The 121,881-nt window shown below is 40.8% G+C and overlaps 3 protein-coding genes across 6 annotated transcripts; 2 read left to right on the top strand and 1 right to left on the bottom strand.

Moving 5' to 3' along the window:
- The first annotated feature begins 16,009 nt into the window (after positions 1–16,009).
- LOC134609339 (fibrous sheath-interacting protein 2-like) lies at positions 16,010–23,644 on the top strand. Its single transcript, XM_063453019.1, has 6 exons — positions 16,010–16,081; positions 16,352–16,462; positions 16,699–16,815; positions 17,174–17,335; positions 17,672–17,724; positions 23,623–23,644. The coding sequence occupies exons 1-6, from the start codon at positions 16,010–16,012 to the stop codon at positions 23,642–23,644; spliced, it is 537 nt and encodes a 178-aa protein (XP_063309089.1).
- A 13,949-nt stretch (positions 23,645–37,593) lies between these two features.
- TMEM68 (transmembrane protein 68) lies at positions 37,594–67,091 on the bottom strand. 3 transcript variants are annotated; one of them, XM_063451388.1, is made up of 8 exons: positions 66,930–67,091; positions 59,463–59,617; positions 57,536–57,921; positions 56,074–56,241; positions 48,907–49,100; positions 48,477–48,537; positions 48,069–48,208; positions 37,594–37,977 (listed from the first exon to the last, which is right to left on the bottom strand). In XM_063451388.1, exons 3-8 carry the CDS (start codon positions 57,858–57,860, stop codon positions 37,873–37,875), a joined length of 993 nt encoding a protein of 330 aa, XP_063307458.1. In that variant the 5' UTR covers positions 57,861–57,921; positions 59,463–59,617; positions 66,930–67,091; the 3' UTR covers positions 37,594–37,872. The 3 variants fall into 3 exon arrangements, with proteins under 3 accessions (XP_063307458.1, XP_063307459.1, XP_063307460.1); XM_063451389.1 differs by lacking the exon at positions 66,930–67,091 and adding an exon at positions 65,498–65,620; XM_063451390.1 differs by lacking the exon at positions 66,930–67,091 and adding an exon at positions 63,508–63,529.
- Positions 67,092–67,709: 618 nt separating this feature from the next.
- TGS1 (trimethylguanosine synthase 1) lies at positions 67,710–121,447 on the top strand. Of its 2 annotated transcripts, XM_063451384.1 has the most exons (14): positions 67,710–67,735; positions 69,551–69,658; positions 71,823–71,887; positions 72,695–72,861; positions 73,788–74,607; positions 75,689–75,803; positions 77,433–77,519; positions 81,112–81,283; positions 82,693–83,020; positions 84,728–84,880; positions 86,303–86,446; positions 90,053–90,271; positions 91,503–91,579; positions 121,048–121,447. In XM_063451384.1, exons 2-14 carry the CDS (start codon positions 69,555–69,557, stop codon positions 121,156–121,158), a joined length of 2,562 nt encoding a protein of 853 aa, XP_063307454.1. In that variant the 5' UTR covers positions 67,710–67,735; positions 69,551–69,554; the 3' UTR covers positions 121,159–121,447. The 2 variants fall into 2 exon arrangements, with proteins under 2 accessions (XP_063307454.1, XP_063307455.1); XM_063451385.1 differs by lacking the exons at positions 69,551–69,658; positions 71,823–71,887 and having other exon boundaries at positions 67,714–67,735.
- The last annotated feature ends 434 nt before the right edge of the window (positions 121,448–121,881 follow it).

The raw sequence follows: 121,881 nt of genomic DNA, 5'->3' as shown, positions 1-121,881 counted from the left end.
TGACCGGGTAAGTACATAAGATCGCAGGACGTACTATGCCGTCCTGCGGCTTTTAGAGCCACCAAAATAAGGACGGCATAGTACGTCCTGCGGTCTTAAGGGGTTAAGCTCTACATATTATTTACATACTTGCAAAGCAAGGAACTCCTGTAAACATAAACACAGAGACATTGATACAACAAGGAATCTGTAATGGTTCTGTTGCAGATGTGATCTACCGATGTACTCCTTGTTCTTTTGGTATAACTATACCCATCAAAACGTTAAATGGCTCCATAGAATCAAACGACAAAGGATTTTTGCTATTTTCTGGACTTCCAGGAATGTGGTGCATGGACAGGAAAATTATAATTACTAAAGCAATCATGCTATTATTTTTTCCCTGTATCAGAAATGTGTCAGTGACGATGTGTAATCTAATACAGATACTATAATTAATGGTATAAAATAAACACATAATGTGTTAATTACAAAGGTGGATAGACTTTGTGAATATCTGAAACGCAATTGAAGATTATTGCTAAAATGCCATATGCAGCTGCAGTCTGGCCTACAAACAAATATATTAGACATAAAGTATAAGAGCATAACAGCTAATTACTCAGATGAATAATTGAATCATGATAGTTAAAGATCATATGATTGCAATAACAACTGCAATAACGTTTAACGTTATTAGTTAAAGTTTTAATGCAAAAACTTTAGAAGAAAATGTGAGTTCTTGGGTGGTGGGTGGGCGGGGGGGACGTGGGGGGCTAGGGCAGGTTGCAGAGCACACGATTCTCGGGACACAAAGTCTACTCAAGGAAAGCAGTGTAACGTGCGGGGATGAGAGTGCGAAGTAGACGTGTTCCTGCTCTGTCATAATAAGATGTGAAATGTTTTGTCATGTAATGTTATATGCAGCTGCCACGGGCCGGTTCTCGTCCTCCTCCCCCTCCCTCTCCCTCCCTTCCTCCCCTCCCCCGCCCCCCCCCCCCCCCCCCCAGGCTTCTGTCCACTAAACGGACCAACTACGTATTCAGGCGGTGGGGCCCTCTTCCTCCCATCCCTTAATTTCTATCTAAAAATGAAAAAAACTAATAAAAAAAAAAAAAAAAAATAAGAGAGAAATGCAACATAAGAAATCCCCGGCGCTATTGTGCTCATTGCTGGGAGAGCCGTCACGACTCATACGAGACGACACCATGGGACTCACCCATAAAGGCTTACACCTCCTCCCCTCCCCACACTCCCCCCCCCCCCCCCGACACACAAGAGCTCCCCATCCCACCTCCGCGTTGCAACCACTTAGCACTTGAGAACCAGAGGCGGTGGAGCCGAACAACCCACTAGGTTTATCGGAAAGCTCATGACACACTTAAGTTATAATAGGCAAACGTTTTATGGTATTAGGGGGCCACACCGGCTATCAGGTTCATGACCCATCACTCCCTGACTGGAATAGCCGTCACGGAGACGAGGGTTCATGCACCCCCCCACCGTCTGGCGAGGTATAAGACCAGACAAGTACGGCTATACCGTACCTTCTCCTTCCTCTCCCCTCCTCACCCCCTACTTTTCTTCCTCCACCTAAACACCCCCCCCCGCCCATTGTCCACACCGGTCTTGGACGAAACTAGAGGCGCAACTGACACACTCACATTCCCAGTCCCAACATAGCTCTCAATGGAACAGAGGTGGGAGTGCAACCCACCGCCTTCTACACACATACGCCATTCGACCCATTAGGCGACACCAATACCCCCCGAACATCCATCGGGTCCAAGAGCACCCACCAAACCCTCATGACCATGGCTCTTAAAATATCCTCACTTAATGTCAAAGGCCTTAACGCCCCCCGCAAACGAAGAACACTGTATAGGGAACTCCGCAGGCTGAATCCAGACATTGTATTCCTCCAGGAGACACACCTACCTCGGTCCGCCCAGGTCTCCCTCCGTGACTCCTCATACCGCTTGACAGCCGAGGCTCGCTCCTTTCGCAAACACAACGGAGTAGCGATTCTCACACACAAACGATGCCCGATTCACATAACAAAAGTGACACCAGACCCAGACGGTAGATACGTCTTAGCAACCGGCCGGATCCACTCGCAACCCATCCACCTAATCAATGTATATGCCCCCAATACACACACACCCCAATTCTGGAACCATATGTCAGATATGGTCCTCGCCCTCCCCACCGGGATAACCCTCCTGGGGGGAGACTTAAATGCAACACCCGCTCCAGCCATCGATAGAAGTTCACGCCCAGGACTACTTAGATCCCACGGCATGGGCACTCAGGACAAACAACTACACCATTTTATTCGTAAAACAGGCCTCATAGATGCATGGAGGGCCCAACACCCCTCAGATAAGGACTACACATATTACTCACCGCCCCACGACACATACTCGCGCATAGACATGTTCTTGACCAACCATACAGGCTACACGAAAACGCAAAAAACAGACATAGGTTCCATCGCATGGTCCGACCACGCCGACATCGCAATCTACCTTACCGGCCTCCAATGCCCTACCCCGTGGACATGGAGATTGAACACATCCCTCCTTAAGGACCCCTTAGTAGTAGAGGACATACAGAAACAACTAACCTCATACTTTACAGAAAACATATCTCCAGACATCCCAATGACCACAGTGTGGGCAGCCCACAAGGCAGTAATTCGAGGCTCCCTCATCAAAATAGCTACCCATAAAAAAAAACAAAAAACCCAGAAACTCACTCAACTGCTAGACACCCTCCGCACGGCGGAGCAACGCCACAAAACCGACCCAACTCCCCAAACACTTCAACTTCTCCAGAACACCCGCATTACGATTAGGCAACTGCTCATAGACGACACAGCCAGAGCACTCACCTGGACAAGAAGAACGTATTATGACAAGTCCAATAAAATGGACACCCTTCTGGCCCGCACACTACGCCCCAGAACGCATCACCCACATATCACCAAGATAAGAGCCCCTGACGGTACCCTGAAAACTTCCCCGGCCGAAATAGCCAGAACTTTCACAACCTTCTACACGGCACTATACAACCACTCCCCACAAGACGACGCAACAAACGCAATAGAGAAACAGAAAATAGCCGACTTCCTCACCCGCTTAAATTTACCAAAACTGCACAATACATCCATAACGGAACTAGCAGCACCGATCACAAAAGAGGAAATCGATTTAGCCATCTCCTCTCTTAAAAGCAACAAAGCCCCCGGCCCTGACGGTTTTGAGGGCAGCTATTATAAGACCTTCAGAGAAACCCTCGTCCCACATCTAGAATCCTTGTTCAGGGACCTAATGACGGGAACTCCGCCAGACAGAGACATGACTCGGGCAAACATTATCCTCCTGCCGAAACCAGGCAAGGACCACTCACAGCCAGAAGCATACCGACCTATCTCACTCATAAACCACGATAGCAAAATTTTCGCCAAGATCTTAGCGGGTAGGCTGAACCCATACTTGACAAGTCTAATCCACGCAGACCAAGTGGGGTTCATACCCGGACGCCAGTTGTTCGAGAACACAAGACGCAACATCGACTTGATAGGGATGCTAGCTGACACAAAAACACCATCCTTAGCGCTTTCTCTCGACGCGGAGAAAGCCTTCGACCGTGTGAAATGGCCCTACATGTTTACCCTATTGGAACACCTAGGCATGCCCCATACTTACATAACAGCCATTCGCGCATTATACACCTCCGTTTCAGCGTAAATAAAGATTACGGGGACGGCCTGCCCGTCCTTCACAATTACCAATGGCACCCGACAGGGATGCCCCCTGTCCCCTCTACTCTTTGTACTGACACTCGAACCGCTTCTCCAAGCCGTTCGGGAACATCCACGAATCAAAGGGGTCACGGTTGACAACCAGGAGTACCTGGTTTCGGGGTATGCAGATGATATCCTGCTGACCATCACTGAACCCACCCCCACGCTACAGGCCCTACTACCACTCCTGGGTGAGTATGGGACGATCTCGGGATACAAAGTCAACGTAGACAAATCTAGCGCACTCCCAATTAACCTCACGCAGACGGACATACTCGGAATCACCTCAGACTACCACATACGTGTTACACCAACATACCTTACCTATCTGGGCATAAAATTACCAGCAGACACCACCGCACTCCATAGCCTGAATTACACACCCATGATAGAAAAACTCATCTCGGACATGGAGACCTGGGCGGACAAACCCATATCCTGGATAGGGAGAATACATTCAATTAAGATGAATGTTCTACCCCGAATTTTATTCCTTTTTCAAGCTCTACCCATCCCCATCGCGAAACATAACCTCATCCCCTTACAACGAGCAATAGATAGATTTATATGGCAAAATAAGAGACACAGGGTAGCCCGTAACATACTGTATCGCCCTAGAATGCAAGGAGGTCTGGGGTTGCCCCACCTGCACTTTTATTACATAGCCGCACAAATGGCACAAATAGCCCTATGGCACACCCCCCAGAGACTAGATGTTGGGTAGATCTAGAATCAGCACTAATGAGATCGGATCTCCCACAATTCTATATCTGGACACCGAGGGAGCACAGAGCGCTCCCGAGAACGGCGTGCCCAGCTATTACTAACTCAATCCAGTTATGGGACACCTACGCCATCAAACACGGACTCACCACCACATCCTCCCCCCTCACTCCATTATACCGTAATAAGGCATTCACACCAGGCATGAGACCCTGGGACTTTAAAGGCCTAGAGCATGCCGGACTCCAGAGGGTCTACCAACTTTATGACGGGGACACGATAATCACCTTCCCCGACCTACAAGCCAAAGCAACCTTAAAGCCAGCCGACTTCTTTAGATACCTACAACTTAAGCATTACGCGACCCAAGCGACAGTGAAAACAGCCGCCAAAGCCAACCCAACCTTCTTTGAGCGCATCTGCCTCACAGAACGATATCAGAGAGGCCTAATCACCCAATTGTACTCCCACCTCTGTTCCACCACACGGGAATGGGGGACCTTACATTACACAGAGAAATGGGAAACAGACTTGGGGGAAACCCTAGAGGGTATAGACTGGCAGGATATTTGGGAAGCCAATTCCAAAACCTCCATCTGTGTAACGATGCAAGAACAGGCATATAAGACGATGATGAGGTGGTATATTACTCCGGTCCAACTTTATCATATGAAAAGATCACCCACAGATCTCTGTTGGCATAACTGCGGAGAAAAAGGGACTTATGCACACATGTGGTGGTTCTGTCCCACAATCAAAATATTCTGGAAAAATATCCAGCAGCTTATATCAGGGATTCTACACAGACCGATAGGCCTAAACCCTTGGACCTTCCTCCTGGCCAGACCCCTAGACGACTTACCCAGATCAGAACAACAATTACTCAACAAGATTGCCTTAGCTGCCAGAAAGGCTTTAGCCCAAACTTGGCTGCAGCCTACTCCCCCCCCATTATCCACAGTGCTCAACAAAATCAAAGAGTGCCATCTCATGGACAAACTAACGGCCCAATTGAGAGGCACTATGACAACATTCACGAAGGTATGGGAACCATGGGATAACTACACCGACGACTGATTAGCCACAGGTAACGTCCAGGACCATCCCCCTTCCCCCCCCCCACCCCCTCCTTTCTACACCCAGTTTTCCGCTACCCCCTTTCCTTGATTATAGGCCGAGCTTACCGGTAACCCGGCCTATAGGTTCGACACACTAAAACCACGGCAACAAAACGACAACTTTGTCATTTGATTTAAAGTTACATGTTAAGTTATATATGTTTCTAAGTGTTGATCTTTTCACATTATTGAAAAACGATGACAGACTGATAGTTTATACAATGGATGTAAACGGCTTGTCATGCAATTCTCTAATACTTTACTTAGGCTTCTGCGCAAGCCACGTAACTGCACTATTCATTTCTGTCTGCCATTGCAAAATAAAGAATTATGAAAAAAAAAAAAAAAAAAGGTACATAACGCCACCTATGCAAAGGTAGAGATAATATATAAATACCTTCAATATTGTATCTGAGTGCTTTCTTAACTCACTTTTAGAAATAATAAAACATTCAAATCATCTTAAGCCACACCCAACAGCCACTGAAAAATATACTTAAACAATTAAGATTCCCATTGTTAAGCATCCAATGTCACGAACGTAACTTTCCACAATGGCTGTCAGATCTTGGTAAAAATAAGTTTTTTCATTCAATTTTTGGGTGTTTCTGGTATTTTAAGCCACTAATAACTATAGTTATTATATTATCTAACCATAACTTAGGGAATAAGTTGTCTTCTCCCTAACAGGACAAAGAAAGATGAATAATGTCATATTTCCAATTATCAACTATTCTAAATATATTGAGACATTTTGAATAAAAGAGTATTTTTATCATTCAAAGAGAATGTAATATTACATACCATTGTGAACAAAGGCGGTAAATACTTTGCTGCTTCGAATTATCCTTATATCTCTAAATCATATACAAGGGTGTTTATCTTTAAAACAAAACACTAGAAAGATTAACTATGTTACTATTCCATCTATCATTATTATAAGACAAAGACAAATACCAACACCATCACCACGGTGATAACAGATGATGCTGATTCAATATCTGCAACCAATTCTAGACAAATATTTGGAAAGCTGGACTCTGCAATCTATACTCTACAACAAATACCCGGGTATTCTACAAACACAACCTCCAGCAATGTATCTAAGGAATGTAAACTTCTACAGGCCTTTACAGACTTTGGATTACAAATACAATTACTACTTTTAACTTTGGATTACAATTCGTATCTGGATCCATCCAAGAATATCTTACTCTGGAACTTGGTGTTCTTTTCAATTCTTTCCTAGACAAAAGCTTTGCTCATTTTAATCAACCACCTTTACAGGCAAAGATCACACTACGGATGTTTTACTGTTACAACAATGATCAAAGATGCTGGGAGCACAAAAAAAAAACCTAAAGACTGTTGGAGAACTTTGGTTCACTAATTTAAGGAAGAAATGCTCTACAATGCCCACAGTTTAATGGAGAGGGTGTTATGGGCAAATGCAAATATTACAAGTTTTAGAATGAAATGTTGTATTTCTTAAACTGTGTACTTTGTCTTTAAGAGATATTGCAAATTGACAAGGTGTTAGAAATGGAACATATTGTTTTTCATAGATGTTTCTTTAAGCAATAACCTCAGTGCATATTATGTTTGCGCCATTTTGTCCCAGACGAATTACAATAACAATAATGCATAAACAAGCTTCAAGGCTATACTACGACTCTTTCAGTACACAATATACTGTGGTAACCCCAAGTTAATGGAACTTCCCCAAATCCGGGAATCTCCCACGACTGTGCACTTACGTCTTAGTATAAACAACAGATAAGCTATTCAGACTTTAAGATGCCATCTTGAACTAAGTCAGGAAAATTTCCATATTTTCCGTATGCACCCTTTAGTTATTGCCTTGTATCTTTGCCAAATTAAAGGAGGTCCTAAATTGATTTAAAGTAGACAAGTTACTTTTTCATATATGAACTATGGTGACTCTAAAATGACGACACCTAAGGTATAAATAAGTGTACCGTATATACTCGAGTATAAGCCGAGTTTTTCAGCCCATTTTTTGGGCTGAAAAACCCCAACTCGGCTTATACTCGAGTCAGAGTCTGTATTATGGCAATTTGCATTGCCATAATACAGACTGGGGGGAGAGGGGGGCTGGCAGAGCTGTAACTTACCTTTCCTGCAGCTCCTGTCAGCTCTCTCCTCCTCCGCCGGTCCGTTCAGCACCTCGGTCAGCTCCCAGTGTAAATCTCGCGAGAGCCGCGGCTCTCGCGAGATTTACACTGGGAGCTGACAGAAGAGCAGAACGGACCGGCGGAGGAGGAGAGAGCTGACAGGAGCTGCAGGAAAGGTAAGTACAGCTCTGCCAGCCCCCCTCTCCCCCCCACTGAACTGCCACTGGACCACCAGGGAAGGAGAGCCCCCCTCCCTGCCATATATCAAGCAGGGAGGGGGGACGAAAAAAAATAAGAAATAAAATAAAAATAAAATTAATAATAAAATAAAAAAGGGGTATAAGGACCACTATGGGAGGGGGGGGGGGGTATAAGGACCACTATGGGAGGGAGGGGGTGGGTTAAGGACCACTATGGGAGGGAGGGGGGGTATAAGGACCACTATGGGAGGGAGGGGGGGGGGATAAGGACCACTATGGGAGGGAGGGGGGGTATAAGGACCACTATGGGAGGGAGGGGGGGTATAAGGACCACTATGGGAGGGAGGGGGGTATAAGGACCACTATGGGAGGGAGGGGGGGATAAGGACCACTATGGGAGGGAGGGAGGGGGGATAAGGACCACTATTGGAGGGAGGGGGGTATAAGGACCACTATTGGAGGGAGGGGGGTATAAGGACCACTATGGGAGGGAGGGGGGGTATAAGGACCACTATGGGAGGGAGGGGGGGTATAAGGACCACTATGGGAGGGGGTGGGATAAGGACCACTATGGGAGGGGGGTATAAGGACCATTATGGGAGGGAGGGGGGGGGGTATATGGACCACTATGGGAGGGATGGGGGGGATAAGGAACACTATGGGAGGGAGAAGGGGGATAAGGACCACTATGAGAGGGAGGGGGTGGGATAAGGACCACTATTGGAGGGGAGGGGGAAGTAAGGACCACTAGGGGAGGGGAGGGTAAGGACCACTAGGGGAGGGGTGAGTCAGGACCACTGGGGGGGGGAGTGAAGGAACACGGGGGTGGGGAGGTAAGGACCACTGAGGGAGGAGGAGGGGAAGTCAGGACATATGGGGGGGGAGGGGGCGGCAAAATTTTTTTTGCCTACGGCGGCAAATATCCTTGCACCGGCCCTGCACACACTGCATTCACACACTGCATTCATGCACACACACACTGCATTCATGCACACACACACTGCATTCATGCACACACACGCTGCACTCATACACACACACATACGCACACACTGCATTCATTATACACACACTGTAAATAAATATTCAATTAATATATTTTTTTTAGGATCTAATTTTATTTAGAAATTTACCAGTAGCTGCTGCATTTCCCACCCTAGTCTTATACTCGAGTCAATAAGTTTTCCCAGTTTTTTGGGATAAAATTAGGGGCCTCGGCTTATATTCGGGTCGGCTTATACTCGAGTATATACGGTACTTTTAAATGTTAACACACAGAGGAGAGACTTGGAGACAGATGCTGCTCCATCTTAAAATGACAGAGAGGCTGACATGATGACATGTTCAGAAGGGTATGTTAACCTACTAATGATATTTGCAAGCATTTAATTTCATCTTATAAACTCTGCTATAATGGATTTGATATGTCTATATTTATATTTTTATATAATAAATATCTAAAAGACAAAATCTATTGCTTCCAAGACAATCCTTATTTTATATTGTATTCTCAATTATTTATATATGTAAATATAGGATCTCTTACTAACTATATAAAATTATGGCTAAGATATCTGTATGGTTAGCCCTACTAAGTTCTATGCTTTAAGACATTATAGTGGTAAATAAGGGAACCGCCAGCGGTTACAGTATTGTTTTTAGGACAGCGACACACAATTTGTTACCTAATCTAGACTTAACTGTACAGCATGAAGCATACATAAAACATAAAACTTGTGCACGCACTTTCAACGCCATGTTACTGTTACCACATGTATGAAACTGCATAGTTTGCCCCGCTGTTGTGGCGCTGCAAACTTAATATGTTCACTCTTTGCGCAACTAAAATAAAGAATTAAAAAAAAAAAAAGCATCCTATTTATCTAAATGTGTGTCCGCTTTTGGGCTATCCTATGAATATCTTTCTAAGATCTCATAATAAGTGCTAACCTAAAGGAAATGTACCTCAAATGTGCATGTAATAAAAACCAAAAAACAAACAGCAACTAGAAAAGCTACAATTTCTGGGGAAATTGTGTGAAGTGTTCTTGCCTCCACCAGTAATCTATAACTGGAGTGAGCGGAGTAACTGGGTGGAGTGGCTTGAGTAACTGTTGTGTGGTTGGAGTGGCTGGAGTAACTGTGGAAAGGCTGGAGTGTGGTTCACTCACTCTACAGCAAAGGCAGAGAAGAGCTTTCAAATCTTTCAAATCCCTCGAACATTCCACCAACTGCCAACAGGAACTAATAGATTTCAAATAGGGCAGAGAAGAACGGTTATAAAAAACTTCTCCAAATTACTCAATAAGAATAATAATAATATATATGTGAGATAATAGTAAGTGGTCTTGCCATGTAGGGATATAAATGTACCAATTTATATCAAAACGTTCAGCTATCCCTGCTGCCACTGTGATGTTTTGTACAAATCAGTCAATAATTCCTGTTTAACCCCTTAAGGACCGGACTGTTTTTGCGATGTTGTACATTTGCGACCAGGCATCTTTTTACACTTTTGTGGTGTTTGTGTTTAGCTGTAATTTTCCGCTCTCTCATTTACTGTTCCCATACAAATTATATATTGTTTTTTTCAGGACAAAAGGGGCTTTCTTTACATACCATTATTTATATAATCTCATGTAATTAAATTTAAAAAAAATGAAAAAATATGATGAAAAATTGAAATAAGTACATGTTTTTTGACTTTTATGTGAAAAATCTTTTACTCATCTACAAAAGCGTATGAAAAAAACTGCTAAATAGATTCAACATTTTGTCCTGAGTTTAAAAATACCCAGTGTTTACATGCTTTTTGCATTTTTTTGCATGTTATAGGGCTATAAGTACAAGTAGGATATTGTTTCAAAACATACATTTTTAAAATGTATCAATAGTGACATTGTAACACTATTATCTGTCATAAATCGCTGAATAACACCCCACATGTACATATTTTTTTTAAAGTAGACAACCCAGGGTATTCAATATGGGGTATGTCCAGACTTTTTTAGTAGCCACTTAGTCGCAAACACTGGCCAAATTTAGCGTTCATATTTGTTTGTGTGTGAAAAAAGTAAAAAACTAAATTGAACGCTAATTTTGGCCAGTGTTTGTGACTAAGTAGTTACTAAAAAAGACTGGACATACCCCATTTGCAATACCTTGGGTTGTCTTCTTTTGCAAATGGTATGCCATCATAGGGGTAATTCTCATTCCTGGGCTACCATACGCTCTCAAAGGCAACGTAACCAACCTGGCCATTTTCAATGTGAAAATATTTGACCCATATATTTGACCCTGTAACTTTCAAAAACGCTATAAAACCTGTACATGGGGGGTACTGTTATACTCAGGAGACTTTGCTGAACACAAATATTAGTGTTTCAAAACTGGAAAATGTATCACAACAATTATATCATCAGTAAAAGTGCTGTTTGTGTGTGAAAAATGCAAAAAAAGTCACTTTCACTGACAATATCATCGCTGTGATATGTTTTACTGTTTTGAATCACTAATATTTGTGTTCAGCGAAGTCTCCCGAGTAAAACAGTACCCCCCATGTACAGGTGTTAGGGTGTCGTAGAACGTTACAGGGTAAAATACAGTGATAGCAAATTAAATTCTCTGGACTTTCGACCTGGGTTGGCAGGAAGGTCCCTTAAATTGCAATCAATAAAATAACTTAATGATGTAAAAATATTACATAAATACGCACGTAGAATTTAAATATATATGCATATTTATATATTTGAAGTCTACGTGTATATTTATATAATTATTTATGTAATTTTGTATATGGACATATGAATAGTTCGTATTCTTTTTATTTATTTATATATACATAGATATATATACAATTTTATTCTAAAATACAGTTAGAATAAAATTTCATATAGATCTATATTTTTTAACATTTTTATTATTATTTTTACATGTTTAATTTAATTTAAATTACTTATTATTTGTATTTTATAATATATATATATATATATACAATATATATAGTTATTATATATATTATATATATATATACGTGTGTAATTTAATTATAAGTGTATTTTTATATTAATATATGTACATATTAATATAAAAATACACTTATATATATGATATATAGACATATATTATATAGGTATAATATATGTTTATATATCATTTATATATATACACATATATAATTATTATTTTTTTATTAACTTGAACTTTATTTTTATTTCGGATTTTACAGTTGCAGGGAGACTGCCTGTCAGCACAGACAGTCCCCCTGCAGGCAGACACATGGACACCTATTGTGACCATGTGGTCGCCCTGTTGAGCGATCACATGGCCCCAGGGGTCCTAATCTGCCATGGGGAGACTGTCTGGGCTGCAGGCAGTCTTCCCATAACGGGAGCACCGCCGATCGCCGCCGGGGGAACGACGGCGATCGGGTAAGTAAATCTTAAATTTAGGACGGTTCAGGACCGTCAGCGGTCGGCAATGGAAAAATGCCGAAGACGGTCCTGAACCGTCCTGCGTCCTTAAGGGGATAACGAAGTACTCACTTTATTAATACATATATAACAGCATCCTTATATTGCAGCCTTGTTACATTTCAAATCCCTCGAACATTCCACCAACTGCTAACAGGAAATAATAGATTTCAAAAAGGGCAGAGAAGAGCGGTTAAAAACAAACTGCTCCAAATTGTTCACTTCACTGGCGTTTGCCATCTTCAAACTGTATCAATCCTACAGTGAAGAGCTTTATATTGTGAGAATCGCAAGACCCAGACCTACATTTTAATGCATAGTATGTCTCTGAAATATTAAAAATGAAGGCACAGTCACAGTTTAGATATTGCCCTTCAAATTTGAGGTGGCTAGAGTGGAGTTTCAATAAATATCAATGGACGGCGTGAGTTGCAAACAAATAGTCATATCATGAAAACTATAAGGACTATGGCTTAGCCGTCAACATGTTTAGTGGCAGCAGGGATAGCTGAATGTTTTGTTATATGATTTGTGTAGGTGAGCTTGAAAATGAGGGAGTGGTGGCAGTTTAGAAATCATGTCCTGATTTTTCAGCTTTTGCCAGCTTCCACTCTAGTTTTGAACATTTCGCCATTCATTCTTATGGGACCAATTTCGCCACAAAAATGACGATATTCCGTGAACCATTCCGCGAAACGTTCCACAAAGTAATAGCACACCAATCCGGAACAATCCGCACGCTTCTGTATATTACTGTCAATGTAGTGTAAAAACTGTGGGAGTAGTTAGGGTGGTACATTTAGCTATAATAATAAGAATAAGAACTAGAAAAGCTACAATTTCTGGGGAAATTGTGTGAAGTGTTCTTGACTCCACCAGTAGTCTACAACTGGAGTGGGCGGAGTAACTGGGTGGAGTGGCTTGAGTAACTGTTGTGTGGTTGGAGTAGCTGGAGTAACTGTGGAATGGTTGGACTGGGCAGAGTAACTTTATGGAGTGGGCAGAGTAACTGTGTGGAGTGTTTGGAGTGAGTAAAGATAGTAAACATTAAACTAACCAATTGATTGATCAAATTTAAAAAGTGCACATGGCAAGCTTGATAGAGTGAGAAATGCATTTCAACTTTTATTTATTTATATAGCACATTTAATTACAACGTTGTTGCCCAAAGTGTTTCACAGTTACATTAAAACATACATTTATAAAAACATTAGCAGGTGTACAAAAGGCCCTGTCTATGACATCACTTGCTGCTCCAGCCTGGCACAGGTCAGAGTATTTTGGCGGTTGCCTTCTCCAAATGGTCGTATTTTAAAAACTATAAATTCTACAGCAAAGGGCTTTATATTGTGAGAATCACAAGACCCTGACCTACATTTTGGTGCATAGTATGTCTCTCAATATTAGAAATGAAGGCCCTTCAAATTTTAGGTGGCTAGAGTGGAGTTTCAATGAATGTCAATGGACTGCGTGAGTTGCAAACAAATGGTCATATTGTGAAAACTATAGGGACTATGGCTTAGCTGTGGACATTTTTAGTGGCAGCGGGGATAGCTGAACGTTTTAATATAAGATTTGTGTAGGTGGGCCTGAAAATGAGGGAGTGGTGGCAGTTTAGAAATCATGTCCTGATTTTTCAGCTTTTGCCAGCTCCCACTCTAGCTTTGCTATTCATTCCTATGGGACAAATTTCGCCACAAGAACGACGATATTCCGAGAACCATTCAGCGAAACAAAGTAATAGCAATCTGATCGGGAACAATCTGCACGTTTTGGTGTATTTTTGTCTATGTAGTGTAAAAACTGTGGGAGGAGTTAGGGGGGCAAATTTGGCTATAATAATAATAATATATATGTGAGATAACATTAAGTGGTCTTGCTATGCAAGAACACTTAATAATATATATGTGAGATAACATTAAGTGGTCTTGCTATGCAAGAACACTTAATAATATATATGTGAGATAACATTAAGTGGTCTTGCTATGCAAGAACACTTAATAATAATAATAATATATATGTGAGATAACATTAAGTGGTCTTGCTATGCAAGAAACACTTAATAACACCCACAGGACTCCTACCTAGTCCGCTGACAATGATACAGGACTGAATGTGGTGTGTATACTGGAAATGAATTAGAATGTGTGTAATGGATGTAGTGTTTGTGTATTAGATACTGTTTGTGCAGTGAATGCAGAGTGTGTGTTTGTGTAGCGGATGCAGTGTGTATAGTGAATGCAGAGTGTGTTTGAGTAGTGGATGTAGTGTGTGTACAGTGAAGTAGTGTGTGTTTGTGTAGTGTTTGTGTAGTGGATGTAGTGTGTGTATTAGACGCAGTGTCTATGTATAGTGAATGCAGAGTGTTTGAATGTGTAGTGGATGTAGTGTGTGTGTACTGTGAATACAAGATGTCTGTGTAGTGGATGCTGTGTGTATAGTTAATGCAGAGTGTATGTTAGTGTAGTGAATGTAGAGTGTGTCAGTGAAGTTAATGCAGAGTGTGTGTTAGTGTAGTGAATGCAGAGTGTGTGTCAGTGTAGTTAATGCAGAGTGTGTGTTAGTGTAGTGAATGCAGAGTGTGTGTTAGTGTAGTGAATGCAGAGTGTGTGTCAGTGTAGTGAATGCATAGTATATGTCAGCGTAGTAAATGCAGAGTGTGTGCATAGTGTAGTGAATGCAGAGAGTGTGTTAGTGTGTAATGAATGCAGTGTGTGTTAGTGTAGTGAATGCAGAGTGTGTGTTGCACAATAACTCCAGCAAGTTACCAGCCACAAGCATGCCAGAGGCCCCTGGCACACTTATACCTAAAGAGGTGAAACAACTTGAAATAAGAATGTGTCTAGGGGCCTCCTGGCACCATTTTGATTAAGTTTTTATGGTGCCTTGAGTGTTCCTTTAATAGCAACCATGTGTACAGTGTAATGCCATACACTTTAACTGGCCAATCATAGAGTAAAGTACGCTCACTGGGATCCCTTACAGGCACATTGTGGTTAGAAACAGCTTACAAACCATATGTTTTTGTGTTTTACCAATGAGCAACACATCTACAAGTGGTTGGTATCACTGCAAGCAGACATTACTAATGGACAGACAGAAAAAAATTGCAATTGCAAGTTTTTAAGCAAGTTATTAATTAGTAGCTGCTACTAACTACCTGCCTTTAATAGTGAAAGATTATAGTAGCTAAACTCAAGAGGCAGCAATTAATCAGAGCACCTGTCTTGCAAAGACTTTTCATTGAGCTGTTTTGGGAAGTCTGTGATTGGACAGCCCAGAAAGTCTGGGCGCGGTTAGAAGGGGAGGACTTCCATATGCAGTGGACAAAGAACTGTAGGATTTGCAAACTATTTTTAGATATATCCCCAATGAAAGAATGCATGATAAAATATATGCAGTTTTTAATTTGGGGTATATCTAACAGTGATTTTTAATGAATTTTGTTTTAGGGCAGTGGGATGTCCTTTTAAGGTATCTGATGAGGTCACGGCATTGTGGTGATGTCATTGACAGTTTAGGCTATATATATCTGCTGCCCAGGACCTACCTTAACAGTTATTACTGTATAACCATGGCAGAAAGATTTGCAAGCGAGAAGAATCAGATGTTTCCAGTTATTTCGAGAGAAACAACACATGGCAAGGTGAATAGGGGATATGTAATCACTATATCCATGCACCCCCTGCCCATTTGACCTTCTAACCCAGTTCCTTTCCTTTTTATGCCCAATGTATGGCGATAAGTATAATTATTAAGATCCATATGGACCCCCCATATAAGTATAATAATTTTGGTGACTAATTTGATGCCTCATCATCAGAAAAAATAAAATGGAATGTGAATAGTCATAGAAGGGATTACTTTACCTATATATGCATGCATAAAATTGTTATAAAATGATTCTCTATTTTAGGCATCTAACATCAGAGCCAGGCCAACACAGAAAAATACGTCTTCGGGGATCAAACTCCCACCATGTCCTAATAATCGGATCCCAATGCTTACCACAAAACCCTCGGAAAAGGTATACACTACAATTTAAATCCATAGTCCGATTCATATTAGGAAGGGAACATTTTGCAGACACAGGCTGTGAACCTGAGATTTTTTTTACATCGTCATTTTCTTGATGCTTTTCTTTTTTTTTAGTTTATTGTGAATGTCATTCTTCAACAAAGTATAAATTATAAAAAAAATCACATTAATATGTATATTACATATGTTCTGCAATCTACATTAACTGAATTTCTATTTGTTTAGGTGGATTTCATTAGAGCACCCCCAGCAGAACAATTTGTGAGCGTTCCTTCTGGAGTGAAATTTCCAGTGAGTCCTAAACAACCTGTCCAGTTCTGTACCACCAAGCTCTCGGAAAAGGTATTTAATACTAATCCAGACTAGTAAGCAGATATTTTCAAGACAATTGAAATAGGGCTACGGATTGATATGAAAGGTTGTATAGTTAATGCCAAACCATGGAAATGATCAATTAAAGTAAGCATTAAAAGATTTGATAAATTACTATCTCACATCAATCATTAGTTATATTGTAGATTATTAACTCTTCTACCATATAACAAAATAGCTGAAGTGGATAAGCATTAGTCTACTATGTTTAACCTTTCAAACAATCCCCAATTATTTTATATATTGGTTGTTTTATGCTAATGGTTGTTCTTCAGAATAGGTTTACAGAATGAGTGCACACATGTTTTATGTTATAATGTTTTTGCAGCTTTATAAGCCAAGTCCATCATTTGACCTTGAGGATCCATATTGTCGCTTGATGAGGACAACCTACAATAACCTGCATGACCCCTGCTTAAAAGAATATTACCAGAGTAAAATCCCTCGACAACGGATACGTCAGCAGGGATTTATCACCAGCGATGATAAGGTAGGATAAAAAAACAAAAACAAGCAACATGCCACTACCATTTAATTTTACGCTAACATATATTGCATACATAAATTTAACTGAATGACATTGAATTAAAAGAAAATCTCTTGTTTAGGTTGTTTGCTCTTTAAAACAGTACAACGAGTACAGGGAGTACCTCTCAAGCATACACAGAAAGAAAATGAAAAAAGTAAGTTGGATTCAGATTTATAGCAAAAACAGTCAACATAGTAGACAAAGTGTAATTTTCAGTGGGATGATACTTAGCCACTCAAATTAAAAACAATTTTAAAAAGATGAATAAATAATAATAATAATCTGTTTCTTTTTTAGAAGTTAGAGAAACAAGATAGAGAAAATTCGTCTTCGACCAATGATAATCCCAAGTTAGTTAAACTACATACTTCTTAATAAAACGTAATTACTACTTGACGATTTTGCCACGTGTGATTTCCTTCAAAACAGTTCGAACATATGAAAAAATGTCATCATACGAACATGTGGGTTAAAATATGAAATTTTATTTAAAGAAACACTCTAGCACTATAACAAGTTTGTCTAATTGAATTGGTTGTAGCGTCTGCAATCCACGGCACCTATTCCATGGTTAATGTTAAATCACGAATAGTTTAACACCTAATGAGGGGCCTACTGCACATCCCTTGCTTGGAGTAGTTAAACTCCACCTTAGCTATACCAGTGTATAGCAGCAATAGATGTCTGTGATACTCTGAGAGCCAGCAGGTGGAGTTCCTATCACTGCCAACTATTGCTGCTTGAACTAATGTTTAAGTATGAACCTAAGCAGTAGAGAGGGGCTGGACAGCAGGCGTCCGGGGACCTTCATTCAGTGTTTAACAAATTGAAAACGATTCAGCGCCCAGGTACTCCAAGCACTTTATCTATATTAATGAGATTAAGCGGTTTTAGTGCCTTCCTCCAGTGTTACTTTAACAAACAATATAAAAAATCATACAGATTGGCCTTTAATCAGATACAATTCGAGGTGTTTGCTGGTACCATTATACACAAGGCAAATAAGCACAAACTTCATATTTTAACTCATAAAATCGGGCATTCATGTCATCAGGGATTCTTCAATTGTGGATTACTAAAAATTATTTGAAAATGATATTTGCTTTGTTTCTTGGTATTTGCGTGCTGTATCATGTGTATTCCTGCAAAGCAATTCAAAGAAAAATACTGATGTTAATCTTGATTGCGCTAACTGATTGGGAGTAATATCTAAACACTATACTATGAACTCTATCAATCATTAAACAATAAAGACAAAAAGTAAATTGGGTGCACACCCAGAACATGCATTTCACAGGAATGGTGCTTCCATAGAGGGCAAAATATATACATCATACAGAAGGAACAGGGCACACATACAAATCTATTTTTTATTTTATAAGGCTACTTAAAATCACGTATCTCAGCAAACAAATATGGGGATTCATGCCCACCATATGGCCATATCATATTGTGTTAAGCCCACCACTACTTCACAGTATCCCAATATCAGTGGGTCCTTCACTAATTCCAGTGTAGGAGACAAATCAAATAGTGCTAGTGCTAAGTACATTGCAGTGTATTTTAATAATCTGTTGTAAAAGTTCTTACAATAAAAATGAAGAACAGAAATTGGTAACTGTAAAACTCATGGGTGGGGGCGACCCCTGAGGAATAATATATACAAAAGTTCTTACAAGAGATTATTAAAATACACTTTTGCTTATTTAGCACTCGCACTATTTAATTTTTCTCCCTTGGTAGAATTAGTGTAGGACCCAGTGATATTGGGGTACTTTGAAGTAGTGGTGGGCTTAACACAATATGGCCATATGGTGGAACTGAATCCTCATATTTATAAAAATATATCTAATCATCAACTTATCAAAAAGCATCCTATTTATCTAAATGTGTGTCCGCTTTTGGGCTATCCTATGAATATCTTTCTAAGATCTCATAATAAGTGCTAACCTAACGGAAATGTACCTCAAATGTGCATGTAATAAAAAACAAAAACAAACAGCAACTAGAAAAGCTACAATTTCTGGGGAAATTGTGTGAAGTGTTCTTGCCTCCACCAGTAATCTACAACTGGAGTAGGCGGAGTAACTGGGTGGAGTGGCTTGAGTAACTGTTGTGTGGTTGGAGTGGCTGGAGTAACTGGGGAAAGGCTGGAGTGTGGTTCACTCACTCTACAGCAAGGGCAGAGAAGAGCTTTCAAATCTTTCAAATCCCTCGAACATTCCACCAACTGCCAACAGGAACTAATAGATTTCAAATAGGGCAAAACAAAACAAACTGCTCCAAATTGCTCACTTCACTGGCGGATGCCATCTTCAAATGGTTGTATTTTAACCCCTTAAGGACCAAACTTCTGGAATAAAAGGGAATCATGACATGTCACACATGTCATGTGTCCTCAAGGGGTTAAAAACTATAAATCCTACAGTGAAGAGCTTTATATTGTGAGAATGACAAGACCCAGACCTACATTTTGATGCATAGTATGTCTCTGAAATATTAATAATGAAGGCCCTTCAAATTTTAGGTGGCTAGAGTGGAGTTTCAATGAATGTCAATGGACGGCGTGAGTTGCAAACAAATGGTCATATTGTAAAAAATAACAGGACTATGGCTTAGCTGTGGACATTTTTTGTGGCAGCAGGGATAGCTGAATGTTTTGATATAAGATTTGTGTAGGTGGGCCTGAAAATGAGGGAGTGGTGGCAGCTCCACTGGTTTTCAGCTTTTGCCAGCTCCCACTCTAGTTTTGAACATTTTGCCATTCATTCCTATGGGACCAATGTCGCCACAAGAACGACGATATTTTGTGAACCATTCTGCGAAACGTTCCACAAAGTAATAGCAATCCGATCGGCAACAATCCGCACGTTTCGGTATATTACTGTCAATGTAGTGTAAATGTAAAATAACATTAAGTGGTCTTGCTATGCAAGAACACTTAATAAGAAACTAATGTTGTATTGTCAGCTGGCCAGTTTTGTACCCACAGAAAAAAAATATGCATCTTGGAATCATTGCTTTCCAGCCACCCACATACCCCACTACATCAGTTAATGAAGTGGATGAAGAGTGGTGAAAAAAGCAAAGAAAAAAAATAAACGGAGCTTCGAAAATGATTCTTCTTCTAATACAATAAAAAAAAAATTAACGTTTAGAATAGTCAGAGAGAAAGCCGAGGTCAAGAGTAGGAGAAACCAGAACAATCTATAAATAAGCCAAAAGGTCAGGAACTGTCATGCCTTAACTATGGTATCCTCTTACTTCCTGGTTCCACGGAGCTTAGCCACACCCCTTTATGACACGGTCTCCCTATTTAATCCGACCGCACCAGCTGATCGACGCTGGATTATTGAACTACGTTCCGTACTCACGAACCGGCTACAACATCGTTGTGAAAGCCCTCTGTTACCGGACCGGACTAGAAGACTTCAAGTTCCCTTCACCTTTCCTCATCCACGACTAAAGCTGACCTCTCTCCATTCAGGATAACCGCCTCTGAGGAGATCTCGGGAACCAGTGTTCTATGTGCCGGAAGCTAAGTAAAACCTCTGTGATAAGCGTTGCATCTCAAAGCTGTTATTTCCTGTCTCCAAAGTCCTTCGATAAAACAAACCCGTTACAGCTAACTTCAACTCATACTTTAAATCAGTTAGCTGCATCCGTCTTGCTTCAGTTAAAGCCTATGGAACAGCTATTGTAACTTCTTATCACCTAAACACTACTAAGAGACTCTTTCTGATTCAGTGTCTGCTAATTACTACCTTTTACTACTTAAAGCTACAGTGCCTGTAATTGTGGACTTCAGTTATCGTTTATTACTTAAAGCTACATTGCCTATAATTGTGGACTTCAGTTATCGTTTACTACTTAAAGCTACATTGCCTATAATTGTGGACTTCAGTTATCGTTTACTACTTAAAGCTACAGTGCCTATAATTGTGGACTTCAGTTATCGTTTACTACTTAAAGCTACAGTGCCTATAATTGTGGACTTCAGTTATCGTTTATTACTTAAAGCTACAGTACCTGTAAATTGGAATTAAAGTCAATACCTTTTACTTTTTATAATAAATATTCAAACTATAAGAAATCTGCAGTTGTGTTCCTTCATAACAAATGTTTAGACGTGACAGGAACACAGAGAGAAGACAAACGGTTCAACAAGCCAAAGTCAGTAACAAGGAATCCAATACAACATAACCGCACCCTTGGGTCTACAAGAACCACAACAGGGCAACTTCCTCCAGGAAGCCCTGGCTTTATATAGCCAGGGCACTTAAACTATTGGTTGGCATTACTTTGGAGTTAATTTTTGAGTTCGTTCAGCACTCAGAGTCAGAACGTTCTGGCATCAGCGCGACTGTATACAAACAGACACACATGAGTCTTTCCTGCCATCGGATTGGGGGGAAGGAGCTCCGGAACAGGTAAGCATGACAGATAAACATCGGAATGTACAGATCTGCTAGTGTTAAATAAGCAGCAGCATGATAAGTCTTTAGCTTGTGAATACCATCGGCCCTTTAGGGTTTAACCCTGGCCTCCAATATATAATGTCACATTAGCACACCTTCCACACACCACACATTGGTACAATGGCCACTTAAAACATCACTATGACTTCTAGATTGGGTGCTGCTAAAGTGAAGAACTGTTTTTGCAGGAAAAAGCACTATACATTAGAAAGCCTATTTTGTTAAAACAAAATAGAAATCTATATTTCCTTAAATCATATTTTTATACTTTAATGTGCTTTTATTTCAAGTATAAATCTTTTGTCTGTAAGATAAAGGATGTAGTGCTTCTAATTTATTGAGCTAAGACCTGTGAGCTCTACCATTATGTTATGTAGTTGTATCAGCTGCAGCCTGGAACAATAGGGTATGTTGGAGGTTTTGTAGAGATCGAAGGAATTGCATAGGATTTCATCACCGAGCCCATTGTATGGACAGAGCACTTTGATAAATAATACATTGCAATATGGAGTTGGAGTGGGTAATTTTGCTAGCAGGTTCTTTATCTTTTTTTGTAATTGACAGAGCCAGGTGTATAACTGTTAGACAGAGTTCTCTGCAAGACATGTGTTTTTTTTCTTAAGCATTAATATATCTGCAAACCTGTAAGAGAAATAGCTACTATATATAGCTACTATATTCTCATCATCAGTCACTCAAAAGTGATTTGTGCTAATTTCATAATTCGCACGTTCGGCTGTCATTAAAAAGACCGGAGAAGACGTATTTAACACAGAATACTCCATTAAATACCACTGTTTGTGTGTGTGTGTGCCAACAGTCCCAAGTTTGCCAGTGCAATCACACATTTGGGGATTCTGTCCCAACAAAAATGAGTCCAGGACACATCTCAAATGATCAAATCTGTCCAGCAGTTTATTATGCTGAGCAAAGTTTAGGCTGCAGGAAAATAGGGCATTAGAACCAAGCAGAGAGCTCTACAGTGGAGCTCAGTGCATAGTCTGCCATGAGGTAGGAGGTTGACAATCACCCTGACCAAGCTTTAAGGGTGGTTTCGTCCCATTTTATATTCAAACCCAAAACACCCTTCACATATGGTCCCACTCCTTTCAGCCTACACCCTTGCCTGCTCAACTCCGTCCCGGATGACAGTAAGGCAATGTTAGCAAATGCAGTATGTATAAATGATATGTGACAATGAGGAGACAAGGACCAACTTGGTCCTTATCTTTGTATGTATGGAGGTTTGCGGAGGAGTCATGTCCAACACCTTGCAGGTGTCCATTGAGCCAGATAAAGGTGACTGCTGTTATGGCTGATGATATATATTTATAGATGATTGTGTGATGGCATTTCCGAGGCCAAATTGAGGACCCATTTAAATAAATTACTTATATAATAAGTTTGAGCAAGAGCAGAGCAATTTTTAGGCCAAAACTGTTGAACTGAAATCATATCTGAGTTAGGGATGTGTTTTCTAGTTTAGATAGATTTGAATTACATTTGAAAGCCACTAGAAAATTCACACTTTTGTGAATATCCCTAACAGCTGTTAACTTTGATAACAAATTAAACATTTTACAAAGAAAAATATCTCCAGCCACTTGGGTGTTAGACATTTCTTCTCATTTCACATATCTACCTTCATGTATAGATTAAAGTGGGAAATAATTTAAATTTGTATTACTTCAAGTGCCTTTGCTGGGTCAGCTTTTTGATAAATGCCGTGTTTTTGCAGAGTTTAATAATGATCTTTCTCTCACTCTGTAGGTTTGAAGAAAGGAAAAGCTAGCCCTACATTATTTGTTGTTTTTAGATATATCTCTAATAAAGCTTTTTGGTAGTTTGATAAATACCAGAATTACACAGTGTGTTTTCAGCATTATTTCATTTGTCTGAATGTAAATAGATGTGTCACATTAGGGGTCTTTACAAAATAAATGCAGAGAACCCAAAAGTGACAGTTCATCTATAATTGGTGACTGTAATAACATGCACATTCAGTTATCGCCATATAAAAGTTTTACTTGAACATCATTTTTTTGTCTGTTTTTTTAGTGAAATTTCTCATAAAGTCTAAAAAGAGAAAAAGGCATCAAAATAAAAATGTTATATTTATTGCGGCTATTGGGTATGGTGTTATTCCCTCCAGGGGTTTCCGTGCTGGACCTCTGGCGAGGTCACGGCTCCATGCCCAGAAAGGAGCCTCGGCCGTTGGTCCTGCATGAGGCCCACTGGATGACTCTTGTCTTCAGAGGTTTTAGGTGCGGGGCATGAACCACAATTGTGTAATATGGATTGTAACCTACCCCAAATTGCACGCTGTTTGACTTGTATTTTTCCCGTTTCAGTTAAAGGAACACTGTGGTCACCTAAATTACTTTAGCTAAATAAAGCAGTTTTAGTGTATAGATCATTGCCCTGCAAATTCACTGTCATTTAGGAGTTAAATCACTTTGTTTCTGTTTATGCAGCCCTAGCCACACCGCCCCTGGCTGCTATGATTGACAGAGCCTGCATGAAAAAAAGAGCTGTTTTCACTTTCAAAGAGATGTAATTTACCTTAAATAATTGTATCTCAATCTCTAAATTGAACTTTAATCACATACAGGAGGCTCTTGCAGGGTCTAGCAAGCTATTAACATAGCAGGGGACAAGAAAATCTTAATTAAACAGAACTTGCAATAAAGAAAGCCTAAATAGAGCTCTCTTTACAGGAAGTGTTTATGGAAGGCTGTGCAAGTCACATGCAGGGAGGTATGACGAGGGTTCATAAACAAAGGGATTTAACTCCTAAATGGCAGAGGATTAAGCAGTAAGGCTGCAGGGGCATGTTCTATACACCAAAACTGCTTCATTAAGCTAAAGTTTTTCAGGTGACTATAGTGTCCCTTTAACACTGTTTTTTGTAAAATAAAATTCTAAATAAATAAAGGATTTAAAGAAAAAAAAAATGTAACATCAGTTTTCACTGACAAAATGTTCTTTCATATTCAAGCATATGAAAATCAAAACCGAACCATCACCTTTCTGAAATTCAATCCATTAAATAAAATATTTGTAAAAAAAAAAGAAAAAAAAAGTAAGCATAATAGTACAAAGGAGTGCCCTGTTACTCACCATTTCATGTAGCCAAACCATTTTTCAGCAGTTTGACTTCTTCTGGAATCCCTAAATAGTGCATTAGGTAGCAATGCAGAGCTTAGCTCATTGGCTGAGAGCAATCAGCTGATGTTCAAAAATGGTTCGACTTTAACAATGGAGAAGACACCAGGGCACTCCTGGCACCATAACCACTATGACGAGCTGTAGTATATATGGTGCTCAGAGTGTCCCTTTATTCATTTCTCATGTGATGGTCGCTTTTTATTTTACAAATATATTACAGATTCAACAATCAACATACAACCCAATTCAGTACTGGTACAGAAATTGCATTGAAGAAGAGAAATAAACAGTTTATCTGTTTCTCCTGCTCACCGTATGCTGACTTCATAAAGTTGATCTAATAACAGTGATTGACAAGGAGTCAGCAGTGGAGGCACTCACTTCCACGATAAATTCAGTGATGTGAAGTTCTACATTATATTTTTTTTCAGACATTCTGATCATATTATTATTATTATTATTATTATTATTATTATTGCCATGTATATAGCGCCAACAGATTCCGCAGCGCTTTACAATATTATAAGAGGGGGGATTTATTTAGGACAATTACAAGAAAAAATAAAGGAACGATAGGTTAAAGAGAGCCCTGCTCAAACGGGCTTACAGTCTATAGGACATACAAAAAAAGTATTTGATCCCCTGCTGATTTTGAACATTTGCCCACTGACAAAGAAAAGATCAGTCTATAATTTTAACGGTAGGTGTATTTTAACAGTGAGAGACAGAATAACAAAAGGAAAAAATTCAAGAAAAATGCATGTCAAAAAAGTTATTTCACTCATTGACATGCAAATCAATTTATAGGTATTTGACCCATTCGACTTAGTACTTGGTGGCAAAACCCTTGTTGGCAATCACAGAGGTCAGACATTTCTTGTAGTTGGCCACCAGCTTTACACACATCTCAGGAGGGATTTTGTCCCACTCCTGTTTGCAGATCCTCTCCAAGTCATTAAGGTTTCAAGGATGACGTTTGCCAACTCAAACCTTTAGCTCCCTCCACAGATTTTCTATGAGATTAAGTTCTGGAGACTGGCTAGGCCACTCCAGGACCCTAATGTGCTTCTTCTTGAGGCAATCCTTTGTTACCTTGGCTGTGTGTTTTGGCTCATTGTCATGCTGGAATACCCATCCATGACCCATTTTCAATGCCCTGGCTGATGGAAGGAAGTTCTCACCCAAGATTTGATGGCACATGGCCCTGTCCATCATCCCTTTGATGTGGTGCAGTTGTCCTGTCCCCTGAGCAGTAAAAGACTCCAAAAGCATAATGTTTCCACCTCCATGTTTGACAGTGGGGATGGTGTTCTTGGGTCATAGGCAGCGTTCCTCCTCCTCCAAATACGGCGAGTTGGGTTGATGCCAAAGAGCTCGATTTTGGTTTCATCTGACCACAACACTTTCACCCAGTTCTCCTCTGAATCATTCAGATGTTCATTGGCAAACTTCAGATGGGCCTGTACATGTGTTTTTTTTGAGCAGGGGAACCTTGCGGGTGCTGCAGGATTTCAGTCCATCACGGCGTAGATTGTTACCAATTGTTTTCTTGGTGACTATAGTCCCAGCTGCCTTGAGATCATTAACAAGATCCTCCTGTGTAGTTCTGGGCTGATTCCTCACTGTTCTCATGATCATTAGAACTCCACAAGGTAAGATCTTGCATGGAGCACCGGACCAAGGGAGACTGACAGTTATTTTGTGTTTCTTCCATTTGCTAATAATCGCACCAACTGTTGTCACCTTCTCACCAGGCTGCTTGGCGTTTGTTTTGTAGACCATTCCAGCCTTGTGTAGGTTTACAATCTTGTCCCTGACATCCTTGGACAACTCTTTGGTCTTGGTCGTGGTGGAGAGTTTGGAATCTGATTGATTACTTCTGTGGACAAGTGCTCCTAATCTCAGCTCGTTACCTGTATAAAAGACACCTGGGCCAGAAAAATGATAGACTGATCATTTCTTTGTCAGTGGGCAAACGTTCAAATTTAGCAGGGGATCCCCTCCCTCCTCCGTACCCCCCCCCCCTCTATCTCTCTCCTCCCTTCTCCCCAAGTGCAGTGTTCCTTTCTACATACTAAATCAATTTGTAACAGCGGCTGTACATTTATCCTTCTGAATTCTAAATGCTTCTGAAAGAAAAAGAAGAAAAAACTGTTTTATACTGACACCGTGATGCAGAGAGAAATAAATAAGGACTGGCACAGGAGATAAAACACAATCTATGAAACGTATAGAGCCATTGGTATTCATCAGATAAAATGGTAATTAACCCCTTCACTATGGGACTCTTGTCTACACGGTTCCCATGATGGGGGGTGGGGGGTGGGGGGGGAGTTGAATACACACAAAAATGCTGCTCAGTGAATGGGGAGGCACAGAAACACAGCCTTCACATGCACAATCAGCCCCCACACTCATTATAATTAGCATTTATATAGCGCCAACATATTCCGTAGAGCATTACAATTATTGTTTTATATTTGAAGTCCTATGCTACCAGCCAGGTCTTAAAAGTTCATCACCACTACAAGCCACAGCATATACACAGGGGGTGAATCTTTACTTGCCAATAGCTAGTGAGTGAACATTTTGATCCATTAAAAATAAAAAATTAGCATTTACAGACTTTTCAAATATAACCATTTTTTTTATTGAAATAGAGTTGAAAATCAGAATTACACGGAGAATGCTAGTTTTAAACAGATAGATTTTTTTCAAATCTACACATTAAACATTCCCGGAATATGGAAAGTGCAATGTCATAGCCTCAATAAAGAACCTGCCGGTTTTATCTGCTTTTGACCAGACCGCAGTCCCTATTAGCATTATTCTCACAACTCTAAATAGGTTATTTGATTGAACGTCTGTGCGGGGTAACTTTATGTCAGGGAAACAATGCAGAAAATAGAAAGTAGGAAAAAAAGTCAAAGATCAGATGTAAAAAACTTGACCTCCCAATACCATTACATATCAAAGTAGCATAGCGTATCGTGAGAGCTTTAAAACTTCAAGTGATAGATTGTGTCTCCAAATCTTTAACAGCCAAAGGCAGATTAAAGGCTTTCCTTCGGAAGAAAGCACATGGATTAGTACATTTGATACAGTGTCTGAAAAAGGCCTACATTGTGATCTGAGCCTTATTCGACTTACCTAAAAATGTACTTCTGCTAAAAGACTTGAACTTTCCATAGACAAAGGGTTTCATTCATTAGAGCTCAAGGTGGGCCTTATTGACAGAAAACAACAATTTTAGGGTAACAAAAAAAATTAGTAATTGCAACGTGGATATTCACACAAAAAAAATCCTTATGGCCTATCAACCAAAACCATGAGAGTTAAATGTGTCTGAAGAGTTCAAGCAATGTCAGAGAGAGCAAAGTATAACCAGCATGCATAGAGATTCTGTACTCATTCAATTAGCAGTTTGGACCCTGGACACCAGAGGTCACAGAAAATACTTAGGCATTCCGTAATGGAAAAAGACAAGTCCTTCCCATCTGTTGCAATTGACGAAGTGGTCATTGAACAAGCAAATCCTAAGAGAGGAAAAGAATTGCTTTAGGGAAATGTGATATTTCCTTATCCCACACACTCTCTCACTCATATTTCAATCTTTGTTCACCATTGGTGCAGAATAATTTACATTTAAAGTCAACGATCATGATGTTTGTATAAGATATACTGCAGAGAACGTCACTATCAATAATCACTAATTTAAGAAATGCAGTAAGGTTAAAGGGTCACTCCAGCATTGTAACCATTACATCCCGCTGTAATGGTTATTATGCCAGGAGTACCCTAGTCTGGTCCCCTGGTAATGGGTCAAACCAGGGACAAACATTTGCTCTCTTACCTGGATCCCCTCCGGGCTTTAATGCTCCCTGGCGGTCTAGTGATGCACCTCCGACTTCTACAAAGCCACAGAAGCCAGAAGCTGTGGTACTCATCATTCGTTGGCTGTGAAAGGTAGCTCAATGCTCTCAGCCAACGAATGCAATTCTGTGCAATGAAAGTTCTTGAGTTCCAGCTGACGGTGACGCTGTCAGAGGTGGAAATTCAAAGCAAAACGATGCACAGGTTTCAGGCGCCGCGACCACTTCAAATCACTGAAGTAGTCATGGTGCTTGGAGTGACCCTTTAACCGCCGTGAATGTAAACACATTCTTTTAACACAGTTTGATGGCTTGTGACAGGTAGTTATCAAAGCTTTGAACACAAAGAAATACATTGTTCCAGGCTTCCATTTGGATAGTATTCCTGGCAGTGCAAGATGGACATTGTACTTACATGTGGTTGTTTAAAATACACTCCAGGCACCTAAACAACATTAAAGAAAAGGAAAGTCTCTATAGGTACAATGTAGACCTTGAGTAACTGTTCTTCTATTCTTGCTTTGGAATCTCAGTAGTCGAATATGGAATACAAAAGCAGAGAAGGGGGAGACCAATAGTGCAAAACTGTAATGCTGAAAGGATCACGAACAACACAGACGTGGAGAAGTGCCAACTTACAATTTTTAGAGCTAAGCCCAGCTCTAGGTAAAACAGCATACAGTGGTATTTGATACTCCCCACATGTAGGATATTACTGGGCAATTGGAGGTATCTCCACACGATTCTTTAAAACTTCTGAGACAGACGTCAGCATATAAAATATATAAAAGAGGGAAAAACCCAATGGTGCAATAACTTAGGTAATACTGCAACAACAGACAACACTGAGGTCCTAAGAGTGCCAACTTACAATTTGAAGAGCTATGACCAGCTCTAAGTAAAACAGCATACAGTGGTATTTAAACTCCCCACGTGTAGGATATTCCTCTAGTGATGCTTGCAGTGCCGGTCTTATGAAAATAAAATCACAAGAGAGGGCCCATAGTGTTTTCCATATGTAAAATGACAAATAAATAAAAAGAAACGTACTTACAGTGTTCAGAGCAGACACACTGCTCTATGAACCAAGCGTAGGTGGAATAATCCCCACCAGGGATTTCTTTTGCAGTACTGGATCTTGTTAAAAATTATGATAAAAATCAGCCAGGATAAAACAGCAACATATAAAGTAAATGAACTAACCCAAAGTAAAAGGTAGTCACAAAATACTTTAATATAAAACAAAGTAAAAATACACAACGCGTTTCGCCAAACAATAGGCTTTTTCAAGTGTAGAGACAATAATCCTGGCTATTCACATTTTATAGGCAGCTATATGGCATAAATTACAATAATTGGTGCCAAAATGGCGTCATTACCACGTGGCCGCGGTCACATGACTTAAAATTATACATATAATAGGTTAACATATTAAAACAGTAAAAAGGAATTGTTTTTGTATTTGTATGTTATGGGCTTATTCTTAACCCACTAAGGACCTTTAGGGGACGAAAAAAAATTAATTTTGTGCAAAGGAAGGGAAGAAATAAAGAAATGAAAAGACAGGTGAAAGGTCGCGGGGGCGTGGCCATTCTAAACCAATGAACCGGGCGGGTGGGCGGTAACGGTATAGTGCCGTGTGATAACGCTAAGCATGCAGGGAAATGTAGTCCGGATCACGTCTAAGCTAATGGCGTGATCGGAACGAAAATTAAAACGGAATAAGGGATGGGGGAGTCCTAATTAATGAAGGGAAGAGAGGATTTTGAGCGGCCATAGTGGTGAAGGGCAAAAGGGTAGAGGGGCAGAAGGGTGACATATGAAGGAAGGGCAATATGATTAAGGGGCAAAGTGGTGAGGAGGGGAGCATACAGGATAATAAGACAGTGTAATAAAATACATATACATATATTAGAGGAAAATAAATAAAATAAAAAATAAATAAAATAAAAATAAAAAATAGTGGCCTCCAGTATGTGGGTATGACGTTAAGATGCCTAAAAATTAGGATATCAGAACACTGTCGGAACATTAAGAATGGATTTGAGAATCACACAGTGTCTTAACATTTCCTAACACACCACCAAAAAAACCCTAACGTTCTTAATTTTACCCCTATTCAAATATGTAATATTCCATGGAGAGGTGGTGATATAAGAAATATTCTGGGAAAAGCCGAAATGGAATGGGTTTTCAATCTTAAGACATTAACCCCAGAAGGCTTAAATGCAGAATTTGATCTTTTTAATTTCTTGTAGTGTAATTTTATGTATATATGATTATTAGCTTTTGCACTGTAATTTTTTTTAATTTTATTTTTATTTAATATTAATCATATACTAAGACCATCATTTCATGTTTTATTTACTATTTTTTATTTTTATTTTATTTATTTTATTTATTTTCCTCTAATATATGTATATGTATTTTATTACACTGTCTTATTATCCTGTATGCTTCCCTCCTCACCACTTTGCCCCTTAATCATATTGCCCTTCCTTCATATGTCACCCTTCTGCCCCTCTACCCTTTTGCCCTTCACCACTATGGCTGCTCAAAATCCTCTCTTCCCTTCATTAATTAGGACTCCCCCATCCCTTATTCCGTTTTAATTTTCGTTCCGATCGCGCCATTAGCTTAGACGTGATCCGGACTACATTTCCCTGCATGCTTAGCGTTATCACACGGCACTATGCCGTTACCGCCCACCCGCCCGTTTCATTGGTTTAGATTGGCCACGCCCCCGCGACCTTTCACCTGTCTTTTCATTTCTTTATTTCTTCCCTTCCCTTGCACAAAATTATTTTTTTTCCGTCCCCTAAAGGTCCTTAGTGGGTTAAGAATAAGCCCATAACATACAAATACAAAAACGATTCCTTTTTACTGTTTTAATATGTTAACCTATTATATGTATAATTTTAAGTCATGTGACCGCGGTCACGTGGTAATGACGCCATTTTGGCGCCAATTTTTGTAATTTATGCCATATAGCTGCTGATTATTGTCTCTACACTTGAAAAAGCCTATTGTTTGGCGAAACGCGTTGTGTATTTTTACTTTGTTTTATATTAAAGTATTTTGTGACTACCTTTTACTTTGGGTTAGTTCATTTACTTTATATGTTGCTGTTTTATCCTGGCTGATTTTTATCATAATTTTTAACAAGATCCAGTACTGCAAAAGAAATCCCTGGTGGGGATTATTCCACCTACGCTTGGTTCATAGAGCAGTGTGTCTGCTCTGAACACTGTAAGTACGTTTCTTTTTATTTATTTGTCATTTTACATATGGAAAACACTATGGGCCCTCTCTTGTGATTTTATTTTCATAAGACCGGCACTGCAAGCATCACTAGAGGAATATCCTACACGTGGGGAGTTTAAATACCACTGTATGCTGTTTTACTTAGAGCTGGTCATAGCTCTTCAAATTGTAAGTTGGCACTCGTAGGACCTCAGTGTTGTCTGTTGTTGCAGTATTACCTAAGTTATTGCACCATTGGGTTTTTCCCTCTTTTATATATTTTATATGCTGACGTCTGTCTCAGAAGTTTTAAAGAATCATGTGGAGATACCTCCAATTGCCCAGTAATATCCTACATGTGGGGAGTATCAAATACCACTGTATGCTGTTTTACCTAGAGCTGGGCTTAGCTCTAAAAATTGTAAGTTGGCACTTCTCCACGTCTGTGTTGTTCGTGATCTTTTCAGCATTACGGTTTTGCACTATTGGTCTCCCCCTTCTCTGCTTTTGTATTCCATATTCGACTACTGAGATTCCAAAGCAAGAATAGAAGAACAGTTACTCAAGGTCTACATTGTACCTATAGAGACTTTCCTTTTCTTTTGTGTTTTCATTTTCGTTTATTTTATCCAGCGCACCCTGTATTTGTTGTCGTTTGTTCTCTCCATCCTCTGAAGGGTTTGAGGGTTACCCTTCCTCTCAGGTGTGCAGCTTTATCCCCCCTTGTGATCAGTACTGTAGCGCTGTTCCCTCCCCACTTTTTCTCACCTAAACAACATTGTTGCATTTCACCGTCAGCTGGAGCTCAAGAACTTTCATTGCACAGAATTGCATTTGTTGGCTGAGAACATTGAGCTACCTTTCACAGCCAACGAATGATGAGTACCACAGCTTCTGGCTTCTGTGGCTTTGTAGAAGCCGGAGGTGCATCACTAGACCTCCAGGGTGCATTACAGCCCGGAGGGGATCCAGGTAAGAGGGCAAATGTTTGTCCCTGGTTTGACCCATTACCAGGGGACCAGACTAGGGTACTCCTGCCATTTTGGAATACTTGCTGTTTCGTTTTATTAATACCATTGGTAAATCTTGCAATATCTTGGCCGCACACTGCATCTGTGAACTCTATGGCACATATACAGCCATTTTGATCTCTGTGGCTCACATTACTCAGCAAATGGAACGCGGAAATGTTCAATGGAATGCACTTCCAGTTTTCGGCAGATGTCCAATTACCAGCCGAGACATGGGAGATAATTATTTGAAGATCTACAGGTGATCCAGTGCAAGTAGGGAACCACGGAGGAGAAACAACACCCTCTGAACTACCAATGAACTCAAGGATTAGCCCTATTTAAAAACTCTGGGGTGGGAATTGTTAGGCTGTTCTCTTTGTATAACCATCTGTAATTTACTTTGATTTTATGGTCTCTGAGGAAGTTCCAAGTGTGGGACAAAATGCGTAAGACCAGAACTACTCTGGTTTTAACATTTTTATTTCATTTATAATAATAGCCGTTATTTTATACTACCATCCAGGGTCCTGATTTCCTGCTATCCTGCAGACAGCAAAGAGGAATCCTTAACCCCCCCCCCCCACCCAATTAAATCAGGGGAGGCACCCTTTAAGTGCATAACATGTCTACATCTTGTGAGTGCATTTTTGTACACCACACATTATTTGTTATAATTGTATTACAGTATGTTTTGTCTATGTTCATTTTAGAGCCCATATGTGTTTTGCTTGTATTCTGGTCTAAAGATCACTACCTAGAAAGTGATCTTTGGGAGGCTGTCCACTTGATTTACCTAATAAAGTATATTGCATACTTATTTCACACGTGATTGTGGCGATAGGATTGTTTGGCATTCTTTTGGAATAAATAGCAGGTTTTTCTTACATGCCCAATTTCATACAATTTTTTGCAGCAGATAAATAAAAAGTCTGAGAATTCTGAATTGTAACACTGCCTCCTCTGTCCCACCATCCCCAGTCTGAAAATGTAATTATTATCATGATCTGTGAATGCATATATCTCCCTTTTGTTCCTCGTTCCTCCCTAACATGACAGGGATAATTAAAGTGGCACTGTTCCTGAAAATTGAGTGTTTCAGAATATATGAAATGTCCAATTGACTGTTGGAATTTCACAAAGTAGGGAATACTTTGTCACAATATTTTTTCCTCTACCTGCCGATGTTTGACACTTGGCGTAGCTACCAATAAGAAGTGTCAATCCCCCAGCTGTCACCAGTGACATCCCGCATGATTCTTCATAGACCTCAATGCTGTAGTCTCACGCATGTGCGAGAGTACAGCAGTGATGTCAGATCCCAGCAGCTGAAGCACAAGGAGCAGAAGAGGACCTACCGGAAGAGGATGGTAGCACTCACAAGGCACAGGTTCAGGGAAGTTTAAATTTGTTTTTTAACACCCACCAGTGATGTCACAGTCTGGATCCTGTGCAAATCATGCAATGTCCACAGACAGTGACAGTGCAGCTTTAATACAATCGTTAGCATTATTCTTGTCAAATGAGAAAGGAGAAAACTGAAATGTGATGCTGGATAATGAGGAAAAAAGAATTTTGCGTGCTCCATTTTGCATGTATTTTTAAATAGGTAAATGTTTTGCAGTATTGTGCATCTCAACCTTATCTTGTTTGTCTCATCTCCTCAGTTTGAAAGTACTTTGTTATTGCTGGTTACAATCTCTGACATATAAACACCATTTCTACATACTAGGAGCACTGCAAAACGCCTAGAGGGGCAATGTCACTCCCTGCAAAAGGAGTATTTCATAAAAGATAAAATATTTATGAAATACTCATTGTGACTCTGTTGGAATTCGTTTTATGCTTAATAATGTGTTTAGTGATATATTCGATGCGGAAAACAAAAAGGTGGCGTTACTACAACCCAATAAAAAAAAAAGTCAATATAGATTGACATTTCCTAAGATAATACATAATTACACATAAAACTATTTTCAGCAATATGTACATCTACATATAGTCCGCCGAGAACCTACTACAGTTTGACTTATGAAAGAATATGATTTATTGCATGGGTTCCATTTATTTTGAGATTTTTTTTCCCCGTGTTTCCCAAACCACAACTTATGGTAACAAAATATATATACACGTATATGCATGAACATGAAATTGTGTTGAATAAGCCTGTAGTTTCCTTTTCACCACCAGTCAATGTCAAATAGACTTGCTCGATCTAGTAAATACTTAATGTCTTCATATGATCAGTAGCCTACACACTAAAAAGCTACAGAAAGAACAGAAATTATTAGATATTCAAAACAAAAAACTGTTTTGTTCTCTTTTTTTTAACAGGAAACAACAAGCTAAAAAAAAAAAAAAAAAAAAAAAAGAAGAAGATTTTGTTTATTTTCAATATATTGACAAATACAGAGGTGCAAGCTACAGGTGACTTTTATTCAGTTGTGTACGTTTGTTTTATCCAGTTGTGTACATTTTAGAGAAGCAACGGTCACCTTTAAAATGTACATTTTACATAATACCATATAAAACAGGGTTCAAAATGCATAATGTTATATAAAGTCCTAAAGCAGGGTGGTTAATCGCTGTCCTCCAAATGTTGTTATACTACAACTACCACAATTCACTGCCAGTCTTCTGCATTCAAAGAAGCGAGGCAGTTGTAGATCAACACATGGAGGCTAGAGTTTGACAAAAACAAAAAACAAAAACAAAAACCCCACAAACTATTCTAAGTACTTGGTGATCAAGAATGGATCACTAATAGCCTTGTTAATGAGTTCATAATATTCAACATACTGAATCAATTCTCTGTATGCTCTTGAATATATACATGTTTTTCAGAGAGAAAAGATGATTTACAAGTCTTATTTCAAAACAACTGTCAGTAGAATTACAGAACACAAAGGTACTTTCAGAGTTGGTTGGCATCACTTCTATTTTATCTATATGACTCCAGTGAACCAGGCTTAGAAAAACTGTAATTCTCAAATTTCTAAATAACAAACTCAGTGGCCCTTGGTTGCTGTGATTTATGAAAAACAAGAGCCAAACATTTAGCTAATCAGCTAGAGACACGACTTGCCTTGTTATGAATGAGGTTAAACGTTTATTTTTCCCTATTCCTTCATGTTAGTCTGACCTAATCAGAAAAGTTTAAGTACTGGGAGATATGCAAAAAAAAAAAAAAAAATCCTACCTTCACCTTCCATGTGCTGAAAACACCAATGTTTCTGTAGATTCAAAGTTAAATGTCCATATCTTAACCGGGTAAAGCTTACCAGGAAAATGGTCACCAAGTGCAGTTTATTGCATTAGACTGGGGCAAACAAAATTCATTTATTCATCCAAATTGTGGTTTGATATGTATGTGCAGATTTTGTTTGCGTTCCTGTATTTAAAGAAGTATTTCTGCTTTGTTGCACTGCAATGCAATTCTCATCTCCTAAAACATGGAACATGTTCCTATGGGAACATCCTTTTTTTGATTACATATCTTTACAATAAACAGATAGAGAAAGATAGGGTAAGTCAGATTTTACTTCCCCTCAGCTTGAACTCATTTTAAGCCTCTCATTTGTCTACGTTTAAACAGGTATAAATTAGTCCAGATGACAATAATAAGATAGAATCAAAGACATCACGAATGTGTCTTCAATGTGTCAAATAAGATTTTAATAGATTTTCTTGAGTGTAAAAAGAAAAAGTCTCTAAAGAACAATTCGGAAGTAAAGCATTACCTACAAGGTCGCCACAAATCGGAAATATTACATCTATACAGATTGATCTAAAAATCATTTTCTCTGTTTAGGTAACAGAAAATATTACACATTATGGAGGTGCCCCTCAGAAAACTAAATGAAAGTAAAAAAAAAAAAATATATATATATAAAAAAAAAATGTAAAAGTAAATGTAAGGCTGTGCAGTCCTCGCTTGTCATATAATGCAGATTCTAAATTGTTCCACATTTCCTGCACACATGACTAAGCAGAGGATCTCAAGACAAAGAAAAAAAAAAAAAAAATTACACTGGAGGCTTGTATTATATATACTGCTGCAGGTTACAAATGCATGTCCTTGGAGGGAGGAACTCAACCACAAATGTGACAGTTTCTCTTTAAACCAACCCAATATTTCACAAAACCAGAACCACTATCTGAAACGTTAACAGATAGTGATGTCCCGAACAGTTCGCCGGGAACCGTTCGCCGGCAAACATAGCGTGTTCGCAGTCGCGAACACGCGCGATGTTCGGTCCGCCCCCTATTCGTCATCATTGAGTAAACTTTTACCCTGTACCTCACAGTCAGCAGACACATTCCAGCCAATCAGCAGCAGACCCTCCCACCTCCATGACGAATAGAGGGCGGACCTAACATTGCGCGTGTTCGCAACCGCGAACACGCTATGTTCGCTGGCGAACGGTTCCCAGCGAACTGTTCGGGACATCCCTATTAACAGATATACAAAGTGCATAGCAATGAAAAAATAATAATTAAAAATTCTCCCCAATGTGCCCCACACCCAAAATGCCCATCTGATAAAATGATTGAGCAGTTAACACAAACACAACCAGCGAACAGTCTTCTGACCTTTTGTTTTACAGATCTAATAATATTTAATTGTTGAGGTAAGATACATAATGTCTTACCCCCCCAAAAATATATATACACCCGACACCAAATCAAAAAAGTACAATGAACCGAGACATATCTACATGTGCACTTTAGTCCTCTTTATGTCGGCTGTGAAATCTTTCCAGAAGGGCCTGAAATATGTTTCCAGGTATTTTTTGGTGCTGGGCGATCAGTGATTGTATTGCATTCTTTGTCTGTAAGAGAATCAAACACATATCAACATGAATTATAACATGTAGAGCGTTATTTACTAAAGTGAGAATTGATGAGAATTCAAAGTGAATTTTTACATTTAGGCCAAAATATAATTCAGAAAAAAAAAAACGTATGTTCAATTAGGGTATTTTGGCCTTAAATATAAAAAATTCATTCTAAATTCCGGCAATTCTTACTTTAGTGAGTAACCCTGAAAGGTTTAGCTAGCAAATGGAACTTTAACAGTATAGGGGCCTGGCACCTAGACCACTTAATTGAGCTGAAGTGGTCTGGGTGCCTATAGTGGTCCTTTAAGCAGAAAATAAAAAATCATATAGGGGAGGAGGCCTGCAGTTCCCCTAGTCTTTTTGCAGATGTCCTGGCTACCAAAAATACACAGTTTTCCAGGTAAGGATTTTCACACTGCATTCTTCCAAAAGTTCAAACAAAATTTCACATAGTGATGAAAGTACCAAATGAAGATCCCATGTTGGTACCAGTTCTCTGATAGTACAAAGAGACTGCTCTTAAAAACAAAAACAAAAAATAAAATAAAAAAACCCTATAGATCGAAGGGTCGGAAGTCTCATGGTTTAAAAACGTTTAATGATGCTGGATGTAAACCTTTCTCAAATCCCAACTGGAGGGATTTCAAATGTTGTTTCTAATATGCTATGAGAAGTCAGATCTAATTATATATATATATATATATATATATATATATATATATATATATATATATATATAAATATGGATCTCTTTTCTTATGGCTACCAGAATCTTGGAAAAACACCTGAGGGGCTGAGGAGAGACCAACTGGCAGAACTCTTAATTGGTAATGGTGAAATTCTTATTCCCGTCTGATGCAGAAAACGAGGATATTTTTGCTTTCCTCTGGAAAAGAAATATGCAGACAGGTATCCTTATGTCTAGAGTTCTTAGCCAAGCCCTTTCTTGAATCTGTTGCCAAGTGCGTGGTCTCCATACAATATTTTTTTCTGGAGGATGAATTGATGGACTTCTGTTAGATCCATGATGGTATATATGTATTCAGGATATCAACAAAATGAATGAAAGACCATATAGTATAATAAAGGAATTGCACTAAGTGATAGAAATTCAACTCACAAAAGTGCGTAGGCACATCAGCATAGGAGTTTGTTCTTCAGTAAAATCCTCTTGGTGCTCAGGAGTACATGTTAAAATAAGTAATAAAAACCATAGTGCAAAACTGTTAATCACCGCTTTATTGTATTACACTTACAGGAAGTGGAAGGTTTAAAAGCCCATCAACACCATCCATTTTGGTTGTTTCTAACCCTGCTGTATTTTCTCTGATATGCTCTACATTAAAAAGGTCTGCATTGGAGTTAAAAAAAAAAAAAAAACCAAAAAAAAAAAACAACAAAACAAAAAACATCAACGCATGCTCTGTACTTTATAGAGGTTTGTAGGTTTGATTCTTTTATACATTGCAGATCCATGATGAGCCTGAATGACCCGTCTGGCTTCCAAACTTTAAATAGCCTTGAATAGTTTCCTGAAAATCTGTGAAATCTATTACATTTTTTCTTTAAAAAAAAAAAAAAAGAGCCTGAACTTCTGTAAATAGAGCTGAAGCAGTTCTGGGAGAATGGACTGAAGAACAAAAATCTTCTTGGATGAAGCGCTCTTAGTTCTAATCAGTATCCTCTTCTTTTTTTTTTTGACAATCTTTATTTTCCTTTTATGTTATACTGTATACAACAACAATAGTGTGTTTCGCGAATGTCAATAGGCAATTATTCACAGTTATACATTATTCAACAATAGTAGTGTATTTCTCGAATGACAGTAGGCAAAAATTCACAGTTATACATTATACAACAATAATAGTGTATTTCGCGAATGTCAATAGGCAAATATTCACAGTTATCCAATGGGGGGGAACAGTAAGTGTGTAGATGTTGGTTCAAGCCAAGCTGTTAGCGTCAGTAGGAATATATAAATCCAACGTTAAGTCAGAAATAACCAGGGTCTAACGAACCGGGAGAAGAACAAGTTAGTGGTTTCTTATTTAATGCAACAACTAATAACTAGCCGAGATCAAAGCAAGAGCCGTAATGGGTGTAGTAAATTGGTGGCAAATTTTACAACTTATGGTAGACTTAGTGCGGGCGTTGCCCAATACTACGTGTGGGGGTGATGTGGTAGTGGAGTGTTGACAATGCAACGCTGACGGGGTGAGGGGCCAGAATACCTGTCTGCACCTAGTCTGGGCCGTCATCTCCCTTGTCGAAGGTTGATTCGCGGTCTCCACTAAGGGGCCAACCCTCGATCGGCGGTTATCAAAAGGGGATGTGGAGGACCAGATCTCGGGTGGCGGTTTGTCTGTTCAGTTAGGATGAGAAGGGGAGGGTGATGGAGGGAGGGAAGGTAAGAGGGGATGAGGTGGGGGCTCCCGGGTCCCTGCCCCGTCCATCGCGAGGTGCCACAGCCAGGGCGTCCATGTGTGAGTACATTTCTCTAGCCTGTCGTGCAGTGCTGCTGTAAGTGATTCCATGTGGTATATCTACCCTACCCTGTCCATCCACTGCTGGAGTGTGGGCGCATCTTTTTGTTTCCATTTAGTCGGGACTAGCGTGATGGCTGCTGTCAGTAGATGCTTTAAAAGGGATTTTTTGTATGCTGAGATAGACATGTCTGTGTGATAGTAGTAGTAGTAGTAGCATGGTGAGGGGCTGTAGTGGCAGTGTGATGTCTGTTATTTGTCGGATGGAATCTCTGATCGTTGTCCAGAAGGCAGCGATACCGGGGCAGCTCCACCAGATGTGGAGAAAAGAACCGTCAGAGGCTCCGCATCTCCAACAATCTCCTGGGATCTCTGCATCCATACGGTGTAGAATATCTGGGGTTCTATACCAGTGTGTAAGGATCTTAAAGCTCGTTTCCTGGAATTTGGAGCTGATGGAGTTTTTATGTGTCAATATAAAGATCTTACCCCATTCCTGGTCTGTGAGCGTGGTCCCTGTCTCTTTCTCCCATCTGGCTATGTATCTGGGGTGGGTGAGGTGTTCTCCGGTAAGGAGAGTAGCATACAGTATGGAGACTCCTCTGACCGGGTGGGTTCGGGATATGCATAATGCTTCGAACTGCGTGGGGGGTCTATGGAGGCCCCGTTTGTTCGGGAAGGAGGCATAGAATGTCCGAATTTGAAGGTAACGGAAGTGGTCTAGGCCCGTTATCTCCAAGGATATCTGCCAAAGGTTTGAGTCGGTTCCCGTGTAGTAGTTGGCGAAAGCTGAGCCAGTCGGTGTCGGCATATGAATGTAGGTCTGCGGGTGTCAGTCCCCCCCCCGATCCTTGGGTTGTGTGTAATGGGTGTGAGGGGGCTGTCTGTGGTGGTAAGTTGGTGTGAGTATCGCAACGAACACCAGACTCGTAGCGTGGCATCAATCATAGGGTTGCCCGTTCGCAGGGTACCTAGCGTAAGGGAGCTAAGCCATAAGCGGGAGGGAAGGGTGCCGCCTGTCTGTGCGTGTTCCATGGGGACCCATAGCTTGGACGTGGGGCGTGCATGCCAATCTACAACCCTGAGCAAATGTGCTGCGTGATAGTATCCCTGGAAGGAAGGGAGACCTGCGCCTCCTTGAGTTTTTGGGCGTTCTAACAGCGCTTTGCTTACTCTGCTCGCTCTCCCGTTCCACACGAATCGTCGTATTGTCGTGGATAGCGTTTGGAAGAAGAGTCTTGGCATTATAATGGGGATCGTTTGAAACAAAAACAGGAGGCGAGGGAGCACGTTCATTTTTACAGCGTTAATTCGGCCGAACCAGGAAACGTATAGGCCTCGCCATCGCTGTAGGTCCGATTGTAAGATCGAGAGGATGGTGAGGAAGTTTAGTTGGTAGAGGAGAGATAAGTCACTGGGGAGCCATACCCCGAGATATTTTATTTTAGATTCGCACCACGAGAAGCGAAACTGCGATCGGAGATGTGTAAGTCTGTCTGTTGTGAGAGAGATCGGTAGGGCTTCAGATTTGCTCATGTTCAGCTTAAGGTTAGAGATGTCGCCGAAGACCTTAAAGGCTCGGAGGAGGTTGGGGAATGAGATCGCGGGGTTGTCCAGGAAGAATAACATGTCATCCGCGTATGCGGCTACCTTATGTTCCGTGTGGTGGAGTCTGTACCCCGTAATACCCCCGTCCTGTCTGACCGCCTCTAGGAACGGTTCCAGCGTGAGGGCAAACAGGAGGGGGGACAGGGGGCAGCCTTGCCTAGTCCCGTTGCGGATGGAAAAGGGTGCGGATAGCGCGCCGTTAATCCGGATGCGAGCTGTCGGTGTGGTGTATAGAGCAAGTATCCATGAGCGAATGTTTGGCCCGAATTGCATATGGCGGAGGGTGGCCTCGAGATACTGCCAATCTACCCGGTCGAAGGCCTTTTCTGCGTCTGTCGAGACCAGGACCAAGTCCTTGTCCATCGAACGGGCAGAATGGATCAAGTGTAGTGCTCGTATGGTGTTATCCCGTGCCTCCCTCCCAGGGATGAATCCTACCTGATCTGGGTGAACCAGTGAGGGGAGGACACGGGAGAGTCTCAAGGCTAGTGTCTTGGCGAATAGTTTGAGATCCGCATTGAGGAGCGAGATCGGTCTGTAACTACCGCAATTAGAGGGGTCCTTCCCCTCTTTCGGTATGACCGTTACTGTGGCGTGTAGGGAGTCTGCTGGGAATCTACCTCCCTCTAATAGGGAGTTAAAGCCTCGCAGCAGGTGAGGGAAAAGTGTAGCTTTGAACTTGCGCAGGTAGGAGACCGGCAACCCATCAGGGCCAGGGGCTTTATTTGATTTAGACTGCTTGAGTGCGGCTGCGAGTTCTTCCTCAGTAATAGGTTGTTCCAAGACTTCAGCCACGTCCTCTGGGAGCTTGCGGCCAACGTATTTCGATAGAAAGGAGTCTATTCTATGTAGGTGTTGAGGGGTCTCCGAGCGTCGCGTGGGAGAGTCGATGTTATATAGCTCTGAGTAGAATAGCCGGAACGTATGGAGGATGTCCGTCGGGGACCTTTGCATTGTCCCGTCCTGCCCCACTATTTGGTGGATATGGTGCTGCCTCTGTCTCTGTTGTAGGGTGCGTGCAAGTGTTCTGCCACATTTGTTGGAAAACTCATAAAAATGTCTATTGGACCTGCGGATGGTATGTAGCAGGTTCAGAGACAGTAAGTCTCTGAGCTGTCTGCGTTGGTCCGTGAGGAGGCGATAGGTATCGTCTGTTTGGTCTCGTTTGTGTCGCGTTTCTAGCTCGGCTATAGCCTGTGTCAGTGCCCTGAGTTTGGCGGTGTGTTCCCTTTTCCGCTGGGTGCATAGTTTGATCAATTGTCCCCGTATCACACATTTATGGGCCTCCCACACCGTAAGGGGGGCGATGTCTGGTGTGTCGTTGTCGACAAAATATTGGGTCAATGCCTGTGTTATTTGTGTGGTAATATCGGTGTCTGTCAGTATACTTTCATTAAGTCTCCAGTGGCGTTCTCGGGGTTTGAAGAGCGGCGATTTGAGTGTGACATGGACTGGGGCGTGGTCGGAGTCATGTTGTATCCCTATAGTAGAGGAGATCAGGAAGGGGAGGTACTCTTGGGCCAGGAAAATATAGTCTATCCTACTGTATCTGTTGTGTACCGCGGAGTAGCATGTGTAGTCCTTGGCTTCGGGATGCGCCACCCTCCAGCAGTCGACTAGACCTGACCTGATCAGGGCCTGTTTGGCCTTCCGTATACAGTGTGGGGGATAGCGCTGGTGCCCGCGGAGGAGTCCATCCGGGGCTCCAGTGGGATGTTGAGATCTCCGGCCATGACTAGGGTTCCCTCTCGAAACCTCTCCAACAGTGTGAGGGTTCTCGCGAGGAATCGGTGTTGTCCCTTATTGGGGCAATATATTGTGGCAAAAGTGTACTTGTGGCCTGCGATAGTGCCTTTCACGAATAGATACCTGCCCATGGGGTCCGCCTGTGAGGCAGAGCTAGTAAATGGGATAGTGTGTGCGAAGATGATGGCAACCCCCGTCCGTTTAGCCTCAGGATTGTTGGCGTAAAAACCCAGGGGGAATCTCTTGTCCCTTATCAGTGGAGCGTCTTTCCCTTTAAAATGAGTTTCCTGAATAAATGCAATCGAGTTCTTTTGGGACCACAGGGTCCTAAGCAGGTGTCGCCTTTTTTCGGGAGAATTTAGACCGCGTACATTGTGTGTTCTTAGGAGTAAGGGCGCGGGGTGGAAACAGGTCGCCATGGCTGCTTAGCGGCACGGGGAGTGGTAGGGGCCGGGTCCGCGCGCCCCTGGGGGTCGGGAGCAGGGGGGAGGGAGGGAAGGGGATGGTAGGGGAGGGAGAGGGAGAGAGCGGGGGGGGGAGGAGGGGAAAGGGAAAAAAGGGGGGGTGGTATGGATATTGTGTCTGTCTGAGGGTGAAAGCCCGTTGGGGGCTCAAGTAAATTAGACAACTGTGGCCCTAGGTCGTGCGGGAATGACCTAATATACAGGTGGGTCAGTTGCAGGGGGTCCAGGAAGTCTGGCGAGTACAGTACTTCGGAAGTCCGGTGTACGCTTTCCCTCGACCCACGTCATGAGGCGTCCGATACGTCTACCTAAGTTCGTGAGAATGGGTTAGTGTGTTGGGGGTAGTCAGGATGGTCGGGGAGGAGTCCCCTGGGGTGTCAGTTAGATGACTCTCTGGGTAGCTTCGTCCCTGTCAAGCTGTTCGCTAACGTCACACGGTGAAGGGTGTCAGGGGGGTCCCCGTCCAGTCCTCTTGTAGGGGGCGGGAGTGTCCCCAGAAGTGTCTGGGCCAAGGTAGGGGGTGGGGGTCAATGACCCCAGGAGCGGAGGTGTAAGCCTACAGGGAGGGGGAGGTCGCCCGGGTGGCGCCAGCTCTGCATGGGCGAGGGTGCCCGAGTGGGCATCACCGCCGGGTCCAACAGGTGCACAGTATGAACATATCACTAGTAGCCGCTCGGTGTTTACATGAGGGCGGGTATGCCATTGAACCCCGTTTGGGTATACGAATACAAATACATAAGGGCTTGAGCAAAGACAACATAGGTGCGCAGCAATGGCCTCGGGAGAGTTACCCTCATAGCGAACCGGAGTATGGCTTTGTGCTTTGTAGGAGTGGAACAGGCGCCACAGGGACCACCTCAAAGGTACGCTAGGGGCATGCCCCACTACCTGAGCCATCACATGTCGCCTATTACCGAGGCAATCGTCGTGGAGTGTGCGCCTGGCGGGGGGCTCAGCGTGGGGTGGCCTGGTGTGGCGCTCGGGTGGTGGGCTAGGTAATGGCAGCGCCAGTAGGCAGGGGAGTGAAGGGTCTCGGGGAGCATCTGTGGTGAGGTCAGTTAATGCAGTCAGAAGGGCCCTGCACCTCCCCCGTATTGTGGTTCAACTAGTGAGTAGGCGGCCCCGGGCCGACACCGCGGCCAGCAGTAAACTGGGCGTAGGAGCACGGTCCAGAGGGTCGCCTAGTCAGTATGCCACATGTACAACATTTGAGAGCCCAGTACCACCTCCGGCAGGCGGCCCCGGATCCGCACCCCCAGCCACATACACCTCTCACACGAGGCCTCCATGTGGCGCGTATTTAGGCCCGGCCTTAAACATCAAGCCAGGGGGGGGGCGGATCCGCGGCCTCACGGCAGCCGGGCCGCGGGGCCCCCGCCGGCAAGAGACTAGCCCCAACCGGCGGAGTGTCCCGCGGAACATAGGATCAACCACAACCCAGTTGCAATAACAATTCAGGATCGATATGTGGGGCGGTATGCCCCCAAAAAGATGGCGCGTGGCAGTGCATAATGGTACATAACATGACATTTCAAGCCAATACCTCCCTCAAGTTCCCCAATTCCCAACCCCACCCAAAGGCACTTAAGGTTATAGGTAGCCCTGTTGTGTTCGTGATGTCCCCTTGGCAATGTATGGGCCTCGGGCGAGTTCGTATTGGCACTGCGGCGCAGTAAGGCGTGCTGGCCTTGTACTGGCAGTGGAGTCCCCATGCGCCGGCAATGTGAGTGTCACGCTACGGCCTCTTGGGCCTATGGGCCGCAAATAAGTAACTGTCCCAAGCCATCCCTGTCACTCCCGCACCCCTCCCAAAATCAAAATCAAAAATAGAAATTAAAAATCAACCGGTGCTTCGTGGAGTGCACCTACCGCCCCAATTACCCAGGGTGTCCCCAGAAAAGAAACCTGGTGCCCTCCCAGATAGTGTGGTGACTGTCCCCGTGTGGTTACAAAAGTGGGTACTTAGCTGCTCTCGTCGATGCCCGTGGAGCCCATCCGTCAGCGATGACAGTCCAGGAGGATTGGTGGGCACCTGGGTCAGGGTTGGAGATCATTCGGCTATTCTTCGGAACTGTTGGGGCCTCCCCAACGTGTGGGTTGTGCGCCTCTTCTGGCTTGGTTGCGTAGTGGTTCGGGTACCTCGGGCTGGTTCGGACGCTGTGGAGGTTGATCCAGGATCCAGTTGCGGATGGCGACCGGAGGTAGGTCTAAGGCTCTCAGGAAGCTTGGGATGTCGTTGGGCCACCTCAGGGAGCTCCACGTGTTACCTTTTTTGGCCTGGAGGCTGAAGGGGAAGCCCCATTTGTAGGGTATGCGCTTCTCCTGGAGGATGTGAGTGAGCGGCCGCAGAGCCCTCCGTGCATCCAGTGTGAGGGAGGACAGGTCCTGATATAGCGATATTTCGGCTTCACGAAAGATGATGGATTGTGGGCGAGCCGCTCTCATGATGGCCTCCTTAAGTTGAAAAGATAGAAGGCAGCATATCACATCACGTGGGAGGCCATCTCTCCTAGGGGGACGGAGGGCCCTGTGGTCGCGCTCTATCTGGTAGTTATCGGAGGCTGCCTCACCCAAGATGTGGGAAAATAGCTGCGTGAGAATGTCACCCAGGTCCTCATGGTCGGCTTCAGGCAGGCCTCTGACTCTGTTATTTCGTCGCCCCCTGTTGTCTAAATCCTCCACCTGCCTGCGAAGTTCGAGTAGCACAGAGACCTGCCTGGCCGTGGCATAGTCGGCTCATTGGGAGTGCTGAATGGCCTGCAAGTTCTCAGTCTCTAGCTCTGTGACCCGTTCTTCAAGGGCTGTGAGGTCCCTGCGTACCTCCATAATCTCTTCTCGGATTGCAGCCCTCAGCTCCGCCACCATGGTGGTTTTATCTTTCTTGGAGAGCATATTAGCCGAGATTGCCGCTAGTTCGGCGGTGATATTCGACAGTGCATCTCCCCTAGCTGAGCCCAGCTCCGGATCGGCTCCGCTTTCAGCTCCGGGTGATGCGGCCGCCATTTTGTCTGCGGGCCTCGTGGCGCGGGAGCCGTCCGGGGTGGAGAGAAAGTCGTCCATCGTTCCGGCGAGCTTCCTTGGCGGGCTGTTGCCCGACGGTCCTGGGGTGCCTTGGCGTCTTGTATTCCCCATTTTAAGTATGCTCGAAGGCATTTATTAGGGGCTTTGTGGGTCGAGGTCGCGGAGCTCCGTAAGTGTGCGACCTACTCCATTCACCGGCAAGCCACGCCCCCCCAGTATCCTCTTCTTACTATAGTAAGGACCCAGTTGTCTGTGGTGGTATTTTCTCCACTCGGAAGCGAAAATCAGAAGTCTTCTTCCTATTGCTAGCATCATAATCTGTGATCTTTAGTCTTTCCAGTGAATATTCCTTTTTTTTTTTTGTTCTGTAATCAAATGTTTGTCTTTGGTTTCCTCTTGATATGCGCCTACGAAAGGAATCTCTGTAGGAAACTTGCTTCTATACAAAAAGGTCTTCCTATACAAAAGGTCTATCCAGGTGTGACCCAAAGTGTTTCCCCTTGTTCAATTATATGGAATAAAGGGAATTCTTTGAAGAGGAGTCCGCTGACCAGTTTGAGCCATTCTACACGTCTGGCCCCGGTGGAGAAGCCCATAGCTTTGGCTGATAGCTTCTGCCATGGAAACTTAAATAAAATCTAATGTTATTTGAATGTTCTGTAAAAAGTTTTACAGTGTCTTCTTTGGATTCAACCAAATAATATTTGTCAAGGCATTGACAACATAACAATACACACAATATACTAAATATAAACCTCACCTTCTCCGCTAGCTCAGCAGGAGTAATATTTGGTTCATAAGGGATAGGATCACCAAGGTATGTACGGAGTTTCACCGGAAAGCCTCCATAAATAAGAACAAGTGGAAACTTGAACCTTTCATAAAGCCATCTGGATACCCCTTATAGAGAAAAATAGAGAAGTGGAATTTAAACATGCCTCTTGTATAGATGTCTGTTCATTTTATTAAAAAGATACAATGAAAATTATTACAGATTTGCAAATAAATTAATTTTACTGAGCTAAATTGTAGTTCTTTTTAATTAAGAGTCCTGACATTTTAGATTTGATTACAGTTGAGACAGACAGGAAATATTGCTCATGAGCAAAATAGAAAAACACATCTATTGCGTATAGTATTTACAACCATTGCAATTCATATATCTTACGCAAGACTCCAAGTGATCGAAATCCTTCACGTATGTTTTGCGTGAACATAGGGATGATGGGCTAGAAAAAAAAAAAAAAAAAAGCACACATGGAGTAGATTAGTTTTTTCAATTTTAGGAAAGTATTCATAGACCTGGATTTATACAACAAATAATGTATCCATCCTCTCTCGAACAACTCATCTTTTAATTTGGAAATATGTTATGAATGAACACACACACACACCTTTTTCCCCCCCCACAACGTGCTGGTCTTGGCGCGACTTGATTAGTTTTGATGATCTCAGCCAATCCAATGCTTCCCCTTATAGGAAAGCATTGGGAGACTATTGTGCATGCGTAGCAAAACTCCTATTTTACAGTAAACCTACAATCAAAAGTCACTACAATTGTTACTCCACTTTACCACACTACCATTTATTACACTTACCACTTTAGCATCAATGGCCACTTGTGCAAAACCTGTGCGATTCCTCCAAACGAGGACATAGTTTTCATCACTAAATAGTGCCTCTCGTACTCCGCCTGGTGAGATAGCCAAGATGTGGCCATTTTTCAGAGACTTCACACATTCCTCCTTTGGTCCATGGATCACATTAAATAGCTCAAGCAATGGCCTAAATCCTACGATGAAAAATAATAGAAGATGTAATTACTGTAGAACATACAGTGTCAACGTTGACAAATTTAAGATGCTAAATAATATTGTCAGCGCTTGACAAATTTAAAACCTCTTTAGATTAGAAAAACCATTGCCTCAGAGTGGAAATCTATTCACAAGCAGGACTATACATAGGACACAAAGGTCATGCGTTTAGACTAGAAGAAAGAAGATTTAGTAAGAACAATAAGGATGCGGAATTCTCTGCCTGAAGAAGTGGTTTTATCAGAGTCCATACAGATGTTTAAACAGCAACTAGATGCATACTTGCAAAAACAGAATATTCAATTATATAAAAAACAAACAAAAAAAAACCCAAAACTTTTAACTGTAGGGCAATAGCTTCTTGATCCAAGGATAAGTCTGACTGCCATTCTGGGATCAAGAGGGATTTTTTCCAAGTTTGTTGCAGAATTGGAAGTGTGTCAAACTGGGTTTTTTTTTGCCTTCTTTTGAATCAACAATAAATTAGCTCAGCCATATTCTCCTAACCAAGCTCCGGAGAGAAAATGTGGAAAGATTGGTGCTACTCATAGGTTACCAGAAAGCCCAAGAAATGTTACAGAATGCAGGTGTGATGCTGATGCTACTTCAACCCGATAGTTACAAGCATATATTTGGAGTAGCATGAGTGAAAAGGGTGTATTTGAAAAGGGAGAATTTTACTTTAGGTTATAGCCTGCTGCCCTCTCCCCCATGATGCCTAGTCATCAATTAAAACAAATGACCAACTCCTTAGTCCTTGAGTTATGCAGTTAATTTGTCTACACAAGCTCCCATCACCGATTGTTTTAATTGTAGAGCGATACTACGCAAGTCTACCATTATGATATAGCTAAACCCCTGCTAGGAGAGGATTCATGGAATGTTATCAGCAGCTGTTAAAATAACGAGAGCAACAGGAATGGCTGACCCACTTCCTGTCCTTTGTTTCTTTTATGTGTCCCTCTACCTGTACCGTAGAACATTTTTTTTTTACATTAAAATGGTGATTGTCAGACCGTTTTGTACATATAAAGGACTCGCCTGTCTGTATGTCATCTATTTCACAAATGTACAGTTTCAGCCCAAAAGCAAGCAGAAACGGAAGCTCTTACAAAGAAGGACAAAAACAAGTCAAGATTTTAATGGTTTTGCTGTACACAAGGTGACCCTTTTACAAGAAGACATATTCAAATACTAAGCCTTACTATATCCAAAATCATGTTCGGTCTCTTTGTGCATTTCAGACAAAGAATCGGTGTTCTGTGTAGATGAAGTGTGTATGCCTCCAGTCTGCTCTGGCTACTAATAGGATTCGTGACAATGAGAGGAAGGAGAAATCTCACTCGATAGTAGTGTAAGAAGATTTTGAACCCACTGAACTTTACCGGCAAGTAGTTTTAGATGTTGAAAATAATTGGCTAAACTCAGCTATGGTACTTTAAGTCTTTTCCAGATCAATATCACAGTTATGAACCAGTTTAAAAATAAAATTCCAAAATGAGAAAGTTTGATAAAAAAAAACTAAAACTAAAATAAGTTTAGTTTTTTTAGGCAGAGACCTTTTGGAAGTTGAAATGCACTGCACCAATGTATAGGTTAGTTCTGTTAATTAGTAGGTTAGTTATACAGTGCCAACATATTCGACAGTGCTGCACAATATGTAAAACAAAACAAACAATTCCAACAAGACATAATAAATAGAAACAGTATGTGAAGAGGGCCCTGCCCAAACCAACTTACTATCTAAGAGTAATTACAGTTACGTCAGATGAGGTTTCTGTTAATAATTGTATTTATTTTTTCCGGTTATTAATCTTGTTAGATTTCATCCCTCCAAACCTGCAGGGTTTCCTTACACACACACACAAAAAAAAAAAGTAAAAAGTAAAGGAACACTATTGGATCAGGAACACAAACATGTATTGCTGACATATAGTGTTTAACCCACCATCAAGGTGCCCCCCCCCCCCCCCGAAGCTTATTTCCAGAGCTGTGTGAGTCTGCCGGCGCTGGCTCCGCCCCCTTTGTGACATCATCAGAATGGCTGCTTTTTTTTAGCCAATCCAATGCTATCCCAGAGGGAAAGCATTTGGATTGGCTAAAAACCGGCATGAGGCCAATCAGGACCTCATAGAGATGCATTTAATCAGCCAAAAGTAAAAAAAAAAAAAAATGGGGGCGTGGCCTGGAGCGGAACGCGAGCGGTCGCATGTAAGGCTTGCTCCGTGAAAATTTAGGCCCTCGCACAGAAATTAAGACCCAAACACCCAGGAAAACAGCACCAACGGGCTTACCTGACTATGTCCCACCAAAAAGGAAAGAGCGTCCGAAAAGCAGGATAAGCTGCATTTTTTCGGGACGAAACAGGGTCAGACAAGGGGAGCACCGCTGATGGAGGAATCTCAAGATGGCGCCGAAGCGGACAGTGATCAAGGGGCAGCACCGGACCCAACAGGCCTGATACTCACAGCAGAAAGCCTGCAGGCGATGTTTGATAATATGGCTACAAAGCTACAGGACACGCTGCAGAGATCGTTTACAGAGCTCCGCACGGATATCAAGTCGCTGGGTATGCGCACATCTGAGTTGGAATCCAGTATGGCGGAACACGTGGAGGCCCATAACCGCCTTGCAACTAAAGTGGAGGGGGCCTGGGACCGAATATGAGGCAAAATTGGCAGACCTAGAAGATAGGGCACGCCGGAGTAATCTGCGTCTGCGGAATATCCCTGAGAATATAATCCCACAAGACTTACCGGCATATGCCACCGAACTTTTCCGCCTCCTGGTCCCAGACCTACCGCCTGATGTCCTGCTCATGGACAGAATTCACAGAGTGGCGAAACCACACTATCTGCCCGCAGACATGCCCAGAGATGTGGTCCTTAAAATGCATTACTACCACGCCAAAGAGGCGATCATGAAAGCTAGCCGCACGCACAAAGACTTACCAGCTACCTACCAAAAAATCAAAGTCTTTGCAGACATATCGGCAATGATACTCAAGAAGAGGAAATCATTCAACACCATCACCGAAATACTCAGAAGCAACAACATTGCATACAGGTGGGGATACCCGACCAAACTGCTGATTCACAGAAATGGGACCCTCAGCGCCATTGGCACACCAGAAGAAGGACTGCAAACGCTAAAAACATGGGGATTTAACCCACCAGCACAACAACCGGAGGCCCAAGCAACGGCGAGACTACCCCATACATGGAAGAAAACCCGTAAATAGCTGCTGAGACATGAACTGAGTCATAACCACAGACTTACCTGGGTCGCAAGAACAATGTAATGTATAATTTCCGCACACTTACGAATGTAGACTAGTGCCCTGATAGCACACACATTTAAAACGAACTAGAGGCTCTGGAAACAGCCTTACAAACGGGAATGATGAGGGGAAAGGTTAGACGGATAATGCTGCAAATACCCGTACTTTAATACCCACTGGCCATTTAATTGCCCTTATAGATGCACACAAGAGGGGAAGCTGGAGGGGCATTGTCTGTATCTGTGACGGTAACAAGGCGTGACAACAGAGTACGCTCTTACGAGAGCCACAACCCATAGATTAGCTTAAGCGGATCAATAGTTTATACACTTTAGGGTCATCAGACTTAATAACTACCGTATTTGCGAGGGCCGACCTCGCGGAAGCTAAACCACCCGGGCTCGAAGCTCTTTGCTCCGACCCCCACGGCACCTGTAACAGGTGCCGAGCCATATTTTTGGCAACTGTGAATATATAACTGTATGTTTAGAAAAATTTTGGTATGTTGTTATATACTATGTTCTCCCCCAGTTATACGCCCCTTCCCTTCCCTCCTCCCAACACTTAAGGGCCCAGTGGGTCGCCCTTCCACACTAGCCATCACGTCTCATGTTGCACTCGATGGGATCCCTGCACTGGGGATAGGCCCCGGTGAGGGGAACTTAAGGTCCATTGTTATGCTATTGTGGGATTCCAGGGAGGGGAACTGCCTCGCTCGAACGAGCTGGGAGAGGCAGGCCTTCCCAAAAAATAAAGGTCAACTGGTAGTATACAGGTACTTCCCATATATGACACCATAAAGATCTATAGCCACAACGTAAGGGGTTTGAATCTCCCAGTACAGAGGCATCTACTAGGTAGAGACATACGGAAAACCAATGCCGACATAATATGCCTACAAGAGACTCACTTTAGAGGGACAAATCACCCCTGCATACTGACGGACAGCCACCCGTACCAATATCACTCTACCTCACAAACAAAATCTAAAGGGGTTTCTACCCTTATAAGCAGAAAGGTGGCCTTTGAACTGATACTAGGACACTGACAAAGAGGGCAGGTACGTCATTATAGTGGGACGCATAAACAATGCTCTCTACACGATAGTAAATATCTACACACCTAACACAAACCAAAGAAATTTCCTCCACATGATAATAAAAAAAATAAAATGGCCGCGGGCGGTGAGGGAGCAGTGATCTCCCTGCTCAGCTCCTTGCGCGCACAGCTATGATGTTGATACATTATGTCTAAGGGTTCCACAGGAAAAAATAATTGGGAACCCCTGTCCTAGAGGCAATGTAAACACTGCCTTTTCTCTGAAAAAGGCAGTGTTTACATGAAAAAAAGCCTGAAGGGAACTATTATACTCACCAGAACAACTACATTAAGTCCCTTTAAACAAAAAAAATTAATTATGCTTTACAAAATGTGATGACTTCCTTACCCACAAAAGGTATGCAATTTCTATATTTCAGTGTATGTTAATCTGAGAGTGTCATTGTGAATCTGTGTGTATTGCAATGTGTGAGCACAGCCCTTTATTCAAACACCAACATTACACACAAATACATATATAAAGCAACATAGAGTGTAGTATTTACATGGAAAATTAGGTTATAGGGTACAAATGCATTGTAATAGACCAAGAGCACGGATCCCAAGTTGCCTATAACACTGTGGATTTATTCATTTATAAAATATTGTACCAAAATTTGTATACAAAATTTAACATAGAACAGGCAGGAAATATATAATCAACCATGACAGGTGCATCTTTGTGGTTATAGAGTGAAATATGGCTTGTCTATGCTATGTGGCACAAGAAACTCGCAAGACCCCAAGTAAGTTGTCAAACCACGTTAAACTAGTTTAACAGCTTACTGTTAAGATGTGCCAGAGCACAACTGGGACCATAATCACTACAGTGTGTTTTATTTTTTTTTGTGCTTGGAGCATTTTAAGAATATATCTGCCATAGATGAGAGAGAGATAATTATATATATATATATATATATATATATATATATATATATTGATTATATATATATATATATATATACACACACATACATACAGATAGATAGAGATATATATATCCCCCCCCCCCAAAAAAAAAAACCCACACACTTTAGAGCATAGTAGACACTTGCTGTATCTACCAAGTCCTATTCACCACTGTACACAATGATCACATTAAGTATGTGTTTATATTTAATCAAAGGTAAGCTCAATAATTTGTTAGCTAAATTATATAACTAAAACCCTTCAGTCTGATTATGTTCAAATACTTAAGGGACACGCCAGGCACCGTAAGGGATTAAACTGTTCTCAAATGGTTTAACCCAAAATTCTGTGTTCCAGCACCGGATCTTCCTGCCCCTCTGTTTGCTTAGATTCTGGAAACCGGAAGGTTTGGGCAGCGGCACTGCTGATTGGCTAAGAGAGGGCAGCTGATGCTTTCAGCCAATCAGTGACTCCCCATTCAGAAAACTGTCTTGAGAAAGGTACGTTTCTTTTCAAGACTGTTTGAGGAATGGGGAGCCACTGATTGGCTGTAAGTGTCAGCTGATCGCTCTCAGCAGCATCACTGCCCAGCATTCCCGTTTGCAGAATTTGAGCAAGAGGAAGGAAAGAAGTAGAGAGATCTGGCGCTGGCACACAGACTTTGCTGCTAAAACATCCAGATTAGTTTAACCCCTAAAGGTGAGCCAGTGTCATGGGCCTCCAGGCACCATTACAATTTAATTTTAAATAAAAGTTTTTAATGGTACTCATAAAAGTTAACTAGTTTTTATGTTTAGAATATATGGCTCTGTAGCTGCATAGAGATCATGGCAGGCATAGATCAGTAGTGGCTAAATTCTTACAGAAAGTCAAATGAATTGTATATCAATGCCAACTCTTGAACAAAACACACAATAATGGTAAAGGTAAACCAAATACCAAAGTCCAGGGCGCCACAATCACTATGTGTACCAGCATGTCTCCGATAGAATGATAAGTCAGACAATTATAGCCGGAAAACCAGTCTTATAAAAAGATAATTTATTTAATTCAAAAGAAAAATAAAACACATAAGATACATAAAATAAAAAAAACAGCCTAATTGGCTAAAATACCAGCTGCATACCAGAAGGGTCTTTGGCTAAAAGACCCTTCTGGTATGCAGCTGGTCTTTTAGCCAATTAGGCTGTTTTGTTTTTTTTTGTTGTTTTTCTTTTTATGTACCTTATGCGTTTTATTTTTCTTTTGAATTAAATAAATTATCTTTTTATAAGACTGATTTTCCGTCTATAATTGTCTCAGACTTATCATTCTATCAGAGACAGGATGGTACACATAGTGATTGTGGCGCCCTGGACTTTAGTATTTGGTTTACCTTTACCATTATTGTGTGTTTTGTATTTACTTGGAGTTAGGAGTGACTTTGAACCAGAGGCTTGCCGGCATATTGTGTTTGTTCTATTCCCCTATCCACCTGGCTTTTTCTTTTTTCAACTCTTGAACAAGGCTGTCTAATTGTAGTGCATGTGAATGCAAAGGATAGTGTTATATACAGATAATTGGTAGCATTCTCAAACTGTAAGGTCACATCTTGAATTGTATGACTGCAGTGAGTTAAATGTAATATTTCTGCACATCTTATTTGTATTTTTCTAGACAATTACCAGGTAGTTTGAAAAGAAAGTGATCCGCCACAGAGTGAATGGCTATTCCCTTGAGTAGAATAACCTTTGTCACAAAGTAATAATAGTCCACAGGAAGTGCTCCATGGTAGTACACAATCAGAGCAGGTCCATCATCAGGTAGTTTCTCGAGACCATGGATTTCATAACCTGTACAGGTGGAGACCAAGAAACCTGCATTATAGTGGTTACAAGAAAAAAAAAAAAAAAAAAAAAAAAAACCACATGTTAAATCCATATTAGCAGAATGTTTGGTGAGAAGGATCAATTAATATGAGAAAATAATGTAAGGATTCACGTCTGGTAGCCAGTCATAAAAAACGTCATTGGTCAGGAGTGGAATGGCGGAGTGAACTTTTTTAGTCATACTAGTCTATATAAATCTTCCCAGCAATCCCAGAATGCTGGGAAATGTCTGTAAGAACGACAGACACATACAGGGTTAATGAGCGTTGTTGGAAATTTGAAATTTAAGGATAAAAGTAACCAAATTGAAGCAGTTGGTCTCCTATTGCCTGACATTAAAGAAACACTATAATGTCAGGTATTCAAACATGTATTCCTCACATGATAGTGTTAAACTAACTGTTTAAGTTACCGGCTCCCCTTCCCCTTAAAAAGCATATTTAAACTTACCTTCCTTCCCCCCCTCCCACACCATGGTGGTTTAGCAGTGGCTGGCCCCGCTTCCATGGCTGAGATTATCAATCATGATTTTAGCCAATCCAATACATTCAATCAATACATCTCTATGGGGACGTTCAGAGTCTCCATGCACACAGGATGCACACTGTGCAGCACTGGACTAGGAAGTATCACTAGTGGTTGCATGAGCAACTGCCACTAAATGTGTTACTAGGCAGCAATGTAAACAACTGAAAAAAAGTTTACATTGAAAAGCGTGCGGGGACAGACTATAGACAGCAGAACCACCTTTAAATTTGAAATTCCCATTGAATTTGCTTTCTTGACAAGTCTCATTTTGGTAAATAACTGATAGTTTTTGCATCTGTCCAATGGTTGACAAAACTGGTGGAAAAAATAAATAAATGTCTGTGGCAACTTAAATGGTTTGCACATTCAAAATGCATATCTCTGCACTAGGTGTCATATATGTACAGATAACATAATCCATTAGATGTTTCATTAATGGTTTCTTATCTAAATGCCAACCTGCAACTAACGGAAACCAAACATTAAAAGTTTAGAAAATAAAATGGCTTATTTGGAAAAATTATGATTTTACAATTCTTTCACAGCTTAGCTATTTTTTACTTTCATTTCACTGTCTCCTTTAATTTTTAAACAGTCATACTTAAATACATTAAATATACACATTGCATCTACCATTACTAGCAAGATTGCTCATTTTTTTTATCTATTACGGTTAATATTAAATGTAAACAAACGTTAAGTACTTTGGCAGTACAAGACAGATGTTTACCATGCCATATTGTAGCATGCCCATCCCAAAGAGTTGCCAGCGTTTTCCGTGCGCCATCCCATATACTGTTTGAATAAGCCTCTTTCAACTCGTTTTTTCGCTTGTATACTTGGAGGAAGAGGATGGAGAGGTAAAAAAATAGGATAAAGAATAAGGGTAATATGAATACTATTATGAGTGGTGTGAAGACCCACAAGAGATAGGCTACATAGTTCAAGTAGTCTTCCAGATTATCCATTTCTATCCACTTCAAGCACAACTGCATGACGCAAGTCAGATAAGTGAGCGATGGTTCCACAACGCATGACTCATTACTGGCCTCCATCTTCTGTACAAAAGCCAAATCACGGAATAGTTGCCAGGCTCCACAGACACTTCTTCACATTCTTAAACAAAGAAGACATTTAGGTCAAGAAAGAATTGAGGGATTAGTATCTATAATGCTAGACATACTGGAGGAGGATACGATCTTGTGGTGTATCTGCTGATAGTTTCACCAACATAATGATTATAAAGTTATCTAATCACAATTTGAATTAGGAATGGGTATAAACACATACATCAGAGTTGTACGTTAATCCCTGGAGCCCCACAATATACATTTTTAACAAGTTTCGGCTACATTTCACTATTTGGCCACCCAAGCCAAAGGAGACTTCCACACAGTTTATTGATGACAGGATCACTTTAACGATGTATACTTTGTAACTATAGCACTTGGGAAGTTGAAGCAAATTACCTCTGGTGATTCCTGCTACTGTTACATTATAGCAACTAGTTGTATAACTTCCAACTGTGGAAGGTTTGCAATCTGGACATCACTGTTTGGTTACTATGCCACCAATGAAAACGTGCATGCATGTAATTATGCATTTTTTTTATTGGGGTATATCTAAAACAGCTTTGAAAAGCTGCAGATCTCGTCTGAAACCTTTGCAAGCCCTCCTTTTCTAATCCAGCCCAGACTTCCTGCAGCTGTTCAATCACATACTTCACAATGCAACTCAATCAGAAGTCTTTGCAAGACAGGTTTTTCTGAGCAATTGTCTCTTGAATTTAGCTCTACAAATAAACTAATTTTAAAGGAGCACTTTAGGGTCAGGAACACAAACATATATTCCTGACCCTATAGTGCAAAACCCACCATTCACCCTCACCCCCCTTAAAAGCAATGAAAACTCACCTTATTTCCAGCGCCACGCGGGTCCACTGGCACCGTCCTCTTGGTGACATGACAATTGCAGATTTTTAGCCAATCCAATGCCTTCCCATAGGGAAAGGGGGCGGAGCCAACACACAGTTTTGGCCAATCAGCACCCTGAATCAATGCATCTCTATGAGGAAAATTCAGCTTTCCCATGCAGAGCGTGGAGACGCTGAACGGCAGTGCTGCCTACTGAGCCAGGAAGCACCTCCAGTGGCCATCTGAGGAGTGGCCACTTGGAGGTGTCCCTAGGGGCAATGTAAACACTGCTTTTTTCCCCCTGAAATGGCAGTGTTTGCATTAAAATGCCTGAAGGCAATGATTATACTCACCAGAACAACTACAGTAAGCTGTAGTTGTTCTGGTGACTATAGTGTCCCTTTAAGGTTTTTTTTTTTTGGTTTTTTTTAGCACGACCAAGAATCCTCTAATCCTTAAAGCAGACAATTTGTTTCCACTAAATTATATTCAAAATGCAAATGGGAAAGTTGGTTAAGTAACATTTCGTGGTTATTGCTCTCGGTTTTTTGTTTTTGGACTTTGTCAAATCCTGCAAGGCTGTGCTTGCTTTTCCAACTACGGATGACTAAATCAAAATATTATTCCATCAGATTTCTTCCTAAACTTAAATGAGTTCCGTAAGTGAAGAATAGATTAGTTTCTTTAAAAAAAAAAAAGTTATATGAAAATGAAGTGAAAACAGAATAGACCAGAAATACTCACAGAAGGCAGCTCACATGCCTGGGTCAGCTGAACATTGTGTTCTGTAGGCTGAGGATTATGGCATCTTAAATAACCAAGGTTTTACAGGGCAGCTTCTAACTGGCATTTTTGGTAAGAAAGTGGCATCATCTACATTGATCTGGCATGTTAGTGTACTAAAAAAAAAATAAAGATATTGTTACGGGTAAACAAATGCCAAAACCACAACTTAACACAGATTTTTCAGCAGTCTTAAAGATGCATGCTGAGCACCAGCTACTATTCACTTTATGGCTTCAGCAGCATTAAATGTGTCATTATTAGGACTTAATTTTCAGAGTGTCATTGTCAGCCAATGAATTAAGTCCCAATAGAGATAAAACTGAAAATGCTAAAGCAGGAATGGGCAATTCTGCTTTAGTAATATGACAGAAGACTAGAAGGACTGTGGGTGAACAGGTGACAGTGTCAAATTGTTCAAAAATGATTTAACTCATTACCATAAGATGGTGCTAGGGGGCTCTTTGCACCATAACTGCTATAATGGACTATGGTGCAGCTTTGAAGGAAAAACCACATGTTTTAGTGTATTATAATGCATGACAAACACTTATAAGGCATTTAAAATTACAAATATAATGCCTACACCGCTGAATGTCTTTTTCACAAGTTTTTAACCCGATAATAAATCTCACAACTCTGCAGTCCACATCAGCTATGAAGAGCTGGGATAATGACCCATCAATCAATCAGGAATGCAAAGTGAATTTCACCTTCAAGACCTAACTAGCCACACTGGAAACATTCGCCAAGTAAGCTTTGCTTCAAGTTCACCAAGTGTGGCCTTAAATTTAAAATTCACTTTTAATTCCCAACAAATTTCACTTTAATAAATAACCCTGATAATGTTCATGTTAAGTAGCTATTTACAGTCAGTCAGTCACTGTCACCGACAAGTGTGGTTCTCGTCTGTTCCCAGCCCTAAGTGGATGAAGAGTGGTGAACAGCTAAATGGAACAGGAACTGCCATTTTCATTCACCACTATAAAAGGGTTTATAGGAAATGTACTGCAGACAACATTCTGAGCATGGTCTGAAAAACCTGAACTGCCAAAATGTGAAAAGTTGAAGTCTTTTTCAGATCAGCAATTTTCGCTCAAAATTTGGCTGATTTGAGCTACATACCTTGCAGTTAAAGTAGCACATTAAATAGATGAAGGATTCAAGTTAAATTCACATTTTGATCCAAATAGCAACATGGAAAAGGATTTCCAAATCTACTATGTCAGCCATATTCTGCCTACATTTGATATCCCTGGTGAATTCACACAAATGAATTGATTAGTCAATAATAACATTTTTTAAAGGGACATTCCAAGCGCCATAAAATCTACAGAGTACTGTAGTATTTATATTGCCATGAGTGCTCTGGCACCTACCCTCCACTGTAAGTAGTCAAACCGTTATAGAACGTTATGACTACTTACCTGTGATTCTCCATGCCCTGCTCTCCGCCTCAAAGCTTCTGTTGCAAGACTAGCTCTTTAGCCAATAGCATCAGTTGATTACTCTCAGGCAATGAACTAGACCCTGCACTGCTGGTAGTCGATCAGATATTACTGTAGGTGAAAGTTTAGGATCCAGTGATTATCAGTCAATGTGGTTTCATACAAGAACAGTGACTGAGTCACACCACACAAGTTTTAGACTTTTCTAAAATTAGAATATGTGTAAAGGAGTCATTATCAGACTGGAGCAATTTAAATGGAGTCCAAGAGAAATGGGATTATTTAAGAGTTGCACTGCTGAAAGCAAAAGAAAATTCCAATAGGCTTGTCAGGAAGAGCAGAAACCTCCCCCCCCCCCCCCCCCCCCACAAAAAAAAAACAAAAAAAACAACAACAACAACAAAAAACAAAAAAAAATAAAAAACACACTATGGTACTCCGCAGAAGTGGCCAAAATAGTAAAAAAAAAACTAAAAGATAGCATTTATTAATTATAAAAAACACAGAGTGAGGAAGACAGACAGATCATTAAGATTAGACAGAAAGATGCAAAGCAAGTTATAAGAGCCTCCAAATCACACACAGAAGAGAAAATAGCACAGTCACTAAGAAAGGGGGATAAAACATTTTTAGATACATAAATGAGAAAAGAAAAGTAAAACAAGGATTAGTTAGATTACAAACAAAAGAAGGAAAGTATGTAGAAGAGGATAAAGGTCTAGCTGACGGCCTCAATGAATATTTTTGTTCAGTATTTACAGATGAAAATAAAAGGAGAGGGACTTCAATTAAGAAAAAGGACCAATAACAAATGATTTGTTATGTGCGTTTACAGAGGAAGAGGTTCTATTTCAACTGTCAAAAGTAAAGACAAATAAGTCAATGGGCCTTGATGGAATACACCCAAAGTTATTAAAAGAGCTTAGTGGTGAACTAGCAAAACCCTTTACAGATTTATTTAACCAATATTTGTTATCATGAGTAGTCCCAGAAGATTGAAAACTAGAGAATGTTGTACCCAGTCACAAGAAAGGTAGTAGGGAGGAGTTGGGCAACTATAGGCCAGTAAGCCTTACTTCAGTAGTGGGGAAATTAATGGAAACCATGTTAAAGGATAGAATTGTTGAACATCTAAAATCACATGAATTTCAAGATCAGAGACAACATGCTTTTACTTCAGGGAGATCGTGCCAAAACTAATCTTATTGTTTTTTTTGATTGGGTACCGTATATACTAGAGTATAAGCCGACCCGAATATAAGCCGAGGCCCCTAATTTTACCCCAAAAAACTGGGAAAACTTATTGACTCGAGTATAAGACTAGGGTGGGTAATGCAGCAGCTACTGGTAAATTTCTAAATAAAATTAGATCCTAAAAAAATTATATTAATTGAATATTTATTTACAGTGTGTGTGTAAATACTGAATGCAGTGTGTGCGTATGAGTGCAGTGCGTGTATGAGTGCAGTGTGTGCGCGTATATATTAATTGAATATTTATTTCCAGTGTGTGTATATAATGAGTGCAGTGCGTGTGTGTGTGTGTATGAGTGCAGTGCGTGTGTGTGTGTATGAGTGCAGTGCGTGTGTGTGTGTATGAGTGCAGTGCGTGTGTGTGTGTATGAGTGCAGTGCGTGTGTGTGTGTATGAGTGCAGTGCGTGTGTATGAGTGCAGTGCGTGTGTATGAGTGCAGTGCGTGTGTGTGTATGAGTGCAGTGCGTGTGTGTGTATGAGTGCAGTGCGTGTGTGTGTATGAGTGCAGTGCGTGTGTGTGTATGAGTGCAGTGCGTGTGTGTGTATGAGTGCAGTGCGTGTGTGTGTATGAGTGCAGTGCGTGTGTGTGTATGTATGAGTGCAGTGTGTATGAGTGCAGTGTGTGTGATGTAGTGTGTGTGATGTAGTGTGTGTGATGTAGTGTGTGTGATGTAGTGTGTGTTTGTGTATGTGTTGGTGGGGGTGGGCATTTTGATATATTATTAATTATTATTTTACGTTTTATTTTTTAATATTATTATATTTTTTTATTATTATTTATTAACTGAATTATTAATTTGTATTATTTTTTTGTATTATTTTTTTTTCGTCCCCCCTCCCTGCTTGATACATAGCAGGGAGGGGGGCTCCTTCCCTGGTGGTCCAGTGTCATTGGTAGTTCAGTGGGGGGAGAGGGGGGCTGGCAGAGCTGTACTTACCTGTCCTGCAGTTCCTGTCAGCTCTCTCCTCCTCCGCGCGGTCTGTGCAGCTCCCTCTGTCAGCTCCCACTGTAAGTCTCGCGAGAGCCGCGGCTCTCGCGAGACTTACACTGGGAGCTGACCGAGGTGCTGAACGGACGGCGCGGAGGAGGAGAGAGCGGACAGGAACTGCAGGACAGGTAAGTACAGCTCTGCCAGCCCCCCTCTCCCCCGGTCTGTATTATGGCAATGCAAATTGCCATAATACAGACTCTGACTCGACTATAAGCAGAGTTGGGTTTTTTCAGCACAAAAAATGTGCTGAAAAACTCGGCTTATACGGTAACTAAAATAATAGATCAGGGTGGTGCAGTAGACATTGCTTACCTGGATTTCAGTAAGGCTGTTGACACGGTTGCACATAGAAGGCTTATCAATAAACTGTTTGGATTCCAATATTGTTGAATGGATAAGGCAGTGGCTGAGTGACAGGCAACAGAGGGTTGTAGTCAACAGAGTATATTCAAAGCAAGGTATAGTTACCAGCAGGGTACCTCAGAGATCTGTACATTCTGTTTAATATTTTTATTAGTGATATTGCAGAAGGTCTTGATGGTAAGGTATGTCTTTTTGCTGATGATACTAAGATATGTAACAGGGTTGATGTTCCCGGAGTCATAAGCCAAATAGCAAATGATTTAGGTAAATTAGAAAAATGGTCAGAGTTGTGGCAACGGACATTTAATGTGGATAAGTGCAAGATAATGCATCCTGGGCGTAAAAACCCAAGGGCAGAGTATAGAATAGTTGATACCCTACTAACCTCAACATCTGAGGAAAGGAATTTAGGAGTAATTATTTCAGATGACTTCATAGGCGTGCGCAGCCTATTGCATTAGGGTGTGGACCCTAAAGCACAAACACACGCTGCGTATATACACACACATACATACACACACACACAGCTATGTGTGTGTGAGGGTGGTTTGAGGGTGTGTGTGTGTGTGTGTGTGTGTGTGGGTGTAAGGGCGCTGTGTGTGATGGTGCTGTTAGTGTGCTGTGTGTGTCTGTTAGGGTCCTGTTAGTGTGCTGTGTGTGTGTTTGTGAGGGTCTTGTTTGGGTGCTGTATATGTCTGTGGGTGCTTGTGGAGGGTGGAGGTGGGGGTACATTACTTAATATCCCCCCTCCCTTCTTACCTTATGTAGGGAGGGGGGATTCTTGTTCCTGCTGCCTTCCCTGGTGGCCCAGTGGAGGTAGGGGCAGATCAGTTAATATCCCCCCTCCCTTGTTACCTTATGTAGGGAGGGGGGATCCTTTCTGCCTCCCCTGGTGGTCCAGTGGTGAGTGAACTCTAGCCTGCGGGGCTAGAGTTCACTCTCGCGAGATCTACAATGCTCAGATCTCGCAAGAGGAACCCGGCGGAGCTTCTGGTTGAACTCCCCGGGTCCTCTCCTGCCTCCCTCACTGCCTGAGCCAACAGGGGGGATCCTGAGATCTCCCCTGCTGGTCTCACTCCATAGGCATGCCGCGGGGATTAGGGTGTGCCCAGGCAAACCCCGTGCGCACACCTATGGATGACTTAAAAGGTAGGCATACAATGTAATAGAGGAGCAGGAAATGCTATCAGAATGTTTGGTTGTATATGGAGAGGTATTAGCAGTAGAAAGAGGGAAGTGCTAATGCCATTGTACAAAACACTGGTGAGACCTCACTTGGAGTATTGTACGCAGTACTGGAGACTGTATCTTCAGAAGGATATTAATAATACCTTAGAGAGAGTTCAGAGAAGGGCTACTAAACTGGTTCATGGATTGCAGGATAAAACTTACCAGGAAAGGTTAAAGGAACTGAACGAGATAGGGGGGGATATGATAGAAACATTTAAATACATAAAGAGAATCAACACAGTAAAGGAAGAGACTATTTTTAAAAAGAAAAACTACCACAACAAAAGGACAGTTTTAAATTAGAGGGGGAAAGGTTTAAAAATGATTTCAGGAAGCATTACTTTACTGAGAGGGTAGTGGACGCATGACCTTCAAACTGAAGTGGTAGAGGTTAACACAGTAAAGGAGTTTAAACATGCGTGGGATAGGCATTAGGTTATCCTAGACTTAAGATAAGGCCAGGGACTATTTAAAATTATTTCGAAAATTGGGCAGGCTAGATGGGCCAAATGGTTATTATCTGCAGTCTCATTCTAGGTATCTATGCAGGGCTGGCTCAGAGAATTTTGGATACTTACACTGAGGAGTGCCAAAGCTCTCCTGGCACCATAACCAATAGAGCTACAGTGCATCTAGAATGTTTGGATTGTTACTTTAACCCTGTCAACACCAGGTGCACCCCACCACCAAACCCAAATAGATTACTTACCTTTTTTTCCCAGTTGTAAGTCAGTTCTCAACATTCCGATACACTTTAGGGAGACGGTCAGTGACAACAATCTCCCCTTCCTACCCAGATGGAATTGTCGCCGATAAAAGTTATCACAGCAATCCCCAATAGAAAGCTTTCACTTCTGCAGGAAGCCCTTCTGGCTTTCAGCAATGAAATTAAGTCATAAAAGTGCAGATTTCTCTTAAAATTGTCACATTTATGAATAAAGACAAGGGGGATCTAGTTAAAGGAACACTATATTATCACATCATTAGGAATACAAACGTCTCTTAAGAATCGAATGCTTTCCTATGAGCTGCAACATCATGTGACCGAGCTTTAGTCTGTCATTACAGCGGAAGAGCCTCTAGTGGCTGTCAGCATAACATCCACTAGAGGCATGTTTAACCCTACAAGGTACATTACTGCAAAATATGTCATAGCCTCCCCTCACGTTATCACTTAATCCCTCATAGCAGGGCTCAAAATTTCCACTTGCCACATGCCATTGGCAAGCGAAACATTAACCCTGGAGAGAATAAATTCACCCTTGGAGGGTGTACTATAGCAGAGGCTAGTAGCATAAGATAATGAATTTTAAGCCTTGCCTCATTGCCGCCCCTCATATTACTGTGAAATCCCTCATAGCCATGCCTTATATATTATTGTCAGCATGCGAAATAACACTAATTAACTATCTGGCAAAAAAAAAAAATTGGAAATAATTTTACAAGTAAATGAGAATCTCGTGGCTGCTGAACTACTTATGCACATACGTTAATGAACACAATTGTGTATGCTATATATTCCATACTAACCAGGAAGGAGAATAATTATTGGAAAGCCACTTCCTGGACAGTGACGTAGCCAAGGGAGCAGGGACAGAGCCTTGGGATTTGTTCCTTAGGCAACTTTTCTTAAATGTGTTTATTGATTATTTTTTTTTAACGTGGGATCAGTGTAATAATGGGCAGCAAATCCAGTCTGAAGCCTCCCTTCAGAGTAGGAGTCTCAAAAAGGAAGATAATCAGCTGCAGAAGAACTATAAATCCCCTTATACAAGATTTATTTTCCTGCTGCTAGACTTTAGAGTTTCCTCTTTGTAAACAGCCTTTCATGAGAACACACCTGGGGAGAAGAGTGACAAAATCCATGATATCAATAATAGTAATAATATTATCTCTCCCCTGTGGAATGGAGGTGCCAGAATCCTTCTATAAAGGTGACTCCTATTTATTTTACACAACTAACAATCTGTTACATTGTATTTGAGGACAGTAATAGAGGTCCATGTACTGATTACTTATGACCTTCACTCCCTGGGCTGTCACATTAATACTAATAACAATAATAGAATGTGACAGCTTGTGTGCCCTCTGCTTTCCCTGCCTCCAGTCACCCTGCTCCCTCCCACATAATGTAAGCTCACCTGCCAAGGCTGCAGCTTGTGCCACTACTAGCTGTGCTCATACAAAGGAGTACTCCCAGCATGCCCTGCTCTCCAAATCAATTTCCTGTATCTTGCCCTGTGTGCTTATAACAAGGAAGTGTTCATCAATGGCCATGTCACGAGGAGCCCATGCACAGGGTGACAGGAGCAGCTGCTTCTACTAATCCAATAAAAGATACACCTCCCTATTTATTTGGCAATGCATGCTGGGAGTTGTAGTTTCCACCCCCCTCTGTTCAGGCTGTGTGAGTCCTGAAAGGTCCATAAATCATCCATGTCCATGAAAAATGAACTAACCCTTTCTCCCTGAATCTAATACTCCTTTCAGTCTCACATTTGGCATGTAAAGGGATCATATATTAACCTCTGAGGTCCCATGGGGTGATTTCTGTAAGACTGAGAAGGCTAATACACATTATAGCGGGGAAATAGAAATGCTAAAATGAATAGTGAAAAGAGCAGATTGGTAATTATATGGGCTTAGGGCTTGTTTTTTTTATTGACTGTAAGGGACATTATAGGGGCCTGTTTGTTTACAAGAGAAATGTTTTGTGTGTTTTGCATAGGAAATAAGCAGGAACAATTTATTGACCTTTTTGAGCCTGCAGTCAGCCACACTCAGCCCTCCCTCCCCTTCTCAGGCTGAGTGCGCCTTCTGATGACGCAGGTAGCACAGTGCATTGCACAACCAATAGCTTACAGAGAAAAAGATGACAGAGTAGAGCCTGCCGGGAGTTGTAGTTCTGCAAACTGGCTGCGTGCAGACTGTGTGTGGAGCTAGCCAGGTGAGGAGTGGAAGAGATTTCATGTAATTTTTGGTAGATATACATAGGGAGTGCTCCATGTCTCTACTGGCTGAAGTATTAAAACACTGGCCACTAACACATTGAATTATTTTGATACTCAGTCCTGTTTATGGCATGGGAAAATGTCTCTAGTGAATTGCATGCTAATCTGCTGAATGATATATGTACGTATATAATTAGCCTCGTGGCTGTTTAACCCCTTAAGAACCAAACTTCTGGAATAAAAGGGAACCATGACGTCACACATGTCATGTGTCCTTAAGAGGTTAAAAGTTTTCTTGATTAAGTTTGTTATTCCAAACTTAAAATAATAATAAAAAAAAAAATTCACGTGTGTAATGTAATATTGGGTACATCTAGAAGGGTAATGAAAATGTTTCTTGTTTCAGTGGCCAGCAATTTAATTCAAGGTGGGGTAGCTCCTAAATATGACATGATCTTCAGTATAATTTAGTACGTTATAGTAAAGCCACAGGGCTTGCAAGGCTGCATCATGAGAGTGGTAGTTCTGCAGCAACTTGGGATCAAATCATTGGCTCTCTCCTGTTTAGAATACAGAGAGATGCTAGTTAAAGGAGTACTCTATGCATACTGTAGTTGTTATGGTGCCAGGAGTACCCTGACCTTTTTTCGTGGTAATGAGGAAAACCTCTATGGCCTGTGATATGCACCTGGCTTCTGCAGAGCTGCAGGAGCTGGTGTTTTATAATTTTTCTGGACCTGTCAGAAAGCTGAACTTCTTCATGTGAAATCAGCTTTTTTTTAAACTACAGAGTGTGAGCTGGGTTGCGTCACCTCCAGTGGAACTGAATCAGTAGTTTAATATGCTGCCCATGCCCGCGAGCACTCCTTCTGAATAGTTCAGGAAAATTATAATTCAGGGTTGCAAGCACAATGACCACCGCAAGTGACGTACCGAGAGATTTATGAACCATGTTTCAAGAGCCTGTGCTGGAGCTGGTCTGAACTTTCCTTGTTGCTATAGTAAAGTCCTCAATGTAAATTTGGTCCTACTGGGGGATTTTTCCTGGAGATCTGAGGGCACTCCTACCTGTGGGTACTGTTCCTGGGGATCTAATTGGTACTCATATTGCGAGTACTGTGCCTGGGCACTTAGAGAGCAATCCCACCAGGTGCACTGGGTGTACTGTGCCTTTGAATCTGGTGGGCATTGTGCTTGCACACATGCACAGCACGTGAAACTGCAGAGCCACGGCTGATTCCACGTTGCCGGAATTGGTACGGTTCAGCTTTCTCACCGGGTCTAAAAATGTGACAGAACACCAGGTGCTGATCAAACAAACTCTGCATATACATAGATGTAGGTAAGTCAGTGCTGCCAGAGGTGTAACTTCACCCCCGGCAGTGTCATTAGCCAGCACAGGAGAGTTTTGGATTGTCTAATGTTAAATCTGTACAGTTAGGGTAAGTGATGTTACCTTTTGTTGGGGAGGATGTGACTTTGTCAGTAGGGGTTAGTCTAACCAAAAAAAAACAGAGTTTTATTAAAACATTTTGTTTGCTCTTGGTTTGAATAACCCTTTAATATCTAGAAATACAAAGGGAAATGTGTCTATTTTATTAGCCATGCCATTCTTGTTAACAGTCCCTGGTATGGTAATTCAGGATCACTTCATACATGAACCTACCTTCTAGCTTAGCTCTGCTTATTTGAAAGCGTCATTGTTGTCAAGGCACAGAGCTTGCACACTCATCCCATCCCAATTACCCATGTATTCTCATTGTTTTGACCTTGGTTTCATTGTTGTTTTAACAAACTTTACACCTCTTCAGAGTAATGTTGAATGTCAGATGGAACCAAGTGGCTGAAATCTACCTCTACCTTGATGACCTAAATGAAGATAATAAAATAATGTGTCTTTGCTCCAGGGTATTTTTCAAGTAAGTAGTTACTGTTTGCATTTTATTCACTCAGCTGACCATTTTACTAAAAGAATTGGAGAAGTCAATGCAGTGTATATTATAATCATACATTTTATTAAAGGAGCACTCTAAGCGAGATAACACACACTGTAGTGGTTATGGTGACAGAAGCGCCCCAATATAAGTAGTCAAGCTGTTTTAGAACCCTTACCTAAAATCTGCCAGGTGTCACTCCCTGTCTCCTCTGCTGGCCAGCAGCTCTCCGCTCTGAGCTAAGCTCAGCAACACAGGTCAACATACAGTGAGCTGACATTGCACTTCTGGGCTTTGATCAGGAGACCTAATGGAAACTCCTCAGCAGGAGCTTCCAGCTCTCCTGTAGGCTTCAGAGCGGACCCCAGGTAAGAAGTCATACTGTTGTAAGATGGTTTGACTACTTACAATGGGGGCACTCCTGGCACCATGACCACTTCATTTCTGTTGCCTGTCATTTTGCCTCTCCTTCAGTGCTCAGCTAATGCAGAATCATTTGCAAAAGTTCAAGTTGCAAAAGGGCAGCAGTGATAGGCTGAGAGAGTAAGCTAATGCTCTCAGCTTAACACTGGCAGCCAGTCATGTGTGAACTTTAAATACATTTTTGAAACTGAACCTGCAGTGGGCAGCAAGTGATTAGCTGAGTTAGTCAGCCTATCACTGCTGCCTCTTCACTGTTTGAGCTAGTGCTGTCGCATTTACCTAGCACTGGAGGAAAGGTGACGGATTTCTGGGGACACTACTTATCTGTTAAACCATTCAAAGACAGTTTAACACTGGATGATAAGACAGCGCCAGGGGACTGCGGGCACAATAACCTCTTGTTTGACCTTCTGTTACATATAAGTCTTTGAAGAAGCCATTTCAAAGTAGTGGTAACTTGTATGGCATTCTCACACTCTATTCAGGCATGTGAACCTAGATGCCTCCAGTGATGTACTTGAGCAGGGAGTTATGTCTGTTGCAATGTTTTTGAAAACTACTACAGTGATCAGTAACTCGATGCAGACAGACAGGCAGGTGAACTTCTTGTATTGGATCCTTTGCAAGGTTAGGGGTGTTTTGTTATGGTGCATACTTTATACATAGTGTATATCTAATCTTTTTAAAGTGTTACTTTCTAAAGACAAATCATCTATGTATTATGTTTCCAGAAATACTTGCAAATGTTTAGATTTAAAGAAAAGAAAAAAAATCGTTGAAAACTTTGGTCACTCCCTCATCTGTCAGTCAGTTCTTGTTACAGAGGTGGAATTCATTATTCCCCTGGCAAACACATGCAGGAACAGTTATTCTGATGCCAATGCTCTGACAACAACGCCAGTTTGTCTGGGTCATGAGGTTCATCGCCCTCTTCTTGCTAGTGATTCCTATTGTGTGACCAGATTGTGGGTGTTAGGCAAGAGCTGGAGGTGCTTGTTACACGAATGGCAGTGGGAGGAGGGTGTTACCTGGCTCACAGATCATGATGCCAGTTAAAAAAAGATAAATAGTTGCTTTATAGCACATTTGCAATTAATTACTGAATTTATCTCTGTGATCACAAATAATAATATAATCATTCCACAAACTGTGAAGTCCTGCCTTTCCATAGGCGTGACCTTTACAAGTGTTTCTTCTTTATCAACAAATGGCAGAACTGTCAGTGAGTACTTTTAGGATAAATAGCTCAGTGGGCTAATGCATCAGCAGAATCTGTCCTGGCCCTTGGGTCGCAGGTTCAAATCCCGGCAGGGTTGACTCAGCCCTTCATCCTTCCGAGGTAGATAAAATGAGTACCATTAAATTGGGTGCTAGTAACAACCCCTGGATGTTGGGCTAAGGTAACATCCCCAGGACGTACTTGGAAACCAGAGTAATCTGAATATACCTTTCCTGGTTAAATACTTTATTATTATATAGCTTAGCTTGTACATTTTATTCTAGTGTTCAAGTTTTGTATATATATTTTTTTTATATCTTTGTTTTATAAGGACTGTTACAAATGTCACCACAAATGTATGTGAAAGGGTTATAGATTTTATTTATTTCCCCCCCTGCCAATTGGCCAATAACACCAAGGTTATATGATCCAGCACTGGTCTTTATGAGCAGGGACCTACTGTCTTACTTGTCCTTCCATCTGACTGATTATTTTATTTTCCTGTAGTGATCGGAGTTTATACTACTTGGGATTAAAGGGAATTGACTATGACAGGAGAGAATATGAAAATGGTAAAGTGTTTTGCTATGTCTTCTATCTCTTTCTCTGTTGTTATCGGGAGTCTTTCTTGTTCACGTTCCCCCAGTGTAGCTGCGAATTGCATTTTAATGCCCTTAGTTTAGCCATCCACTGTCACGTGGATGTTGGGGATCAAGATAGCATTGATATAATAAACCTGAAGATGTGGAGAGAAATGTCATGTTCACTAGTGTCTTTTAACTTATGCCACGTATGATTCAGAAGCACATGACTTAGCAGTGTTAATTTAAATCATTTACAGGAGATCTAAAACGAGAGAAAAAAACCCACCATATCTTCTCTGTAGGCATTTGTGTCTTTTGCAATGCATCAGTATATTACGGAACTCTTATGCTGCATCTATTGATCATTTCATGTGACATATTTTATTTAAAAAATTGTAAGCTAGGTAGAAAGCTGTATATTTGTTTATTTTTCCAAATATGCCACAATGGGTGGAGGGTCCTTCTTGACACCATAATGGCAATCAGATTTCTCCTTGGATCAACAACTAATTGAAAAGCACCCAAACCATTTTTTTTAATATATCTAAAGAATCTCATAAAAAGGTTGAGTAGCAAAATTCTGAGCTATTAAAATATAAACATTCTATACGTTAACAATATCTCTGTGCCATTTTCAAATCACATGTCTAAATATATATACATTATCTTTCATTTATGCAGTAGATCTACTTCCATGTGAATAGTTTTGATTGCAGTACAGTGAAATTTTAGCGTGTACTATTCTATGTCTTTAGATTTTCTTGGTGACCAAGCGTGTTTTATTATTTTAAAAAGGTGGCGAGGATGAAGAAGGTGACCAGGATTCCTCCGGTGTCCCGGCAGAATCCAGTGTCTCTGATATGGTTTTTGAGGAAAGTGATGTAGACTCTGAAGCAGAACTCATGGTTAAGATGGGTCTTCCTTTAAAGTTTGGTGGTTCGTCCTTTGAGAAACATTCTGTGGTAATATCCTTTTCTTATATAATTCTAACATCTTTTGTAGTGAGTGAATGCATTTAATTTACAAACTGCTGTGAGAGCAGGTGGGAGGGCGGGGGGGGGGGGGGGGAGGGGGAGAAGGAGTTGGTTTAGACCTCCTCACACACTTGGAAATTCCTCCAGTGTGTCCCACCCAGCATGAACAATAAAAGTTCAATCACCCTATCTCTATCAAAAAAGACAATTGAAAAATATTGAAATAATATACTTTGATTTACTTTACTCAGAGGTGTGTTTTTTTTTTTTTGTTAGTTTTAAACATCTACTTATCCAAGGGAATAAAGTGGTAGCCCAATCAACTCTTCCTGACACAAAATAACTTCAATTAAAAAGATTGATGCCATTGCCAAGAGTTCTGGACGTTGACTGGGCTATTTGCTGAACTCTGAATTTTCACAAATTTAATATGAAAGGAAATTGGGGGCAAAAATAGCTAATGTGGAAACATTCTCTAACTCTGCTATAGTCCAGCATGACTATTTTTGACTATCACATCACTGTTTACACTATTTTCATGGTTCTGCACAGCATGATATAGGGTAGGAAATGTTATATAGATCCCTGGCTCTTCTGTTTTCTCTTATGCAGGTATGGCAGCACTACATGTGATACATGTAGTCACATATTTGTGAACATCTTTCAGAATTATTTTAATCTACTGAACCTGAGACTTTTCAAATGGAATTTTGTGTTCTAATGGAAATTGTGCATAGACATAAATATTTGATACAGTTAGAAGAACATTGATATAAAATGGTTGCGCTTACATATACAACTCTAATATGTTTCCATTATTTTTCTAATAGATGCTTGGTGGAAGCTTTATCTCAGTTCAAAACCACTTGGCGTTCTGTAATTTAATAATTTATTTCAATGATTTCCATTCACAGCCCTCAAGAACTACTGTGAATGAACAGAGAATCCGAAAGAAGAAGGAAAAGACTAGATGTCAGAAAGAATTCAACGAGTGCATTGAAGAAACTGCAGCAGAAAGAATCCTTGATATCAAGCATGCCAGTGAAGATTTATCCACAAGTACCATGCAGCCAACAAAGGAAGAAACAGACCCTTTGGACTGTGATCATTCAAATGATGCAGAACTGTCTACCATGACTGCATTATCCACTGAGCAAAACTCAACAGAAAAATGGGAAGAGTATTGGAGTCAATATGGACAAAGTTTATTATGGCAGGATTGGATGCAAAAGAATCCAGAAATGCCAACTTCAGGTGAGAATGGTAGCTGTGAGCCGTGGACCTCACCAGAAACCAAAGAAGAATGGAACAAACATTACAATGAGTCGTATTGGCACTACTTTGAACAGTTTCAGTATTGGGCAAAGCAAGGGTGGACCTTTGATGGACCCGATGAGTCTGCAGATCAAGACTTAACTCCACTGAGTTCAGATAATACAGGCCTATCTGTTTGTCCTGAGATGCTCCCAGGGACATCTATTGATGATGCTTCTGATTCATTGTTTGGTGATCATTGCACAGATTTACTAAATGGGATCAATCTCATTCATCTTAATTTGGAGGAAATGGAGCAAGAAGGTTTTCGACTAAGTGAAATTTATGAGTGCCCTCCGTTTCAAAACCCAAAGAGCAATGAAGCACAGTGTCCTTGTGATCCTGACCAGAAGGAGCCGGGAGATGTAGAAGCTGGGAAAAAGGATATATCATCTCGACACTCCGAGACCAGCCAGCCAGGTCTGTGAAATTAGCACTGATTGATTTTACTAATGGCCAATTATTTTGGAATATAAAGCAGGAAGTGGCCTTGAAGCTGATTTTCATTAAATTTGTTTAGAAATGGCCTTGCAGTGATTCATTGTTGGACTTTTGTTTTCTTGATATAGGGAAAATAATTCCCTTATGTGTTACAAATCTTTATTATTTATTTGAGAATCAGCCTCTTCTGAATAGTTCACTTTTCAATTAGCACAGCTTCTGAGTTCACGTTTAAAGAGAAAAGAAAAGCTTCACAAAATGAATCATTATTTTTATGCAGTGTAAAGGTTACCTTAAAACGCAATATTTAAAATGCAATACTAATAATATTTTAATACAAATGGTTACTCCAAATCTCATAACTACTGCAGCCAACTGTAATGGTTTTGCTGTAAAAAGAACTCTGGTCTTGTTTCCTGCAAATCGGTCAAAACGATGTGCCCTCTTATCTAGGGCTCCCAGGGTCTTCTATGGTCGGTGACTTGCTGCTCCCACGGGCCATTCTTTGCCTTAGAGCATCAGCTGATCACTCTAAGCCAATGAATGCAGCTCTGTACATAGAAATATGTACAGAATTGACATTAGCCAGTACAGAACTCTTGTACCGGACTGGCTTAGGACACTGTTGGAAGTGGTGTTACACCTCTGGTAGCAAAGACGTTCAACTCTGTATGTGCAATGTTTCTTAGCAAAATGCTGCACATACAGACTCCAGGCAGTATGACGCCTTCAAATTGTTGAAGTGGTTTTGGTGCTATGGATTAACTCTCTTAAATAAATAAATTATACTCTATTAGGTCATTACAGTCTTTACTGTGTGGATCCTACACCAACTTGCAATGACCTGCTTATTTACCGATCACTAAATAAGTTGGACACAATATGGTATTTAATGCAGGTAGATTATGGTATTTAAAGGACATTGTGACAATACAGATAATCATGAGTTTGTTGTAAGTGGAACATGATCAGTAGCACAAAAAACCTGTTGTAAATAGGCTTTAGATGTTCTTACTCAGTGGGGGAAATAGCTACACTCTATGCATCTCTTTTCTTTCAGCATCAGGGCACTCTTCACACTCAGTCCTACAAAGTGGCCACTCAATCATTCTTCAGGACCAAAGTGAAGATGAGGATGAGCCTCCTGAATGCAAACAAGCAAAGGTTAAGAGGAGGTAACATTACCAGCCCAATTTTTCAATGTGCTAAATGTTTCTTTAGTTCTTTTTTTTTTTTTCTTATTCAACATGTTAATTCTGAATTTGTTTATTTAAAATAAAAAAAAAATGCATCTAAAAATAAACGCTATGTAATGTATGTACTGCAAAAAGTGTGAATTCTACTTGTCTATGCTAAATCTGGTTCTAAAAAATTCGTTCTGCTAACATGACACTTCTTCTGGGTGTGAATCTATTTTGTATAGAGGCGTTTTTGACAAGTTAAATGTCCTTTTTACTGCACAGTGGATATACTGCACATTCATATATTGAGGCTTAGAAAGGGTTTAAAGAAATACAGCATAATTAAAATTAGGCACACTTTTTCTTGTAAAATATTCCACTATGAGTCCTCTGGAAACAATGCATCAACTTTAACTAGATTTGCAAACAGGATTCAAAGGGTATTGTTTTGAATGCAGGAGCTTTTAATTTATTTTGGACAGTAGAGAGATTAGTGGTATTAGATTGGACTGAGGCCAACTTCAGGTTAGAGCCATGGTCCCAAAGCAGTCATTAAGGCACACCTACCAGCACATAATTTAGGGATTACCCAGTTGTGTCAAAGGTGGTTTTTAGAAAAGGGGAAAAAATAGCAAAACACAACTGGGTAATCCCTAAATCCTGGATTGGTAGAAGTGCCTTTAGGACTGCTTTAGGAATCAGTGGGTTAGTCTACATCTCCAATCCGCTCCATTCTGGAACTCTTTCCCACAATTCCTTAGATTATATAAAATAATCATAAAGCTTTTGGTAGGATCATGTCATCAAACACTTAAGATTCTCACTGTATTTAGGCAGAGATTGTATCATGGAAGCAATTGTGTCCAAGATCTAGCTTTAAGGACCACTTTACAACCACTGAAGTACTTTCACGTGTGAGGAGAGAAATCAGCACTTTTACAAATCAATTATGAGACACCACAACCAATGAGAAGAACTGCAGATTTTGTAATCTATTTTTTTTTTTTTTCATTTACGATACGTCCACAGTGAAACTATACAGCAAAATAAAAAAATAGTTGTTTTTATTAGTTTATTTCTAGTAAATATTTTTTTATATATATATATATTTCGATTTTTGTTTTCTTAATTTATTTGAGTGGAGTGTTCCTTTAAGCTAGTCCATCTCCTTGTGATCTTTTATCAGTTACAAATTCAAGAAATGCTATTAAGGAGGTTTCTTAATAGCATTGTTATATGTATTCCTTATTTCAGCTTCACTGTATTGCAAGCCATAAATAGGGGCTCCTTGACATCCTAGTATAGGTATGCAGAGTCATATCTTTAGGTGAGGCAGTGAGGAATACCTTATTATGTAGGTTAATCTAGCATGGTGAGTGGTTCCTCTGTAAGCTCCTTGTTCCCAGGGTTCTCCTCTATGTATGTGTATGCTTCCTCTTCAATACCACTGACGTTTAAGCTATCGTCCATCTGAGTACACAAACTTTAAAATGTGACAATCCGTAACAAATATATGTAAATATTGATATACTCCCCTATGGGTTGTTTTATGCATAGAGTAATGTGTTCTATTTTTATGCGGTATTTGATGTCACAAATAAAATAACTGAATCTGTTTTCTAGTCATGAACTGGATGCGGATGAGAACCCATGTGACGTGCTCGCGGAAGCATCTTCTATCCTGGGACTAAAACATGGCTCCGGACAGAAGTAAGACTCCAGTATGGAATGAGTGAAGACCATCTACAAGCTTTGAAAGCTTTACTTCCCAGTTTTGGACACATTAATAATGCACCACACCGGTCCTCTTGCTCCCCCTCATAATTGACTTACTATAAATGTGTGATGCTTGTGTTTGCATTCAAATAATTTTTGACTGTTCCTAAACCATAGAATTTCTTTGTGAGTTTATGAAATTCGGATTTTTGTCTGCCTTACCATAGATTAACATTCCATGCAGTATATGTTCCATTCACATTATAAATGGAGCATTCCTATTGAACTTTAAACGGCAAGGCTGGCCACTGCCAACAGCACAGAATTTTACACCCAAAAAATATTTCCATGTTTTTGTAATTTGCCCTTGCAAACAGAGACTTTATGCTCTCTGACCTTTTAGTCCTGTTTAATTCTGATCCATCCAAATGCATATTGAATGGACCTTGAAGAGTGCCTGTCATGACAAATACACGTTAACTTTTAATGATATAAAATATTGCTAGCAAAATCTTTATCTCTTTAAAATCAGAGATTTAAAAACAGTATTTCCCAATCCAGTAAGTCATATCAGTCTATGCCGATCAGAAGAGAGCTAACAGACATGCAGATATGCCCCCACCTGTCATGCTGCGGCTTGTGGGTGCTCACTTAAACTATAAACCAATGCTACCCAGTCACAAAAAAGGTCCCATGCCATGGGTTTGAGACCTACTCCAAACTATCTGTCAGGGTACCTGAGGTCTCTACCTCTGGGAGAGGTAGAGACTTAGACGTCTATCCATCCGGACGGTCTGTTTCCCATGTTCCTCGCGGTCCACCCGGTCACATAAACGCCGGCCGCGAGGGAGTCAATTCCTTTTGTAGCATGACGTCCGGAAGTCGACGTCATGATGCCAATTCGGAACGACCTGTCACTCAATTGTTTGGAGACTAATCAGGACTCGTCGGAGGCGTGTCTACCCCTCTGAGCCAGGGTACCCTGTCGTGGTTCTAGCCTGCCTAGTCACACAGTGCTCTGGTATTTTCTGTTATCCCTTTGGTTCCGACCCGGCTTGTTTGACTTACTCTGTTTACCTCTGTTATCCTTGACCCGGCTTGTTCCTCGCTTACCTGTCCTCTCGTTCCCCCGACCTCGGCTTGTCTCTGACCATTCTCTATATTCTCTGTACGTTAGTCCGGCCATTCTAAGGTCCGGTATACGTATCCTGTCCTGTTTGTACTCTGCGTGTTGGATCCCTGTCCCAATCCTGACACTATCTGCCCGCTGGCAGCGTAGGATTTTCAGCTGTGCACATAGGCGTGCGCAGGCTATTGCATTAGGGTGTGCACCCTAAAGCACAAACACACGGCGCATGTGTATATATGTAATATATATTTATATATATATATATATATACATATATATACATACATACATACACACATATACACACACACATACACTGCTGTGTGAGGGTGGTGTGAGGGTGCTGGTAGTGTGCTATGTGGGTGAGGGTGTTTGTGTGTGTGTTTGTTAGGGTCCTGTTACTGTGCTGTGTGAGGGTGCTGTTTGTGTGATGTGTGCGTGTGATGGTGCCGTTTGTGTGATGTGTGTGGGTGTCGTGTATTTGTGAGGGTGCTGTTTGTGTGTGTTTGTGAGGGTGCTGTTAGTGTGCTGTGTGTGAGGGTGTTGTGTGTTTGTGAGGGTGCGGTTAGTGTACTGTGTGTGTGAGCGTGCGGGCTGTATGTTTGGAGGGATTGTGGAGGTGGAGGCAGATTAGTAAATATCCCCCCTCCCTACCTTATATAGGGAGGGGGGATCCTTGCTGCCATGTGCCATCCCTGGTGGTCCAGTGGAGAGTGAACTCTAGCCTGCGGGGCTAGAGTTAACTCTCGCGAGATCTGAGTGTTGCCGTGGCAATGCTCAGATCTCGTGAGAGGAACCTGGCGGAGCTGCTGTCTAGAGCTCCCCGGGTCCTCTACTGCCTCCCTCCATATTGCTGTGGGCTGGTGAGGTAGATCTTTGATCTCCCCGCCAGCCCATGGAGGCTTAGAGCAGAGCGGGCACTCAGATAGCGCCGACTCTGCGTGAGCCGACAGGGGAGATCCGGAGATCTCCGGTGAAGTCCTGGGGAATAAAGTGTGGGAACTCTTTTCCCACCTCCCAAAAAAAATAATATACACGTGTGTGTGTGTGTGTGTGTATGTGTGTGTGTGTGTGTGTGTATATATATATATATATATATATATATATATATATGCGTGGACACACATATATACGCGTGCACACACATTCAGACACACACACTCTCAGACACACACCTACATTTACAGACACACATACATACATTCACAGACACACTCACTCACAGACACACACACATACATACATTCAAAGACACACTCACTCACAGACACACATTCACAGACACTCACTCACAGACATATACACACAGACACACACACACATACATACATTCACAGACACAATCACTCACAGACACACACACACACATACATACATTCACAGACACAATCACTCACAGACACACACACACACATACATACATTCACAGACACAATCACTCACAGACACACACACACACATAAATACATTCACAGACACAATCACTCACAGACACACACACACACACACATTCACAGACACACTCACTCACAGACACACACACACATACATACATTCACAGACACAATCACTCACAGACACACACACACATACATACATTCACAGACACAATCACTCACAGACACACACACACATACATACATTCACAGACACAATCACTCCCAGACACATACATACAAATTATTATTTTTTTATTAAAAAATGTCCACCCAGCCTCCCTACCTGGAGTGCTGGCGTGGACTTGTCCCTGGGGTCCAGTGGGTCGGTCAAGCGCCGGTCTCCACTCAGCTGCGGCGAGGGAGCTGTGTGCTCTCTGCTTCCTCTCGCCGCGTGGGCTGTCTGCTGTAGCTGGGAGCCGGAATATGACGTCATATTCCGGCTCCCAGCATCAGCAAACAGCGCGCGGCGAGAGGAAGCAGAGAGCACACAGCTCCCTCGCCGCGGCTGAGTGGAGACCGGCGCTTGACAGGGGGGTGGGGGTCCTTCACCACCTGCTCCCCCCCCCAATGACAGGGGGAACATAGGGTGAGGAAGGGGGAGCTGAGTGCCTGCAGGAACAGCGTTCCTGCTCAAATAAAACTGCAGGAACGCTGTTCCTGCAGGACTCAATACATAGGCGTGCCACGGGGATTAGGGTGTGCCCAGGCACACCCGGCACACCCCGTGCGCACGCCTATGGCTGTGCAGCAGAATTTTGGGGAAGGCTAACATTTTTACCAAATTCAAGCTGTGCCACCACCCAAGGCCAGCAAGCTGGATCTATTAAATAAAAAAAAATAATAATAAAAAAAAAAAAACAACAACAACTTGGTATCATACCCTAAGACATCCAATTGACCTTATGGGTGCTGACATTATTATGTACATCTGTCCGCATTGGTTAAATGTGTATTGTCAATATTGTACTGTTAACATTTGTTGAAGGAATACCTTACATGCACTCATTTTACTTGACAGGTATGGAACGATTTCTCACTTCAGTCATCGCACTCTCCACTATTTGGACAGAGGCGTCAAACACAGATCCCAGTTCCTAGACATGCACAGACCGGTGAAAGTCAAGAACAAGCACATCTTTTTTCATGAAGAGTCCGAATCAAAGCCACCAAAAAGTAAAACTTTAAATAAGGTAATATGTGAGCGGCTTTTAAAATAGGATTTATTTTTTCTTTTCTCGTTTTTCTCTCTCCGTGGCTTCATCCAAAGAACTCCTATGTCCGCTAACCGTTGCCAATTCACATGTGTTAATTGTGTAGCATGCAATGGTATCCAATGACCATCCCATCAAATCCTACTAATCTTGTATATAAGTTTGGTGTGTGTAAATACATTTTGGTAAGTGATGGCTAATTCATTAATTTGAGGTTGCGTGGTGAGGAGTTTCTGTAAAGCGGAATTGTCACCCATAGAAAAGGGGGGGAAAAAAGTTTACATGGAGCAGTAGAGCCCACGTGTCGCCTGATCTTTTATACGTTTCCTAAAACAAATATACAGAGAGCTCTTTGCTGGTAATGTATATAAAAACTAGATACCGGCAATGTTTGGGTAAACATGATATTATTGAGGCTCTGTAATTTTCAGTAGTGTTTGGTCTCAATATTCATTTTACTCTCCAATTTCTATGATGTGCAGTTTGCCTTTCTTTGGGATTCTATGACTGGTGGATTGTGGGTAAATTTAGCTCAGAGAAAAATATTTTTTTAAAGGACAGCTGTCGTCTCAAAACTATTATTTAATATAATAATCCCTTCATCAAGTTTTAAAGGAAATAGATTTGTTTGAATGAAGCATATGGTAAAAAAAAAAAGAGAGAGAGAGAGCGAGAGAGAAAATCTCATCTAAATCTTTAGTGTATGACCGGATCATTCAGCGATATACATACACCTTGAGTCAGGCAGTGTTTGAAAACCGACAGTGATCTTCCTTGTTTCTGTGAAGGGAGTGAAGCAGGACATATCATAAAGACTGTTAGGTTTCAAACACCATCTGAACCAAGCTGCATGTATATGACTAAAATATCCAGTCATATACAAGGGTTGACCTTCTAGCATTTTTAAATATACTTCATTTAAAAAAAATCCATTTCCTTTCAAATCTTGACAAAAGGATTATTATATAAAAAAAAAATTATGTTGAGGAGACGGCTGTTCATTTAGTATTCCCTATAGCCACACATTGTGTAGATCAGTCACTATGAGAAAAAGTTATACTTACTATTAATTATATACTAGTAAAAAAAATATGTATTCTTAATACCATAGTCTCCCTCTGCACCCCCATATCCCCACACAGTGATGCACAACACCCCCTCTTCACAGGCAGTAAAAGTGTTACAAAAAAAACTTTTCTCACTCACCTTATTCCAGCGCTGAGGTCCCTCAGCGCTGGCTCTTTATATCCTAACATCTTAATTACAGAATACAGGATGTTTGACTCTGCATGTGTTGCCAACAAATTTAAATATTAATTAATATGTTAGGTGTATCTGCATAGCCCTTATGCTTCCAAGTTACACTATTTTATGGATTTTGTTTTTAGGTTAAAGGATTCCTGGAAGGGTTGAATGAGCATGTGCAGGGCACATCAGATGAGACTGTTTCTGTTCAGAACGTTTCCGCTTCATCCAGTACCTCGGATTCGGAGGGACAGAATGACTCTGATATAAAAGAACCTTCTCTTTCACATGAGACCAACATTCAGAATTCTGTTGGAAATTGCAAAAATCTCCCCAACAACATCTGGTCTACACTGGATGCAGACAGTGATGCACAACAATCTACTGATGCTGAACAAAGCACCTCAAGACAGCTGGTCACATTGGATATTCCTGACTATTTACAGGCTGAAGCAGACATTGTGAAAACACGTTAGTAGAGTGTATGTTGTTTGACTGGTCCCCTTATACAGTAAGGGCAAAAAGGTAATCGTCCCGCTATTATAGAACTACAACTTTAAAGATGCCTTGCCAGTCTTTTTCACGTGCTTTTGACACTTTTGCGATATGACAAATATTTTAACAGTTGTATTTTTTGTTTGTTTTTTTTATCCTGCATTGCATTTAGCGTTTTCTCTTAGGATTATTTTCTGCTCAATTTGTCTTGTAATCAAGCTGTTGACTTTTAGAGTATGTAATCTCCTTACACTACCTTCAAAACCACATCTGTTTTGTTGGTAGTTTTTGTATGCTATCACTCATCTTCTAATCATGTTTCACAATACACTCATCAATAGCAGCAATGTGCAACTTTGATATTGCATTAAAACCGCTTTGAGCTAGTGCTGCAATTTAGTAGATTCAAAATATTGAAGATATTGAGGAATGTACTTTCATCTTTCCTTTTAGCATCTCTGATCTACCACACATATGAGTAACGTAATTCTTGGACTATTATTATTATTGGTATTTATATAGCGCCAGCATATTACTTTACAATATTATCCAAGGGGGAGATTTAACAATAAATTGGACCATTACAAAAACTTAGCAATAGAATTATAATAAACGAATAACCTGTCAAGCAAGAGAAATTTAAAGAAATTCATAGACATGGTCTTTAAAATCTCTCTGGGGAAACTATATAATTGGACAGGCGGCTCTGTGATTTGGCATATTTTAACATGTGTTTCAATGTGTGGTCAGTGCCAATCGCAAACTGAAATGCCATTTAGCGTTATAAATTATGTTTGCAGGGAGAACATTTGCTAAACAGTACTTCCTTATTCCAGTACACATACAGCAATGAGTTATGGAATCTCCATAGCGTAGACTGGGCAGCTCAGTGGCAATGTTTTTTCCTTAAACTGTCAATTCTTATGAAGTAATGGTTTCTTTTTCCCAAAAACCATAAAAGGAATTCAGATTCAGGTGGCTAAAGCAGCTTCTGTACGTTTATCCAAAAAAAAAAAAAATATATATATACTTACCCACTCTGCACATCTGCATTGCGGGCGACGTTGCTGCCTCCATCAAGCTTCAGATGTGAAGGAGTACATGCACTCTCTGGTATTTGTTCAACATTGCCGTACAAGCGTATATGCCATATGTACATTGTACATGTAATTACATACTGTCTCCAGTGTGCCAAACACTGTGTGCAATATAAAATATATATATATATATATATATATATATATATAGTTATCATGACGAATGACTAGATTTTTGTTAGCTATTCACTTGTGCAAAAAAAAATTTCACATGTAACAGTTCCTCATTAATCATTGATATACATATATTATTTTTTTTAAACAAAGTTTAAAGTTATCTCACATCAGGAAATATGAGTTTGGAAAAATACTTTGGTAAAGGCAAAGCATCATGGAAGATGTAGTTCTACAACAGCTGGGGGTCTGCCATTGTGGCCAGCATTAATTATAAAACATAATGTATCATGAGGATTCAACATCATTATTTCACTTTTTATTAGGTAGGACCAAAGCCCTAGCTATCTGACTGTTCTTGTGCACAAGAGGTCCACATTATTCATTTAGCAAAGAGCCTTGCATATTTTGAATCTACAAAGGAGCATAACTCTTATCGGTGTGTTCTCTTTTCCGATCTTTTATTTTTCAGCTGAAGGAAAAAGCAAAAAGAAGAAGAAAAAGGGCAAGAAAAGAAGACCACCAGTGCCTCCTGAAATTGCGGCCATACCTCGTCTTGCAAAGTACTGGGCCCAGCGATACAGGCTCTTCTCTCGTTTCGATGAAGGGGTTAAACTTGATGAGGGTAAATACAATGATGGAATCTGTGTACTTCAACATTTATTTATATATATATATATATATATATATGTATATGTATGTATATATTCATCTATATGCATTTCATCATGATTGCTTGTCTTCTTCAAGAGATCTTGTGACCTATATATGACAAGTTACAAGCACCTAATTGCATATGTACTTCGTACAAAATAGTATTATAACATCAATTCAAAACTGGTAGATAACTCACAAACTGCTGTTTTGGGTTGGTTGGTTGTTTTTTGTTGGGTGTTTCCTATTCCAAGAGTGGTAGAGGAATCTGCTCTACATTATATTTGCAAATATTACCCTGTCTTTTGCAATTCATGCCTGAGGAACAGTGAGCCACACTAAAGCAGATCTGTCACTTAAGTATTTACTAAATTTTTGGTAAAAAAATATACACATACATGACATGCATTGCTGGGTTTTTTTGTTTGTATTTTATTCGTCTGACCCATTTTCTCATCCATCCCTGAGGCAAAGTTGTCCCACCTTAAATGTGTCTTTAACCCCTTAAGGACCAAACTTCTGGAATAAAAGGGAATTGTGATGTGTCAGACATGTCATGTGTCCTTAAGGGGTTAAGTGACAATGAATTTAAAAGTAAAATAATCCAATAACCGTTTTTTTTTAAAAAAGAATGTCTGTTTGTTTGTTTTTTTTTGTAACAGTAGCAGGTCATACATCTACTTTTTAATAAAAGTTCAGTTTTATTTGAAATGTAAAGAATGATGATAAGCCATTGAATTAACCGCCCAGACCTTGTGTTTTCCCATTGAAGGAAGCTTTATCTAGTGCATAGAAGGATGTGTGGTGTTCTGTGCTATTCTTCAACCAAAGTCAAATTCCCAAAGTCGCAGGGAGAAAATGTTTGACTTCAGATTTATTAGTTGACTTTGGAGTCTTATGGATCAGCACATTTTCCAATTCTATAATGCAAATCGTTTTTACTTTTTAAAAAGGTTTAGTGCTTTTTGTTTTAGAATGCTTTTTTTTTTTTTTTAAATTCAGCATTCCTAAAAAAAAATGAAAATCTTTACTTCTAAAGTTAAAAAATTAATAACATAACAAAGAAGTAATTGATCTTACTGGCATATTCCTGAAAGATGTATGATCCCCCTTCAGCTGTAATAATTTGCATGCAAGAAGGGAGTTCCAGTACTCTGTGTTCAGTCCTCCATCACCTTAAGGGTTAAATAAACAGAAGAATTGATTCCACTAAATGGCTTTAATGTAGTTTATAATACAACCGAAACCCCTGAACATCTTTATTTTGTATTGCCCACAGCTGTGAATAACACAGCATCGAGTGCAACACTCTTCCACAAAGTTCAAATCATTCTGCTATTGCTACAAAAATGTTTAGTTTATTAACTCCGATGTCTTATTCCTTTCTTTGCAGAAGGTTGGTTTTCAGTAACCCCAGAGAAGATAGCAGAACACATCGCTGACCGCGTTACACAGACCTTGAACTGTGACGTAGTTGTAGATGCCTTCTGTGGTGTTGGAGGAAATGCAATTCAGTTTGCCATGGCAGGAATGAAAGGTGAGTTTTATTTTGGTTTTCAGGACAGTATCTAAGTAAAGTACAATAAATGATTGCATGGTTTGTGTGTGCTGGTCCGAAAGAATGGATAATGTAGCAAAAGAAGATATCACTCCTGGGACTTTTTAAAGAAGTATAATAAAACGTAACTTTTATTTAGCATAAAAAAATAAAAAGTCACAGTTTCAGTTTTTTTACACACAACTTTCATCAGGACAAAAGGTTTTGTCTAAAAACAGAAACAGTGACTTTTTATTTTTTATACTAAATAAAAGTTACGTTTTATTATACTTCTTTAAAAAGTCCCAGGAGTGCTACATTCTATTGGGTTGCAAGGATAGGACTTGCCAAGAATAGGGTACATTAACGTTGTGGCAGGGTTATGCAATGCATAATCATATACTCCAACTACACCCCCATTATTTTTGCCGAGGGTAGATTTTTTTTTTTTAATGGTAGAATTCTATACATACATATACTCAAGTTATAATGTTCCTTCATTTCCAGAGATAATTAGTTTATTGATAAATTACCATCAGATGAGCCTACATGGCACATTTTGATATGTCTGGAGATTGGAGTATCAATTTGTCGGGAACTCCGGACTGAAATAGGCGAGAAGATTTCCCTGCATATATCTTTTTTCTTTTAATTGCAGCTGCATATGAGCAGATAGACTACCCCCGCCGTATGAAAGTTCAGAAAGGAGCGTGTCTTAAAAGTTTCTGTATGGTCACTATTAGAAAAATATTTGGAATGTTTTTGCATATACCTGCAGGCCTTACACTTTCCACACTAATATGTGCCTAATATCTGATGGCAGGTCTAAGCCAGCAGGGAGATGACCAGTATATCTCTAAAATAGTCTTGACTGCATCCCAGCTAGAGTCAAATGTACAAATACATCTAATTGGTCTTTAGGTGGGCTGAGTGTTGGGTATCCATAAGGTGGTCATCTCTAGTGCTCAAAATGCTAATTTAAAGGAAATATTAAGCATCTATTAGGATACCCTTTCTCTTTGAAAGACATTGATGAGCAATTCCTTTTTGACCTGAATTAGTGACCAACCTGTATACTTGTTTTGAGAGAATATGGATGGTAACTCTGCCAATTTAATAGATAATTAGTAAATGTTGGTTTACGATATAATGTTGTTCCGATCTGGCCATTAGTATTGATGGAGATAGGGATATCCAGAAAATTAACCGTATCCCCCCTTATCTGAACTGTAAGTCTCAGGTTAATCTCATTGGAGTTAAGAGCATGAACAATCTCGATAACAAGTTCTTTTACCTGTCCATACAACCAGGATGTCAATATATATCTCCCATAGAACAACATGCTGAGCGTATTCATGCCGGTGGACCCCAGAGAGGACCTATTTTGCCCACCAACCATGGTGGAGTTTGACATATGAGGGGGCACTAGCCGTTCCTGTAGCATTCCCTCTCACCTGGTGGTAGTAGGTACCATAAAAGAGAAAGTAGTTATAGGTGAGAAGGAAAGTATTATTTTAAGTACCAGGTTCACCGTGTATGTTTCCGTTCATTCAAAAAGGTGGAGACATGTGAGATCCCTGTCTCGTGGATTATTGCTGCAGTAGTTTTATCAATTTGAAGTGCTTCTAAAAATACATATGCAAGAGGATAAATATCTCCTCGAAATCTAACCTATTTATGCAAGCACTGTTGTGCTTCATATTGCAATATTCTGTGAAACTGCTATGTTTACAGCAGAAAGGGTTAATCCTAGCTGGACCAGGCACCCAGACCACTTCATTAAGCTGAAGTGGTCTGGGTGCCTATCGTGGTCCTTTAAAGGCACACTTCAAGCTGGCGTTTATTTTGTTCCATGCATTATAAACATACTTTATTAAAATGTACACAAAAACTATTTATTTTGTATTTTTGTAAATAATACATCCTTTAAAGTTGCTGGAAAACCCTGTGCTTTTCATCTTTCACCAGTCCAGCAAATTACTCTTTCTGATCTTGATCCATTAAGCAGAGGTTTCTGGGAGTTGCAGTTTAAGCTATTTTTTTATTTTTATTTTTATCTGCTCTACGAAGCTGATCACTGAAATACAGCTTTCGGAACCCTACGTCAAGGAAGCTGTACTTTAGGAACAAATTAGGAAACCTTACAATGGGAGAGGAGCCTCTCACTCATATTGGCTCATTCTTTAGAAAAATATATATGCATATTTATTTATGTTTTTAAATTGACCGAAATATCTAAATGTCATCTAACATACATATTGCACCTAAAGTGTTGAATGCACGGAGTACAAAGGGTGAAATCAAATGTTTCTACTGAATCTTGTATCTGTAGAAACCCACGCATTTTCTTAGTGGTTCAAGAATGATTCTTTCATGTTAAAGCAACGTATTTTTTTTCCATTCGTATGTTTTTTTTTGTTTTTTTTTGTGTGTGTTTTAACCCAGGCTCTTCAAGAATAAAGGTGCTACTGTAATCAAACAATATAACACACACAATATATTTTATTTTTTCAGAAACACCTGGCTTTAATAAAAATAGGGCTTTTGTTACAGTAAATGATATAAATTGCATAAACCTGACCCTGTTTAGAGAGTCCCTTATTTATGGCTGACCCTGTTCTATACCAACCTAATGAGATGAAGTCATTTACATAGAACTTTAATTTTCCTGTGGCTCTCGACAGTGCACTGTAAGGGGGCTGCCATAACCAGTTGATACCATATTAAAATGAGGACACTCTATTTCAAACTGGCCCACAAAGCTTGTAGACTGATCTGACTTACTTAAAATAACAACAAGGATTGAGAAGTGGTATCATTGTCTCGGACCACAGACCGTGGTGTGTTTATATTAATTTAAATTATAATTTTTTTATTTATTTTTTGTGCTCGTGGCTTCCTGTTCTATTTCTTTTTTTTCTTACTGTGTTTGTGTTTAGTTTTTGCTTGTTTTTTTTTTTTTGGTTTTTTTTTTTTAACTCTTACTTATGCAAACTAGACAAGCTCATCTGGCTAAAACTGCAAGCTCCCAGTCAGATGACAGGTTTTTGGGGTACCTTGGCAAAGCCAGAGTACATTTTGCAAGCCAGTTTAGTGAATGGGGAGGCAAACACTGCAATTTTTTTGCAAGTACAAATTCATAAGCCAGATGCGGCCAGGGGAGGAGTGGACATCGCCACTAGAGACAACTTAGGAATTAAAATATTTGAGAACAGTTTAATCCCAGAAGTTAATGAAGTTGTGTAGCTACCACTGACCTTTGTGGTCTGTACTTGCAGTAAGCCATGTCTGCTATCGTTTTAACAGTGTGCTGCTTTTTAGAGTTAGGGCTCCATGTTCTTGTCTATGCATTTTAGTTTTAAATGTATCACCATTCATTTTTTTTTTTTAGCAAAAACATAAGTCACTGCTACAGCGTTTCACATTGATTTCTTTAGATTTAGACAATATAATGATGTAGACATTAGCGGTCTCTGCATTTTTGCGTTTACATACTGTATATATGTCTGTGTAACTGAGCAAATTGCAGGCGTGCTCTGTGTTACTTTGTAATTCTTCATGCAATGTATACACACGTGTAATTTTATTTATTCATGTATTCTTTAGTGATCGCTGTGGATATTGACCCTGTGAAACTGAGTCTGGCTTACAACAATGCAGTGGTGTACGGCGTGGCAGATCACATAGAGTTCATACGTGGTGATTTCATGTGTTTGGCTCCTGATTTGAGAGCAGATGTTGTATTTCTTAGCCCTCCGTGGGGAGGACCAGACTACTCCAGCGCCGAGACGTTTGACATCAAAACAATGATGTTGCTAGATGGATATCCTTTTAGAGATTGGTTCGACCTGCCTAAATTGTTTCTCTTTTAAAAAAACTCAAAAAGGCTAGAGCAGGATTGCGCTCATACATTGGAAAACTAACAGGGTTATTTACAAAAGTGAACATGTAAAGTGGATTTCAAATTAGCCATACTGGAAAGGCTCTACTTTGACATAACATTTTAAATTCAAAATTAACCTTAAATTTACTTAAAACTTTCACTTTAGTAAATAATTCTGTAATTCTGCAAACTTTGTTTAGCATCAAATACAATAAAAAAATTAAAAATTAAAAGTCAGAGACTTCACTAGTTAATATGAAGGTGATTAGTTATCTAATTGTAAGTTATTCAGCCGAATGGTCCCTTATTATTTAAACCTTCATTTCTCAGTGATGGTGGTATCACATTTTGCTAAGTTAAAGAAGTTTTGTGATTTATGTTTTTATTTTATTACATAGACCCACAGGAGATAAGGAGAGAGAAGGCAGAAGAATAAGGCTGAAAAATGTAATAGGCAGTGGATGATGTAAAAGGCTACTGTAGAAGCTACATATAGCTAAGCTCAAGCATGCATGGGCGGTAAATGGGCGGCATGGCCTGCACAAGTATTTTCACTGACCATGAAAGATTACCCTGTATCTGTTGGTAGATACCTACAGGTCCAGGTCAGTAGATTTAGAATAAACCATTTAAAATCACACCTGATACTTATGCATAAACCTGCTGCCCTGTTATCAGACCATCTCGTGAGAATTAACAGCACCCCGAGGAAATGGTTGTCTTTATTCTTCATATAAATGAGTGCATTCCCATTTCACACCTTGTGTATAAACTAGTTTCTATAAATTAAAGGGTCATTTCAAGCAACATTACCACTTATTAACTGTGCACCAGAACTATTGCAGCCTCATTGATAGGGGTATGTATTATCATTTAAAATGAGAGGAACCTGGTTGGTGGAGCCTCTTCATAGTCTGGTAATGGTCTGGCTGCTGCAGGTATTTCCTGTGCAAGTGCTGTAGTTATATAAATTATGAAGGTGAGCTGCCTCTTTTCTATGCGTGTTTTGTGCGTAAAGTGTATAATCCAGTAAAACAAATGTTTTTTTTCTGCACATTGCATCCCTTTAATGATTCATAGAGACTTCCATCACTTTGTGTAGTTTATAATGCATCTAATTTTAAACGTACAAAACAGAAAATGCACCTTATTTTCCTTTACGTTCTTCCACATTTGAAGTTTTCCGGCTTTCCCAGCAGATTACCAGAAACATTATTTATTTCCTTCCCCGTAATACTGACATGGAGCAGGTAAGGCTGTTCATTTTGAGATTACATGAAAATTATTTGTGTTCACTGATTTTATGTATTGCTCAGTGTTCAGAGTGATGATGTATAACCGTGGCCTGATGAACATCATAGGAAATTTCAACAACAGATGTTATTGAAAACCAATTGGGAGTGCCCACGTCTGAGGCTATAAGTCCACACAAGGGTGTTCCAGGAAGGGAGAGCGAACCCCCAAAGACTTAGACAGTACAGAGAGCCTGGGCACACCACAAAGGCATTCTTTATTAGGGAACAAAGAACAGCAACGTTTCGACTCAAGCCTAATAAATGCTCCATGTAAAAGCCGAAACATTGCTGTTCATTGATCCCTAATAAAGACTGCCTTTGTTAGAAATCTTTGGTGTGCCTGGGGTCGTTTCCTACATACATTGCATGGGATGTGTATAAACTGTTCTCTAGCTATGAATACCCGGGGTGTATTTCAGCTGTCTGGAAGACTGCCACTAGAGGTATGTTTAGCCTACAATGTAAACATTGTAGTTTATACAAAAATCTACAGGACCTCCACGCCAAGACCACTTCATTAAGATAAAGTGGTCTAAATGACTTTAGTGATCTTTTAACAGTGGTTATAGTGCTTGCTTCACCTTTAGTTGCTAAAAGTCTAGAAAGTTTGAAGCAATGATAAAGAATAGTCTTTAAAGCCAGTAAACCCAACACTCCTCTTAACGTAGTGAAGAATATCCCACCATCTGATAAAAGGCCATTGTTTAGACTACTACTGGAACCTTTCGAAATATGGACACTCTTATATTTGCATTTTGCATGCTGTTACATACAGGCAAACCATTATCCTTTATTTACAGAAAAAATAGAAGTATCACAGTACAGAAGTATTACATTTTGATATTTTCATGCCCATAATTACTCTACCGTAGAATTAAAGGAACACTCCAAGTGCCATAGCCATTATAGTGCGCTGTGCTGTTTATGGTACCTTCCAGGGTACATAGGAAAAATTGTTTGCAAACGGTTTGAGAACATACCTTGGGTTTGATAGCCAATGGGGTCATACGAGCGCTGGTCACAGCCTTCAGAAAAGCCAGAAGGTTTTGCACAGTTTGGTATTTCTTAGTTATGTCCTGCCATGTAGGGCCGGTTCATTGGCTGTGAGCATCACTTGAACCCTCTCAGCCAATGAGCTAAGCCCTGCACCACCAGTGTAGCTCAAAGAGAGCATCTGGCTCTCTTGGAGGGGGTAACGGCTCCTGGTGGACACCAGGCAAGTTGTCAAACTGTTTCCAAACATTTTAACTACTTATCCAGGGAGGTTGTTGGGGCACTCCTAGCACCAAAACGACTAAATCACACCAGTATATGGTCATTGGAGTGTCCTTTAAATGTTTAGTTCCAGCAGTGTGTATACTTTTACTGCAAAGAATAGTATGCATCGTTGGAGGAATGAAACTCTTTTGTAGAAGTCTCCTAAAAACAGTGCAGATAGAAAAAGCACATATTTTTGAAAAACAATTTTTGAAATCGTGAGCATTGGGTCAGATAGCTGACAAGCTGAAAGAAGGTGCATAAAAATGGCAGTCAGAAATGGGAATGGGAAAGATAGGCAATGGATTTCATCAAAAACTTCAGTATACGAAAATGTAAAAAAGAATAATAATAATTTACTTTACACGATCTTGTAAATATATTCAGACTAGGCCAAGTTTGCTTTTGTTTTTTTCTTTACATATAAATTAGTTTCCAACATTACAAACCGTGGCATACAATTTTTTAAAAAATGTTTTAATGCAATCACAGTAAATGTTTTTAATTGTGTTGCTCTTTTTTATTTTTTGCTTTAATTTTTTATTTGAAGCCATTTTGTGTCATTGCCATTGCCAATACACAATTAGCACTTTGGACTTCATTCCTTGCACATTAATTAATTAATATTCTAGTATCAGCAGGTGTCCAGTCATTTGTAGTGGAGTCACCAGGACGACCAACTCTTGTAGACAGTAGATAACTGCGTGTTGCATCAAGGGAAATTCCCAAACTCCGTATCTTATTTCCAAGGTTCTGTTATGGCCAGTTGTCAGCAAAGTTGCAAGACAGATAAGAGAAGGTGTGCATTTATAAGTGACATTGATTCCAAATCCAAGATTTTTTAAATGAACACTCCAAGAACCATAACCACTGGACACCCCCATGCACCTGTGCCACATCCGGTCTAAAGCACGGCCGATGCAGAACCTCACTCGGTGGCTGAGAACGCTTTATAGAGCTAACTGGGTTCTCCTGCAGGAGAAGACAGCAAGCAGAGATGTAGACTGTAGTGGTTATGGTGTTTCTTTAAATGTCGCTGTTTAATGTCACTAAAACATGTACAACATGTCTGTGGCATTGTTTATTGCCAGCAGTACATTATTCTGCTATAAGCTTAAAAATAAGTATGAGTTTTGTTTAGTTTCTTGAATGCTTGACATGATGGGACATGTAATCAATTTAGTGCCATTATTTTTACATGACATTATGTAGCTATAAATGAAGTACTTGATCACCATGATGTATTTGTTACGGTGTTACTTTTTTGCAGATTTTGCGTGTTACTGATTTGTTTAAATCTAATATATTCTTATCTGATTTCACATTTTAAAAGATATCCCTTTTTTTTTTTCCACAAATCTGTCTTATTTACATTCAGACTGAGAGGCAATTATATGTATCAAATTATATATATAATATATATATAATCCAATCTCTGGCACTCACCATACATAGAGAAATAAGTCCAATATTGCCCGGGTGCTTCCCAGCGCAAAAATCTATAAGGTAAATAAGCGGAGCTCATTTATTTTTTTTTTAAAGTGTGTAATGAAAATGAAATCAACATTTCGACCCTCCTGGGTCTTTATCAAGAATCTTGATAAAGACCCAGGAGGGTCGAAACGTTGATTTCATTTTCATTACACACTAAAAAAAATCCTGTGGAGTGCACCGCTTATTAGTATCTTATATTTTTATATATATATATATATATATATCTACATCACATACCCCTGTACTGACCGGGTTTTACGATTCCATGTACAGTTTTCTATAATGCTTCCAAAATGGAAGTTGACTCCAGCCTTAAGTTTCCCATTAACCCCTTTGTGGTAGCCAATGTTTAGGGTAAGTCATTGCCACATGTCTTGGTGACCTCCATACGCTACATGTTGTCCATTTTAAGACTTCTCTTCACCCAGGTAATAAGCCTTGTCACTGCCACTATATGTCCCTTTTTAAAGGAACACTCCATGCCCTACAGCACGTTATAATGTAAAGTACCAAGATTGCCCTGGCATACTCAAAGGATAAATAGTCAAACGGTTTGTGAGCGGTTTGATACCTTTGGTCTGGTAGGCATTGCTCCTGTGGAGCTCCACTGAGCACCCAGGGCTGGTTTATTGGCTAAGCACATCAGCTGAGCGCACTCAGCCAATGAGTGCCACCCTGCACAATGGGGCTAGCCTATTGCAGGGAGTTTATGGGCTGCAGAATAGGAGGCAACTGGCAACCAAGCACAAGATAGTTGTCAACATGTTTTCAAACTGTTTGACTAGTTGCCCTGGCACCATAACCACTACTGCAAGTGGTTCATAGAGTGTTTGTTTATTTTTAGGGATAATCCTCGAATGTCTTAATTAGCCCAAGCGGTCCGGGTGATATTTTGTGCATATGCTGACATCTGATAACTGCTTGCGCAAATAAATAAATGTTAGTCTAATAATCTGAATACACTCTATGCATATTAAGGTTATTTAACTTTTGTTGCTTTAAGCCTTTAAAAATCACAACCTCTGGCACTGCAAGACTGCATTAGCAAAAACCTTCTAGTTTCATTTTTAGTTTGTGTTTAATATGTACATATTATATGTGGTTAATTGAGAGAATATCAAAGCATTTATGTGCATCTTGTGAGCGTTTCATTTTCCCGTTTAGTGGGCAAGATATAGCTTGTGGGCTTTTTATAGCAGTGCTTATTGCATTGGCACATTCTGACTTTAATGGGGGTCCTGGCATCCCTCAGCACATTGCTTTTAACTGGTTTTTTTTTTTATCAGCTTTGTTAGTTTTTTTTTTTTAAATTTGAATAGCACTTTGCTGATCTAACCTAGAAAAAAAAAAAACTTATTAGCAAGATTAGACAGGTAACACAGAAGGCAAGTTATGGTGTTTCTAAGTTAGCTTTTTAAAGGGGAATTATCCCTACCCAGGATTGTTTTTTTGCATTTTATTTACCTATCTACCTTATTAATCAAACATGCATTTTGTGAAGTTTGAGAAATAAGATTTAAATATAGAAATCCACACCTTTTTATCCTGCGTCTGGGCATCCCGCTTTAGCGTCCATGTTTATAATAAGTTGTGTCTTTTGCATCTGGCTGTCAGTGTCTTCTCCTCTCTGTACGCATTCTCTACACTATGAAAACTATGAAACGACGATGCATTTACTTGCAATGTGTGCCCTTGCTCTGTCTTGACTAAATTGTATTTTGATGGTATTTGCGAACTCTTTAATGTAAAATTAAATGAAAATGGAGAATTGCATGTTTAAAAAAAAAAAAAAAAAAAGGAACAAAGTTATCATTTTTAATGTTTTATTCAAGTCTGTAATTTATGGAGAAGTGGTGGTTGCCTTTTAAAACTGAGCACCATAACCACTAAAACTTGTCATACGAGTGCTTTTAGCCCACGAACGAGTAGCTGCATTGAACAAACTGGCATTTGACTTCTCCCGCCCTGAAAAGAGACACGCAGTGCAGGCTGCTGTGCCAAATCGGTTTGACAGATTATGCTGAGACCGTGCCAGAGCTTTTCAGCGGACTCTGTTAATTTCAGGGTAAAACCAGAGGGAACTCACTGAATCATCTCTGCAGAGCCAAACCTAGAGTGTGCTGTGTATATCAATATCTAGTTCTATATATTCGTTCCCAGGAAAGAAAAGCTGATGTTATGTGGAAAAGGCTATTTAGATACACTATTGCTAAATCTAGGTAAGAAAGAGGAAGTTTATTAGAGTGCATTTTATTTTTAACACCAAAATAAATGGTTCCACTTTTTAAATCCTTTTTGCTGACCGCTCAACGCTCAGTGTAGCTAAAACCGTTTGCTTCCCATTTCATTTTGCCGAAGTGAAGAATATATGTTCAGTTTTAGGAAGCCTGTCTGAAAAGTGAAACATGCTGTCACTGTGGCAAGCAAGTTATATGCTCCGTTACACTAGAAACGTGATGCGAATGGAGAAATGCATTGATGCAGTGTAAAGTTATGCTGTGATTTATACCAAGTGCATGTTGTGTTTTCTTTTTTCCCCACCTGGGAGGTGTTTGAGGTTTTTTTTGTTTGTGTACAATGATGGAAGTTAAATATGAGCAGTAGGCGTTACATAATAATGTATAATACCATTGTAGGATGACAACCTACTGATGTTGTATGTCATCACAGGGGCCTAAAGCTCACTGTAGGAGTTCTATGTACTAAAAAGCCCTAATTGTCTTATAACTTGCTCTTAACTCTGCTACTTGCTCTGATTATGGCTCCGAGATTGTTAGGAGTATTTTAAACCTGTACACAAGGACTATACCTTAGAGTTTGTTTCCTGAGGGACAATATGATGACTGCAACATCGGTTCTTTAGGCACCTCTTGCTTTTACGATTTCTGAAGATTGCACCCCAACCTTGCACCTGCAGTGGACTTTTAAAATTTCTACAGGAGGCTTCAAGGGCACTTGCTTGTTTCTTCAATTTAGAATGGAATACTCCACTGTGGCTTGTGCTTCTGGCCTGGAATCGTTTTTCAGAAAGCTGGGTGTACTATTCTCTCTATTTAATCAGCCTGGAAAATCATTGCTGGTTGCCTGGCCCTACACTGCATTTACTGAGCACACTGCCATGCTCTGGCCAGACGAGGTGGACAACCTCCACCGCCGGCATCAACCAGATTCTCAGCTCCTTAAAGGCACAGTGCCCTTTATTGCAGTAGTCCCCAATGATGCAAGAGTGCTCTTCTACATCCTCCTGGTCTCCAGTCTGGCAGTATATTCACTTTCCTTAACCGGCTAAACCGATCTATATCTCCTGCCTATTGTTTCTCCTGGGATCCTGACTAAATTACTGTAGACCAGTCTGGACATTTTGTTTCTAATAATTTTTACTATACACTGTCTTTGGAAATGCCCAAAACATCAAGCTCATTGAGCGAAAGGGAATTAGGACCCTAGGACTAATATTCCTATTTTCAGTTTTACGTTAATTTAGTGGGATTTATTGGCTTTATTTCATCATCCCACACATCTATGATTTATTTAGTTATATATTTGTTTTGAGTGCATCAGATTAGAGCTATACAATTGCTGTTTTTTGTTTTTTTTTACTTTTCTAAAAGAAAACTTAAAGGGACACTATAGTCACCCAGACCACTTCAGCTCAATGGGGTGGGGGGAGGGGGGGGCAGAGATAAGGGAGCCCGGCGGTGAAATAAGGTGAGTAACTGAAGGGGTTTTAACATCCTTTACCCCCTTGAAATGTGTTGTGCATTTGATGCACTTTCTGCTCTTGAGCAACCTATGTCCCGATGCTGGACTGTTCTAAATGGCTTGTTTTCAATTCGCCTTTTGTATTTTTTTTTTTTTTTTTTAATACATATTTACTGTCATAATGTGCAGTTTAGAGTCTAAGCCCCAAACTATTTTGCAGCAGCAACGACTTCTGGTGCATTCTCTAACTACAACAGCCTCTTATCTTCCCACTTCTTGGTGTACATACTCTCCCATACGTTTGTATGGTCATAGATTCTGCTAACATACATTGCAATGCTCTCATGTATGCATTCCCAATGTTTGCTTGGGTTTATCACCTTTTCTTTTGTCATAGGTCTACCTTTATTCTTATTTCTTAGGCTCTTATCACCTGGTGTCTATATCCCTAATCTCCCTTGACTGTGATTCCTTGTTCCTTATACCTCCTTCAGACATTTTCCTTCTGTGTGTCTGGCCATATTTCCCTGCTACCTTCTGGTCTCCGTACACACAGCTTGGGCATCTTACTCACTGAAGATTATGTTTGTAAATCACGAGGGTGATTTATTACCTGTTTGGACACTTTTTTTTTTTTTTTAAAGCCTTGTGTATTACATAAGTATGCCTAAACGTCTTAAAGGACCACTCTAGGCACCCAGACCACTTCAGCTTAATGAAGTGGTCTGGGTGCCAGGTCCAGCTAGGGTTAACCCATTTTTTTTATAAACATAGCAGTTTCAGAGAAACTGCTATGTTTATTAATGGGTTAAGCCTTCCCCCAAATCCTCATTGACAGCCGCTAGAGGCGCTTGCGTGATTCTCACTGTGAAAATCACAATGAGAGCACGCAAGCGTCCATAGGAAAGCATTGTAAATGCTTTCCTATGTGACCGGCTGAATGCGCGCGCGCAGCTCTTGCTGCGCGCGCGCAGCTCTTGCTGCGCGCGCGCATTCAGCCGACGGGGCGGAACGGAGGAGGATCGGAGGCAGAGATCTCCCCGCCCAGCGCTGGAAAAAGGTAAGTTTTTCCCCTTTCCAGAGCCGGGCGGGAGGGGGACCCTGAGGGTGGGGGCACCCTCAGGGCACTCTAGTGCCAGGAAAACGAGTATGTTTTCCTGGCACTAGAGTGGTCCTTTAACCCCTTAAGGACACATGACGTGTGTGACACGTCATTATTCCATTTTATTCCAGAAGTTTGGTCCTTAAGGGGTTAAGTTGATTCAGGATTTTTTATATTTGTCATCTTTTTATAAAAGAGGGGGGGAAATGTAAAATAGATTTTGTTTTGGATTTTCTAGAAGGTTACATCGTAAAAAAAAAAGCCAACTTCAGGAGGCTGATGGCAATATTACAGCTAAATGACCATGTTGAACGTTCCTCAAGAAACCATGGAATATCTTCAGAAGACACACATGTTCCTCCCATTGATCTTGGATTCAGTGTGATCACCATGCCCCCAATATGGAGAAATATTTAAAAACAAAATACAAAATGCCCCGCTAACTCAGAAATAACATTTTATTTCTCCATACAAAACAAAGATAAAATGGCTTGATACTTAAGCCAAACAGGCAAAATTTCTTAGCGAGAGAAATAACCTAGCAAAATAACCTTTACTTGCTGACGAGCTTTAGAAATAAAGTAAACACCCCAATGTTTTAATAGAAGCAAGCTGAGACTAATTAGAAAATCTAGCCAAATGGGTAAAAAATAGTGTTTATTAGAAATATCAGACCAGACAGTGCAATGAAGACAATACAATAAAACCAGATCTGTGGGCTGCTGGCTGTTCCTTTCTTTCCATTTCCCCTGGGTTTGACGTTCTGTCTTCATCTTTGGCTGAATACCGCGGTCTTTTTTGAAAATACCGACCGCGGTTTCTATCTGCTGGTTGCTGTCTGGGCGGTTGCTGTATCACTCTGCACCTACTTTGTTCATCTTCACGGCTTCACCTCCACTGTGGTCTTTTTTGAAGATCCCGACCGCAGTGTGAGAGAGTTGGAGTTCCCATAACGAGGGTTTATCTGGTTGCTCTTTGATCCGCCCGACATCACCTTTATTCTGCCTTCCCAGGGAGGACTTCCGGACTATTACTGTTTTTTTTTAATTTTATTTTATTTCACTTAGTAGTATTGTTTCTTGTCTTTTGTCTTTTATTTTTATATATTTCATTTATTCATCTTCTGGTTATATCTACCTCAGGTGGGGGCCCACACCGAGGACAGATATATATTTTTTCCCACTTATTATTACTATTGTGTTTATTGGTATATAATTTTTTTGCTTTTTTGTATCCACCCTACCTTCACTTAGTGATCTGACCTCTATATATATATATATATTCTTTATATTGAGGTTATTCCATCTTTTCGGCCATTCAGTGCAGTTAGTTTGTGGATACATTTGGTGTCATTTAATTTTTTTGTTATTTTGTTTTATGATATTTTTGTATTTAATTGTCCGGTTAAGGTATAACAGTGGTGATCGGAATTAGTCCTTTGCTTATTTATTTTATACTTAATTAATAAATTATTTTTGATAATTTTTATACTATTTATCTAGTTTTATATTCTTAAGCGCACACACCCTATTTTCCATTTCTGAGTATATAACTCATTAAGTCGCTAGAGTGGGTGTGTAGCTGCTACTCTTCTTTTTTATTCATTTATTGATTTATTTGTGGTGTTATCACTGCATGTACCGTTTTCTATAAATACAATAAAACCATAATATTGTTGACGTAATTCATATTAATTGCCATTAAATAAGTTTAAATGTAGTGACACAAATCTGTATTCTAAATAGCATTGGTCTAAGGAGGAACATTTTTTAATAAAGAAAAAAAACTAAATTAGATTTCAATATTTTTTTTTTTTTTTTTGTCTGTTAGATTTTTTTCTTTATTAAAAAAAAATGTTCCTCCTTAGACCAAATGCTATTTGCTGTGAGAATACAGATTTGTGTCACTACATTTAAACTTATTTAATGACAATTAATACGAATTACTTCAACAATATTATGGTTTGAACATTGAACAGAGTATAAAACCTCATGTTGTCTGGGATGTGCAATGTCAATAAAAAAATATTTGGCATCCATATAGTCAAACCAAGGTACCCAACCCTCACCTCTCGAGGCTTAAAACCTATTGCATGAGCAAAATTTCTACTGGAGAGGAACTTCCCTTGCATTCTGTGTCATTATGTTCTTGCCTTGAGGGGTTGAAATGGTTGCCCTACATATTGTACTGAAAATGTTAAACGTGAACTAATCATTTATATAATTAATATTGCAATGTACGTATTCTTTTATAGAAGACTTTGGAGAAGCACTAGTGAAGTAGCTTCCATACTTGTACATGAGGCAGTACAAGATGCAGGACACGATCTGCCTTTAAACTTGAAGATGCTTTTATTGTAGTGCTATTGATAACATAAGCTTCTCTTGTGACAGTACCTAATGCATGGTAATTTGTCATTGCAATTTGGAATATTGTTTTATACTTTAGAAACACCGGGAGTTACCGTATATTTTAATCTAGCTTGCTGTATTATATTTTGTTGCATGGATTATTTTGTTTAATTATTCTCCAAACACTTAAGCACACATTTTAAATGAGACCTGTCACACCTCTTGATTTTACAACACAGAATAAAACATTGAAAATCGCCTTTAAGGTAAAGGACCCTTACCTGGGTCCTCACCGGGATCCTGGTCTCCTCTTCTCGCTAGGGACACTATAATCACCAAACAACTTTAGCTTAATAAAGCAGTTTTGGGGTATTGATCATGCCCCTGCAGTCACAGCGCTCAATTCTGCCATTTAGGAGTTAAATCACTTTATTTATGCAGCCCTAGTCACATCTCTCTGCACGTGACTTGCACAGCCTTCCTAAACACTTCCTGTAAAGTGAAATCTAATGGTTTTTTTTTTTTTTTTTTAATTTATTTATTTTTTTATTCATTCCATTTCTGACATTTTCAGAAAAGGGAGTGGGCTTAGAGTGCTGGGGAATGCTGATTGTTTTATTTCTATTTTCAGTTTTTTTGTTTTCTTTTTTCATCAGAATGAATCAAATAATTTGACATAAACCAGAAGGATTTCACTCAACTCTCATAGCTTTTAGAGACCCCTTAACCCCTTAAGGACCGAGGACGGTTCAGGACCGTCATCGGCATTTTTGCATTGCCGACCGCTGACGGTCCTGAACCGTCCTAACGGTCTTAGTTACTTACCCGATCGCCGTCGTTCCCCCGGCGGCGATCGGCGTTGGTCCCGGTGTGGGGAGACTGCCTGCAGCCCAGACAGTCTCCCCATGGCGGATTAGGACCCCTGGGGCCATGTGATCGCTCAACAGGGCGACCACATGGTCACAATAGGTGTCCATGTGTCTGCCTGCAGGGGGACTGTCTGTGCTGACAGGCAGTCTCCCTGCTAGTGTAAAATCAAAGAAAAAAAATAAAGGTTAAAGTTAATAAATAAAAATAATAATTATATGTGTGTGTGTGTGTATATGTGTGTGTATATATATATATATATATATATATATATATATATATATATATATATATATATATATATATATAATGATATATAGACATATATTATATATATATGTCTATATATCATATATATATATATATATATATAATATGTCATACTAAGTGTATTTTTATATTAATATGTACATATATTAATATAAAAATACACTTATAATTAAAATACACACGTGTATATATATAATAACTATATATATTGTGTGTATATATATTATAAAATACAAATAATAAGTAATTTAAATTAAAAACATTTAAAAATAATAATAAAAATTTAAAAAATTATATCTATATGAAATTTTATTCTAACTGTATTTTGATATTAATATATATTTATATCAAAATACACTTAGAATGAAATTGTATATGTATCTATGTATATATAAATAAATAAAAAGAATACGAACTATACATATGTCCATATACAAAATTACATAAATAATTATATAAATATACACGTAGACTTCAAATATATAAATATGCATATATATTTAAATTCTGTGTGTATTTATGTAATATTTTTACATAATTAAGTAATTTTATTGATTGCAATTTAAGGGACCTGCCTGCCAACCCAGGCCGAAAGTCCAGAGAATTTAATTTGTTAGCACTGTATTTTACCCTGTAACGTTCTACGACACCCTAAAACCTGTACATGGGGGGTACTGTTTTATTCGGGAGACTTCGCTGAACACAAATATTAGTGATTCAAAACCGTAAATCATATCACAGCGATGATATTGTCAGTGAAAGTGACTTTTTTTTATTTTTCACACACAAAAAGCACTTTTACTGATGATATAATTGTTGTGATGCATTTTCCAGTTTTAAAACACTAATATTTGTGTTCAGCAAAGTCTCCTGAGTATAACAGTACCCCCCATGCACAGGTTCTATAGCGTTTTTGAAAGTTACAGGGTCAAATATATGGGTCAAATATTTTTTTTTATTTTTTATAATTCTTTATTTTTATTGAAGCAGTGAGAATGGTACAATCAAGCATTAAACATTTGAATACATTGTTTAGCGTGAGTCGTTCCACTGTTTTTGATAACAAAAGTGTTACAGGTTTAATTTTACACAGGGTACAGTATTTGCAGCGTATTCAACATGTTTTCTACTGTGCTTCTATTTTATTTCTTAACGGGTGGGGGTGAACTTGGGTGGTGATGTTGAAGGGTTCAGTCAGTGGAGGGGGGGGGGGGTAAATTCAGCTTCTGGGTTCTCCTGGTGGTATGCGTATCTGTCTAGTCGGTCCGATTGTGGGTGGTCGCTCTAGGTTTTCTTTGGGTCTGTGGAGGAGTAATTTGTTATCTAGTCTATAGACGCAGTCATTTGGCTTGGGTCCCAGTATGGGTCCTTGACATGCGGTGTCGATGTCTATGGTGCGTTGTGCCTATAGGCTGCAGGCCGCTTGGCCTGCGGTGGTAGTATTGGGGGTTTTGGTAGGTGGGTAGGGGTGGAGTGGGGGACTGGTGCGGTGGGGGGGTGGGGGTAGAAGAGAGAGGAAAAAAAAAAGGAGGGGGGGTGTCCCGGTCAGGGGTCGGTGGTAGGCAGTGTTCTTGTCGTGGTGTGGTGAGTGAGTGTGGTCTTGGTCTATTATGTAGATGTTGCGATTTCGTGGAACCAGGGGTCCCATATTTTGTGGAATTGTGTAATCGTATCATGTACCATCGCGGACAATTCGGCAATTTTTATTGCATCTGAGATTTTCTTCTTGATAATCTCCATGGTCGGTATGTCTGGGCTGCCCCATTTTTCTGCTATTGCCCGTCTGGTCGCTAAGGCTATCCTGGCTACCAGTTTGTTTTGTGCTCTGGGTATGTCGGTGTGTGGTTTGGATAGTAGCCATATCCATGGGTTGAGTGGGATATCTGTGTGTAAGATGCCGGAGGGGTCAAATATTTTTACATTGAAAATGGCCAGGTTGGTTACGTTGCCTTTGAGAGCGTATGGTAGCCGAGGAATGAGAATTACCCCCATGATGGCATACCATTTGCAAAAGAAGACAACCCAATGTATTGCAAATGGTGTATGTCCAGTCTTTTTTAGTAACCACTTAGTCACAAACACTGGCCAAAATTAGCGTTCAATTTAGTTTTTTACTTTTTTCACACACAAACAAATATGAACGCTAACTTTGGCCAGTGTTTGCGACTAAGTGGCTACTAAAAAAAGTCTGGACATACCCCATATTGAATACCCTGGGTTGTCTACTTTAAAAAAAATATGTACATGTGGGGTGGTATTCAGAGATTTATGACAGATAATAGTGTTACAATGTCACTATTGATACATTTTAAAAATGTATGTTTTGAAACCGCAATATCCTACTTGTACTTATAGCCCTATAACATGCAAAAAAATAGCAAAAAGCATGTAAACACTGGGTATTTTTAAACTCAAAACAACATTTTGAATCTATTTAGCAGTTTTTTTCATTCGCTTTTGTAGATGAGTAAAAGATTTTTCACATAAAAGTCAAAAAACATGTATTTTTTTTCTATTTTTCATCATATTTTTTGTAAAGAAAGCCCCTTTTGTCCTGAAAAAAACAATATATAATTTGTATGGGAACAGTAAATGAGAGAGCGGAAAATTACAGCTAAACACAAACCCCACAAAAGTGTAAAAAGATGCCTGGTCGCAAATGTACAACATCGCAAAAACAGTCCGGTCCTTAAGGGGTTAACCCGTTTCAAAGCACCCTTGGTTAAAAACAAACTGGATCATTGGACATCTAAAATGTCTATACATTCTGATCAATGTATATTGAGATTGAACAATATTCTATTCTCATTCTAAATAATTCTTGTAGTGAACCAATCTTGTAGCACCATCTTCCTGACCTTGAGCAATGCGTTCTGACACTTTACTTGATGGTGAGGTATTGGCCTATTTTATCCAGAGTTGTCTAATGAACATTCATCATTCGTTGATGGACTGGTGCATTAAATATCACACTGTAGGGGGGGGGGCGTGGCTTAACGCTCGGCGCAAACTGACGCATGTGAGACTAGCTCCGTTCTGTTTTGGCCTATACAGCGCTAAATCAAGCAACTGTGACCAGCAATAAACCCTCAACTCACCCTCCAGTATGGCTCAAAGCAAGGGGAAGAGGATCCCCGAAAAAAATGATTAAAATGCTTTTTTTTCCGTCTGCAATCAGCCGCCCAAGACTCCGAGCACAGGAGAGCAGAATCAAGATGGCGACAACACGCTGCCGCTGCAGGACTCCCCTGGGAGCAGAGACTTGCCGGTCACACAGAATATTCTACAGGCTTGCCTGGGAGAAATGTCTGACAAACTACTGCACAACCTTAACAAGTCAATCTCAGACCTGAGAAGGGATGTGCAGGAGCTGGGTGACAGAACAGCCCGTATGGAAAACCGCATGGGCGAATTCGCAGACGCACACAATGACATGGCTGATCATGTCCACCACCTGGAACAGGCGCTGGAGTCTTGTCAAAATAAAGTTATGGACCTGGAAGATAGGTCAAGGAGACAGAACATACGGATCAGGGGGATTCCTGAGACAGTGAAGCAGCCAGAAATAGTGGCATACCTCACGACTTTTACCTCACAAATTTTAAAACGCTAGCCCCAGACCTCCCAGCAGACATCTTGCTCATGGACAGAGCACACAGAGTCGCAAAGCCAAGTTTCCTCCCAGCAGAAGCACCGAGAGATGTATTGACCCACCTCCACTACTACCATGCCAAAGAAGCACTGATGAAGGCATCCAGGCATCGCAGTGACCTTCCAGCCAATACTCTTCCATCCAGCTCTATACTGACCTCTCTGCCCAAACTTTAAATAAAAAGGAAGGAATATAAAGAAATAACGGACGCTCTCAGGCACCATGAGGTACCTTACCACTGGGGTCACCCAGTTCGTCTCTTAATACACAAGAATGGGGTTATGAATGTCATCACCTCCCTAGCAGATGGATGGAAATTTCTACAGAAGTGGGGCATACAACCCCAAACCCAGCCGCGTAGTGGCAACGACCCACAACCAAGCAAGCTTCCCACTGAATGGAGAAGAGCCCGCAACTAACATCGGAGCCCTGCGGCCTGGACGGAGGGGTAATGTACTTTGGGACCTAACAAGCAGCTGAAATGGCGTGAGATGCCATATGATACCCGCAACACCCACCGAACCGGGTGACGCGTGAGAATCTAAGAACTGGACCGCTTCAGAGTCGTAAACACGGCCTACCGGTCTCCAGGAAGGTGAATATGTTACAACAACCCCTTATGCTACCCTCGCAACCCCAGCAGCATTCCATAAACACATAGATCACTCTCACCCACGACATGCTCACAGCGCCCACATTGGGGACAAGCAAAACACCGAACACGCCAACCACTGGGACAATTTTGCGGTACAAACTAACCTACGGCTACCACTTGAACTCACACCGCACCTTGGCACGGGCAGATGCGATTGCAGTGGGGGCCTGACGGAGATCAATCAGCCTCATACTATATGGGTGCGCACACTAGGAGACTGCAGAGAACATCCAGGGACAGACGCACTGCCGCCCACGAAGAGCCGCTGCGTCCAGGGAAGTCTGTGGGGAGGTATCACGGGGAAAGTTAATGCTAGTATAATGTACTATAATGTGTTGTTGGGAACTGTAACTATGTATGGGGAATCCTTTCCTAATTCAGTACCTACATGTATAAGATAGGCCCACTTGCAACAACCCTACCCCCCCCCCCCCCATAAGATCCCCAGGGAGGCATATCAGGATTGGGGACTGGGACAAGACCAAACCAATCATAACTAAATAACACAACAATCACAATGCCACCACTTTGGCCCCCCATGCGCCTTAGATAATCGGACCAACGTGCCACATCCTGCTTTGTCCACTGCTATGCTCTAACCCATGCCACACAGAGAGACCTCAATAGGGGCTCCCCCCTGCCCAGGGAACTAAACCGCCTCCCAACCTTACGGGACAAGAAATAGTTGGCACACTACCAGGGTAAAAATAGGGGACACCTAAGATTCCTATGTGTCACGCGGAGAAAAGATGGGTGATGGTGAATATATAAGTATAAATATATATAAAAACAAAAAAAACAGGGGCAATGTATATAGACATATATTCTCTGTATGCTCTGTCATATCGCTGTTTGTACAGTTTCCCCAGTTGCAGGTTGAGAGCTCCCAATGTTATATTACCACATTGTAAGTCAGTTGTACCCACAGGGACCACGGTAGGCCAGTACATCTGCTACCCTCTACCCCACCGCAGGGCCGACAGACGCCGGGTGAAACACTCCAGGACTTCTAATGGTCACAACAAATTGACGATGGGCAATTCCACCACTGTTATTACATTAGAATACCCACGTTCTCAATGGTACCGATATCCGGAACCAAGGCCCACGAATGGGCTATAGTTTTCCCACTCTTATTGTTCATACGCTCACAGTATGACCTTACAGCAATCCCCTACCACACCCCCCATCCATTGCTCTTTCGAGAGACAGCTCCGCCCAATATATACACCCGAAACACCCACCTGAACACCATAGCGACTCTGAGATCCAACAACCGCCAAATGTGGACAGTCCATATTTGTCAGGATCGGGACAGGGATCCAACACGCAGAGTACAAACAGTAGCCAGATACGTATACCGGACCTTAGAATGGCCGGACTAACGTAAGTAGTACACTATAGAATGGTCAAAGACAAGCCGAGGTCGAGGGTAACAGAAGACAGGTAAGCGAGAGACAAGCCGAATCAAGGGTAACAGAGATAAGCAGAGTAAGGTAAACAAGCCGGGTCAAAACCAAAAGGGATAATAGAATACACAAGCACTGAGTGACTAGAACAAGCTAGAACCACGACAGGGCAATGAGCTAATGAAAGAAGCTCTGTTAAATACCCTGTTCAGAGCAGTAACCACGCCTCCAAGGCGTCCTGATTGGTCCTGCAGCAATTGAGTGACAGGTCGTTCCGGAGGAGTGTCCTGATGACAACTTCCTGCCTAGATGCTGTAAAAGGCAGTCACTCCCTCGCGGCCGGCCTTGCATGACCGGATAGACCGTGGGGAAGGGAGCCATCAGGCCGTCTGGATGGAGGAACAGCTAAGTCTCTACCTCTTTCGGAGGTAGAGACCACAGGTACCCTGACAGTACCCCCCTTCTCAGATACGCCCACCGGGCGGAATACACCAGGGCGAGAAGGGAATCTAGAGTGAAACGCCCTGCGGAGACGGGGAGCATGCACCTCCTCCTGAGGTACCCAACTTCTCTCCTCAGGACCATAATCCTTCCAATCGACCAGATATTGCAGTCTCCCCCGGGAGATTCGAGAATCAACGATGGAATTGACCTCATACTCCTCCTGACCCTCCACCTGAACTGAGCGGGGAGGGGCGATCGTGGAGGAGAACCTGTTACATATTAATGGTTTTAGCAAGGAAACATGAAATGAATTAGGAATGCGTAAGGCATTAGGCAACGCTAAACGATACGCAACTGGGTTGATTTGAGACAGTACCCTGTAAGGTCCAATATATCGAGGAGCAAACTTCATAGACGGCACTTTTAACCGAATGTTTCTAGTACTTAACCATACTCTATCGCCTGGAACAAACACCGGTGCTGCCCTTCTACGTTTGTCAGCGTGTCTTTTAACCAGCGTAGAATTGTGCAGAAGGATTTGTCGAGTTTGATCCCACAACTTTCTTAAATTGGCAACATGAACATCCACCGACGGTATCCCTTGAGAAGAAGACTCCGAAGGAAGGATGGAAGGATGAAAGCCATAATTCAAGAAAAAAGGGCTAGAATGCGTAGAATCACAAATGAGATTGTTATGTGCAAACTCCGCCCAAGGAATCAAACCGACCCAATCGTCCTGGTGTTCTGAAACGAAACAACGTAAATATTGTTCAACTTTTTGGTTAGTGCGTTCAGCAGCTCCATTGGACTGAGGATGATAGGCAGAGGAGAAATTCAATTTGATGCCTAGTTGGGAGCAGAATGATCTCCAAAAACGGGAAACAAATTGGGAGCCTCTGTCAGAGACAATTTGGGAAGGTATCCCATTGGTAAGGGAATGAAGTGAGCCATTTTAGTAAATCTGTCTACCACAGTGAGGATGACAGTCTGCTTTTTAGAGATAGGCAAATCAACAATGAAGTCCATTGCCAGGCAGGACCAAGGCTTTTCAGGAACCTCTAAAGGGTGCAGAAATCCGCATGGAAGCGAATGGGGTAGCTTGGTCTTGGTACAAACTTCACATGCCCCGATGAATTCTTTAATATCCTTGCGTAAGTCAGGCCACCAAAAATCTTTAGAGACCAGCGCATAAGTCTTGCGGATGCCAGGATGCCCAGCCACCTTGCTGTTATGGAGACAGCGTAGCACCTCCAGTTGGAGAGCGGCAGGAACGAAGTGTCGATCCCCAGGAGTCTGTTTGGGTGCCAAATGCTGAAACTTCATGATCTCAGAAAGCAATGGAGAGTGAATCCTGAGATTCGTGTTCGCGATGATATTCCCCTTAGGAACTATGGAGGACAGAAGTGGTTCAGTTATAGTGGATGGTTCATATTGACGAGACAAAGCATCGGCTTTAGAGTTCTTAGAACCAGGTCTATACGTAAGAACATAATTAAAGTGAGTGAGGAACAAAGCCCAGCGAGCCTGCCTGGCGGACAAGCGCTTAGCCTCCCCAATATAAGACAAGTTCTTATGATCCGTTAGAATAGTAACAGGGTGTAGTGTCCCTTCCAGTAAATGTCTCCACTCCTTTAAAGCCTTAATGACCGCTAACAGTTCCCTCTCCCCGATGTCATATCTGCTCTCAGGCCCAGAAATTTTTTTAGAGAAGAAACCACCAGGGTGTAACGGTTTATCCACCCCTAACCTTTGAGACAGAACAGCCCCAACTCCTGTCTCAGAAGCATCGACCTCGAGCAAGAAAGGCAGAGTCGTATCAGGATGAACTAGAATGGGAGCTGAGGCAAAAAGTTCCTTGAGAGTCTTAAAAGCAACAAGAGCTTCCTCAGACCAGAACTTAGTATCAGCCCCTTGTTTGGTCATATTGGTAATAGGCGCAATGATAGAGGAGTAACCCTTAATGAAGCGCCTATAGTAGTTGGAAAAACCAATAAACCTTTGGATAGCCTTGAGTCCTTTGGGCAAAGGCCAGTCTAAAATAGATTGGAGTTTACCAGGATCCATTTTAAAACCTTCCCCAGAAATCACGTACCCAAGAAAGTCTACCTGAGACTGATCAAAACTGCACTTCTCCAATTTGCAGTATAGACCATGTTGCAGAAGTTTGTGTAACACCTTTCTGACCTGTCTATGGTGAGTCTCAATCTCCTTAGAGTGTATTAGTATGTCGTCCAGGTAAACAATAACACAATCATGCTGAAACTCCCTAAGTACCTCATTAATCAACTCTTGAAATACTGCAGGAGCATTGCATAGTCCAAATGGCATAACAGTGTATTCGTAATGGCCATACCGGGTATTGAATGCCGTCATCCACTCGTGACCTTGCTGGATTCTCACCAAATTGTAAGCCCCTCTGAGATCTAACTTGGTGAAGATTTTGGAGCCCTTAAGACGATCAAATAACTCGGTAATCAGTGGGATAGGATAGGCATTTCTGACAGTTATTTTATTCAAGCCTCGGTAATCGATACACGGTCTCAGCGTACCATCCTTCTTCTTAATGAAAAAGAACCCCGCCCCGGCCGGAGAAGAAGACCTCCTGATGAATCCCTTTTCTAAATTCTCCTGAATATACTCCTCTAGAACCGAGTTTTCCTGAACAGACAAAGGATATACATGGCCCCTCGGAGGCATAGTCCCGGGTAGAAGCTTAATTTTACAGTCAAATGACCTGTGTGGCGGCAAAGAATCGTCATTCTTCTTGTCAAACACTCCCCTAATTCCCAATCGATAATAGGGTTATGTTCTTTCAACCATAGGTACACCAGAACTATGGGAACGGAAGGAGACGAAATGAGCAGAAGAGATAAATTCTCCACGTGTAGGATACCAACATTTAACTCAATGGGTATGGTCTCACGAAAAATAACAGGGTCTAGTAGTGGTCTACCATCTATGGCCTCAACGGCCAAGGGTGTCTCCCTTAGCTGGGATGGGAAATTGTTTTTACTAGCAAAGGCTTGGTCGATAAAATTCTCAGCAGCACCAGAATCTATCAAAGCCATAGCCCTTACTACTTCCCCCCCGCAAGTTAAGGAAACTGGTAGCAGAAGCCTGTGATCTTTATAATTAGGAGTAGAGGACAAAATAGAAACACCCAAGGCCTGTCCTCTAGAGAGACTTAGGTGCGAGCGTTTCCCGGGCGGTTAGAACAGTTAGAGAGTAAATGACCCTTAGCTCCACAATACATACACAAACCCTCTCTTCTCCTGTACTGTTTTTCCTCCTCAGAGAGGCGGGTATACCCTATCTGCATAGGTTTAGGAAGCAAAGATACCGTGGAGTCAGGACTTGGAAAAGCGGGAGCTAACCTAAAAGAAGGTCTTCGGTTCCTCTCTCGAGTGTTCTGTCTCTCTCTTAAACGTTCATCTATACGAGAGATGAACGAAATTAAATCCTCTAAATTCTCAGGGAGTTCTCTGGTAGCAACCTCGTCAAGGATTACTTCAGATAAGCCATTCAAAAATACATCCATATACGCCTGCTCATTCCCCTTGACCTCTGACGCCAGAGACCTGAACTCTAGTGCATAATCCACCAGTGTTTGGTTCTCCTGTCTCAGACGCAACAGTAATCTGGCTGCATTAACCTTTCTACCTGGAGGGTCAAATGTTCTTCTAAAAGCAGCTACAAAGGCGTTATAGTTATAAACTAATGGGTTATCATTCTCCCATAATGGGTTGGCCCATCTCAGAGCTTTTTCAATAAGTAGGGTGATAATAAATCCTACCTTTGCCCTATCTGTAGGATAAGAGCGAGGTTGCAATTCAAAGTGGATACTAATTTGGTTTAAGAAACCACGACACTTCTCAGGAGACCCACCATAGCGTACTGGGGGGTTAATGCGAGAAGAAGCACCCACTGTGGCTACCTCTAGACCTGAACCGACAGGAGAAACAGGGGTATTACGTATCTCGCCTAGATGCTGTAAAAGGCAGTCACTCCCTCGCGGCCGGCCTTGCATGACCGGATAGACCGTGGGGAAGGGAGCCATCAGGCCGTCTGGATGGAGGAACAGCTAAGTCTCTACCTCTTTCGGAGGTAGAGACCACAGGTACCCTGACAATATTATTACCAAGCGACATGATCTTGCCAAAGACGCTGCCCCGCATTGTGCAGACAGTTACCGCAATACCGACTACTAGCCAAACCCACCTCACACAAAGATCACACGAACTGTATCTAGCGACCCAAGACACTGACCCAAAGCATGAAAATACAAAGCTATAATGTACGAGGGTTGAATACCCCATACAAGCGGCATTGCCTTTTTAGGGACCTCAAGAGGGAACAGCCTGACGTCATATGTCTCCAGGAAACACATTTTAAACTACCACCAACCCTAAAACCGTCCTTATTTCCGTACCAATATCACGCCACATCGGGGAAAACGGTCAAAGGAACGTCAATATTGATTAGTAACACAGTATCATTCCAGCATCACCATTCACAAATAGATAAAGAGGGTAGATACGTGATAATAATATGCACAATCAAGAACACTAAATACACCCTGGCAAATGTATATGCCCCTAGCACAAACCAAAGGGATTTTCTACACAAAATATTATCCATTTTGCGACCAATACAGGAGGGAATATTAGTCCTCTGCGGAGATTTTAACCATATCACAGACCCCACCAGCGACACGACGTCCCAGGCTGTAAGAGCACTTCAGACCAGACAATGCAAAACGTGTGCCTCAAACTATTAGACAACAACAAATTGTATGATGTATGGACAGTCCTCCATCCTCAAGAAAAGGACTATACGTACCACTCAACCACACATAATACATACACCAGGATAGATAGATAGATTTCATATGGAAAGCCTACATTTAGACCAGGTTCTGGACTGCTCTATCGGCCAAATCACGTGGTCGGACCATGCCCCGATTACACTAACCCTCAAAGACAACTATGACAATAAACATAAGAGCCCATGGAGACTCAATGAATCTTAATTGACAGACATGTCCTTCTCCAGCCAAATAGAAGAAGCCATAACAGAATTTTTCACACTCAATGACACAGGAGATACATCCGCTTGCACACTATGGCAAGCACACAAAGCGGTGATTAGAGGTCTCTTACTGAGGCGTGCAACACAATTGAAACAAACTACCCAAGCGCAATGGGTGGAATGGAACAAACAACTAATAGACCTCACAAACAAAAATAAACTGCAACCAACAGAAGCAACACAAAAAAATATAACAGAAGTAGCAGAAAAAATCAGATTACACACATTATAACGCGTAGGTTTTAATGTACGCAAACTCAAAGCCACATACTACGCACAGGGAAACAAAGCAAGCAAATCACTAGCGGCTCGCTTGAAACGAGCTGAAACAAATGCTAAAATATCTCACCTGTGTAAACATGACAACGTAAAAGTAATTTCCCCAATAGACATTAGCAACGCTTTTGCAACCTACTATAATAAACTCTACAATCTGGCGCAGTCCGAACAGGCACACAACCCTACTGATCATGATATACAGTCTTTCCTACATGACATCTCCCTACCCACACTCACTCAAGATCAAATTACCTTACTGCAACAACCAGTCGCCCCCGGAGAAGTAGAGGAAGCCATCCAAACTTTACCCAAACACAAGGCACCAGGCCCGGACGGCTTCACAAACTTGTACTATAAGTCATTCGCAACCACTCTAGCACCACACTTGGCCAACCTCTTTAATGTAGCCACCCAAACCAAATCACTACCGGAAGATCTATTGCTAGCCCACATCATAACACTACCAAAACCGGGGAAACCCCCGACCCACTGCCCGAACTTCAGACCAATCTCCCTCCTCAACACTGATGCTAAACTGTACGCTAAAGTTTATGCGCGACGACTGAGTTCACTACTCCCAACTCTAATTCACGACGACCAAGTGGGATTCGTCGGGGGGAGGCAAGGAACTGACAACACCCGGAAAGTTTTAGATCTAATACACAGCATAAGGAGGAAAGGAATAAGCAGCCTTCTAGTATCCCTAGATGCGGAGAAGGCCTTTGATAGGCTTAATTGGCGCTTCCTAAAAGCAGTTTTGGAGAAATTCGGCTTCCCCTCCTACTTTACTGATACAGTAGCAGCTCTATACAGCTGCCCTGTGGCTAAAGTCCTTAACGCAGGATTCTGCTCTGACAAATTCACCATTTCCAATGGCTCCCGCCAGGGGTGTCCATTATCTCCTCTGCTCTACGTTTTAGCACTAGAGCCACAGGCTGCCAAAATTTGGGCGGAATCAGCAATCCATGGGGTAACGTTACATCAGAAAGAATATAAATTAAGTATTTTTGCAGACGACATATTTCTTACTCTCACTCAACCACACATATCTCTGCCCAATCTCATGCGTCACATCACGGAGTATGGATGAGTTTCATATTATAAATTGAATGTCACCAGAACACAGGCACTAAGCATCAACCTTCCCGAATCACAAAGGACAATCCTTAAAAGCTTGTTTCCTTTAGATTGGAGAGATGATTACCTCACATTCCTGGGAACCAAAATGACAAAAAAAAACATGTCCCTATATAAGATGAACTACCAGCCATTATTAGAAACCTTCAAGACCCTGCTAACCTCCTGGGAGGGGAAATACTTGTCCTGGGTGGGGCGCATAGCAGCCATAAAAATGTCACTATTACCCAACCTCCAATACCTATACAGAACACTACAGATCCCACTACCGACCGAATACACCAAAACACTCACGAAATTACTAACAAACTTCTCATGGCAGAACAAAAAAACAAGAGTAGCGACAACCCTGCTACAAAGACCAATCACCCAGGGTGGCTTATGTCTCCCTGACCTAAAGGCATATCACAAGGCGGCAGCACTGATGATGGTGCCACAATTTCGACAACACCCAATAGCACCTCAATGGTTAAAAATAGAAAACACTTGGGCTCACCCACTGATGCTCCACTCTATTTTATGGACCCCTAGATCACATAGGACGGACACCAGCTACCTCCTACCCAACATATCCTACATATCTGGGACTCCGCCAAAGGTTTGATGGTACGATATCTACCAATGCCATTAGAAACCCCACTGACCACACTAAACCACGTCATACCAGTTATATAATGACAAAGGCTTAAAGCCTTTCCCAGACCTCCAACAAGAATTTAAACTACCACACAGGCTAGTTTTTGCCTACTTGCAAATTAAATCCTATCTAGCCACAAACAAGCCTAGCTCACTGGCCGATACAGGCACTAGGTCAATGACCGAATTTGAACTGGTGTGCACCAACAAAAAAACACCGAAAAAAATAATTTCTCTCAGCTACAAAGCACTGACCCAATCACTGGATCAGAGTAATGACACGCACGTTCAAGCTTGACATAGAGAACTAGGCAAATCCAAATCAAAGGAAGACTGGGCCAAAGCATACTCCACGCACAAAGGGGTCTCGTCATGCGCTTCCCACACAGAGATGCAGTGTAAACTGCTATACCGATGGTACCTAGTACCTGCTAGAATACACCAGATGTGGCCACAGTCCTCCGACTTATGTTGGAGATGCAGCCAAAGTAAGGGCACCATGTTACACGTCTGGTGGACGTGTCCAACTATCACACCCTTCTGGCGGGAGGTACACTCTATCATAACTGATATTATTCAAACACAAATCTCATTAACGCTGGAATTGTGCATACTATTTATACCACCGGAATAACTCCCCAAAGACAAGTGGGCAGTAACATACCATGTCATTGTCTCCGCAGCCATGTGCATTGCTCGGAGGTGGAGGCAGACAACAGCTCCACCGCGAGAAGCCCTCTTGAACCAAATTAAACTAAACTGGGCCTATGAAATGGTTTACGCTCGCCAATATGGCGAAAAGAAGCACATGAACCAAGCACACACTAGGTGGACCAACTTCTTAACGCGATCTACGCAACCAGTCGGGTCTCACAACAGACCAGCCTAAGTAGCGCGGACTAGTCTCCCTTACCAAGTTCCCCCCACCCTTCCATGTCTAAATCCTTATTCCTTACCAACAGTAAAAGGGTGCGATGCTTGAAAAGCAGAGGCAGCTACATAAACAGCCTCTGGCTACCTAGCGATAGGAAGTAAATGCGGTGTGGTGGTCCGTGATGCGCTCCTGGTTAGTCCGCCTTCTCCCGGACTTCTCGGGGAGGGCGGGAAGACTAGGGACTGGTCTCGGATACACTGACTGTATGCAATAATATGATATGTAATGCTGAATCATAATGCCAATTGTGAATCACTTCGAACTGTTACAGACAAATGTTTGATGCATTGTACGTTAATAAATGACAATATTTTCATGATACCCTTCCCTACTTCTCTTCTGTACCCCTATTGGTCAAATTAAAAAAAATATATATCACACTGTAGTAAATTGAACAGTAAAGGTCACAAGACATATACAGCATGTAGCACCTTTCCATAAAAATGCCACTTTATCACTTTTACATTTAAAATACAGTGTTATGTGAAAAAACAAATCTGCTTTTGAATAAGAACAGCACTGCATTAATGTAGGCGCCGAGAAAAGCTGCAAAAAGGCCTGTTAATAATGCATTACTAATTAGCTTCTAATGTTCTTTCGAGGGTCATATTCTTATGTTGGGGATATTTTTAAGACTTGTAGAACTTCCTTTATTTCGCTGGGACGGAAAACACTCTGCAGGAAGCAGAAAACAGATAATGCTCAACGTAAATGTGTCTCTGGCAATGCTTTGTGCTCTTATTATTAAGCATTCAAAATTATTTACCAAAAGTATGAGATGCACTGCGTATATAGAGATGCTGCAGTACCTAGAACCCATCAAGGTACAAATTATACTGAAAGAATAGTCCTACATGAAGTCCTTGGCTTTTTCTATCGATAAGCAAATGTTATGCTTTGTGTGTGTATGTATGTATGTATGTGTGTGTGTGTGTGTGTGTATATATATATATATATATATATATATATATATATATATATATACACACGCTGTTGTGCAAATGGGATAGACAACAGGTGGAAATTATAGGCAATTAGCAAGACACCCCCAATAAAGGAATGGTTCTGCAGGTGGTGACCACAGACCACCTCTCAGTTCCTATGCTTCCTGGCTGTTGTTTTGGTCACATTTGAATTCTGGCGGTGCTTTCACTTTAGTGGTAGCATGAGACGGAGTCTACAACCCACACAAGTGGCTCAGGTAGTGCAGCTCATCCAGGATGGCACATCAATGGGAGCTGTGGCAAGAAGGTTTGCTGTGTCTGTCAGCGTAGTGTCCAGAGCATGGAGGCGCTACCAGGAGACAGGCCAGTACATCAGGAGACGTGGAGGAGGCCGTAGGAGGGCAACAACCCAGCAGCAAGACCGCTACCTCCGCCTTTGTGCAAGGAAGAGCACTGCCAGAGCCCTCCAAAATGACCTCCAGCAGGCCACAAATGTGCATGTGTCTGCTCAAACGGTCAGAAACAGACTCCATGAGGGTGGGATGAGGGCCAGACGTCCACAGGTGGGGGTTGTGCTTACAACCCAACACCTTGCAGGACGTTTGGCATTTGCCAGTGAACACCAAGATTGGCAAATTTGCCATTGGCGCCCTGTGCTCTTCACAGATGAAAGCAGATTCACACTGAGCACATGTGACAGACGTGACAGAGTCTGGAGACGCCGTGGAGAACATTCTGCTGCCTGCAACATCCTCCAGCATGACCGGTTTGGCAGTGGGTCAGTAATGGTGTGGGGTGGCATTTCTTTGGGGGGCCTCACAGCGCTCCATGTGCTCGCCAGAGGTAGCCTGACTGCCATTAGGTACTGAGATGAGATCCTCAGACCCCTTGTAAGAGCATATGGTGGTGCGGTTTGCCCTGGGTTCCTCCTAATGCAAGACAATGCTAGACCTCATGTGGCTGGAGTGTGTCAGCAGTTCCTGCAAGACTAAGGCATTTATGCTATGGACTGGCTCGTCCGTTCCCCAGACCTGAATCCAATTGAGCACATCTGGGACATCATGTCTGGCTCTATCCACCAGGTCATACAGGCGCGTGGAGGCCACACACACTACTGAGCCTCATTTTGACTTGTTTTAAGGACATTACATCAAAGTTGGATAAGCCTGCAGTGTGTTTTTCTACTTTAATTTTGAGTGTGACTCCAAATCCAAACCTCCATGGTTTGAAAAATTTGATTTCCATTTTTAAATTTTTGTGTCATTTTGTTGTCCGCACATTCAACTATGTAAAGAACAAAGTATTTCAGAAGAATAATTCATTCAGATCTTTTTTTTGTTCCCTTTATTTTATTTTTATTTTTTTTAATTCTTTATTTTTGTTCGTGCATGAATTCACATTTAGGTCTGTTACGGCATGATAGCTGTATGAGACAGTTTGTCAACAGGTTGTAAAATAGCATAAAAAAGATATATAGGAAATATATATATTAAGGGACAAAGGTAAGGCAGGTATTACAGTATTGCACCGCAAATATGGCCAAAAATTAAAAGCAGTGAAAATACAAAAGCATGTAAACAAAGGGCCTTCCTCAGTGCTGTATCACTGGAAAATCTTCAGGGTTTAAATACACCTCTTGATATGTTCAAGCTGTTCCGGCTGTGGTTCAGGGATATTGCTGATTGCATCACTTCCGGTTCGGCAAAACCACATGACTTCCGGTTTGACGTGGTCACATGATAGCATTGCGTTCCACCATGCATTCTATACACAGCATGGTGGAAATAGTCTCAGTAAAGTCCATACTAATAGTGGGCACTTGCCCATATGTGCAGATAAACTTAAGGTTAAAAAAGGAGACAAAATATAAAACAGTAAATAAACTGTGAATTAATAACTAATAATAAAAAAAAAGGGGGTATATGTTAATATAATTTGCATGAAAGATAAAACTTAAAATGAAGCAGAATGAATGAATGTCTAGAGGGGAGAGAATGCCCAGTATAATATAATTAATTTTTAAAATTATATCTATATACATATAAGATTTATATAAAAGAGTGTGTGTGTGTGTGTGTGTGTGTGTGTGTGTGTATATATATATATTTTTTTTTCTTTTTTATAAAAAATATCTAATATTTAAATATAAAAAATGGTATAATCATAAAAAATGAACTAATTCAAAGTCTATATTAAGACCTTTTGGGGCACATGGTATCCAAAGTAAAATTCCATTTGCCCTCTATTTTGCTGAGTTCTCGGACATTATCTCTCCTCTCCAGTTAATCTGCTTTTTCCCAATCACCATAAAACGTAAAAGGGAAGTGTCACCATTGTGTTTTTCAAGGAAATGTGCTGATACACTATGTTTGGTGTATCCCATCCGTATGTTCCCCATGTGCTCTATAATGCAGGTTTTTAAACTTATGGTAGTCATACCCACATATTGGAGCCTACAGGGGCACCAGAGGAGATACTCCACATTAGTGGAATGGCAAATATGATAGTTCCGAAAATCCCTGTGTTTTATACCCTCCCCAAAATCCACAAGAACAATAAGAATCCCCCAGGCAGACTGATAGTCGCTGGGGTGAACTCCCTACTGAGTCGGTTGTCTGAGTATATAGACAGATTGTTGCAACCAGTAGTTGCTTCTCAACCCACTTACCTGAAGGATTCTTCCCATCTTATTAGAGAATTGCAACATATAATATGGGAGAAAGGTTACATATTGGTAACCTGTGACGTAAATAGTTTGTACACTATTATCCAGCACGACTTGGGGTGTGAATCGGTGAAACGTTTTGGTATTGATTCATGTTTGTTTAGTGAACCACTGAATTGCTATTCTTAAGAAATAAATTAAATGGTGGTATTTAGGAACACGGAATATATATTGTTTGTTTTTTTCTCTCCCTGCAGAATTTATTGCTCGTAAAATAAAACTCTTCGTGTCGTATATGCCTATAGGGACATAGTTGTCAATTGAACCATTTAGGAAAATGTTTTGTAAAATAATTTGCATGTAAAACTACTTCAGATAATTCAAGGCATTATAGAGCTTGCATTTCCTGATTTCCGTATGGCAAATACGGTCTTTGTAACTGAAAATAGAACATTTTGGCAGCTTGGTTCTGGGCCCTTTTGTAAAATGTAGTCTGACGATTTATACCCATTCATTTTTATTATCATTGTGTTTTAGGTGGCATCCCTGGCAGGTCCTGGTGGACAAGTGGAAATTGAACAGAACTTCCTGAACAAGAAGCTGAAAACAATGACTGTTTACTTTGGAGATCTAATCCGAAAAGTTTAACTGCGTATTCGTCAGGGATAAAAACGGATTATTCTAATCCTGGTTATCTTCTCGAACTGAAGACGACATATTTGCTTCTGTGTTCTATGCAGAAGAACTTAATGTTTTTCCTGTAATCCTGCCTAATTATGGAGATATGATCTGTTGCTGGTATTGTGGAAATATTTTCCTGCTAAATTGTTATCAAGCATCTTTAGTGTTAATGTAATATTTGATCAGCAACTTATAGGGAAATCGTTTCCCCAAATGTGAGACTGTAAGTTGTATATATTTGCCAAATCAGCCTTTTTTTTTTGTTTTGTACAAGCAGTTAACACTTTTGTGGTATATACTGTCAAAACCTTTTAAATGTGCTCATTGTTCGCCATCAGATGCCGTGATATTTAATAATACATTTGGATGATAATAAGGATAGTATATTGAGAAGATCAGCAAAATACAGTCTTGCAAATTGATAGTGCTATTGTAGAAAGTATGCATTTCACAGCAGAAACGGCTCAGCTATTGGAGATATCTCAAATGAACATTTCCTGGACACCTACTAAAGTTTTAATTCTAGTTTTCTTCAAGGTTTAATTTTCACATTTATGTCACAATGGGGGATTATTTACTAAGCAATTGAATTGTGAATTGAAAATCTTATTTGGAAAACTAAATCTCTAATTCTTCTGCGGTTACAGCTATTCTAGTCCGATTTTTTTTAATTATTTTTTTTAGTTCAAT

Source organism: Pelobates fuscus, chromosome 4 (assembly GCF_036172605.1).
Source record: "Pelobates fuscus isolate aPelFus1 chromosome 4, aPelFus1.pri, whole genome shotgun sequence".
Taxonomy (NCBI): Eukaryota; Metazoa; Chordata; class Amphibia; order Anura; family Pelobatidae; genus Pelobates; species Pelobates fuscus.
The sequence above is the reverse complement of the archived record's forward strand: the minus strand, read 5'-3'. Positions and strand labels throughout refer to the sequence as shown.

Coding starts and splice junctions, on each gene's coding strand:
- LOC134609339 (XM_063453019.1), top strand. CDS start 16,010: ATGGCAGAAAGATTTGCAAGCGAGAAGAATCAGATGTTTCCAGTTATT. Junction 16,816..17,173: donor CCACCAAGCTCTCGGAAAAG/GTATTTAATACT, acceptor ATGTTTTTGCAG/CTTTATAAGCCAAGTCCATC. Junction 17,336..17,671: donor TTATCACCAGCGATGATAAG/GTAGGATAAAAA, acceptor TTTCTTTTTTAG/AAGTTAGAGAAACAAGATAG.
- TMEM68 (XM_063451388.1), bottom strand. CDS start 57,860: ATGGAGGCCAGTAATGAGTCATGCGTTGTGGAACCATCGCTCACTTAT. Junction 49,101..56,073: donor CTTTCTTTTCAAACTACCTG/GTAATTGTCTAG, acceptor TTTTCATCGTAG/GATTTAGGCCATTGCTTGAG. Junction 48,538..48,906: donor TGGCCATTGATGCTAAAGTG/GTAAGTGTAATA, acceptor TTTTTTTTCTAG/CCCATCATCCCTATGTTCAC.
- TGS1 (XM_063451384.1), top strand. CDS start 69,555: ATGTTGAATGTCAGATGGAACCAAGTGGCTGAAATCTACCTCTACCTT. Junction 84,881..86,302: donor AGGGGTTAAACTTGATGAGG/GTAAATACAATG, acceptor CTTTCTTTGCAG/AAGGTTGGTTTTCAGTAACC. Junction 90,272..91,502: donor AATGATGTTGCTAGATGGAT/ATCCTTTTAGAG, acceptor GTTCTTCCACAT/TTGAAGTTTTCCGGCTTTCC.